The sequence below is a fragment of the Elaeis guineensis genome, chromosome 7 (genome assembly GCF_000442705.2).
Source record: "Elaeis guineensis isolate ETL-2024a chromosome 7, EG11, whole genome shotgun sequence".
Taxonomy (NCBI): Eukaryota; Viridiplantae; Streptophyta; class Magnoliopsida; order Arecales; family Arecaceae; genus Elaeis; species Elaeis guineensis.
This window is the reverse complement of record NC_025999.2, coordinates 2,445,011-2,589,189: the sequence shown is the minus strand read 5'-3', so window position 1 is coordinate 2,589,189 and position 144,179 is coordinate 2,445,011. Positions and strand designations below refer to the sequence as shown.

At 37.5% G+C, this 144,179-nt stretch overlaps 6 protein-coding genes and 1 long non-coding RNA gene across 20 annotated transcripts; 4 read left to right on the top strand and 3 right to left on the bottom strand.

The window, feature by feature from the left end:
- Window positions 1-2,358: 2,358 nt before the first annotated feature.
- Window positions 2,359-4,846, bottom strand: LOC140859422 (uncharacterized). 3 transcript variants are annotated; one of them, XR_012142896.1, is made up of 2 exons: window positions 3,386-4,846; window positions 2,359-3,043 (listed from the first exon to the last, which is right to left on the bottom strand). It is a non-coding gene; the product is annotated as an uncharacterized lncRNA (long non-coding RNA). The 3 variants fall into 3 exon arrangements; XR_012142897.1 differs by having other exon boundaries at window positions 2,359-2,956; XR_012142895.1 differs by having other exon boundaries at window positions 2,359-2,916.
- A 5,041-nt stretch (window positions 4,847-9,887) lies between these two features.
- Window positions 9,888-13,182, top strand: LOC105049321 (protein CHLOROPLAST IMPORT APPARATUS 2). 2 transcript variants are annotated; one of them, XM_010928941.4, is made up of 3 exons: window positions 9,888-11,813; window positions 12,633-12,806; window positions 12,941-13,182. In XM_010928941.4, exons 1-3 carry the CDS (start codon window positions 10,791-10,793, stop codon window positions 12,998-13,000), a joined length of 1,257 nt encoding a protein of 418 aa, XP_010927243.2. In that variant the 5' UTR covers window positions 9,888-10,790; the 3' UTR covers window positions 13,001-13,182. The 2 variants fall into 2 exon arrangements, with proteins under 2 accessions (XP_010927243.2, XP_010927244.2); XM_010928942.4 differs by having other exon boundaries at window positions 9,889-11,813; window positions 12,633-12,800.
- Window positions 13,183-35,247: 22,065 nt separating this feature from the next.
- Window positions 35,248-54,137, top strand: LOC105049360 (probable aminodeoxychorismate synthase, chloroplastic). Its single transcript, XM_073260173.1, is given in 14 exon segments — window positions 35,248-35,668; window positions 42,609-42,740; window positions 42,867-42,934; window positions 43,047-43,111; window positions 43,343-43,409; window positions 43,701-43,988; window positions 44,065-44,205; window positions 44,625-44,885; window positions 48,882-49,000; window positions 49,103-49,205; window positions 49,359-49,441; window positions 51,826-51,899; window positions 51,902-52,475; window positions 53,304-54,137. Coding segments are annotated over 14 exon segments (2,841 nt in total). The 5' UTR covers window positions 35,248-35,325; the 3' UTR covers window positions 53,827-54,137.
- Window positions 54,138-72,116: 17,979 nt separating this feature from the next.
- LOC105049319 (uncharacterized) lies at window positions 72,117-87,780 on the top strand. 9 transcript variants are annotated; one of them, XM_019851882.3, is made up of 8 exons: window positions 72,118-72,304; window positions 72,606-72,677; window positions 76,157-77,501; window positions 78,991-79,051; window positions 79,151-79,266; window positions 82,344-82,434; window positions 84,294-84,341; window positions 87,381-87,780. In XM_019851882.3, the coding sequence occupies exons 3-8, from the start codon at window positions 76,270-76,272 to the stop codon at window positions 87,471-87,473; spliced, it is 1,641 nt and encodes a 546-aa protein (XP_019707441.1). In that variant the 5' UTR covers window positions 72,118-72,304; window positions 72,606-72,677; window positions 76,157-76,269; the 3' UTR covers window positions 87,474-87,780. The 9 variants fall into 9 exon arrangements, 7 of the variants coding, with proteins under 7 accessions (XP_029121615.1, XP_019707441.1, XP_010927240.1 ...); XR_832783.4 differs by lacking the exon at window positions 72,606-72,677 and having other exon boundaries at window positions 79,210-79,266; window positions 87,381-87,463; XM_010928938.4 differs by lacking the exon at window positions 72,606-72,677.
- Window positions 87,781-89,407: 1,627 nt separating this feature from the next.
- LOC105049318 (pathogenesis-related homeodomain protein) lies at window positions 89,408-109,013 on the bottom strand. The gene is given in 14 exon segments (XM_073260690.1): window positions 89,408-89,764; window positions 89,881-89,949; window positions 90,075-90,323; window positions 92,710-92,760; window positions 94,196-94,285; window positions 98,920-99,132; window positions 102,031-102,101; window positions 102,104-102,419; window positions 102,521-102,633; window positions 103,834-103,951; window positions 104,091-104,256; window positions 107,048-107,330; window positions 107,333-107,546; window positions 108,794-109,013. Coding segments are annotated over 13 exon segments (2,088 nt in total). The 5' UTR covers window positions 107,370-107,546; window positions 108,794-109,013; the 3' UTR covers window positions 89,408-89,452.
- Window positions 109,014-112,480: 3,467 nt separating this feature from the next.
- Window positions 112,481-119,805, top strand: LOC105037080 (uncharacterized). Its single transcript, XM_073260688.1, is given in 4 exon segments — window positions 112,481-112,758; window positions 112,761-113,075; window positions 119,253-119,350; window positions 119,612-119,805. Coding segments are annotated over 3 exon segments (474 nt in total). The 5' UTR covers window positions 112,481-112,667; the 3' UTR covers window positions 119,321-119,350; window positions 119,612-119,805.
- An 800-nt stretch (window positions 119,806-120,605) lies between these two features.
- LOC105049316 (uncharacterized) lies at window positions 120,606-139,070 on the bottom strand. 3 transcript variants are annotated; one of them, XM_029265783.2, is made up of 9 exons: window positions 138,821-139,069; window positions 131,776-131,815; window positions 131,224-131,440; window positions 130,862-130,947; window positions 130,512-130,658; window positions 128,866-128,968; window positions 123,490-123,602; window positions 122,474-122,598; window positions 120,606-121,060 (listed from the first exon to the last, which is right to left on the bottom strand). In XM_029265783.2, the coding sequence occupies exons 2-8, from the start codon at window positions 131,785-131,787 to the stop codon at window positions 122,506-122,508; spliced, it is 771 nt and encodes a 256-aa protein (XP_029121616.1). In that variant the 5' UTR covers window positions 131,788-131,815; window positions 138,821-139,069; the 3' UTR covers window positions 120,606-121,060; window positions 122,474-122,505. The 3 variants fall into 3 exon arrangements, with proteins under 3 accessions (XP_029121616.1, XP_073116787.1, XP_073116788.1); XM_073260686.1 differs by having other exon boundaries at window positions 131,224-131,815; window positions 138,821-139,068; XM_073260687.1 differs by lacking the exon at window positions 120,606-121,060 and adding an exon at window positions 121,067-121,520 and having other exon boundaries at window positions 131,224-131,815; window positions 138,821-139,070.
- Between the last annotated feature and the right edge of the window lie 5,109 nt (window positions 139,071-144,179).

Below are 144,179 nucleotides of genomic sequence, written 5' to 3'. Positions count from 1 at the left end.
TAGAATGAGATCTTGGAGCACCATGTCACCACCTACTGTACAGTTCATTAATGATTCAAAATATGCCCATCCAGACTTCCAAAAATTAGAAGAAAATTTTTTTTATGCCACACCATCATCATTATCACCGTCATCATTTTAATAATAAAAATATATATATTTCACAATATAATTTATAAAATCTCTAAAATATCCAAATAAATATATAAATATGATCTATATAAAAATTGATCATGTAATTTCAAGATCACGTATGATTCAGATCTAAATACTAAACAATAAAACAGAGGCAGCTCTAATACCGCAATGTAAGAAAATATCTCAAATAAAATAATTTTATATCGCAAAAATGTTAGTGATGTATACCTTTAGCCATAGTTATCCAAGTATTTAATTAGAGATTATCAAAAAAAAATTTGAAGAAAAACTCTTCTAACCTATGCCTTCATAAACATTATTGACCGACGGATCTCGCCAGCTTGAATAGGTTAAGGGGATCTTTATCAGATAACTAAAATATCGACGATTTTCTTCAATCAAGAAAGCTACCTTAGACATAACTAGTAATAATGGATAGTTCTATACCACCCAGAGTTCTCCAATAATTAATCTTTATATGTGGACCATATAAATAACATATCTAATATATAATTCATTTATCTTTATCTCGACTGGCAAAAGGAAAGACTTGTCTAAACTTGCAGGAAGAATACAAATATTTCAGTTTAAAAGATGGATTACGAATTCCTAACCCATGGGATCACTTTTTGATGGCAACAATTAAGCATGTAGATCTTAAATGATGAAAGGTTCTTGTAGGTGCTATTGATAAATGCACCCGGGTTGATTGATTATGCAAGAATTTGGATTAAAACTTTTTGAGTAAAGTGTTCTACTAGTAGGTAGAAAACAAACCCACACGAGACTCATTTGGTTCGTAGGAAGAATTTTTCTTCTTGAAAAGTTACTTCCTAAAAATATGATGCATAGGAATATAGTTTTGATATGTCAATTGATCATAAAAAATAGCTTATTTTAGAGTGATTTATATTTAATTGAACATCTATTTTTTTAAAAAAATTATATAAATATCTATTACACCTTTAATAGATACAAGACGATACATTTTTGCTCTTAAACTCTATATAGATATAAATATAATATTTATATTAATATAAATATAATATTAATATGATATAATATTAGATCATAATAATTTATAATATTAATATAATATTAATATATATGTACTGATATAATATTAATATTTTAATATAACAAATTTATTAATATAGTATTAATATAAATATAAATATATTAATATATTAATATAAATTAACTTAATATAAATACATTAAGCTACTGTGCTTAATTTTAAATCTTCTCCTATCATTATTGTAGTGTTAACACACCATCTTTGGACTATTATTTGAGATATAGTTTCTATGAAAATTTGCTCTTCTTCTAGCATGTGTTCTAGTTTTTTCATTTCTTCTATTTGTTTAATCTATATTTTTATCTGATTTATTTTGGCTTTTATTTGTTTTATTTCTCGTTTTAGATCTTGTAGTGTAATAGATTTTTCATTGTCCATCTTTAATCTTTCTAATATATTATTTAGGTTATATTTTATTAACATAATATTAAGATAAATATTGTATTAACGAAAAATAGTACATTAGTATAAAATATAAATATTAAAATAATATTCATATATTATAAAACTTATAGTATTTATATTAATATAAATATTATATGATATAAATATTAGTATAATATTGATATTATATCATATTAAAATTTGTAAAAAAATATTTAAATAGTATTTTCTGTAAAAAATGGCCACTAATTTCTATCCTATGCAAAGTGCCAGAACCCACCTTCTTTATGGGTTTACACTTTTCATGAAATATTAGAGGTGTCTTTCCATGAGAAAAGCTTTTTTTTATTTTCTTTCCTCTTGAAACTCCAATCAAACAAGGATACTTCCTTTAATTTTCCAAAAATTGCCTTTCCCCCTCAACTTCCAGTGAACCAAATGAGTCCATAACAACAGTTGTTCAAAGGATTTGTGTTCCTACATAAAGTAAGATGATGGATATATGGACCATATGGAAGACTTTTTGTTTGAACAAGTCTAAAAGCTTAATAAGTTAGACAACTAAAGTGAGCAAGAAAGAAAACTCCAGAGATCTGTTGATACGCAGAATCACCATAGAGAGGATATAATACAAAAATAAAACAATCCAAGCATCACATCAAACATTTGTGATAAACCTTATGATAGCTCATTACAATAATTGTTGCATAAGACTTGGGCAACATGGTTTTTAATTGTATTTTTTTAAGAAAATAAGATTTCACCTAAACCCGCACCACAATATTTTCCTACTATTAGTAAAGACTGACAAAGGTAGCCAGAACCAAATACAGCTTGAGGAACTTTTTACAAGCCCTTATCTGCTAAGCTTAAAATGTTGTTCCCCATTTGAAGATCATAAGCCTATGCAATAGATTGAAGCTTCAAGATGACTTAGAACATGACTGTTGCTGACTGGATCCGGAGTAATATTACGATTACGATCTACACACCTCATAATTTATGAAATTAAATTTTGAGAACATTTCAATCATCAGAGTTTTCTTGTAGACACATTTCTTTACTTAATGCAATTGAGAGAAATCTATACCCCAAATTTTGCCGGTCTGTCAGCTCCAAATCGCCCATAAACCAAACAAGATTAACCTAAATGCATTTCTTCCAGTCCTTGAAGTCATGGTTATCAATTTCTCCTTGCCACTCTGAAGAAGCTTTGAGTCAAACAGACATGTCCTTCTGCTTACCTACTCCCAGTGGGATTTGCAGAGTTGTCACGAATCCACCAGCTCAAGTAGGCTATTAATTATGCCGCATGACTGCTCCACGAAGAACATTATCAGTTTTTTTTTCATCTTCCTGTGCCATTCAGTTATCATCACTGTAAAAATTCATGTAATTTTCCTATCTTGCTGCCAGCATTTTCAGTTTTCCTTCATGGATTCCCTTTAAATTATTCATCACTAAAACCAATCAGCCACAAACACAAACACTTGTGCAATTTAGTTTAGCTTCATATGGTGCATTCTATATGAATGCACACCCATGGTACCAACAAGAAGCCAGGAACCTCATCTTAACAAGACATGAGAAATGGACCAAAACATATGATTAAGTGCAACTAGTTCTTTTTTAATCAAAAAAAAAATTGACTAAGGAACTTTAAAACATATCAAATGAAGAAACTTTAAAACATAACTAGCATTAAAGAAACTTAGTAGCCCCATGCTAAAGAAGCGAATAGAGATGCATGCCAAAGTCAAGATAGAACATGGATTACCAGCTTACCTGTACATCTTGATATTAAACCTGGAGCTATCCAATGGCAGCTTGGTTTCAAAAATTTCAACCTGGAATATGGATTACTAGCTTCCCATTCACAATGGGAGTCATAACCAAATGTTGTTGGTTCTTCACTTTCAGCAAAAGGCGCAGCTACTCCACCATGTATTAAAATCATCACCTACCGAACGACCAATAAAAATTAGAATTTAAAAAATAAGATAAGTTTAAAGAAAACCTTAACCTCTGCCTTAAAGTCAGTGCTTTCTCTAATTTCCAGAAACCGCAGTAAGTAAACCAAGGCTGCAAGGATCATCAACCCAACCTCAGCTTTAAGAAATTATGCTCACAATGTACGTAAAAAATTAAAGTATGAAAAGCTCAGCATCCCAACTGGAAATGGCAATTGAGAGCGTCCTGCACTACAATTGGGATCACAATAAGTGATAAAATAAATATGACAAAACCTGCTTCCATTCTGAGTAAACTGAACAAAATCGCAACTTTGGACGGAAAATAGAAACAATTGAATGTAAATTACAAAACTACAACCTACCGCATCCCAGTGCATCCCACCATCATTAAATTATCAGAAGCTGTACAAGCCAATAAACATATTATCTTTTAGTCGGAAAACTGTTTTAGTGTCACACTATGTCACAGATTCATCAATTTAGCAAGCAAGAAGAAATAAAGAAAGAAGAACCAAACCCATCAAAGAAGAATTCTCACTGTCTCACTCTCACAGAGTGATTTCATCAAATACCTGCCAGTATATCTTATTAACTGAGAAAAATAAGGTTGAAAGAATAAAATTAAAGGAAAAAAAAAAAGGGAGGATGAGGAGGCGGAGGAAGAGTAGGATGAGGAGAACGTCCGTATCTTTTCGAATTTCGAGTTCGGGTTCCAAATTGGACCTGGATAGCATGAAGAGTGCATACCACGAAAAGAAACGCTAGCTAGGTTTGGTTCACAATCAAAATCAGAATTAGGATAGGATATAATGGGTATCAAAATGATCATATATATTGATACACTTAGTTTGTGATTAAAATTGAAATTAAAATAGAATTTTAATACCGATAAAAAAAAGAGCTGAGAGCTGAATCAAAAATAAAACAGTATCATAGTAATAAGAATAATTTCAAGATTGATACATATATACATCTTCTTTTCATATCTATTTAATAAAACATAAATTTAGTTTAGTATTAATTCCTATTACAAATGTAAAACAAAGTTGGTGAGGCCTCATTCACATTATCCTTGACAAGAAGTCGGCAGAATGCCGGCTTCAAGTTTCATTTTAGGCTTGGCTTGCCCATCGTTCTCCACATAAAATTGATGCTGCATGTGCATGATGACTTTATATAAATCCTAGAACAAAATAATTTTGGTGTTCCATGGAGTGCTTAACTATAAGTACAAGTCCTTCAATATAGTGACCGCATAACTGGCCATTGTGTGTGGAAGACTGAAGACGTTGACAAGAGATTATTTGTAGGTCCCCAAATAGGCATCAAATAGTTAAGATTCTTAATTGGGGGACTCCTTTATTTTGCAATCCCAATGGGCCTAGATTGTGGGTTGGGCTCAGCTGGACATATAACGTTACACATTATTCGCATCCTGCATTCATATTTGTTGCTTAATTCTTGGTTTGGCTTCTGCTTGATTCCCGCTCTCTTGCTTGGCAAATCCTCAAAGGAAAGAGTTATTTAGAGTGTAGAATATATATATATATATATATATATATATTATATATTATATATATATATATTATATAAATATATATATATATATGTATATGTATGTATGCATGTATAGAAAGAGAGAGAGAGTTATGTAGACTTGGCTATACTTGAGTGGATCTTCGCTCAGATCTAGTTAGGTATAGATCGAATGATGGAGGTCCTACATCGATTATCAATCTATTGGATGTATATTATTACTTTTACTTACATGCGAAGAATTATGTGATTTAAAGATCTCCGACATCTACATTTAGTGGTCAAAATAATAGACAATCTAAATAATAAAAATAATATATTTTTTTGGTCATATAATGCATAGGTTAGAAGTTTCTAGATCATATGATTTTTTGTGCTTAAGCAATTTAAAAACAGTGAATCGCATTCAATAGTTCAAACTATTAATATATAATCCAAATACAATCTGATTGAGACCTAATTGGATACGAGTTGAGATCTATTCAACTATAGCCAAATTTATCTCTTTATATATAGGTGCACACAAATACATACAAGCTTGGCATTCTCATTATTAATACATACTATACCACATTGAATCATAATGGTACATTGAAAAAAATTTTACAAAGGCTTTAAGTTTCTCTTATTTGGTTTTGAGTTAAAAATAGAATTTTTTTATTTTATTTTCAATATTTAGATGTAGCATATTTTTTTTCTCTCTCTCTCTCTCTCTACACACACACACACCCCTAAGATATATATGTTGGATTGACTAAATATGAGATTGAAAATGTAAAGGACTTATATTGACATCATTTTTTTTTAATATTTTAATATCTCCCTCTACATCTCTAATGGTTATCTGAAAGTGATGTTATCATGTAAGTCGCGTACAGTGCCTAAATTTGATAGTTGACGCCACCGAGACTTTATCCCCACTGTTTGATGTTAATTAGTACAGCAAAGAGGGGCGATGGCCACAAAATCCTCTGATCAGATAAGATCTGGGATTTTTGTGCAGCTGAAGAAACTTCCACCCTTCATTTGGGACCAATGCCTCAAATTATCCAAAGTGAACGGTGGATTACAACCAGAGCAACGTGTCGATGCCGGGGACCCCAAACACCATATCATGGAAGGTGATAAGGAGAGCTCCATTTGTGACACTGACCTTGGGGCTTTCTACCGGCTACAAGTCATGGCATTGGATTTTTTGAGGATATGTTCCGCCTCATCATCTTTTTACAATAAAACAGCAATACAGGCATCGTAATTAATTATCTCAGCCCAAAAGACCTGAAAGACCAAAAATAAATAAATAAACACCATCTGAACTGAGTAATTTATGGATGTTCCAGGAATTTATCAAATTCAATGATCGAGATTATGATAGAATTTAACACATAAGATCCACTTGAGACTGAAACATAAGCTCGGGTCCTCACTGATGGATCCATCGGAGTCGTATAATTGGAGGAGATGAACTCTATAGGTTAATTGGAGCTGAAAATTTTAAAGAAGTTAGCAAAGTTGAACATTTTTAGCACCTCTTTGTGTTTGAATGGATCTGTCCTAATCAATACAAAATTTTATATTGCCCTCTTCCTCTCTCTTAGGTAAAGAGAGAGGTCACATGCATCATGGAGGTAGGAGAGCTGTCCATCTTTTGGTTTATCCCTGTCAAGTGGTTCTAGCATCAGGAAACCATCAAATGAAGGGACAAGGCATATATGTAGTCAAAAGGTCTCGAGGATTCTGGTAAAGAAATAATATTTTCATATGGTTTTTAGAATTTTATAAATTGTGGCTTAACCCATCAAGTTGATTCCAGATGGATGGGATATGGTTTCCTGATCGACATGGAGGATATTATTTCATAGATTAGCATGGGATTAGTAGAATATTGTTCCACTAATCTTCTATTTTTCTTTAAAAAAACCTTGTCTTCCTATTTTGTGTTGGTCCCTCAGCAAGCCTTAAACCCCTACATCAATGGCCCTTGTTCTCTACATCTTTTACATCTCGATCGCATGTCTACCATTTTACAGATCCACTTATATAATTCTTTGAAATAAGTTTTATAATTTAGAAATTGATGTTGAATTAATTTTTTCTTTAAATTAAGTAATAGCACATAAGAAATATATATAAAAAAATTATATCTTAGGTCCTCAATTGTGAAGTCTTATATGATTTACTTGAAGATCCTGAGAGTATGTTGTACTTTTTGCATATAAGAATTTTTTTTTTTCCTCGATGCTGTCCATTGGATTGCACACCACACAATTCTTAAGATACTTCGAATTTTCTCGTTCATCAGTTTGTACAAATTTGAAGTGACATTTGCATAATTCATTGCGGATTCATGTGAAGGTAAATCATTCTTTTGTACGAGAGATACAATCTTTGTCCGTTCTGCAAATCAATCAACAATGCTCCAAAATATCTATAGTTGAGACATGATAGATAACTTTTAGAGATATTTTCATACAAAATGTTCAATTTAATTTCATTCACTTGCTAGAAAAAACTAGACATTCAAATCATATCCATCCTCAAAAATCCTTGCAGCTGCCTCACACACGCTTGTGGAGATGAAAAATCTCCCGTCACCACGTATGTGGTAGTGCAGTTGGTCACGTGCCGTTAACTCCATCTTTCATGTTCGTGGTTCGAGTCCGGTTAGGGTGACGTATTTATCTGTTCTATTTGGATACGATGAAAAAAAATTGAGTCATCTCTGTTGTCATCCCATCCTCTTGATCTACTTTAGAAGGAGTAATTGTGTCGGACATCTTCTCTCAATCAATTTTTTCGACCAAAAAAAAAAAAAATGCCTCTCATCATTAGTGGTTCGAGCCCGTGCTAGAGTGATGTATTTATCTGTCCTATTTGGATACAATGAAAGAAAATTTAGCTATCTTTGTTGTCATCTCATTCTCTTGATCGTGCCTAAAAGGAGTAATTGCGCCGGATACTTTCTCTCAACCAATTTTTTCTACTAAAAAAAAAAAAAAAAAAAAACGCCTCTCATCATTAGTGGCTGAAGCCAAGGGTCGCTACGTATGACCCAAAACAACCACACACCAACGGCCATAACGCGGCCAAATTGGGCACATCATTGACATCCCCTTGCGAGATCCGAAGACAGATATACTCACAGCCTCACCTCGATGCACGTGAAAGGCTGACGGCCAATAAAGGTCAGGCCACGTAGGCCATAAAATCTACTCAGGCCAATGAAAGAGTGCCATGTCATCAGATAAGCAAATTTCCCTTAAAGCGCAGGATTGTGTGGGATGACGGGCCAAACAATCCCTGGTGAGTTGCCCCCTGGAATTGGGGAGAACTACACCTATGTGATATTGCTGGCTTGGTTTGGCTTGTTTGGAAGGACCAAAGTACCCATATGTCCAATCTCATCTAAATTGCCATATTTATTCACTGCTCTTTTTCTTTTGGTTGGTTGTGATTTCATGGGTACCAGAATGTCACGTTTTGTGGATTAATGATGGAATCAAATATTTTATTTTCATCTTCATTTTTAATCAATTTTTATATACATACTTAATAGTCAATTTTATTCTTAATCATTATAAACTAGTTTTTTTGGCACTTCTTCAATTATATGTTTAACAGTACATCTAGTCTTTGGTAGATCCCAAAGATTTGAAAGCTAGATTTGTGGAAATCTTAGTTGATCAAAAAGATCAAGATAGGTTCCATCAAATGATCATAGCATGGAAACATTTACGGAATCGACTAATTACATTGGAGTTTTAGAGAACCATATCGGAATCAAAAACTAATCTTGGTTATTGGATTGAACAAGCTACTAACATGAAACTTCCTATACAGTGTGTTGACAATGAGAGTTATTATTTTATTCAGTATTGAATTATATCACTGGCAGTGCATATAGTATGGAATCCTCATACATTATTTGAAATTCTATTTCTAACACTAGAATAGATGTGCTAAGTTATAGATGAATTTAATACCTATTTTCCTCAATATCAATTGGATATATACCCAACAACTGTTGGTAATCTCTAAAATATAGTAAGGAAAAATACAAATTATTTTATGTGACAATATTTTGATAGTATATTTATTATTTAGATCTTCTATGAAAACTCTAAGACTTGCGTGCATGTCTTTTAATATAATAATTTTTATTTGCTAATTAAAACTTAATCAAGATCCTAACCAATATAACTCATTACTTGTAATGGTCGAAAAAAGGTCCCAATAACATGGACAATCAGACTCATAGATACTTACTACTATAATCATAAACAACCTATAATGTAAAACATATTTATTAGAAAATAGATCTCTCGTACAAATGCTAGCAGACCTACTAGCTCATATGCTAGCAGGCGTATTGACTCATATATTATTTATTATATAATTTTTTTATAATTATTTTTTATAATACTTGTTAAATTATACTTTATGATAATAAAGTTAATGACCAGCGAGATTTTTTTTTTTTTTTTTGGTCCTTTTTGATATTTCAGTTTTCAAAATTATCTGGGGCTATTTTGGTGAAATAGGAGAGCAAGTGAGGTTATGTACACGCCCGCGCACAGCGGCAAAACCAGCAAACCTTTACTGTTGTTTTGGGTGGGGGGGGGGGACCAGGGGTCATATCACAAGAGGAAATAATTTTACCATAAGAGTATGATGAGGTGGGGGTAGGTGGGACCTGCAGGGGTCCACGGGTGACCGGCTGATGAAAGCAACTATTGTCGCTTCTCTTGCTCTTTCTCTCTAAAATCCCACCTCTACTCCCTCTCGAGTCCTTCCACGCCCACTCCCTCCCCTCCTTGCTTCTCCCGCTCCACTGCGAGATTTCGACAACTTTCCTCCTTTCTCTTTGCAGTCTCGAGATTGCCGACTCTTTCGTCCTTCTCTTCCCTCTTTCTTTCTTTCTTTCTGGGCGTTTCTTTCTGTTTTACTGTTGGCATGGATTCGTATCCTTCAGCTATTCCATTTTGAGCTTCCGGGTGAAATCCTTCTCGATTCCTTGCCTATCTCCTTTGGAATTTTCTGAATTCTTTCTGGATTTCTTTAAGAAGCGCTTGCTCTGTTTCTTCTCCGAAACCGGGAGTCTTCTGCGGCGATTTTGGGATTGGAAAAAAGTTCCCTTTTTGATCATCGGTTCCTTTCGTTAACTCGTTTTCAGGTGTGAATTTCGCGTCTCGGAGAGGAATTAGGCTTCGGGGACACCGGGATTCGGTCGTGGTTTTTTTTTTTTTTTCTAATCCCCACCTTTCCCTCTCTTTCTTCTTTCTTTTCTTTTGTTTTTTTCCCCTTCTTTTGGTGGTGGTGGCAGCTGGTAGGGTTTTTATGGGGTTTAATAGGTTTTAAAGAAACCATTCCATTCCCAAGGTTTAATTTTTCTTATATTTTTCATTGAATTGGATTGGGGTTGCCCCAACAGCAACTTATGAATACCATATATTTTCTGTGAAGGTGGGGTTTTAGGGTTTTAGCAAAGTGGAAATTTTGCATCCATTTCTCCGTTTCCTTCTTCATCTGAAGGTTTCTGATAACTAGAGGAAGACAACTGCATCTGGGTTTAGGGTTTTAGGACCATCTGGTTTGATGTCCAGTCCCATCCCCATCCAACTGATAGGATTCTAAGCTCCATAGACTCTGCAATCACTATTCTATAGCTTCTTCAAGAAACGATGTCTTCGTGCCTCAGCGGCGGCAGCCGACCCTATGGATTCGATCTCGATATCGTGAAATCCTCCTCCTCCTCCTCAGCCCGGTCCTCCCACACCTCCTCTCCTTCCTCCACCCTCTCGGAGTCGAGCCACTCCTCGCGCACCATCTCCATCAAGAGGGCTCGAACGCCTCGTAAAAGGCCTCACCAGACCTACAATGAGGCTGCCGCCCTCCTCTCCACCGTATACCCTAACATCTTCTCCACCAAGAGCTCCAGGAACATCTCCAAGCAAGCCAAGCTATTCGACTCCTTTCCCGAATCTTGCTCTGAACTCCTCCCTCCCTTCCCCGTCCCCAGCGATGCCGCATTCCTCATCCGCGAGTCGTCCCCTGAGAAACCAGCCGTTCGAATCGAGCCCAAGCTGAAGAGTTCCTTCGAGAAGAAGTGCACGGGCTCGGTGAGAAATGAATTCCAAGAGCCCTCCTCTCCTGACCCTCTTGAGGAGGACTTTGATGCGGAATCTATCCTCGATGAGGAGGTCGAAGAGGGCATCGATAGCATCATGGGCAACCTTAGCATGAACACCACCACCAATGCCGACAACAAGGACGAATGCGCCGATTACAATTCCCACATCAATCCCTACCTTCGGAGCCTGATGGGGTTCGGCTTAGGCAGCAAGTTCGAGCTCGGCTTTGGATTTCAGCTCCGAAGAGACATGCAGCGGGCATTGAGGCATTCCGATGATGGGGAATGGTGGAGGTCTCCGGCTGTTCCCATGCAAGAGATTGTCCCTAAATTTAAGACCTCGACGCCGTCATCGGAGAAGAAGAAGAAGAAGAAAAAGAAGGTGGAGAAGGAGGAAGTGGGGGACATGCAGACCACCACCACAATCACCATCACCACGACCACCAAACAGGAGAACTTGAAGTCTGGTTTGGGCCTCAAATTGAACCATGAGGAGGTCCTCCAAGCATGGTCTGGCCATGGGTCCGTATTTGCCGAAGGGCCCGACTCGCCTCATTCCTCTGCCGAAGCTCTTGTATGTATCAAAGCTCTCTTCTTGACTGATAATTTTAGATACTCTGCAATGTTAACTATGCCTTCAGATTTCATCAGCTAGATAATCCCAACCATCTGGCAAGTGGAGTTTTGATTGATCTCAGCTCCGGTCCTACAGGATTGCCCGATGCATCGGCCGATCGGATGGTGGTGGGATTGTCTAACTAGTGAAAAAATGGGTACAGATTAACAAGCTCTTACCCATAGAACGGAGAAGCTCCAATAAAGCCATCTATCGTAGCTTGTAAATTTAAATTCAGTCGACCGTTTGTGGTTTCCCTAAACAATACTTTTTCGTTTTTTAAAATCCCAGTAATACCTTAGCAAGATAACTAGAATGTCCTACACTTTGGGGTATTTCCGTCAACTGGAGTACGCCGTCAATGTGATGTCTCGCCGGACGGCCGGAGTTCGGTACTTGGCGGGACCCGTGCACAGGAATTCCTATGCGGACATCCCATCTGCTCCTCGAGTGGAAACGTGGGGACCAAATTCATTGTCCACATAGAAATTTGTCTGTCTCTGCTCCTCTATATATTATTTTTATTTTTTTTTTTTTTTCAGTACAGATAGTTAATGTGTTAAAAGAGTTGGATTAATTTTACAAATATTTTACTGTTACAATGCAAAAACCAGCTATTATTTGGACTACAAATGAATAGAAAAACCTCAAGAGAGACGTATAAGTCCCCTAGCTAACATTATTATTGGCTTAGAATTTTCTTCTTTGGTGTGACTCTTTCTGATTATGAGACCCCATATATCTTGATTCCTAAGTGTCCAATTGGCAATTTGGCAGGCTAAGCTAGCAGACATCGATCTGTTTCCAGAGGCCGGCAGCGGCGCCGGTGGGATGCGGGAGGCGAGTGTGCTAAGGTACAAGGAGAAGCGGAGGAGCCGACTCTTCTCCAAGAAGATCCGCTACCAGGTCCGAAAGGTGAATGCCGACCAACGGCCCCGGATGAAGGCAAGTGTAAGATTTGTCTCTTCTATTTGGTCCGCTCCACCAACTTAAATTAAGTTAATTTCATTCCAGCACGACAAATTCTAGCCAATAAGGAATTCTAATAAATTTTGGGTTGTCGTGTTCTCCTTTGTTCCTTTCAGGGTCGGTTTGTTAAAAGGCCTTCTCTTCTCCAGCAAGCATTAGAGGAAGAGAGCCAATAGATGCATGTCTTTGGAGGAATACAGTACTTTTGTTCAAGCTTGTGAAGTTTTTGATATGGATGGAATAGAGAGAAGCTTTTTGATGAATTTTGAGAGGCACCAAAATGGGAGGTTTGAACTTTGAAGTGAATGTGGAGAAAAGAATTAAATTCAATAAATTTTGCCTTATATTATTCTTAAAACTTTTCTTTATTTGCTACTAGTTCTTTATTATCTGGCGGTTTAGGAGTGGATGTTAGGCGCCAAGCATCTGTGTTTATGTAATGGTGTGGTTATAGAGGGAAAGCTCATCTCATCATTTTCTTGCAACCAATTTAGTGTTATCAACTTATCATACTGGTTGGCTGGGAAGTAGGAGACTTGTCCTTTTCAGCTTTGTTTGTATGCTCCATTGCACGCAACGATTTAGATGCCATTTGGAAATTCCAGTGAAGTTATTTTTTTTTTCTTTAATTTGTTTGGGGAGAATTTGCATCCATTACACCGCACGACAAGAAGTGGGAACATACACATCTGCTCTAGTTCTCATGGGCCTCCCATGGGATAAACCACCTCTTTCCAAAGACGGGTCAAACACAAATTCACCCCTACGCCATATTGTTGCAAGTAAAGTTCTTGCATACACTATGTGCATCAGCATGACCATGCATGCAACCAATCATAATTGTTGGTCTATATAATGGTATACTGAAATACATGCTGGATGACGAGGTCTATAGAAATCAGTAGTTATGATTGGCTGCATATATGGTCATACGATGAATGCAAGCACTAATCATTCTCGCGGTGAGTTTGAGTGTTTATCTTTGTTGAGTGTGATATTTGAAAGGCAAAAATAATGGAAAAAAAAAAAGATAGATCTTAACGAAGTCAATTTAGCGGGTAACCAAATGTAGGGCAACCTTGTTAACAAGTTTTCTCCTGGAATGAGACCTACGATATTGAAGAAATTGTCAAGTATTTATTTCGGGTCATTCTCATAAGATACATATGGATTTTCTTTGAACCATCAAAGTCAACTCTGAAGACAACTTTGATCTTAAAAATAACAATTTAATATATTTATGTTCCTGCAAGCATAGGTTAACTTATGGCCCAATTACAAGTGACAGTTGGATGTCAGCACTCTGCTCCCTCTCCTAACATTTCCCCGTTTCTTTACCAAAAATACCATTTCACCGTTTCCGTCCTCTCCCGTAACATTCTCTTTCTCTCGAGCACTTAGGCAACACGATTTATATGATCCTTCGAGCAGCGTGACTTATATGATCTCATAACATGTCAAAGCTGGGCTTTCAATTATTGGTTACTTGGCTTTCAATTATTGATCAAGTCAGTGAATCGGGATCTTGTCTCACCAAAAAAAAAAAACTCATAATATAGTTTATTATGATACAAAGATTTGCGTTCCTGTCGTTGTCTTTTTTTTTTTTTTTTTTTTTAATACTTTCAAACTGTTATCTATTGCTGTTGGTTCCACTTTTTATGATGCTGAATTATCGGACCATAAATGTGGAGTTAGTGAATTGTTAATTCTCCTGTATAACCGTGACACGTAGTCAATAACCATCCAGAACGGTTATATAATATTGAGCAGATTAACCGACCATATGTCGGTAGGATCTATGAGTGACCGTCGGCTAATAGTTCAGTTATGCCGATGGTTCAAGTCGTCCACTGTTGATCGATAGTAGTCGAATATTAGTCGATCAGCCGATTTTAAGTCGGTGCGATTTGCTCAGTTGATCAATGAAGAGTCAGAACCGTATGTTCAGCGGTGTACCGTCGGAGTTGTGGTGACCAAAGTCGGGGGGTCGATTGGTTTACCCCAATAGTTGTCCCCTACTCCCAAGTCTAAGGTGAACCAACGCGTATATTGCCACGTGGTTTATCACGTTGGACGAAGGAGTTATTTCTTGTCATATCGAACTTCGATTTTACAATCATTTTTTTCGAGGTATGGACGATTGACTGCTTTGTCGTTTTGGCGAGTACAGAGTCGTCTTTAAACTGTCATATTGATTGGACAATTCAGTATCAGATGTCAGTATCAGACGTCGTTAAAGGAAGTCGATTTGGCGCAGGACGATATGATTTTGACAAGTAGATTTTTGCCACGTGTCCGAATATTATTGATCGAAGCTGTTCACACGGACAAGGGTGATGTGGTTCAATCTAGAGCAAGTACGTCGAACCGTCCGATCAATGGTTGGTCCAGATGTTGTCACGTGTCGTCATCTGATAAGTCTTCGATTTAATCGCCTTCATCTCGTCGTTGAGGGATCCTATATATATAGGATCGCTCCCAACCAAATTTTTACTTTTCATTTTGTCCTTTCTGGTGCTAAGACTCTGCCGGAAGATCGCCCCAGCGTCTGAGGACTTTGTTATTCCCATCTTTTTCAGGTCAAGTTTGTCTTTCCTTAAATTCTTTCTTCCCTAATCTTCACTTATTATGGCTAGGACCTCTCCTTCTCGAGATGGTCGGTCGGAGAATTCGACGGACGAATCCCAGTTGATCCGAAGGTGGAGGTTTCTTCACTTTCAGAGCCGAATGTCGAGCAGCTCTGGGAACAGTATTGTATTCTGAAGCAATATCAGCTCCTCGCCCCTGGGGTCGACGGTCGGGTGAACACCCCTCCTTCGGACCAGATGGCTTTTTATGTCGAAGATCTTCGGACGGATCTTCGATTTCCGATTTCGGAGTTTGTTCAAAATATTTTGGATTATTATGGTCTTTACCTCGCTCAACTAGCACCAAACTCGATCCGACTGATAATCAATTTTATCTTGTTGTGTCGATTGTTGCCGACTGAACCTCGTCCTTCTATTTTTCATACTTTTTTTATCCTTCGACCCCATCCAAAAGCCCGAGGGTGGTGGTTCTTCAACCCTCGAAAAGATTTTTCTTTTATTACCGGTATTCCATTGTCCATTCATGGATGGAAGAACCAGTTATTTTTTGCTTCTTCTCTCCCTTAGGGTTTTCCTTCCCATTGGGATGATCCAAGAATCAATCCCAATGACAACAGTTAAGTAGAGGTCAGCGATCGGGAGGACTTTCATCGATTGAAAGACATGAGGGTCCTGCTGCAAAAGGAGCTTGTGATCGAATAGGCCCTTTATGACGCCGGCCTTAGTTTGGTCACCCATCTAGGTAGAGTATAGTCGATTATTTCTTACTTTATTCTTTTTGACCTCTTGACTCATACTAACTTTTGTTGTAATTGCAGCCATGCAGCTGAGGGTACAAATATCAAATGCCGACATTCGCCAACATGCTGCCAGGAAGAGAGCAGCATCCGAGGCTGCATCTTCTCAGCCGCCAAAAAGGAATCAAGTTGCTGCTTCGGCGCAGCCTCAAGCTGTCCCTTCAATGCCAGTGCCAGCCGTTGTTCTGACTGAGGAACCTGATGCACCATCTGCATCGGTTCCTGAGCCGATCTTGGCACTGTCGGCCCCGACAGCACTTCTTACTGCACCGTCTGAAAGGGCGGTGAGGGAACTACTGAAGCAACATCGGTAGTTCCATCAACTGAGGAGGTTTGGGTCGAGGCAGGAGGATCCAAATAATTTGCACCTGCGCCAGTTGCTCCTTCAACCGGGTGTAGTCGAGTTCAAGCTTTCCCACACTTTCGAATATGGGGCCACCGACAAGGGATCGGGGGAAAGCTCCGGTGACTTCGGCAGAAGACACAGCGTTGGAGGGCCACATGGTTCACTTCAACATTCAAGTGCCTGGTGATGAGTCAACCTTAGCCAATCCGACATTGGCCAAGTGACTGTGCCAAACCGCTCTTCTTCCGATTGATCGAGAGAAGTGGAAGAACCGAATGGTGGTAGAGATGTTCTCATCCTTTTACCTGATGATCCTCAAGGTAAGTTTTTTTTTTAATCGATTTATCTTCTGTCTGCAGTTGATTCATGACATGTTCGATTTGGAAGCCGGCTACATGAAGTTCGGTGACTTTCGTCGATCGTGGATGAATAAGGTGGCAGCCGCTAATGCCGAGAAGGTGGCTGCTCTCGAACAAATTAAGTCGGTGGCCAAACAGAAAGCCAAGCTTCGAGAGGAGGTTTTCCAGTTGACTGACGATCTAGCATCTTCTGGAGCCGAACTCGAGTTGGCTCGCAAGAATATTTTGGCTCTTGAATCACAGGTCAAGAGCAAGAAACATTCGATCCATCGGCTTCGATGGGAGCTAAACGGATGCATCATAGAACTTGAAGCCGAACGTCAATGACATTAGGCCAGCCTGGAAAGGTTGGCACTGGCCAAAAGGAGTCATTTTTGCATGAGTTGATGCTGATTTGACGAAGGTGGAAGCGGAGTCGGTGAGGGAGGCATTGAGTCGGGCAATCGAGGACTTCAGGGGTTCGGAAGAATTTAAAGAGAAGATCCTCGAAAGCGGCTTCACTTCATACTATGTCAGGTATGAAGACGATCGAGATGCGATCGAAAAATTATACCCTAACCTCGATTTGAGCAACATTGTCTCTTCGGGGTCGGAAGATGAGGTTGTCAAAAAAGGAGCTGCATTGACTCAAGGTGGAACACTGATCGAGCTTGAAGTTGTCCCAATCTCCGACTCTACACCAGAGCAAAGGGGTAGGGATGGCGACGAATCTTGATCGGTGTATTTTACTTTTTTTCTTTTTGTAATCAAATCTCTGTAATCAGACTTCGGTCCAATTTTGTAGTTCTTTTTTGATAATGAATAGAAAGAATTTTTCTTCTAAATCCAAACTTTGCTTTGCTTGTTTGCAATGTTAAATTTCAGATGTCTGCAATGTAAGCAGCTTCCAAACATAATCAACGAACTGAATGTTCGATAGGACTTGTAGAATCATCTGTTAGTCGTGTAGTTTTGACATACTTAATAGGAATTAGGATAACAATGGCAAGTCGAATATCTTACACCTGACTCTTGGTCAAATTTATACGTCAAATTATCTGATAATCGGTGGCAAGCCGAATATCCTTCGATTGACTGTGGCAAAGTCGATATAATTCCAATCTGACCTTGATCGTATTGGTATTTTCGCTTAGTTAGGACTTAAGTCGGTATATTAGTCTTTCGACTATGATCGGCTTTTACAGTGAAAAGCCGACATTGAGTACTGAAATATAGTCGGTACTACGGCTTTTGCAGTGAAACCCCGTATACTTTATGTCGGTTTTTACAGTGGAAAATCGCAGTCGATATAATATAGTCGACATTGAGACAGTTGATTCTTTGGCCTTTACAGTGAAAGCCGACATATAGTCGATAGTTGATAGAAATTGATCAAGGCTTGTGATTCTGAAATTGTATTGCATTCCAAATAATGTATATAAGAGTAATTTTATTGGTAATACACCTTTAGATTGTCAGCATTCTATGTTTGAAGAATTGCCGACCCTTCAAGAGTTTCTAGCCGATATGCGCCAGGTCTAAGTGTTTCAGATATTCTGTAAGGTCCTTCCCAATTCGGAGACAGCTTTCCTTGATCCAAGGGTTTTGAGATTTTTGCTTTTATTAGGACCAGATCTCCTGATCAAAAGACCTTCGGCTTGACTCTTGCATTATAATACCAGGCTATCCTTTGCCAATATGCTGCCATCCAAACTTGAGCTTGCTGTCGGAGTTCTGGAAGGAGATCTAAGTCGGCTCTCCAACCATCGAAATTGCTTGGTTCACTGTATTGTTCCACCCTTGTTGATGGTAGTCTGATTTCAAATGAGATCATTGCTTCCGTCCCGTAAGCTAAATTAAAGGAAGATTCTCCAGTCGGTATGCGAGGAGTTGTTCGTATGCCCATAAGATCGGATATAGCTCTTCCACCCAGAGGTCTTTAGCTTCATTCAATCAGGTTTTGAGCCCGTGCAGAATTTTCGGTTGGTTACCTCCACCTCTCTATTTGATTGTGGATGATCGACTGATATGAGTTTGTGCGTAATATAAAATTTCACACAGAACTCTCTGAAATTTTGATTGTCGAATTATCGATCATTGTCGGTGATGATGGTGTGCGGTAAATCGAATCTGTAGATGATGAATTTTTGAATAAAGTCTTCCATCTTACTTTCAATGATTTGTGCTAGAGATTCAGCTTCTATCTATTTGGTGAAATAGTCAATGGCGATCACTATGAACTTCCTCTGGTCAGATGCTGGGGAAAAGGATCAAGTATGTCAATTCTTATTATGCGAAGGATTATGGTGCTACAATTGATGTCAGCTGACTAGCCGATTGATGTTGTATATTTATGTATTTCTGATATGGTTCATACCTTCAGACAAGTTCAACCACATCTTTCTTCATGGTAGGCCAATAGTATCCTTGTCGTAGGACTTTATAAGCTAAAGACTTGTCCTTCAAGTGATTTCCACAAATTCTTTCATGCACTTCTCTAAGTGTGTAGTCGGCATCTGTTGGCCCCAAGTATTTTAGTAAGGAAAGAGAGAACGACCTTTTATAGAGATGACCATTCATTATTACATATTGAGAGGCCATCCATCGAAGTCGTTTGACTTCTGAAAAATCTTCAGGGAGAATCCTATCAGTCAAGTATCGAACGATCGGATCCATCCAGTTTGGTTCAATAGTGAGCTGTAACACCTTCTCAACTTCGTCGATATTCGGCTGTTCAAGACATTCAACGAATGTCCAATCCAACGAATTGAAAGTACTAGTAGCCAGTCGGGAGAGTATATCGGTCCGAGTATTTTCGATTCTCAAAATATGAAAGATCTCAAAATATTTCAAGGTTGATATAAAATCTTTTACCTTTTGAAGATACTTTATCATAATAGGGTCTCGGGCTTCAAATTTATCCTTGACCTGTCAGCGATCAGTTATGAGTCGGTAAAGACCTTCAGATTATCAATCTCAATTTTTTTTCTATCTTCAAACCAGCTAAGAGTATTTCATATTCGGTTTGATTATTTGAGATTTTGAAGTTGAATCAAAAGCGTATCAGTAACTACCTCTCAAAATTTGTGAGGATGAATCCGACTCCACTAACTTACGCATTAGATGCTCCATCGATGTGCAGCACCCATACCGACTTTTGGTCAGATTCGGGAGTCGTAGCCACCTTATTGTGTTGTTATCTGTATCCACTGATTTATTGTCGGGTATTGTACATTCGACAACAAAGTCGGCTAAAACTTACACTTTCATGGATGATCGTGGGTGATATTATATATCGAATTCATCAAGTTTTACTACCCACTTTATCATCTGACCTGACGTATGAGGTCGATGTAAGATCGCCTTCAGCGGCTAATCTGTCAAGACTACAATCGGATGTACTTGAAAGTACAGACGAAGTCGTTATGCCGATATGATTAGAGCGTAGATCATTTTCTCCACTCTTGAGTATCGTACTTCGATATTATAAAGTACTTTACTGGTATAGTAGATTAGTCGATGGATTTGATTTTCATCTTTCTAGACAAGTACCGAACTAACTGCTTCTGTAAAAATTGCCAAATAGAAAAGCAAGGTACTTTTTTATCTCTTCGAAGGACTGTCGGCATTCATTCGATCATGAGAAATCCTTCATCTGTCGTAAGGTTTTGAAGAATGACAAACATCTCTCGACCGACCTAAAAATGAATCAGCTAAGTGCGGCGATCCTTCTGTTGAGTTGCTGTATCTCTTTCTTTGAGTTCGAGTGCTTTATGTCGATGAAGGCCTTTATCTTTTCGGGATTAGCTTCGATTCTTCATTGTGAGACAAAAAATTCAAGAAATTTTTTGAAGGTTATCCCAAACGCATATTTAGTTGGGTTCAACTTCATCTGATATCGTCGTAGTGTGGTAAAAGCTTCCTCCAAGTTCGAACATGGTCTACAGTTTGGAGACTCTTCACCAGTATATCGTCCACATATACTTTCATATTTTATCCAATCTATACATTGAAGATCTTATTGACGAGCCGTTAAAAGTAGCTCCGACATTTTTCAAATCGAAAGCATTACTTTGTAACAGTATATACCTTTATTGGTTATGAAGTTGTACGCTCCTCATCTTCTGGTGACATCTGGATTTGATTATATCCAGCGAAGGCATCCATGAAACTCAGAAGTTGATGGTCTGAAGTTGCATCAACCAGTTGATCAGTCTTCAGCAATGAAAAACTGTCCTTTGGACAGACTTCATTCAGATCTGTATAATCGATGTAGATTCTTCATTTTTCATTGACCTTTCTCATCATTACTACATTGATGAGCCAATCGAGGTATGTGGCTTCTCTGATGAAATCTATCGTGAGGAGCTTGTCGACTTCTTTATCAATGACCTTCTATCTTTCAGGGGCAAAAGGTCGTTTCTTCTGTCTCACCGGCTTGATATTCAGATTGACATTAAGTTGGTGAGTTATTACTTCTGAAGGAATCTCAAGCATGTCGGTGGCCAACCAAGCAAATATATCGACGTTTGCTCTAAGTAAATTTACTAACTGCTGCCGCTCTGGATCGGACAGTTGCGATCCAATTTGAACCATTTTTTCGAAATCCTCTTCTTTTAACGAGATAGAGACTAGTTGTTTAGCTGGTTCATCCCTCTCTTGATTCTCCCTTTGGTCTAATTTGTTGACAAGTAGAGAGTCTTCAGATTTATTATTTTGGATAGAGACAAGGAAGCAGCATCGGATAAGCTGTTGATCTCTATGCATCTCTCCAACTCTATTTTTTATCAAAAATCGGACTAGTAGATGGTATATCGAAACCACTGCTTTCAGAGCGTTAAGTCCAGGTCATCTGAGTATGACATTATAAGCTGAAGGAACTCAAACTATCGTGAACGTTATGGAAACAGTACTCTGTTGTGGTTCAGTTCCAGCGATTAAGGGGAGAGAGATTTTTTCTTCTATCGTGACAGCATCTTCTGTGAAGCTGACCAATGGCATCGAGACTCTTCTAAGTTGATCAGTCAGTAGTCGCATTCGGAAGAAAGTCAAATAAAAGAGAACAACAGTCGAACTTCCATTATCTACAAGAATTTTTTTTACATCATAATTATCTATTATTGCAGAAACAACAACAGCATCATCATGGGGAGTTTGAATTCTTCGAACATTCTCTTTCGAAAAAGTTATTACATTATTAAGTCATTGTCTTTTCACTGACTCGTCTTCAGAAGTTGCCCTCCAGTTCGATCGTTCGGAGATCATATTGGTCACCCCTGCAGTCAGCTGATTATTTATAGCTTCTTTCGTTTGTGGCTGAGATCGTTGATCGACAGGAGGTTGAGTCGGTGGATCTCTCCAATACTTTCTGAGGTAGCCTCGTCGAATTAGGACATCTATCTCATCCTGAGTTGAATGCATTATTCAGTATCATGATCGTGATTACGATAGAACCGACAGTATTTCTTTCGATTGTGGCTCCTCGATGGTGCTTTCATTGGTGGAGGGTGTCGTAGATATTCTGCTCCTTCAATCTTCATGAAGATCTGTGCACGAGGAGTAGAAAGAAGAGTATATGAATCATACCTACCGTAACTAGGCCTTGGACTCCGTCGTCAAGATGAAGCTCGCTTATTGAAAGGTAGCCGACTTGATTCGATCGGAGCTTCTCTTTTCTTCTATTTTTTCTCTTTCTGACCTTTACCTTCTGTCTGACGTCGGTTAGAAGCTCCTTCGTCCGTGCGCATATACTTGTATGCATGCTCCAGAAGTTCAAAATAAGTTTGGGAGAGAGTTTTGTCCAAAGAATATGTGAACTGAGATCTCCTCAGACCTCTTTTCATGGTTGATATAGTCATATCTTCATTGAGGTCTTTGACATCAAGTGTGGCCATATTAAAACGAGTCACAAAATCTCTTAATGTCTCAGTCTCTCCTTGCTTGATTAAGAAGAGACTGTCAGAAGTTTGTGGTGGCCTTCGACTAGTGCTAAAGTGAGCAACGAAGAAATATTTGAGCTGTCCGAAAGAATATATGCTTTCCGACTAAAACCTGGAGTACCAGGCTCGAGCAGCTTTTCAAAGAGTTGTTGGAAAGTCAATGCACAAGAGGACGTCGATTGCCTCCTGAATCATCATGAGAGGCTTGTAGCTCTCAAGGTGGTCGATCGGGTCTGTGGAGCCGTCGTATGGCTCACTTGCAGCATCTTGAATCGAGATGGAATCGGCTCGTCCAAGATATACTGAGAAAGAGGTTGGGCAATGTGGAAGTCGTGTCATTGGAAGACTTCCGACCTTCTACTTGGAGCTGAGCAAGTTGACGGTTGATTTTCTGAAACTTACATTCATAGTCATCAAATCACCATTGTTGGAAAACTCTAGAGGTGGAACCTCCTGTCGAGCCTGAAGGAGAAGCAGAAGGCATTCACGACCGTTTTCCCTTCGTAATGCTGTTGAGATGGAAAGGAGAGAGGGGATGCCGTGAACGATGGGTGGCACAACGAGAGTGCCAAGAATGTCGTTGTTCGTCTCGACGGGAGAGTCGAGATGATCGCTCCGGAGAAGGAGAAGGTGATCACCATGGATAACAGCGGCTGTGCCTGGACGGCACCGATTGTGCCATCGATTGCTCCATCGACGGCTGCTGCTGCTGGTTTGCTACTGTTGGAGGCTTTTGACTGCCTTCGTCAAGACGTTCATCTGCTGCACAAGTGCAGCGATTTGAATGTCCGTGGTGACCACGGGACATGAAGAACTGGGCTATGCTATCGGAGGAGGGGGTGGAATCTCTTTCCGACGAGAAGAGTGCCTCACCAATCCAGTTACAGTCGAATGCTGGGCTCTGATTTTTGCCATGGCAAGTGTGATCATTCCCCTACCTGATGTGCCAATCTGTTACGGCCAACTTTCTGTCGTCTCTCTGTTGCCTGTCACTGGTGATGAGCACCTGCAAAACAGCATTCTCACAGACCGAAGTTATGTCTGACGGAGATCCTCTGATGCTTAAGTCAGAGAGAAAATTGAAAAACAGTAGATTTGAAAGTTGAAAATAACAGAGCTCCGGCTCAAAAGTGTCTTCCCCGTCCTGTTCACTTACTCCTCTTTTATAGATAATTCTGATGTAACCTCAAGCATGTGGTCCCGCTTTTTATAACGCTGAATTATCGGGCCATAAATATGGAGTTAGTGAGTTGTTAATTTTTCTAAATAGTCGTGACACGTAGTAAATAACCGTCCAGAATGGTTATGGTATATTGAGCAGATTAACCGACCATATGTTGGTAGGATCTATGAGTGACCGTGGGCTAATAGTTCAGTTACACTGATGGTTCAAGTCGTCCGCTGTTGATCAGTAGTAGTCAAATATTAGTCGGTCAGCCGACCGTCAGTCGGTGCGATTTATTCAGTCGGTCAATGAAGAGTCGGAACCGCATATTCAGTCGATGTACCGTTGGAGCTGTGGTGACCAAAATCGAGGGGTAAATTGGTTTACCCCAATAATTGTGGTAAAATTTATTTACAACATATTCAAAATATGGTATAAAAGAAAATGTCCATGAAACTTGAAAAGATGAATGATCTTTCAAAACGAAAGGCTAAAGAGTTTAGAATTGCAATCACTAGATAATTACATCAAAAAAACAATGGCATCAAAAGTTTAAAAAAGATATTGATTAGAAGACTACTTTTCATAAAAGAAGCATAAGAATAGTTATTGTTATAAATCACATGGCTAGTTACTTTATATGGCTGTTGAAGATTGATGCAATGTATCAGGGATAGGTGATGCCAGGACAGGTTTAATATCTTAATATCATTTCGTGAACCAATGAGTGTTAGACAAGATGTGCTTAAATACTTGTCCGGAGGATGACCTTTAGTATTTTTTATATTTGACTACAACTATGCATGTTTAAATGGTATCCACTATAATTTAAAGAGCACATCAGGGCTTTTATCATGTTAGAACTCCTATTATCCACTAACAGAAATTTAAGAGATCATAAAATCTTATATTAGTTTCTAATATGATTTACAAACTCCTGTTCTATTGTTTCATAATAAAACCAACTACTTACAGCCAAAGTTAGCTGAATTATCCACTCTTTTTTGATTGCCGTAATTTGTCACGGTGACAACCTTAATTATAACTAAAATTAACTATGCCAGCAGCATATTCTCCACTATAATAACTTCACAAATGCTATCAATGCATTTACCAATGATCCGAGCCTTCATGGACGTCCTGGTGATTGGCACGCACATCAAGAGATGACTTAACAAGAGACAAGTTAATGTGACAAAAGCATGCAGGGAGCATAGTGTTGCTACAAGAAAGTGGGTTGGATGGTTTGAAACGTATCCTTAGTCCAACGACCAGAAGTGCTTGAATTGGGATAGCACTACCCGTTTTAAAAAAAATAAGTGGGTGAGCGGACGCAAAGAGTGAGACTTTAACAAGCCACCCCTAATGATGCTCATGCTGCATGCCTATAATTGTTTTGTTGGCAATTGAAAAAGACCAGGTATGGTGCACCCAAAGAGACTGTGAAGTTTAGTTTCTGAAATGTAAACCTTACATATATGATTTCTAAGGAGCATGATGAAAATGCCCAACAAGATTCATTGATTCAATCAAGTCATATTATCATGCTGTGAATTGAAACCGATATTGTAAGGAAATCTTCCTCCCAGCCACAAAAAACCTTAATCTAATGATATATAGCAAGATAGCAAGTTATCTAAGATCTCGATTTTATCAAAATTTGAGATATTATAAATATTTTCAGAAGGATTGTCTCTTATTACGTGGTTCATTGTCTACTCATTTTTAAAACAAAAAAAACAAAAAATACGATATGATTAGTTGTAGGAGAAGGAGGAGGAGGGTGCTGGATCTTGAGCATAGTTCTCGGAGAAAATATTCGTTGCAACGGTGATACCGTTGTAACAAATCAATGAAAAATTTGTTATAGCCCAAGCCCATCTAGCAAGACCCAAGCCCAAAAAAAAAAAAAAACAAACAAAAACAGGAGAAAAATCGGGAAGAAGATGCCCGATAGAAGTCTTCTTCTCCGGCGTAACCTGGATGAATCGAGAGTCCTAGGACCTCTCGAAGTCCTAGGGTCCTCTATAAGAAGACCTCCCCTTTCCTTAGAAATCGACCATCGGCTCTTTTCCCCTCTCTTTCTCTCTGTTTTTTTCGATCGGAGCCGCGGACACCGTTTTGTTCTTGCCGTGATTGCTCGCCGGTGGAGTCACCGGAGGCCGAGGTAAGTCTTCCTCCCCTTCCTCTCTTCCTTCCCTTTCTTCTCGTACCTTTGTACGTGACTGCCGGCGACGGGTGTCGCCGATTTTCGATCGGAAAAGAGACCCTTGTTTTGACCTCTTTTTCCTTGGATTTTCCGGCGCCGGCGATCGCAATCGACCGCCGGCTATGCTTCTCCGTAACGGGGGGAGTGGCCCCCTCTGCTGTCGGCCTCCGTCATGGCGGCCGCGGCCTGAATGGCCCAGCAAAAGGAGGGGACCGTCGGTCCCCTGTTCCGGCCTGGAAGGAGCCGAGAAGAAGAAAAAGAAGAAAAAGAAGAAAAAGAAGAAAAAGAAAAAACAAAAGAAAAAGAAAAGAAAAGAAAAAAAAAGAAAAGAAAAAGAAAAAAAAGAGAGAGAAACTTTCTCTCTCTCTTTCTTAGATTTTTAGAATTTATGGAATTAATTAAAAAATATATAAATAAAAATAAATAAATATAATAATAATAATTAAAAGAAATATAAGTAGGGTTTCCATGGATTAGTCCGAAAATCCTGGATGCTGTCGTCAAGTTGATCCTCGTGGGAACATTAGATTTTAACAAATTTTAATTATTTTTAATTCGATGAAATTTTGATTAAAATTATGATATTTGACGTATCAGGTTCAGAGAAGGATTTTTGAGATTTCTAGAATTCCTAGTTTGAATTTTCTTTTGAGGTAAGTAGTGTTTACTATTACTGAATTTATTTGATAAATTATGAATTTTGAATTAAATAAATTTATGCATGCTTGTGATTGAAAATATTTATTGAAAATAATTGTTGAAACTGTTTATGATTGAAATTAATTGTTGAAACTATATATGATTGAAATTATAATTGAACAATCATTATGATGATGTATGATCATAAAAGAATGATATGATTGATTTGACTCGAATATTATTTATTTATATTATTTTTAAAAATAATATATGAATTGGAAGACAATATGAATTTGACAACCTGACTGTGTTGAGAACCCCGCCAATAGGGGTATATACGTTGGCAATTGACTGTCCTGAGGGTTTATGTCGCCAGCGAGACCAGCGACATATCGCCAGAGAGACCAGCGACAAACCGCCAGCGAGACCAGCGGTTCCAAAGGACTTGGCTACCAGCTGATTCGCAGCCCACCGCAAGCAGATACGCGGTATTATGACCCTGCCACAGGGATAATGTGGTCATAGTCATGGTTGGTAAGAAGAACTTAAGAAATTGATGAATTTAAGATGAAAAGCATAATTTGAAATTATGATGAATTGAATTTTATATATGATTGATAGTATGATAATAATTTCATTAAATTACATATTGATTTTGTTATTATCAGTAAATTGATATGTATAATATTATTTGTCTGATTTATTCAGTTAAAGGTATACACTGCTTACTGGATTGTTTAGCTCATGATGAGTTTTATGTTTTTCTTACAGATCCAGAAAATTAGCATGATGTGGGATTTCGGTTGGGAGAGCGGTTAGAGATGAAGTTAGCTCAATTGATTTAGGATTTTCTCAGAATTGATTCAAGACTTTTATTTTCTTTAGTGTTGACGTTGTCAGACAATTATTTTTCTTTGGACACTGAGTTTTGATTGGTTATTTGAACTAAGGTTTGGATTTGTTAAAAATTTAAAAAAAATGATTTAACTTTATGTGGAAGATATCATGATGAGATGCCTTGCATGCTTATAGAAAAAGTTTTCTATGAGTATGCGGCGGTTGCCATGACCCTCGATTCAAATCTCGGATCGGGGGCGTGACAATTAATATGGTATCAGAGCATAAGTAGATAGATAAAGACATGTAGAATAGAGTGAGCGAGTGATGGGTAGATATTAGGAAATTAAAATGTTAGTTATGATGATTATGAGCTGACCTATCTCAAGTAAGTTTATAACTTTATTAAGGATAAGTTATTATCTCAAATTTATCATAGGTCAATATGCCTCCACGACGAGCGAAGAATACTCAAGGAGCGGTAGGAAGGACATCAAATCCACTTGGCGATAACACTCCCTAATTAAATAGCGGCACAACTCAGCAGGAGGGAATCCTTGATCCTACCGAAAATACTCCGACAGTACAGGAGGAGCCGAACATGACTCAACTAATGCAAACTCTGATCGGAGTAGTTCAAACACAGCAACAGTTACTTCAACAACAACATGCACAGCCCCGTCAGCATTTTTCACAAACACCTGGACATGGAGAACATCCGATGCAGAGAAACAATATCGTCGAATTTAAGAAGCTAGCCCCTCCAGCCTTCAAAAGGACCATCGAATCACTGGAAGCAGATAACTGGATTATGGAAATGGAGAAGGCATTCACCGTGCAAGAATGCCAAGATGAAAAGAAGATCCACTTCACAGCATATCTGTTACAAGGCGAGGCATACAACTGGTGGCGTATACTGGAACAAAAATATGAGCACGATAGAATACCACTCACTTGGGAGAGATTCCGAGATAAATTCTTTGACAAGTATTTCCTCCGAAGTGTCAGAATACAGAAAGAGCAGGAGTTCATTTATCTGAAACAGGAGAACAGATCTGTTGCAGAATATGAAGCTAAATTCACGGAGTTAGCCAAGTTTGTTCCAAGATTAGTTGAGATTGAGCAAGACAGAGTACACAAATTTGAAATGGAACTGAAGATAGAAATCAAAAAATAAGTTGTACCCTATGAGCTAACTACTTATGCCTCAGTTGTAAATAAAGCTCTAATAATTGAGAGGAAAGTTAATGAAGCTCATGCGGAGAGAGAACGAAATCAGAAGAAGAGAAATAGGTTTGGTGGAACTTAAGGACGAAATCAGAACAATAAAGATCCAGCAAAGAAGCCAGCAATTGATAAGAATCGTAAGAATGAGGCAGCTAGATGTTCGAGATGTGGTCGAAGAGAGCATGAGTCTTCTAATTGCCCATGGAATACTGGTTCGTATTTTAGATATGGACAGAAAGGACACAAGATTGTAGATTGCCCCCAGATGGATGAAAATAGACCCACACAAACAAAGGACGGAGGTCAAAAGCCGAAAACTCAAGGAAGGATCTATGCACTCACACAACAGGATGCTCAGGCCTCCAATGCTGTGGTGACAGGTATCATTCCTGTATCTGGTATTCATGCTTCAGTTTTGTTTGATTCTGGTGCTACACACTCTTTTATATCCACTACTTTTATTAGACAACATGATATAGTATGTGAGCCTATGAAAATCAAATTATATGTTGAGACACCAGTAGGTGGTATTTTGAGTACCGAAAGTGTGTGCAAGTCATGTAGTATCAGAATAGGAGAAAGAAAATTACCGACAGATTTGGTGGTCCTAGATATACATGATTTCGATGTCATTCTAGGAATGGATTGGCTGGCTACTTATCATGCCTCTGTAGATTATCATGGAAAGAGAGTGAACTTTCACATACCGAAAGAATTAACATTCAGTTTTGATGGAAGTACAGGAACCACCCCTCCACGTATTATTTCATTTGTACAAGCTAGACAGATGCTAAGAAAGGGATGTAGAGGTTACCTAGTATCAATAAAGAATAAAGAACATGATGAATTGAAGTTACAGGATATTCCTATCGTAAATAAATTTTCGGATGTATTCATTGATGATTTAACCGGACTACCACTAGACAGAGAAATTGAATTTACCATTGAGTTGGTACCCAATACCAGTCCGATTTCTAAAGCTCCTTACAGAATGGCCCCTATGAAGTTGAAGGAGTTAAAAGATCAATTACATGATTTATTGGATAAAAATTTTATAAGGCCTTGTGTATCTCCTTGGGGAGCCCCAGTCTTATTTGTGAAGAAGAAGGATGGTAGTATGAGACTTTGTATCGACTATAGAGAGTTGAATAAGAATACTATCAGAAATAAGTATCTTCTACCTCGAATCGATGATTTGTTTGATCAGCTGCAAGGTGCACAAGTCTTTTTTAAAATTGATCTTCGTTCAGGGTATCATCAGTTAAAAATCAAAACAGAAGACATACCAAAGACTGCATTTAGAACTCGTTATGGACATTATGAATTTCTAGTGATGCCTTTTGGGTTAACCAATGCTCCAGCAGCCTTTATGGATTTAATGAACAGAATATTCAGATCCTATCTTGATAAGTTTGTTGTCGTATTTATTGATGATATCTTAATATATTCAAGAAGCAAATTGGAGCATGAAGAATATTTACGGTGTGTACTACAAATATTGAGGAAAGAAAAGCTTTATGCCAAATTTAAGAAGTGTGAATTTTGGTTGGACAAAATAGTCTTTTTAGGACACATCGTATCTAAGGATGGAATTTCTGTGGATCCAGCAAAAGTGGAAGCTATGATGCAGTGGAACAGACCTACAAATATTTTTGAGATTCGAAGTTTTCTGAGAATAGCAGGATATTACAGACGATTTGTAGAAGGATTCTCCCGCATAGCTGCACCTTTGACTCGTCTTACTCAAAAAGAGATTAAATTCAAGTGGATCGAAGATTATGAACAGAGTTTTCAAGAGTTAAAACAACGGTTAGTTTTAGCCTCTATCCTTACTATACCAATAGGAGATGAAGGATTCACTATATATAGTGATGCATCTAAAAAGGGACTCGGCTGTGTATTGATGCAACATGATAAGGTAGTGGCCTACGCCTCAAGGTAATTGAAATCATATGAACAGAATTATCCGACACATGATTTGAAATTAGCTGCAGTGATTTTTATCCTAAAAATTTGGAGACATCACTTATACGGTGCGCAGTGTGAAGTGTTTACTGATCATAAGAGTTTGAAGTACATTTTTACGCAGAAAGAATTAAACATGAGACAGAGAAGGTGGTTAGAACTATTGAAAGATTATGATTTAACAATCCATTATTATCTTGAAAAAGCTAATGTTGTTGCTGATGCCCTTAGTAGAAAATCTGTGGAAAATTTGACGGTTTTAATCACACATCAAAGTCAATTATTGGAGGATATAAGAAAACTGAAATTAGACATCCGAATATATGACTCAACAGTACGATTAACCAACATGAGGGTTCAGCCAACACTCATTGAAAGAATTACAGTTGCCCAGAATGATGATTCACAACTAATGAAAATAAGGAGTTCAATGGAAGCTGGTATTCAATCTGAATTCAAGATACATGAAGATGGTTCGTTGAGATTCGAAAATAGGATTTGCGTACCCAATGATTCAGTACTCAAGCATGAAATACTTCAGGAGGCACATCAGATCGGTTATACAGTTCATCCGGGAGGTACTAAGATGTATAAAGACTTAAAAAAAATGTACTGGTGGAATAATATGAAGAGAGAGATCACTCAATTCGTGGCTCAATGTTTGGTGTGTCAACAAGTTAAAGCTGAACATCAGAGACCTGCGGGACTACTTCAACCTCTTGATATTCTAGTATGGAAGTGAGAACATATCACTATGGATTTTGTAACTGGACTACCGAAGATTCTCAGTAAAAATGATGCAGCCTGGGTGATTATGGATCGATTGACAAAGTCTGCACACTTTCTACCAATTAGAGTTGGATTTACTTTGGAAAGACTAGCAAAGTTATATATGAAAGAAATTGTAAGGCTACATGGAATTTCAGTGACCATCGTATCAGATCGAGACACCAGATTTGTATCACAGTTTTGAAAGAGCTTACACAAGGCATTAGGAACAAAATTGAACTTCAGTACAGCTTTTCATCCACAGACTGATGGTCAGTCAGAGAGAACTATTCAGATCTTAGAAGATATGTTGAGAACCTATATTTTGGATATGAAAAGTTCATGGGATGAGCATCTACCTTTGATTGAGTTCGCTTACAATAACAGTTATCAGGCTAGCATTGGTATGGCACCTTATGAAGCTTTATATGGTAGAAGATGTCGATCACCGATTCACTGGGATGATGTTGGTGAGCGAAGAATATTGGGTCTCGAACTTGTTCAACAAGCAGTCGAGAAGATTCAATTAATTAAAGAACGACTTCGGATAGCACAAAGCAGACAGAAAAGTTATGCAGATAACAGGAGACGGAAATTAGAATTTCAAGTCGGTGACCATGTATTTCTCAAAGTATCTCCTTCAAAAGGAATCTCAAGATTTGGCATTCGCGGCAAATTGAATCCTAGATATGTGGGTCCGTTTGAAATTCTGGAAAGAATTGGTGAAGTGGCTTATAGACTTGCCTTACCACTTTTACTTGCAGGAGTACATAATATTTTTCATATTTTGATGTTAAAGAAATATTTACCAGACCCAAGTCACATTGTGGAACTTGAACCAGTGCAAGCCAGAAAAGATCTGTCATATGAAGAATATCCGATACGGATCGTGGACCATAAAGAACAAGTGCTGAGACGTCGCAACATTCCTTATGTCAAGGTACAGTGGAGTCGACATTCGAAAAGAGAAGCTACTTGGAAACTAAAGGAAGAAATGAAGCAAAAATATCCCCAGCTCTTCGAGACTACAGGTATGAAAAATTTCGAGGACGAAATTTCTTTTTAGGGGTGAAGAATGTTATAGCCCAAGCCCATCTAGCAAGACCCAAACCCAAAAAAAAAAAATGAACAAAAATAGGGAAAAAATCGGGAAGAAGACTCCCGATATGAGTCTTCTTCTCCGGCGTAACCTGGGTGAATCGGGAGTCCTAAGACCTCTCGAAGTCCTAGGGTCCTCTATAAGAAGATCTCCCCTTTCCTTAGAAATCGACCATCGGCCATTTTCCCCTCTCTTTCTCCCTGTTTTTCCCGATCGGAGCCGCGGACACCGTTTTGTTCTTGCCGTGATTGCTCGTCGGTGGGGTCACCGAAGGCCGAGGTAAGTCTTCCTCCCCTTCCTCTCTTCCTTCCCTTTCCTCCCGTACCTTTGCACGTGACTGCCGGCGACGGGTGTCGTCGATTTTCGATCGGAAAAGAGACTCCTGTTTTGGCCTCTTTTCCCTTGAATTTTCCGACGCCGGCGATCGCAATCGACCGTCGGTCATGCTTCTCCGTAACCGGGGGAGTGGCCCCCTTCTGCTGCCGGCCTCCACCGTGGCGGCCGCGGCCTGAATGGCCTGGCAAAAGGAGGGGACCGTCGGTCCCCTATTCCGGCCTGGAAGGAGCCGAGAAGAAGAAAAAGAAGAAAAAGAAGAAAAAGAAAAAAAAAGAAAAAGAAAAGAAAAAAAAAAGAAAAAAAAAAGAAAAAAAAAGAAAAAGAAAAAAAAGAGAGAGAAACTTTTTCTCTCTCTCTTAGATTTTTAGGATTTATGGAATTAATTAAAAATATATATATAAATAAAAATAAATAAATACAATAATAATAATTAAAAGAAATATAAGTAGGGTTTCCATGGATTAGTCCGAAAATCCTGGATGCTGTCGTCAAGTTGATCCTTGTGAGAACATTAGATTTTAATAAATTTTAATTATTTTTAATTCGATGAAATTTTGATTAAAAATATTATATTTGACGTATCAGGTTCAGAGAAGGATTTTCGAGATTTCTAGAATTTCTAGTTTGGATTTTCTTTTGAGGTAAGTAGTATTTACTTTTACTGAATTTATCTGGTAAATTATGAATTCTGAATTAAATAAATTTATGCATGCTTGTGATTGAAAATATTTATTGAAAATAATTATTGAAACTGTTTATGATTGAAATTAATTGTTGAAACTATGTATGATTGAAATTATAGTTGAACAATTATTATGATAATGTATGATCATAAAAGAATGATATGATTGATTTGACTCGAATATCATTTATTTATATTATTTTTAAAAATAATATATGAATTGAAAGACAATATGAATTTGACAACCTGACTGTGTTGAGAACCCCGCCAATAGGGGTATATACGTTGGCAATTGACTGTCCTGAGGGTTTATGTCGTCAGCGAGACCAGCGGTTCCAAAGGACTTGGCTGCCAGCTGATTTGCAGCCCACCGCAAGCAGATACGCGGTATTATGACCCTGCCACAGGAATAATGTGGTCATAGTCATGGTTGGTAAGAAGAACTTAAGAAATTGATGAATTTAAGATGAAAAGCATAATTTGAAGTTATGATGAATTAAATTTTATATATGATTGATAGTATGATTATGATTTCATGAAATTACATATTGATTTTGTTATTATCAGTAAATCGATATGTATAGTATTATTTGCCTGATTTATTCAGTTAAAAGTATACATTGCTTACTGGGCTGTTTAGCTCATGATGAGTTTTATGTTTTTCTTATAGATCCAGAAAATTAGCGTGATGCGGGATTTCGGTTGGGAGAGTGGTTAGAGATGAAGTTAGCTCAATTAATTTAGGATTTTCTCAGAATTGATTCAAGACTTTTATTTTCTTTAGTGTTGACGTTGTCAGACAATTATTTTTCTTTGAACACTAAGTTTTGATTTGTTATTTGAACTAAGGTTTGGATTTGTTAAAAATTTTAAAAAAATGATTTAACTTTATGTGGAAGATATCATGATGAGATGCCTTGCATGCTTATGGAAAAAATTTTCTATGAGTATGCGGCGGTTGCCATGACCCTCGATTCAAATCGCGGATCGGGGGCGTGACAAAATTAAAAATAGATAAAATATATAAGAATAGTGTGGAGTATTATTCATTGAAATTAATGTAATATATGACAATCGATGAAATATAAAAATTTTTATTAATTTATTATAAATTTGATATCACTAATGTAATGTATATTTTTTTCGGTCCTCGACTGCAACAAATAGCCCCAACAGGCACTTCACTCGTTGGGAAAAATCGTAAATTATAGTTGAGGCTCAGGGCCAGGCCACGGTCGATGAGTGTTTTTTGCGGTGCCATTCTCGGTGATGTTCAACCATTTTCCTAATTCTCTACCAAAGGAATGATTCTTCGCTGTTCAGCGCGGCTGACGCTTGCCCTAGAGTGGCTAGAAACGCTTCCGGATTAAGGTAACACGATCCGACTCTTGTCTCTATCTTGGCTCCACGATAACAATACATTCCCTGCACGGACACCGGAACCCCATCTCAATGAACGGGCCACGGGGAGAGAGCCGCCTCGCGCTCCTCACCGCCTCCGCTCCAACTTCTCGCGTATATATATTCCCAACAGTTTGAAGGGACAAGAACCCGAAGCGAACGATGGGAACGAGTTGCGGGATCCGGTCATCGCCCTCCTCCTCCTCCTCCTCCACCTCGTGGGGCCTGAGCTCCAGAGCCCACCCGCGGGGCCTCGCGCCGCGGCCTTCGCTGTCCTCGGGGTCCGCCCCTCGCTCCCTCGCCCCGAATCCCGAGGCCGCCGCCCGAGCCTTCCGGCCGCTGGTGATGGCCCGGCGGCGCGGCTATGGTGGAGGGCTGGAGCGTCGTCGGAAAGATGACGACGAGGAGGAGATCTTGAAGGAGGAGGTCGTGCGGACGCTGTTGATCGACAACTATGACAGCTACACCTACAACATATATCAAGAACTCTCGGTTGTTAATGGCGGTGAGATGAGCTCTCCCCTCGCTCCCGATCGCTTTTTTTTTTTTGTTAATACTAGCGTGCTCTCTTGAATCATGGAATCCAAAGTGATCGACTCAGTTTCATAGTCTCTGTGCAAAAATTGTTTCTTTCCTTTCTTTTTTCTCTTGATTTGGCTTTCTTGATGGCAATTATTTATTTCCATGATGCCCGCGGTAGTTCTTGAATCAAGATTTGCTCCGTGCTATATGATTTTGTAGTTTTAGGATTTCATAATCAAATTTTATTTCAAAATAGTCGAACTATTCTATTATATGTGTTGACATTTGCTTGTTTGGGAGCTGGCTTGAGTTGTAGTAAAAGAGAGAATTGGATTATGGGCATATCTAAGGGAGAACAAGGGTTTGGATCTGCGAATGAAGGTTTGCAAGGACTATAGCAGGATTATTTTACATATTGTCTAACATTTAGTCTTCATCAAAACCGTGATTTTGAATGTGAATTATTCTCATTGTTCTTTTATTTTCTTCCCGTGGAAAAGTGTTTTCAGAGCTGGATGACAAGCATAACAGAGTGTTAGTCTACATAGTGATGTTATTATCAATGCTATGTTTTGTACTATTGGGTTAGAATTGTACATAGTGAATAACCAGTACAGGTTTTGTACACCTTAGATTTAACTTGGATGGACAAGTCAAAGTTAGAAATTAATAATGAACAGAAGTGTGTGATCAAGTATGAATTGTTGAAAACCACTTGACATATATGGCACATGGACACAAATGCAGGATATGGGTATGGCATAATGCAAATATAATGACATGGAAAATCTTGCGAATGACAGGATATTGCATAGCTAAAACATGACCCATATGCATATATTTTTTACATATATGTGGAAAGCCACCCATATTGCATATTGGGTTATCACAACAATGCAGTCCATACTCCATCATAATAACATCAACATAACAAGCCCTAAAATTTAATAATACATCTTCATTGTTAAAATGTTATCATTTATAAATAAGAAAGGAAGAGAAATAAGGAAAGGAAGTGCTCCTCATCCTTGGAGGCATTTGGAATTGTATCTTGCCACATTCATGAAGCATCTGGATTGTGTTTTGTTCAAAAAGGTCAAAATTATAGCATATAAAAAAGAAAAGGATTCGGCCATACTTAACAAGCATTAGTGTTCAATATTTTTGATATGAACATGATATCCTAGGTTGAGATGATTTGGTAACAGGTGATGAAAGCAAAGTCTGTTGTACCGATATCGGTGCCTGTACCAGCACTGGATCGATATGATATGATACCGATACCATACCGTACCGACATACGGTACGCTCCGGCATACCAGTTCAGCATCAGTATAATTTTTTTTTATTTTGTTTCATTTTTTTTTGGATCTCCAAGTTATTAATTCATAATTATAATCCTAAAATTACATTATATTGCATATTATTGAATATTTGGATTCAATTTTTTAGTTCAATAGCGGCACAGAGAATCTTGATCCAAAATTTTAAATATATATTTATTTATATTATATTACAATCTATCATCCTAAAATTAAAAAGAAAATATATAAATGTGCATTAAAATGTATCTAAACTTTTAAAGTACAAAGCAAAAAAATGATGTACTAACCTCAAGATCTGCTCTATATTTAATATCTCGTCGAGTGTCTGTGACGTTCGTAGATATCTGGATCATTGGCATAGTCTGGAGAAACATCAGTCCATCCCTCTAATCAAGAAGTATTGTACTCCTAAATATTCATCTCATAAGGCATCTTCTTTGGATTGTAAGACATCTCAAATCTCTTACTCAAACTCTGGTTCGAAGAAGTATCTTTGGGATGATAGTATGGTTATGGAGAGTCCATCCAAATATGTCGATAGCAAAATTTGATACGTAAGATGCTCTAGACTGCATAGAGTAGTAACTACTAGAAGACGATGCCTCGGATGCACCATATTCATATGGATCATAAGGTGACTGCGGGTAATAGGATCTATAATGCGATAATGATCTAGATACATCTATGGATCTTACTTTACGTGCAAGATCGTCTGCAGCTGCATCGTATGCTGGATGACCTCTAGAAGCCTGTCATTTATATGAAATTGGCTCCCCACAGTCTTTATCGACTCGTGCACCATGGTCCCTATCTTGTGTGGTATGTGTAAACTGGGACTCATCGGTGAATCGAATATCATCCTGCGACTGTGTCTCATAAGCATGGTCTTCTGTCCTCCAGCTTTTTTCTGATCATCAGATTCATGACTACTACTACTACTGTATCATCATCACTCTCTCTGATCTCCGAATCTGAGCCAGATAGTTCCTGTACTCTCGAGAGTGATGCACGTACAACTGTCTTTTTTTTTCTCTTTTTGTGTCCCTCTGTAACTGAGTTTCCTATGATTAGAAGGATAGATGTCTTGTTGCTGACCACCGACCTCGTTTAAATATTTCTCGCTCAAACCTCTGCGAGGATGTATCGGACATCGAGTCATGTGATGAATGAGTCCTCTGTGTCCCCTCAAGCTGTGGCTGATCAGTTGAAACCTTATGTGAAATATTTTTTTTTTGCCCATTGCCCTGGATCCACCTGATCTCTCTATCTATCACACTGGCTGATCATGGAGGGGACCCTGACTCATCAAGCTCTGGCTCTTGTTACTGACCTGCAAACCATCTGATGATCGGATAGTCATCTTCGTCAGCATAATCATCTAGTGTCGGATCAGTGTACTTCAGTTGTACTTCTTTCTGAATGCATTTTAGCTTCAATCTCAGATTATAGTGAACATATACAAGATCATTGAGGCACTTTTGTATCAGATGATTTCTCTGTTTACTATGGATAAGGACGAAAGTCGATCAATTATGCTCGCAGCCACTAGTAGAGACGGTCTGGAAAAGAATGCGGACAGCCACACCTCTCAAATGTTCTGCGGACATTTCAAAATGAATCCACCATTCAGCTACAAAAGCAAAATTACATATCAAATTTCATGATATTATTAGACATTTGATGTCAATCTAAGCTGCTCATTATTGATATGTAATTTATCTGGATTGATCTGCTTTTTGCTTACGACAGTTGATGGGACTCCAAAGCTGTCTGATCTTTCTCTAACTGTTTCGTCTATAAAAAAATATATTTATTAAATTTATAAATATATCGTTGAGTACAGATCGAATTTAGTTAAATAATTACATCTGTTTTAAACTAGCATACCCTTGCAGATACAAGGATGCGATTTCTGGATCGGGCATCATCTTATATATCACATTACGAAGAGCAGCAAGAAGCTCGTTATCCATATCTATCTCAGGAATGGTGTATTGGAATCTCGAATTCAAATAGTAAGTTACAGATAAATTTCATAATTGATTAAATACACTTTTATAAGTATAAGAAAAAAAATATTTTAAAATATTCTTGAATCCGTGCTTACTGGTTAGATGCAAATCTCTATCCATCTGATAGTCCCAACGGTGCTCAATGATGTTAATGAATCCTTGAACATGCTTCGAATCATTCTCACTGATCTGTTTCTTTGCCCTCTCCATCATGTAATATAAGAAGCCCACCTGGGGGTATCTTTCACTATCCACAGCGTGAGGCACCTTGTATAATGGCTTAATAGCCTTCACTATCTTCTCAACCTGCTGTCAGAATGACTGATTCGTCATCAAGTTCTCCACATGACTTCTATCAGTGTCGGTCCTCGCATATCTGCTCTCCTGCCACTCGATACTAACAAACATCTGACTTAAGGTTGCTTTTTTCTGAAGAAAACTATCAAGTGCTATGTAGTTGGTAGCAAATTATGTGATATCCAATCTTAAGATCTCCCTTCCAGTATACGTCCGCATCAATGAAAGGACTCATGTGTGATTATAGATGAATCTAGTAATAGTCTGGGCAATCTCCACTACCTACTGCGCCCTACGAATCTTTCCAAATCCATCAATATAAGATCAATACAATGTGCAGCACATGGGTCCAGTATATCTGCGATCGCTGCTCCATCAGCAACTCTTCGACAGTCTTATATTATGGTTCATTATTTGTAATGACTTGCACGACATACTGCTCATCCACTGAATCAATCAACTCCTCCAACAACCAAGGATATATGCGGCATCGTGCATCTTATCTGAAGCATCAATTATTTTGTGAAAAATATTTTTCCATCACGGTATGTTAAAAAATTAATGATGCTCCATCTAGTAGGATCGATCCAACCATCATACATCACTGTCAGTCCGTATGTGGGCCATTTATTCTTATAAGAAGCAATCCATCTCTGCAGATCCTTCTTCTTACTATCAAGAAGCTGACCATAGATATCTTTAGGTCCTGGCAGATCTACACCCTGGCCGACAGTCTCTATGATTGAAATGACAGATCAATAGTAAGGATTGCCTGCTGTATTTGCTGGAATATGACTGAAATGAAACCATGATCCAATAGCTCACCACATATCCTTCTTCTTATCTTTTTTCACCAGTGTCAATCCTTTGCTGCTTTGAATCTTTGCTGGAAAAAGCATGTGGATTCAAATCATGGATGGTGGTTCCTGCTGGAATATCTCTGGAGGACCTCCTCCTACTGCCAAAAACTCTCAACAAAGATGAAATGCTGTGTCTGTTCCCTTTACCATCGGGCTCTCTAACTGAGGTAGTCTTTCTGAACTCGAATTCTCCCCTACTGATCACTGATTCAGACCCTGATTCGTAGCATGATGGTCCAAATCGCTCTCTATGTCTGGCCATCTCTTCCTGTCGGTACTGATTATCTAAGCTCGTCTGAATGGTAGCCTCAAACTGTGCCTTCTCATCATTTGGAGCGGAAGCCTCTTTGACTCTTTAGAGTATAAGAAGGTGGCTCTGCAGCTCGACGGTCTACTTTCGCCCTCTTCTGCTTTGCTCTTTTCTTTATTGCTTTCGAATTAGCGAAGTGCTTCTTCATCAACTGTCGGATCTCCTGTGGATATTTCTGACACATGGATATATCAGGATAACCATCAATCAGGTGCTGCTTCAACTTAGTCATCCCTCTCTCTTAAACTCTGTGTTGCACCATTTATATTTTTAATGATGTCGAGCCAAGAACATCTCATCATGATCCCAATCAATGTTATGTGCTGAATCTTTCTTCTTATTCATTTCTTAAGTATAACAAAACACGACAGTTAAATAATTATTAAAAAAATATTATATATAAATTTTAAAAAAATTTAATAATAATTTTAAAACTCATAAATTCAAAAAATATGTTAAATACTTCAAATAATATTTTTGAATTAACTAAAATATAATACTAATTTTATATATTTTTTATTTAATAATATTTTTTATTATTTAAATAATTTAAAAATATTTTTTAATTTTAAAAATCTCAAAAAAAATTGGAGGTTAGATTTAAGTAGCTTGAATTATTCTAAACAGGATTCTGAATCTCTGATTTTATATTTTTTAAATTTATTATTTTAATAATTTTTACGAATAAATATATATTTAAAAAAATATATATAATTAATGATCCAATCAATGTCACGCTCTGAATCTTTCTTGTTACTCATTTCTGCAAGTATAACAAAATACGGTAGTTTAATAATTATTAAAAAATATTATATATAAATTCAAAAAAATTTAATAATAATTTTAAAACTCATAAATTCAAAAAAATATATTATATGCTTCAAATAATATTTTTGAATTAACTAAAATATAATATTAATTTTACATATTTTTTATTTGATAACTTTTTTATTATTTAAATAATTATAAAAATATTTTTAAATTTTAAAAATTTTAAAAAAATTCGAAGTTAGATTCAAGTAGCTTGAATCATTCTAAACATGATTCTGAATCTCTAATTTATATTTTTTTGAATTTATTTTTTTAATAATTTTTTATGAATAAATATGTCTATATTTAAAAAATATATAATTAATAAAATCAATAATTTTAGTGTCATCATATAGATCTTCTAAAGATCTATCATATATGATCAAATCATACCAAAATCACAAAATTTTGACATGATTTTTTTTATTTTCTTACTTCTTCGTTCTTGTCCTTTTTTTAGCCACAAAAATATAACAAAATAAAATATTTATTAAAAGAACAATATATTACCTTACTTTTGATCAAAAATCAGCATCTCCTTGAACCAGTGCTGCAATTTGACAGAATTTTTTCTCTTTTTTCTAATTTTTCGGCTCGTGTCGTCGAGTGCCTGAGAGCTCGAGAGTTCTCTGAGAGAGCTCTCGGGTTTCTCTCAGAGAAAGCATCTGGGCTGCCACTAAATGACAGCCCAAGCCCCACTACCCCCCCCCACACCCCCCACACCCACATGGCATTGTCGGTACGGTTTCATTCAACGTCGAATTGTACCGAATCGAGCCATACCGTCCGATTTTAAGCGGTATGGCTTCGAACTGTGCCGAACCGTCCGGTTCGGTGCGGTTCGGGTATTTTTCGAAAAAAATGGCTGAATCGGATCGGCTGGCCGCCGGTCCGGTTTGGTACGCCCCGTACCGGGCGTTTCAGTCTGGTACGGCATTCCTTGGATGAAAGTATGAAGGAGACACTTGTATGTTGTGGGGCTGGAAGTCATATGAAGGTGTTATGAGGTGGACATATGAGAACTTTTTGGAGATCATCAAGTGGGACTCAAGAATGGCTGTTGATTGAAGATATACACTTTGCAAAAACAAATAAGTAAACAATATAATTAATCTCAAATAAATGGATAAAGCTTGTGGCTTATGTTTATTGCTAGGTATATCAAATTCATTGTACTAAAACTAAAAGTATGAAGCACAAGTTGTTTCTGTCACATGAATTATTAATTTCATGTCCATTTCCACTTTTCACACTTAACAACATTCCTCTTCTTGCTTGCCATTCAATAATTGTTTACTTTATTGCTCAGTGCCTCCTATGGTGGTTCATAATGATGAATGGACATGGGAATACATATACCATTGCTTGTATATTGAGAAGGCTTTCGATAATATTGTCATATCTCCTGGACCAGGATCTCCAACATGTCATAAAGATGTAGGTTAGTGGTAAATTCATGTGATTTCTTCCACATGCAGTTTTCTTCTGTACTTGGTAGTTGTCAAAGTTCCATCGACTAACCTAAGATTGTTTAATTGGTAAATTGGAGAATTTTATGGTTTTACAGGAATATGCCTTAAAATACTTAGTGAGTGCAAGGATATTCCAATCTTGGGTGTTTGTCTTGGCCACCAGGTTTTGCTATAACATTCTGGTGATCTTTAAGATAGTGTTTATCTGTATTACTTGATTCGATCACTGTTTTATTTTTTAATTATTCTTTTTCCATTAATTCCAACTATCACAGGCCTTGGGATTTGTACATGGTGCTAAAATTGTCCATGCCCTTGAACCAATTCACGGACGCCTCAGGTTAACTCTCCAATGTTCTAACATAATTTGTATTTTGCGGAGATTAAATTTCTTAGAGTAGTCAAACATCTTCTTAGTTTAAGTAAATTCTTTACTGTTTCACTATAAGTGGTCCACATATTTGGGGTTAGCTTCCATTAATTAAAACTCAGCTTAGTTGTTTTTCCTAGAATATTAGCATGCACTTTGGATCTATTGCGGTATTTATTAACTAATTTCTTGTTTCTTCAGTGAAATTGATCACACAGGATGTGATCTTTTCAAAGAAATTCCATCAGGAATGGAATCTGGTTTTAAGGTGAGTCCATTTCCACACATATCAAGAACCTCGACACTATGTACCATGATTTTTGTAGTCAATTATTTTGTTGTATTATTGTTTCAAGTCCGTGTATCTTTCTATGAGTTACTATGCTCTTAGTCTAGTTCATGATGTGTGCATGCTTTGCAACATTTTCCTTTTGGAAATCCACAATATCATTTGCATATCTATCAAATTAGAAACAAGAATTTCTTTTTTCTCATCTCTAGTTACTGCAACCATGGACTTGCTCTATCGCATCTAAACTGAAACTTTATTAAATTGCAGGTTGTGAGGTATCATTCACTTGTAATCGATGCAGACTCACTTCCTGAGGAACTTATTCCCATAGCATGGACTACTTCTGTGCATACACTTTCTTTCCTGGGAACCCAACAATCTGATATTATCCTTGGTTCTTTTGGGGATAAAGCGACTCTACAACCAATAGGTTTTTTAGATGGTAAGGTAAAGGATAAAGGAATATCCACTATTAACAACAATGTTAATGGCTTAAAGAGCACAAAAGTACTTATGGGGGTCATGCACTCTAACCAGCCTCATTATGGTGTGCAGGTACCCTGTATTAACTTGTTTTTTAACATCTGATCTTCATTCAAATTCATCATCTAATTGCTGTTTTGGTTTTCAGTTTCATCCTGAGAGTATTGCTACTTCTCATGGAAGGCAAATATTTAAGAACTTCAAAAAGATGACAATTGACCATGGGTTGAGGACGTCACTGCTTCATGAAAGAAAGGTTCACAATAGTGGTAAACAGCAAATGTTTTTAGTACGTTATTCTTGCCTTATATATTGTAAAGTTTCACCATTATTCTATTTTAATTTCAGCTTTTTACAATTATTATACTTAATAACAAATTTCCACCTTTTACAATTATTATACTTGATAACAAATTTTAAGTGCAGCTAGTATAGGGTGTGCCATCCTGTGGCATGTGTCATGCTGTAATAAAAAATAAAAATAGGAAAAAGAAAAGGACATAAGATCTCTTTTTGATTAAAAAATTTAAAAAGGAATTTAATAGATGCTAGTGCTGGATGCTGCAACTAGCCTAACACAGATAGGCTGGTATTTTTAACTTGATTTACCTCACTATTATAAATCAATATATTTACTTATATAAACATCGGCTTAACTCAGTAATTCTTGCTTATTTTAGATTATTTTTTATCACTGACGTGATGCAGGTGTCTCATGCATGTCAATCATCAGAATTTCCCAGGAGCAAGATATTACTTAACAAATCAGACATGACACACCACTTAGATATGTGCAAACCTCCAATTTTTGCATTTAAAAGCATGGAGGTAAAGTATGTAAGAATGCAATGGAAGAAGATTGAGGGCTTAGCAAGTCAGGTAGGTGGGTCAGAAAACATTTTCCATCAGCTGTTTGGAGATGAACATGCTGAAGACACATTTTGGTTAGATAGCTCCTCAAAGGATCAGGTATGGTTAATATGTTAGGTGATTGTCTTTGCCAAGATATTTTGTTTGCTTTGATGTTTTCTAATGTATGTGCTGATAAAACCTAGGATAGTACTCCAGTAACTGTTGAAACTCCCCATGATTCTCTTCATTATTTGAAACATCATCTAAATTTATGGACTGAAACATGCAATTCTGAACTTTATAAAGTTGATATAGTAGCAACACTACATTGTTGCCTTCTAATATGGGTGCAGTTCATTCAATGTTTGTTGAAGACAAAAAACATAATCTTAAAAATTCTTCCAAGTATTTACATGTTTCACCTTTGTGTTCTTTAACTTTATATTCTGAATTTATTTATTTCTATCATGTTCTCCTGTCTTTCATGCCTTGACTTTCTTGACTGTTGAAGAAATACTCAAGATGGTTATTAAGCAAACTGTGGGCCATGGTCATAGGATGCTGGCAGCTAAAGTGGAGATTTTGTGGTGGATGCATGGTAAAACAAGTATGGTTTGTTTAGAAATTGCTACAGCATGGAAAGGTTTTGGATACCACCTACAGTTATAAAGAGAGGAAAGCATATGAGATGGTCTATGCTGTTACTCTGGGTCTAGAAGAATGGGCCATGAGGGATCTTATTATATGTCCTTGAGGGGTAAAGAAGGTGAAGACTTGAAAATAGTTTGGTTGAAGCAATTAACGATGTTCGAGTATAAGTGAGATTTCAATAGACCAGGCCTCTGTTAATTGAGCAACCAGCAAAGTAGGATCAATATGGACTAAACTGAATTGGTGATGCGATTCTTTGTATGATGCAGATGAGAATGAGAGGACCGGGGATCCAGCTGTGTGAGGTCAGGGTGGAAGCATGGAGGCAAAAGGGTGAACCTAATTGGGTTTTGGAAGAGATAGGTCAAAGATGCCTGAAAGTAGAAGACAAATGTGTTGCAAATACTGCCAGGATGAACCTGGCAGTGATTGAACAAGGCCTCTCCTATCTCGAACAAGTCTTAGCGTTTTATATAATTGTGGAAAGTAAAACAATATTTTTACTTTTATAATACTTTTGATCGAAAAATAATTACAACTAGAACTAGAAGGGTTTGAATCTAAATTTGAACTGGATAGGATGGAGAAAAGAAGGTTTATAAGCAAGCTAATCTAGGCTAGTTGGATTGCACCAACCAAATCTCTCGATCCAACCATATTCTCACCGGTTTTACTTGGGCTTCTGATGTTTCAACTGATGTTGCACTAGCTTCATGCGGGACTTTCCAGAGTTGCACTAGAAGAAGAAGAGCCTTCAAGTCACATGAAGGCTGCTATGGAGTCAACACCACAGCGAGACAGAGTCACACCACCATGAACTCTCAAAAAGAGAACCGAGAAGCTTCAGTTCAATTCTCAGTATTTATTACAATTCAAAAATAAGGGGGATAGAAAGCAAGTTTCGCGGATCCGGTACCAGAATCCATGCTGGCCGGCCGGCAGTATGGGTCCATACCGGATCGGAATGGCGCGAACCGATACAGGGAAAGGAAGCGAACTGAGAGGAGAAAAAGAGAGAAAGAGAGAAATAGAGAGAGAGGGAGGGGGAAGAAAGAAAAGGAGGGAGGGAAAGCCATCGGAGAGGCTGTCGGACGGCCTCTGGTTGGCCGCCGGACGGCGCAATCCACGCGCGCAGCGTCGTGGTAGTTTTTTTTTTAAAATATGAAACAACGTGAAGCCGGCAATTGGTTTGCTGGCTTCACTGTTTTTGAATTTTTTTAAAAAAAAAGTTAAGTGAAGTAGGCAAATCAAGTGTCGGTTTCACTATTCATTGTCCTTTTTAAAAAAAGGCGATTCTCCGACCGCGGCTCCACCCTTGCGGTTTTTACCGCCCGGTGGCCCCAACGGCCACCCGACAAGTTCTGGTGGCCCCTCCACTGGCTACGCTTTCCTTCGGTACGTCGCTTCCCCCTCTCTCTTTCTTGCTCGTTTAAAAGTCCTACGGGTGATGGTCGAGCCGCGGAGGCTTCCGCAGTCCTCCGACGGCCGTAGCAGGCCACCGCTGGCCTCCAACGGCATTTGTTCTCTCTCCCTCTCCTCCTCCCTCTCTTCCTCTCTTTCCCTCTCTTTCTCCCTTGATGCTAGTGTGTGCCACTTTCCAAGCCAGAACCGTCTAGTTCCCCACCGGTCCAATTCGACACGTTCTAAACCACCTGATTCGGGATGGTTCTGAAAACCTTGGTACAAAGATTATTTATATTATTCTAGGGCTCTCATATTGGTAGAAATTTATAGATCCCATAGAACTTGACTAGGACTTGAGAAATTTGCAACGCAAGTTTCTAGAAACAAACCTTGCACCTTAAGGGCAATTTGGATGCTAAAATCTAACAGATGGTGACCTATTTATTGCAGGCGATGATCGGATGGGATAGTAACTGCTGTCTGGTAACTTGTAGCGGACTCTGACTTTCTTTCGTTATGCTAAGTGGTTATTTTATTCTAGATATTGAAGAATTTGTCATTCTTAATAATTGGATTCAGGAATTTTTCTATAACTTAAATGACACAATAAAAGCTTTTTTTTTATTCTTGTAGTTATTGGTATGTGGATCAGATTTCATTCAACCCATGGTTGGGAACTATTGATTGGTTTAGTCTCCAATGATTTTGGATTGGTTCATGATGATCAAATTTTACTTACTCTGTTTCCACTTTTCCAGTTATGCTAGATACAATTGTGAAATATTGGACCTTTGATTATTTAAATCATGTATCTCCTTCACTTGTAGTCATTCATCATTCAATGAATGAATGAAGAACTGTACTGATGGTGGTCTTGTCACTATCAATTGCCTTATGATGGTAAGTTCTGGCCTTCAATTTATAGCATTGGACTGCACTGAACCGACCTCCACTTTTGAAGCCTTAATATCATCCAACCCTCAAGTGACGCGATTCAACTTGCGTTGGAATGCTTACTCAATGATGAATGCGATGAAACTGGTCTCATTCTGAAATCCTCTATATGATTATTATTTATTTATTTTTTAGGTGAATTTTCATATGCGCTGCTACCTAGACACTGTCTAACGCCACTTTCAAGCTCCTTGGGTACTTGTGAGTCAGTTGCCCCCACTTATTTATGCTTGGCTATCAATTTAGTCTCCCCAGGGGTCAGCCATGATTCTCTAGTGCCATTCTTTTGACCTTGGCATGATTCTAGCAGAGGCTTTTCTAGTCTACGTCATTCTACCAAAATTTATGCTTTGGATTTTATGCTTTTTAGAAATTGTAATCACTTGACAAGGTAGCGAACTTGAGATGATTTTGACAAGTTGCATATCCATTAGTTGAGAGTTCCTAAATTAATGATATTTTAAGTAAAAAGGCTTATGCCTAAGTGCAACACATTTCCTTATGTTACTGTTCTATATCTTTGTGGAGTCTTGTGCGGTGTCTCAGATTATTTGCTTGAATTGAAATGTAAAGACATGGTTTTTCTTTTGTTACTTTGTCAGTAAGTTCACTCTTTAGCTGCACCTCACCTTCTTCTTTTGAGGTGAAAAACAGAGAAGCATCCCTCTTGATTAGTGGGTAACGTTGAACTGATCATCTAGAGAAGCACTCATGGAAACCATTATTAGTTTACTACCATTATGTTAGTTCCTTTTTTTTCTTAATATCAATGAGTGTATGTTCTATGTAAACGAAGGTCATGAAAAGTTTCTTGGTTGATTACTGTCATTAATATGAAATTTTAAATTACAGTTCACTCATCAAGCCCATATCTTTATTTTTGTGCTGATAAGTTGGCTCTTTTGCCACAAAATTGTGCTTTTGTAAGTAATTAGGAAAGGAACACACTGAATGAACATTTTTCTTTATTAACTTATATATATGATAATCCAAGTGTCTTTGTATGCATGTATGCGTGTATTATGATTGTTGTTATTTGAAGTTTGGTTTTTGTTAACCTTGTCAACCAGGTTGATTGTAAGTTGTGACATCTATTATTTTCAGAGCAGGGCACGCTTTTCTTTCATGGGTGGTAAAGGGGGGTCTTTATGGAAACAAATAACATTTAGGCTTTCTGATCAAATATCTGAACACACTCGCCATGAAGTTGGACACACAAGCAGGTCCAGACTTGCCTTAGTTGCATGTCATGTGTTCTGAAAAGTTACTGTAACTTATATTAAATGTTTCAAGGCGATGATATAGGATTGGACACTGTATTGCAGGAAAACAACAAACAATTTTGGAGGTTACTTATCAATTCAAGATGGTTATGGGTCAGTGCATACAACATTTCTCAAAGAAGGTCTATTTGATTTTCTGAACAAGGTATACATTATATTTTGCAATTTTTTTCATTATTTGAATTATGCTATAAAAGTGGTAAGATGTGGAAGGTCATGAATATATTCTTGACTACCTTGATGATTTTAAGTTTATTTTCTTAACCATTACTCTCTCTGATTGTGACATTTCTGTCAGGAACTACAATCATTTTGTTATGACAAAAAGGATTATGAAGGGTTGCCATTTGACTTCTGCGGTGGATTCATTGGCTTCATTGGGTATGTTTTAAGTTATTGCCATGTTTTTTCTATCTGATAATGCCCTTTTTTTTTGGTGAAACAACTTGTTAAATTTCGCTCATTATGAGTTCTAGGATCACCAAATCATAAATCATTTCTTCATTGCATCTCTTGCATCATTTATACCATAATCATAACCATAACAAACATTGCTTATGCTTATGGTTATAACTTATAACTAATATATGAGAACCAATACAAAGGAAAGAAGGGTGAAAAGGAAAGAGAGGACAATTGTAGCACAAAAAAATGACTATTTTTTAAGAGGTTAAGTCATAAAAACTGTTGATCGATAGATTTATTAGTACATAAAAAGCCACATGGTGTTTCTTTCACTCAAAGAAAGCATGTGAAACAAGATAAAGTGTTTTATATGCATTAAGAAATAGGTTGTACTAAGGTTCGCTGAACCATCTCGATTGGACGGTTTAGGGCATTTTGAGCCATTTTGGTGGCAAACCGGGATGGTTTAACCGAGCAAAACGGCACATCGAAGGATGGAGAGGGGAAGAGAGGAAGAGAGAGAGGAGGGGAGGAAGATAGGGCACGACGCCGTCGGAGGCCAGCGGTGGCCCACTAAGGCCACTAGTAAATCCATTGCCAGCGTCACTGTAGTCGGGGTTTTAAAAAAAAAAAATCTCATGAAATAGGGGTGATCGTCCTATTTCACGCTCACGGCGCCGCAGGCCACGATTGCGTCATCCGACAGTCATGATGGCCATCTGGAGGCCCTCCGGCGACTTTTCTTCCCTCTTTTTCTTTCTCTCCCCCCTTTCTCTCTGTCTCTCTCTCTCAGTCGAGGTTTGATGGAAAAAGCAGAGGCCTTAGCAGCCCTCCAAGCGTGCCAGCAGCCCGCCTGTGGCCACCGTCAACGTCTCCTCCGGCCACCCTCTCCTCCCCTTTTTTCTCTCTTTTTCTCCTCCTCAGTTCCCTTCTTCTCCTCGTGTTGGTTCGTATCAGTCCGATTCGGCATGGGCTTCCACTGAGCTGTACCACCGGCTGGTCAGCACACATCTCGATTTCAGATCCGCCTTCCTTGGGTTGTACAGTTGAGTTATTTATCAAGTTTATTTAACTTTATTATGAAATATCAGTGGCAATTTGCATGTGTTTCGCATATATGAGATAGGTAACTTCCATTTGTGGTGGACCTACATTGTGAAGCAATGCTCTAAGACTCAGGGGGATCGACCCACCCAAACCACCACCTGGGAGCTCTGGGCTACCCCAAGACCCAAATTTTTAAGAAACCCATTTTATCTGGTGGGTCATATGGTTGAACTTCACAATTTGGGTAGGTTGAACTGGCCCAGTTGGTTGATTGAAGTCTGAAAAAAAGGAAAAGAAAAAAAAAAAAAGAAGAAGAGGAGGAAGTGACTCTTTACGGATCGATTAAATAGCAAAATGACGATGCCAGATCCATGAAGGGGGGGTGATTGTTGCTGAATCTTACCTCCCCATACGACATTGATGCTATCAGATTGTTGGCAGATTGCATCAACATTGCTGGTTCATTGGTGGACCGTCTTGTCATCCTTGGAACAATGATGGATGATCTCCTTGTTGCTAGATGTACATAGGAGGAGCCTTCTGTTGCCAGATCCTTGACGGTAGGAGCTCATTGTTGCTGGCTGGACCCGAGAAGAAGAATACATTCTGTTGTTAGTTTGGGATGTGGGCTGGCAGTCAAGAAAAATTTTCCTCCCTCGCCTTCCCTTCTCTTCCTCTTCTCTCCCTTCCTTTCTTCTTCCCTCTTCCTTTCCTCTCCTTTGCCTCGAACTGGGAAGGAATGAACCCCCATCCCTTTTTAAAGATGTACAGAGGATAGGGATCAAAAAAAAAAAGCTGTGACCTGGTCCACCAGTTGTTGACCTGTGGTCAGACTGGTAACCCATGACCTGGCCACTTCAGCGGGTCAGATGGGGTCATAGGGTTATAAACATTGCTGTGAAGTTCTTATCTCTTTAAATTTATATTAAATACAAGGTATCGTGATGCATTATTTTGTCAACTGATGGGAATGAAAATATGGTAGAATGCTTAAGGAATCCTTAACATGGAGGAAGGCTTGAAAGTCTAAACATCAGCCATACCTAGTAGGTTATACCTTAAGCAGATTCATCTCTTAATATGACAAAATTCCAGCTGATTTATTAGCCAATTTGAAGAATTTTCTGGAAGATTATATAGACAGGTGAAATCTTTATTTTTTGTACCTGATTTTGGCTGCATACTGTCCTTTGAAACTAATTTTTGTTTTTGCTTCAACCTCCGAATGTACCTTCAATCTCTTTTATTTCCTTGCCACTTCTTTTATGTTACTGCAACTGAAACGCATTAACTCTGATTAATCAATCAAGCAGGTACAATCTTAAAGTTGAATGTGGCGCATCATCTAACGGCCACAAATCAACGACTCCAGATGCTTGCTTCTTCTTTGCGATAACCTTGTAGTGATTGATCATTGGAATGGAGATGTATACATTCTGTCCCTGTATGAGACACACAGTTTTGATACCAAAATGGGATCGTGTGAAAGCTTGAAAGAGATATCATGGATGGCTGAAACCGAGAAGAGGCTTATCAGATTAAAAGCTAGGGCTGCTAAAAAGCTCAACATACAGAAGTCACCATCTAGACCTTCTAACCAAAATAAGGATAACTTTGTTGTTGATAAATCAAAGAATCAATATATTGATGACATTGAGAAGTGTCTGAAGTTCATTAGGGATGGAGAAAGTTATGAATTGTGTTTAACAACACAAATGAGAAAGAGGGTTGACAAAATAGATGCTCTGAGACTCTATCTTAATCTAAGAGGTCAAAATCCAGCTCCATATGCTGCCTGGCTGAATTTTACCAAGGAAAATCTATGCATATGCTGTTCATCTCCTGAAAGGTTTCTGCGATTGGATGGGAATGATGTACTGGAGGCAAAGCCTATTAAGGGTACTATAACTCGTGGACGAACACCTGAGGAAGATGAACATCTCAGATTACAACTGCAATACAGGTAAGCATACTGATCATTCTCTCTCTCTCTCTCTCTCTCTCTCTTTCTCTCTCTCTTGTGTGTGTTGTGGGGGGGTGGTTTGGAAATCTTTCCAAATATGAAAATGTGACTATTCTTTAAAATTGCATATGATTGCATCTGCAGCTTGGAAACATTTTCTAAGGCTTTATGATATAGAGGACATCGATTTCATTTAGCTTATTGCTTCAGTTTGCCAATACATCAATGAGTAGTTTTTCTAGAAGTTTCATATCAACAAAGCTAGAATTCTATCTATTCCCAAAATCTTCTCTTTTTTTTTTTTGCTTTTTTTTTATACACTGAGAAAAAACCAAGTTTGGCTCATAACAAATATTACTGTTTGTGCCACGACAGATGTTATCCTATCAACTTAAAAGGTACAGAAGGCTTACAGCATTTTTCTCAAGCTGCAGTAGATTTGTTATTCCCATGCAATAAGCTTGTTTGCCATTCTATTAATATGATACTTGTTAGATTCCAAGTGTAGAGGAATTATTTGACCCACCCTTTTGTTCCTAAATGAAAGAACATTATTCTCTGTCCATCAATACCTTTGTCTATGAATTTGGTATTATAACTGTTTCGCTCTAGATGTTCTTGCCTATCAGCTTATCTTCTTGAACCTTGCTCATGCCGTGAAAGGACTGTAGTGCTGGCAGAATGTGCTCGTCAGTAATGTCATATATCCTTTCATTTTATGTAGGATTCTTCATTTCATCAATGAATGCATAAATTTTGAATTTTACTGTTTTAGATAAGCTGCTTACGTTGGCTTTTTTTTTTCCCCTTTAAATATCATTTTAATAGTGAAAAAGACCAGGCTGAAAATTTGATGATCGTAGACCTTCTAAGGAATGATCTTGGTCGGGTCTGTGAACCTGGCAGTGTTCATGTGCCTCGTCTAATGGAAGTGGAGTCATATGCGACTGTTCACACTTTGGTCAGTACCATCCAGGGGAAGAGGAAATCAAATGTAAGCCCTATTGATTGTGTTAGAGCTGCCTTTCCAGGTGGCTCAATGACTGGAGCACCAAAGCTAAGATCAATGGAACTTCTAGATTCTCTAGAGAGCTGCTCAAGAGGAGTCTACTCAGGATCCATTGGATTCTTCTCATACAATCAGACATTTGATCTGAACATAGTAATTAGGACTGTTGTTATACACAAGGGAGAAGCTTCAATAGGAGCTGGGGGGGCAATCGTGGCATTATCAAACCCAGAAGATGAGTATGCTGAAATGATGTTAAAATCAAAGGCCCCAAGGAAGGTTGTCGAAGAGTGCACCAGTGAACTGGATTTTTGTGACAGCTCATTCAAGATGGTCTCATGATGTGGTGCTGGGACATACTACAACTTTCACAAGATATCTTATATTTAACAAATGTTAGCAAGTATTTAATTGATTCTTTTCCCTGTGTCTGTATTAATATCCCTGATTGGGAGTGTTGCATGGTGGTAATAACTGAATACGGAAGGCGCTGAGGATGTTTTATAGCTTTTTGTTTTTGTATTAATATCCCTGATTGGGAGTGTTACGGTGGTCATAACTTAATACGGGAGGCGCTGAGGATGTTTTATATCTTTGATACCAAATAGTGTAACCTTATGTTGTTTTGAGAAGTTGATGAAAATTTTTGTCTAGCATACATCTGTTATAATTTCCCTGAGATTTGTGTTTTCTGATTGAATTGATTGTTGATGTTGCATTGCCACCATGATCAATTATAAAATGGTGTGCGCATTGTTGTCTATATTGTATTACATAAGTAATGTGCTGATGTGGCTGAGTGAAGGTGTGAAATTTTATGAAGTGAAAATGGGAAATAGTTTTAAGTACCTATCAGGTCCATGAGAAGAAAACTTACTAATTAGAACACGACATTCTGCACTAATAATAAAGTTTCTTTTTGCACAATAGTCATCTTTTAATGATGCATCTATCTGAAGTAAATCTAAATGTTTCATTGAAGTTAATGCCACATTACTGCTCGATGCTATATAGTTTATTGTAAACTTTTCTCCATGTAAAGATGTAGTTTATTGTAAACTTTTCTCCATGTAAATCATGAGCAAACGAATATAGTAAGCAAGAGGGGATTAATGTGATGACTTTGTGAGCTCTTAATTTAATTGATCCGTCCCACTGGTTCTGTTCTTCTCCCAGACCTTAAAGCTGACTTGTTTTCAGACTATCCTAGCAACTTGCATCTTTTTACCTGCTAATGTCAAAAAAAAGGCAGCTACTCCTTTCAATATACACAATTTTTTATAGAGTTCCAGAAGCTATAGCATGAAGAAGGTCGGAGAGTGGTTTCTTTCAGTAATTTTTTTAAAAGAAAAAACTTGCCTTGTTCATCTATGCACTGAAAAGAAATTGAAACGGAGCTAATCCTTCTATTTGTGTATTAAACATTTATTGCTTACACTTTCGGAACATGGAAGGAAGGCTTTCTTTCAGAAGAAATTCTCTCTCTCTCTCTCTCTCTATATATATATATATAATATGTGTGTGCCCATGCGAGCGTGTTTAGTGTTGCATTATTATTCGCCAGAAAGATTATGAATATTTATATAGAAAATAATATGATTAGTTTTTTTTGATAAAATCCTGGATTGTGATAAAAAATATTAGAATCGATTTGATTCATGATTTATATGGACTAGAGAATATTGCAGTATGAGTCAATTATTATGTTTGTGGTTAAAAATCTAAATGAATTTGGATCCTTAGTTTGATTGAGAATATTAAGACTTACATAGAAAGAGTGTGAGAATTTGTGTAGATATGTTTCGTTCTATATTAATTATTAGTCAAAAAAATTTTAGATATTTGTACAGAATCAAAAAATTTGAATAATATTTTTTGATTAATTTTTTGAATGAGATTCTGGATTATGACAAGCACGCACTCGCACTTGTATGTTTGCACATGTGCATGATACATGCACATGCATCTATTTGTAGGGTCTTCCATATCTACGGTCACCGACTATAGATATCTTTAAGATGAGCACCCTTAAGTTTATATTTCTATGTAGGTGCAGAAGACAGGTTCCCCTGGATATGTGCATAACCAATTACTGATATTAAATAAAAAAGAAGGTTGCCAATAAGGCAACAAGAAGCCTTTATCCCCTAGCCTTATAATGATCTGCACACGTACACACACGGGTTGGGGGAACTTTTTAACTTTTGTCTGTGAGTATGAGCTGTTATCAATCCAAATTGACTGGGGAGGAGAATTTCGCTCTCTTCTTCAATTTTTTCGTAAAATTGACATTACCCATCGTGTTGCTGCTCCTCACACCCACGAGCAACAAGGGGCTGTCGAACGTCGTCAACGTCATATTACGGAAACCGGCCTATCCCTTCTTGCTCATGGATCCGTGCCCATGTCATACTGGCACTATGCCTTTGAAACGGCTGTTTTTCTCATTAATAGGATGCCATCTAAAATCTCTAGTGATGTATCCCCCTTCGAACTCATTCACAACAAATCACCATCCTATGCCTTCCTATGAATTTTTGGGTATCTTTGCTATCCTCTTCTTCGTTCTTACAATCGACATAAAATAGAGTATCGGTCTCAACCGTGTGTATTTCTCAGCTATAGTCCCTCTCATAGTGCCTATCGATGTCTCGATTTAAAAACAAATCGTATATATATCGCTAAGCACGTTCGTTTCGACGAATCTACCTTTCCTTTTCAATCTCAGTCTTCATTAACTTGTTCACCACCATCATCTCCCTCTTCCCCACCTTGGGGCGTTACATTACTTCACCCTCCACAAGAGGCCACCCCACTACCATCCGTTCCTCCACTGATTACACATTCTCCTTTGCATCGTCTGTCCAACTCATCATCGGTTGCAACCCCCTTTTCTCGGTCTGCCTCAACACCTTCTCTTATGACCGATAGCACTCCAAGCCCTTTTAGCATTAACGACTCTGCACCTGTTCGGACCAGATTACTTACTGACCTCTATTGCAATTCTTCATCAGCAAAACCTTCCCTTCCTACGCCTTCCTCTACAACTAGCTCCCAGCAAAACAAAACCTCCCCTGACCCACCTGCCCAACCCACCCGTACACATTCCATGGTACTTCGACCCCGTTCCAACCAGCCATCCGCCCTCACCACCACTATCCTCACCATAGAACCTACTTGCTTTACTCGAGCCTCTAAACACTCTAAGTGGCGTGCTGCAATGACTGAAGAATTTAATGCCTTAATTCGCAATGGTACGTGGTCTCTTGTTCCACGTTCATTTTATCAAAAGAATTTGGTCGGGTGTAAATGGGTGTACAGGATCAAGAGAAAAGCTGATGGGTCTCTCGAGCGTTACAAAGCGCGTCTAGTTGCTAAAGGGTTCCATCAGCAACTTGGGCTCGACTACAACGAGACATTCAGTCCGGTTATCAAACCTACCACCATTCGGTCTATTCTAAGTATTGCAATCTCTCCAGGTTGGTCCATCCGGCAATTAGATGTTCATAATACCTTTTTACATGGCAACCTAACAGAAGAAGTCTACATGTCCCAACCGCCAGAGTTTGAGGACCGCGACCATCCAGATTATGTCTGTCATCTCCACAAATCTTTATATGGATTAAAACAAGCACCCCTGCTTGGTTTCACCGTCTCTCCCAATTTCTTCTCCGACTTGGGTTTGTTGCCAGCAAAACTGATCTTTCATTATTTATTTTAAGGATGAGGTCTCATGTCCTCTATGTGCTCATCTATGTTGATGATATTTTGGTAACCAACAATGACTCCAGTCAGATCTCTCTTCTCCTTCAACAGCTTGCTAAGGAATTTTCTATTAAGGATCTTGGTGATCTCTATTTTTTCTTAGGAATTGAGGTTGTTCGGAACTCTGCTGGATTATTATTATCTCAAAATCGCTACATTAAAGATCTTCTTTTAAAGGCAGGCATGATTGATTGTAAACCTGTTCAGATCCCAATGGCAATGACAAAGGATTCTAATTCAGGGGGTGCTCCCCATCTGGACCCCACACAGTATCGCTCCATTGTTGGGGCTCTTCAGTATGTTACATTGACATGTCCGGATATTTTCTTTGCAGTGAATAAAGTATGTCAGTTTATGCAGTCTCCTAATACTGATCACTGGATTATGGTCAAACGCATCTTACGATACCTTCAAGCTACAGCTGATCATGGGTTACACATTCGTCGATCCACCTCTCGCTCTCTCCAAGCTTTCTCGGATGCAGATTGGGTGGGTAGTGGGACTGATAGGCGTTCCACTGGGGGCTATGCAATCTTTCTCGGCCCCAACCTCATTTCTTGGACATCTCGTAAACAGAAAATAGTTGCCGCTCGTCCACAGAGTCTGAATATAAAGCCTTAGCAGATGCATCAGCTGAACTTATCTGGCTTGATCATTATTTCAGGAACTTGGCCATCCCTTACATGGTCCCCCGATTCTATGGTGTGACAATATTGGGGCCACTTATCTGTCGGCCAATCCTGTTTTCCATGCTCGCACGAAGCATGTCGAAATTGATTTTCATTTCGTTCGTAAACGTGTTGCACGACATCAACTATCTGTTCAGTTCATCTCCACCCACGATCAGCTTGCCGATATTCTCACCAAGCCTTAGGTACCTCCCGTTTTAGGTTCCTAAAGGACAAGCTGAAGATTGTGCTCCCGATTCTTCATCTTGAAGGGGTGTATCAGCACACAGTCATTCCAACCCAACATTCTATTTTGGCTAGCACTTTTATTTGGCTCTTTTCTATGTTTAGCAAGTCAACACATATTCATATTTGGCTGGCACTCCTATTTGGTCTTTCTCCTTATTTAGCTATTCTATATTTGGCTTCTCTTTACTTAGTATGTAATCAAGATATTCCTTCTTCTTGTAATTGCTACAATAGCTAGACCTTGTAATCTATATATACTCATATTGGAGAACAATGAAATGTAAGAATCAGAAATTATTCTCAATAAAGATATTACCTTCTTTATTTATACAGAATCAAAAAATTTGGATCATATTTTTTGACTAATTTTTTGAATAATATTCTAATTATGACAACGTGCACTCGCACTTGCATGTTTGCACATGTGCATGATACATGCACATGCATCTATTTGTAGGGTCTTCCATATCTACCGGACTATAGATATCTTTAAGATGAGCACCCTTAAGATTGTTTTTCTATGTAGGTGCAGAAGACAGGTTCGCCTGGATATGTGCATAACCAATTACTGATATTAAATAAAAAGGAAGGTTGCCAATAAGGCACCAAGAAGCCTTTATCCCATAGCCTTATAATGATCTGCACACGTACACACACACGGGTTGGGGGAACTTTTTAACTTTTGTCTGTGAGTATGAGCTGTTATCAACTAAGAGCAAAGCTTTGATATCATGCAATTGACTTTTCTTTCTGCGGAAGCATCAGGAAACCCATGTTGAAAAATCTAGTTGTTGATTTTACTCTATGGTTTTAAGCAGTTCATACAATTGCGATTTTTAACCACTGTGATTCTAATTGGGTGGCCACCCACCTAATATAAGCCCACATTTCAGCCAGCATACTATGTTAATAGCTGAATAAACCAAAAATGAGGCCGCTTCCATAGATTTCTTTAGCTGAACATCCTTGCTAAGATTGAGATACCAATATTTCTTCTAATACTACATGCTTTTTATAAATGCACTCGATTGGCCGGCAGTAGCAATCGATATAATCAAATTTTATTTATCGTTAATTATCTGTAATACTCCTCTCATGTCATTCTCAATTTTCCCAGCTAAATTTTAAAAAGTTTAATACTAGTATGATTTCCATAGATAGTAGTTCGCAAAAATCAAGCTGCCAAGTCACCTGAAAAAGTGTAGAGAAAGAATTAACACCTGTGAGGTCAATTTCCTTATATATATTGTACATGATATGAACATATGATGTATCCCATCTATTCAAATGGCCTAGCAAAGAGTGGGATTGCATCATGTGGATTGCCTTCTTGTAGACACTTTTTCTGAAGGAAATCTTCTTGTAGACACTTGAGCCCTAAATCTTCCTCTACTCTCACAAAATGACAAAACAACCAAGCCCAGAAGATATAGAATACATTACTTGGCATTTCTGGTATTGACAAAGAAAGTATCTTTTCTTTTGGAGGATCATGTTATTCCATTGCAGAATTGGTGGCCACGATTTTTTTCCATTCTGCACCTAATTATGCTAGTTCAAAGGTTCATTATGTCATTTCTGCATTGCTAGTGCAGCTTTTACTGCTTTGTACCATTTAACCAGAATTTTGATTGCCTCAGTTCAATCACACACATTCCCAGTTCTTACAAATATCACGAGCCTCCTGAGTGGTTTGCATTGATCCTCATTTTAATATAAGTATTAGTGAAGGGAAAAAAACTGAAAATGAGTTTAATCTCAAGTGCTCATTCTCCAAACCACCAACAGTTGCAGTATTTCCTGTAACAAAAACCATTAACTTCGAGTTTTTCTGGTTACCATAAAGATGCCTTCCCTACAAGAATAAAAATGGTGGCTTATTCTCAAAATGGCAACTTTAGATTGTTTTAGGTCAAAAAATATTTCTCGATGATAGGGTCATTTTTTCCTCTAACTATTAAACTCTAGTATTATCTTTTGCTTTTATTAGTTTGCTTCTGTATATTACATTTTTCTGAATAACAAACTATTTTTCTTGACTCTTTTCTCTTTTTCAAAATAAAATCCTTCCTACTTTTTTTTTTTTTTGCTTGCTTTTAGAAGTAAGCGATACTACTACAGTTGCCTGAATTTCAGTAGGAGTTATTGCAGGGAGAAGAGTATGATTTCTGTATATTCACAGGCTTCCCAAGTTCCAAATATGCTACTGATCCTCTGTCTGTTATCCTTTTATTACAGATATTTTGTGAAGACCATTTTGTATTCTTCAACTCAAAACAAATGCTAAACTTGACCTGTTCTTTGCAATAGCCTTTTCGCAAAATTTAATTGATAAAAGAAAATAGTTACTTAAATAACCTAAGTGCAAGTAGACCATGTTCTGTGCATATACCAAAGTCATGCATGAAGATTCCCAATCACTCTGCACTAACGTCCATCTGGTTCCTCATGACGAGAAGACACCTAATTTTGTTCTGCAAGCACAACTAGTTATCAAGATAGTCACAAGTATCATGAAAAGACTACATTTTAATTGATGTGTTAGGTGGCATCCAAGGTTTTACGTCGCGGTAGCATGGGGATGTCCCTTCCATTCCTGTGAGAGAACGGGATTGAGAGAACAGGACTAGGACAGGCTTGGGACTTCGAAACCCATTCATATAGGGAGAGAAGAAGAAAAAGAAAAAAGGGAAGGAAGGAAAGATAAAGAGAAGGGAAAAATGAAAGGAATGAAGAAGAAAAATGAAAAAAAAAAAAAGAAGGTAGAAGAACAAGAAAGAAAAAGAAAAGGAAAAAAAGAAGGTAGAGGAAAAGAAAGAAAAGGAGGAAGAAAAAAAAAGAAAGAAAGAAAGAAAAAAAAAAGGGGAGAAAGATGGAGGATATCCATTAGAATACATAATCAGGACTGCTGTCGAGATGGGACAGGACAGTAGGGCATTCCGTTCCATAAAAAACTGGGACATCTTTGTCCCATATGATTTAAAACTTAGTAGCAACATTTTTTTTTTTTTCACTCAGTCCTTGGCAATGTGGTATTGTATAATCTCAACATTGTTGGAATCACACCAATCAGATGATGGTGTCTGCCAATCCACTTTTGACTGTTGATGTGCTTACACTAGCTAATAGTTTCTGTGGATACTGTTCATATTCAAATGAAGAAGGCTACCATTCATCAAATTAGAAGAGCAGCTTAGTTGTCAAGGATTCTTATAGTTGTAATAGCTGGCAATAAGACTGGTGGGTGTTGGTTGTCCGTGGGCATGCCTCGCCTAGAGCATACATTGAGAAGAGGTGCAGGCTCAAGCCCAGATGGTGGGATTCCAAATGCATTTCTCAATGCACAGAAGAACAGACATCCTATGAGCTCTAGGGCTACTTAGTGTCAGATGTTTTGGATGACCTTTGATTTGTGAATAAAGTAATTGGGGGATTATTGAACTGGATAAAGAAGGTAATATCTTTATTGAGGATAATTTCTGATTCTTGCATTTCATTGTTCTCCAATAAGAGTATATATAGATTACAAGGTCTAGCTATTATAGCAATTACAAGAAGAAGGAATATCTCGATTACATACTAAGTAAAGAGAAACCAAATGTAGAATAGCTAAACAAGGAGAAAGACCAAATAGGAGTGCCAGCCAAATATGAATATGTGTTGACTTGCTAAACATAGAAAAGAGCCAAATAAGAGTGCAAGCCAAAATAGAATGTTGGGTTGGAATGAGTGTGTGCTGATACATCCCCTCAAGATGAAGAATCGGGAGCACGAATCTTCAATTTGTCCCTTAGGAACCTAAAACGGGAGGTACCCAAGGGCTTGGTGAGAATATCGGCAAGCTGATCTTGGGTGGAGATGAACTGAACAGATAGTTGATGTCTTGCAACACGTTCACGAACGAAATGAAAATCAATTTCGACATGCTTCGTGCGAGCATGGAAAATAGGATTGGCCGACAGATAAGTGGCTCCAATATTGTCACCCCATAGAATCGGGGGACCATGTAAGGGATGGCCAAGTTCCTGAAACAATGACTCAAGCCAGATAAATTCAGCTGATGCATCTGCTAAGGCTTTATATTCAGACTCTGTGGACGAGCGGGCAACTATTTTCTGTTTACGAGATGCCCAAGAAATGAGGTTGGGGCTGAGAAAGATTGCATAGCCCCCAGTGGAACGCCTATCAGTCCCACTACCCGCCCAATCTGCATCCGAGAAAGCTTGGAGAGAGCGAGAGGTGGATCGGCGAATGTGTAACCCATGATCAGCTGTAGCTTGAAGGTACCGTAAGATGCGTTTGACCATAATCCAGTGATCAGTATTAGGAGACTGCATAAACTGACATACTTTATTCACTGCAAAGGAAATATCCGGACGTGTCAATGTAACATACTGAAGAGCCCCAACAATGGAGCGATACTATGTGGGGTCCGGATGGGGAGCACCCCCTGAATCAGAATTCTTTGTCATGGCCATTGGGATCTGAACAGGTTTACAATCAACCATGCCTGCCTTTAAAAGAAGATCTTTAATGTAGCGGTTTTGAGATAATAATAATCCAGTAGAGTTCCGAACAACCTCAATTCCTAAGAAAAAATGGAGATCACCAAGATCCTTAATAGAAAATTTCTTAGCAAGCTGTTGAAGGAGAAGAGAGATCTGACTGGAGTCATTGCTGGTTACCAAAATATCATCAACATAGATGAGCACATAGAGGACATGAGACCTCATCTTTAAAATAAATAATGAAGGATCAGTTTTGCTGGCAACAAACCCTAGTCAGAGAAGAAATTGGGAGAGACAGTGAAACCAGGCACGGGGTCCTTGTTTTAGCCCATATAAAAATTTGTGGAGATGACAGATATAATCTGGATGGTCGCGGTCCTCAAACCCTGGCAGTTGGGACATGTAGACTTCTTCTGTTAGATTGCCATGTAAAAAGGCATTATGAACATCTAATTGCCGGATGGACCAACCTTGAGAGATTGCAATACTTAGAATAGACCGAATAGTGGTAGGTTTGATAACCGGACTGAATGTCTCATTGTAGTCGAGGCCAAGTTGCTGATGGAATCCTTTAGCAACTAGACGTGCTTTGTAACGCTCGAGAGACCCATCAGCTTTTTTCTTGATCCTGTACACCCATTTACACCCGACCAAATTCTTTTGATGAGATGAACGTGAAACAAGAGACCACGTACCATTACGAATTAAGGCATTAAATTTTTCAGTCATTGCAGCACGCCACTCAGAGTGTTTAGAGGCTTGAGTAAAGCAAGTAGGTTCTATAGTGAGGATAGTGGTGGTGAGGGCGGATGGCTGGTTGGAACGGGGTCGAAGTACCATGGAATGTGTACGGGTGGGTTGGGCAGGTGGGTCAGGGGAGGTTTTGTCTTGCTGGGAGCTAGTTGTAGGGGAAGGCGTAGGAAGGGAAGGTTTTGCTGATAAGGAATTGCAATAGAGGTCAGTAAGTAATCTGGTCCGAACAGGTGCAGAGTCGTTAATGCTAAAAGGACTTGGAGTGGGATCGATCATAGGAGAAGGTGTTGAGGCAGACCGAGAAAAGGGGGATGCAGCTGATGATGAGTTGGACAGACGATGCAAAGGAGAATGTGGAATCGGTGGAGGAACGGATGGTAGTGGGGTGGCCTCTTGTAGAGGGTGAAGTAATGTAACGCCCCAAGGTGGGGAAGAGGGAGATGATGGTGGTGGACAAGTTAATGAAAACTGAGATTGAAAAGGAAAGGTAGATTCGTCGAAGCGAACGTGCCTAGCGATATATGTACGATTTGTTTTTAAATCGAGACATCGATAGGCATTATGAGAGGGACTATAGCTGAGAAACACACATCGGTTAAGAATACCAGGGACCGTATCTTGTAGATCATCACATAGAGCACGCAATACATGAAGATTAAATTCGGTTGGTTTGAGGGCATTACCAGAGGCAGCAAGTTCATCAGCCACAGCTTTGGCACGTCGGAGCAGAGAGGTGACGGTTTCATCTGATTTTTGACGTAGATTCTGCAACTCTAGATGCAGAGACATGAGCCTGGTAGGAGATGCTGAACCAAAGGCTTCATGAAGAGTGGTCCAGCACTCAAAACTAGTCTCTTTGTCAAGAAGAAGAGGAACCAAATCTTCAGATAATGAAGCAACAAGAAGGCTTACGAGTTGGGCATCTTGTTGTTGCCAAGCAGTAGCGGTAATCGGATCGGTGGGCTGTAGGTGAGAGCCATCAAGGAACCCAAACAGGCCTTGACCCTTTAAGAAGGGAGTAATTTGCTTTCTCCAGATCAAAAAATTGGATGCATTTAATTTGATAGATAGAAAATGCTGTGCCGATGGAAAGGTGAAAAGGGTCGTTGTGTTGGGTGGAGGAGGAGAAGAGGGATTGGAGAAGGTGGAGATAGTTGAACTGGTGGCCATGAGAGAGCACAGAAGGAGGAAGAAGAAGAGATGCTCGTTGGAGCTTCAAGGCTCTGATACCATAAAGAAGGTAATATCTTTATTGAGGATAATTTCTGATTCTTGCATTTCATTGTTCTCCAATAAGAGTATATATAGATTACAAGGTCTAGCTATTGTAGCAATTACAAGAAGAAGGAATATCTCGATTATATACTAAGTAAAGAGAAACCAAATGTAGAATAGCTAAACAAGGAGAAAGACCAAATAGGAGTGCCAGCCAAATATGAATATGTGTTGACTTGCTAAACATAGAAAAGAGTCAAATAAGAGTGCAAGCCAAAATAGAATGTTGGGTTAGAATGAGTGTGTGCTGATACACCCCCTCAAGATGAAGAATCGGGAGCACGAATCTTCAATTTGTCCCTTAGGAACCTAAAACGGGAGGTATCCAAGGGCTTGGTGAGAATATCGGCAAGCTGATCTTGGGTGGAGATGAATTGAACAGATAGTTGATGTCTTGCAACACGTTCACGAACGAAATGAAAATCAATTTCGACATGCTTCGTGCGAGCATGGAAAATAGGATTGGCCGACAGATAAGTGGCTCCAATATTGTCACCCCATAGAATCGGGGGACCATGTAAGGGATGGCCAAGTTCCTGAAACAATGACTCAAGCCAGATAAATTCAGCTGATGCATCTGCTAAGGCTTTATATTCAGACTCTGTGGACGAGCGGGCAACTATTTTCTGTTTACGAGATGCCCAAGAAATGAGGTTGGGGCTGAGAAAGATTGCATAGCCCCCAGTGGAACGCCTATCAGTCCCACTACCCGCCCAATCTGCATCCGAGAAAGCTTGGAGAGAGCGAGAGGTGGATCGGCGAATGTGTAACCCATGATCAGCTGTAGCTTGAAGGTACCGTAAGATGCGTTTGACCATAATCCAGTGATCAGTATTAGGAGACTGCATAAACTGACATACTTTATTCACTGCAAAGGAAATATCCGGACGTGTCAATGTAACATACTGAAGAGCCCCAACAATGGAGCGATACTATGTGGGGTCCGGATGGGGAGCACCCCCTGAATCAGAATTCTTTGTCATGGCCATTGGGGTCTGAACAGGTTTACAATCAACCATGCCTGCCTTTAAAAGAAGATCTTTAATGTAGCGGTTTTGAGATAATAATAATCCAGTAGAGTTCCGAACAACCTCAATTCCTAAGAAAAAACGGAGATCACCAAGATCCTTAATAGAAAATTTCTTAGCAAGCTGTTGAAGGAGAAGAGAGATCTGACTGGAGTCATTGCTGGTTACCAAAATATCATCAACATAGATGAGCACATAGAGGACATGAGACCTCATCTTTAAAATAAATAATGAAGGATCAGTTTTGCTGGCAACAAACCCTAGTCAGAGAAGAAATTGGGAGAGACAGTGAAACCAGGCACGGGGTCCTTGTTTTAGCCCATATAAAAATTTGTGGAGATGACAGATATAATCTGGATGGTCGCGGTCCTCAAACCCTGGCAGTTGGGATATGTAGACTTCTTCTGTTAGATTGCCATGTAAAAAGGCATTATGAACATCTAATTGCCGGATGGACCAACCTTGAGAGATTGCAATACTTAGAATAGACCGAATAGTGGTAGGTTTGATAACCGGACTGAATGTCTCGTTGTAGTCGAGGCCAAGTTGCTGATGGAATCCTTTAGCAACTAGACGTGCTTTGTAACGCTCGAGAGACCCATCAGCTTTTTTCTTGATCCTGTACACCCATTTACACCCGACCAAATTTTTTGATGAGATGAACGTGAAACAAGAGACCACGTACCATTGCGAATTAAGGCATTAAATTTTTCAGTCATTGCAGCACGCCACTCAGAGTGTTTAGAGGCTTGAGTAAAGCAAGTAGGTTCTATAGTGAGGATAGTGGTGGTGAGGGCGGATGGCTGGTTGGAACGGGGTCGAAGTACCATGGAATGTGTACGGGTGGGTTGGGCAGGTGGGTCAGGGGAGGTTTTGTCTTGCTGGGAGCTAGTTGTAGGGGAAGGCGTAGGAAGGGAAGGTTTTGCTGATAAGGAATTGCAATAGAGGTCAGTAAGTAATCTGGTCCGAACAGGTGCAGAGTCGTTAATGCTAAAAGGACTTGGAGTGGGATCGATCATAGGAGAAGGTGTTGAGGCAGACCGAGAAAAGGGGGATGCAGCTGATGATGAGTTGGACAGACGATGCAAAGGAGAATGTGGAATCGGTGGAGGAACGGATGGTAGTGGGGTGGCCTCTTGTAGAGGGTGAAGTAATGTAACGCCCCAAGGTGGGGAAGAGGGAGATGATGGTGGTGGACAAGTTAATGAAAACTGAGATTGAAAAGGAAAGGTAGATTCGTCGAAGCGAACGTGCCTAGCGATATATGTACGATTTGTTTTTAAATCGAGACATCGATAGGCACTATGAGAGGGACTATAGCTGAGAAACACACATCGGTTAAGAATACCAGGGACCGTATCTTGTAGATCATCACATAGAGCACGCAATACATGAAGATTAAATTTGGTTGGCTTGAGGGCATTACCAGAGGCAGCAAGTTCATCAGCCACAGCTTTGGCACGTCGGAGCAGAGAGGTGACGGTCTCATCTGATTTTTGACGTAGATTCTGCAACTCTAGATGCAGAGACATGAGCCTGGTAGGAGATGCTGAACCAAAGCTTCATGAAGAGTGGTCCAGCACTCAAAACTAGTCTCTTTGTCAAGAAGAAGAGGAACCAAATCTTCAGATAATGAAGCAACAAGAAGGCTTACGAGTTGGGCATCTTGTTGTTGCCAAGCAGTAGCGGTAATCGGATCGGTGGGCTGTGGGTGAGAGCCATCAAGGAACCCAAACAGGCCTTGACCCTTTAAGAAGGGAGTAATTTGCTTTCTCCAGATCAAAAAATTGGATGCATTTAATTTGATAGATAGAAAATGCTGTGCCGATGGAAAGGTGAAAAGGGTCGTTGTGTTGGGTGGAGGAGGAGAAGAGGGATTGGAGAAGGTGGAGATAGTTGAACTGGTGGCCATGAGAGAGCACAGAAGGAGGAAGAAGAAGAGATGCTCGTTGGAGCTTCAAGGCTCTGATACCATAAAGAAGGTAATATCTTTATTGAGGATAATTTCTGATTCTTGCATTTCATTGTTCTCCAATAGGAGTATATATAGATTACAAGGTCTAGCTATTGTAGCAATTACAAGAAGAAGGAATATCTCGATTATATACTAAGTAAAGAGAAACCAAATGTAGAATAGCTAAACAAGGAGAAAGACCAAATAGGAGTGCCAGCCAAATATGAATATGTGTTGACTTGCTAAACATAGAAAAGAGTCAAATAAGAGTGCAAGCCAAAATAGAATGTTGGGTTGGAATGAGTGTGTGCTGATACTGGAGAATAGGATGCAACTAATATTAGGTAGTGCTTATAGATTGACATGATGTGTCCAAGACTAGACACCTGGTTGCATTCAATTTTAATTAAAAGATAATATTTGAATGTTAACAAAAGTGTCTTCACTAATAAAGCATCATATCCAGTATCTCAATCTATTGACCAATATCAGGTGGACCAGGAACTACCAGCAGTCATTGAGTCTGTACTCCATGTTATGATGCTGAGTTTGCCTCTTCACTAATTTCCTGTATCGAAAGTAATTCTACTGCTGATTCTGTTGAACTTAGATATTCAACGGGTTCACCATGCTTTTAAATCTACAAGTCCTCCCTAATGATCAAAGGTTATCCTCTAACTACAAGAAGGTTCTTCATTCCATCTTAGCTTTTCTCAATTAGCCAATGAAATTTTTTGTAGTTGATATGGTAACAAGAAGTCATGATAATTAACACATTTTATTTCTTTTATGCTTTTTTTTTCTTTAGCTTTTTTAAGCAATATGGTGGGAATGCCACCATCCTGAGTTATGTGAGATCTAGCTTAAGGAGAGGAGTGCCAAGAAGCCGAGGTAAGTTCTGTTGGCAGGAAAAATGTGCATATTATCCTGCATTGCCTAAAGTACTCTTATTATTTTTTAGCCATACCTACCAACATCCTTCAAGGAGGACATGATGTTTGATTGGCTTGTCGGTATAGTCCTAGAGTCATCTGCGCATTCTCTTACAGGAACCTTGTCCTGCATGCATATCTTTAAAGCCAAGACTCTAAATTTGGCTATTTTCACTTTCATGACTCTCTTTCCATCATGATCTTTCAGACATCCTCATAGAACAATGCCATCCATTGCCAACCTCTTAAATATGTAACAAGATGAATACTCCATATAAGGTGCAAGATACCTTACAGAAGTTTATGGTTTGTTCAATAATTCATTACGCTTTAGTTTATTATGCTTGAAATTTATGACATCAACATCATGAAAAAAGTGATGAAGAGTTTCCTAGTGTTCCACGATTCACTTGAGCAGCCAAAGCTGTAGTTAGTAAATCCTGCAATGAAGGAATGGGGATATACAATCTTGTTTACAATGTAAGGTTTTTATTAAGGCAATGGATCTCCAATAGCCCGGCAGTTCATATTGCACTAAGCTCAAAGATTTTTTCTCAGCTTCTTGTGGATCAGCTATAAAAATAAGGTTGCAAAGGAGTCCTTCAGCTTTTGAAGATATACTGTGACTAACCCACTTCAGATCTATCTTTTAGGTTCCACTTGTCATGGCTTTCAGTTCGAACTTCAGACAACGTGGGTTAATGCAAGATGGATCAGAGAATATGCTTATACCCCCACACACAATTTCTTGCATTCTGAATTTGGCTTTTGAGTAATTTAAGTCAATGTTTGATGTTTGTAGGGAATATTAGAAGGCATTTTCTTGGTTTTGTTTCAAGTCTGTATTCACTCTTTCTACACAAGGTATCGTAACTTCAGATTCTTCAAGTCGCATAAAACCCATAGTCTGGCCACAAAACCTATGGTATGCACTTTTTTCATCACGGCACACAGATCTTTTTCCAACTAATGCACATTGACCAGGAAGGTGGAGCAGCTACTTATGGTAATAAGATAGGACACCTTACTGAATTCTTATCTCCTGACTATAAACTATTATTGACATCACATATGAAAGATAATTTTCTTTCTTGTGTGATCTGTGGATGTAAGGATTCTTCAATGATTTTAAGGTCATTAAAGTTCACATTTCTCCAAAATGAACAAAGTTGAACTTCTAGTGATTTGCATATTCCTAATCAATCAATTCAGAGGACAATAGAGGACAGGTTTAAGAAACTGCTTTGCCATCTACCAAGTCATTCAATTAGCATAACATTAATTCATGGTACCACTGAACTGACATAGCTATGTGTACCAGTTGCTTTTCTTGACTTAATAGTTGTCATCATTTTCATTTGTTGCTATCAATTCTGGATTTGGCTTATACATCACATAAGAGGTTGTGTGTCTTGGTATAGAAACAACTGTAAATTCTTATCATTTATTTGCTTATAAGTTCAGCCAAAATGCTAGTTAGACTAGATTTTAGCAAACCGTGATAATTTCAGATTAATGCCAAATGCTAGAATAAGCATAGATGTTTATGGCAGTATCTCCTTGAAAGGCATGGATTTTGTATTACATGAAATTCAAAGTTTATTATCAGAATATATTATGAGTCCTTCTATTATTGAAACATAAGACGGTATATATTGTGGAGTTGATGGTGTAATCTAAGAATCTTGACTATGTGGTTTGAGGTCTTGATTCTTGGATTATTTCAGCTCAGAAGAACATTCTTCTGTTGGAGCTATCTTAGTAAGTAGTTCAAGGAAAGTGTCTTCTAGAATTCAAATGGGAATGGAACATATTCTGTTTTCCAGTATTTATGGTGGAATTATGTAAAGAGTGCTTTCCAGAAAGATTTTAAAGTGGGGTTTCAGTGTGATGCATAAGGGTTTCAAGTTTGGTTCAGTTGAAGATAAAAAACCAACTTTGCCCATGGTGGTTCACAAAAAAACCACAAGTTGCAACTGTTTCAGAGAGGTTTTAGAGGGAGAAAAAGCCTTTTCATTCTGTATATCTGTCCTTTTAAGTCATAAATTCATTATTCTTCAATATGGACTAACTTCACTGTGTGAGAGGTTAGAAGGTATTAGAACTATCATTAGTTCATGTTGAATAATGTCTACAAGAAGTGAAAGTAATGATCAGTCTGTTTGGTCTGGCATTATGAATGATCTACCATTATTTCTTCCTATCAGGAAAGAAGGAAAACTCTTCTTTTCCAAACTATGGTTGAAGCTTTTAGCGTAGCTATATCATACAACTTCTTTCTATAAAAGCTCAACCAATAAAATGCAGCATATTGAGTCGGTAATTTTACTAGCTTGGTTATGAAGTGATATGATTCCTGATATTTCCCTCTCTACAAGTTGTATAATATTGTAGATGTTGGCCAAAGTAAGAGATCTTGCCTTGAATTAAGCAATGCTTAATGATGGTACAAAATATATGGTTAGTGATTCATTGAGAACTTTAAAAAAATAAATAAATAATTTACGAACGTGAAACATATGCATAAATTTGGTAGTCTCACTGTCACAAGATAGTTCTATTTAAAACTACAGTCAAACTAATTATGACAATAATCAAAACAAGCAGTCCACTAAGTTTGTAAGTATTATTACATCTAATGCTACTAAAACTAGATTTGAAACTTAATAAACCTCTTCCTTCAAAAAAGGAAACCTAATAAACTGGTACAAGATATATGGTTAGTGATCCACTAAAAATATATATAAAAAAAATCACTAACATGAAACATATATAAATTTGGTAGTATCATCATCACAAGATATGTCTATTTGAAACTATAATCAAACTAAATATGACAAAAATCAAAACAAAGATCAAATATCTAAGTAATAATAAGTTCGTTAGCATTAATGCATGTATTACTACTATAACTAGATTTGAAACTCATCGAACCGAAGAAAAACTTAATTAACATGCTAAAAGTTAATATGATACAATACCGCGAACTAAAAATTGCTTGTCTTGTCGGGCTTGGTTTAGATACAACCAAATTCAGCTTATTTATAAAATAATTAATGAATCAAAAATATCACCTTAGAGTACAATATAGGTGTCTTTTGGCTTTCAAATTGCATCAATGAACAAGATTTCCAATCTAACCCATCCATTAAATAAATCTTGCTCTCGAAACTTCCAAGAGACTCTAAAACCCTCGGATCAACATATTAATGTGTTGATTGGCTTGATATTTACTATTTCACCGATCAAAATTCATGGATGTTCAAACATACATCTGCTCAATCACAATACATCCAAGAGGGAACATATTGATCGGATGGTTCAGATCGATGCATCTCACTGATTATGCTTGAGAGACACAGTATAGCTATGTTGTTCCTGCGGACGAGTTATTCAGAAAATAAATCTATCTAACAGTGGACACATTTGGGAAGCGACTTCAGTCAGTTTAAAGAGAAACCACCCACCCTTAAATCCCAAGTATATAAACCCATTCAAAAAGCCCACTTTGGGTTGGTTTTGAGGAGAATTGGGGGAAGGGACCCTTTTCCTTGTTCTCCCCCGAGAAAAGCCTCTGAGAGGACTGCCCTTTGCGGAGTGGGGTAAATTCAATCATTGAATTTCTCTGCTGTATATCTGCCGATTTCTTGCTTTTGTTTGACCGTTCCTGCCTAGATTCGCACAAGAGGTGATTCTCTCTCTCTTTTTTTTTTTTTTAAGAAAATCTAATCGATTTCTTTTGATCTTGAAGCGTGATGCTGCTTTTCATGTGGTTTTACATGCTTTTTTGATGGTTTTCGGCGTTCCTGGATGCTGTCTACTTTGTTTATCGTATATCTATCTGTTTTTATTCGTTCCGCTCTTGTCGATGTGAGGATTTTTTTAGTGTGCGACGTTTTGATTAGGGTTTCGAGTTTTCTGGTTAATGAGTACCGGTTGGCAGGGTTGTAATGCCTGATTGATCTCTATGGTGAATTTGTCTGGATAAGGGATCACTTGAAGGGTTTGGTTGCTCTCACAGCATTAGGGGAATTCATCTGCATCATCTTCTATCGCCCTATGTACGTATCCATTGATCTTGTGCATGTCTTGCTATTTTTCCCCTTTCTCAAAGACCAAGTCCTTTTCTTTCATAACATTCTCCTGCTCAACAAACAAAAATTACCCAGCCAAGTTGTAGATGATGTTTCGTTTGGAAAGTTTGGCTAGGGTTAGGATATCGTGTTCTTGGATGGAAGCTGGGTTAGGGTTGGATCGGATGTTGGAACCCCTCCCCTCCATCCCCCTGCCCTTGCTGCCAAAGACAAAAAGTAAGTTTTTGGGGAAATCTTGGATGGAAGCCAGTGTTAGGGTTAGATTAGATATTTTATCACCCTGCTGCCCCTGCCACATTTTTTTTAAGTCCTTGTTTGCTGGGAAATCTTGGATGGATTCTAGGGTTATGGTTAGATTAGATGTTTGATCCCCACAAAAGGAAAAAAAAATCTCCACCACAAACCACAAAAGTCTTTATTTCTTGGGAAAAAGAGTGGAAGATCTGTAGGAATAGAGTTACTAGATAGATAAAATTTCAACAAGGAGTTGCTTGGAAGATTTGAAGGTTTAGCATTTGGTAGTCCTCGTGATTTGATATTAAAAACACAACTTTCTTGCTTTCTTTCTTTTTGGGTGGGGGGCTAACTTATTCAGGCTTTATTTTAGAGCCCACAAAACATGAGTTGATTGAGCATTGATGATGACTGAATGCTTAAGCCTAGAAAACTAATCTAAGCACTAAAGTACATTAGGAAAGAAAGCGAAAGGATATTGACAGCATTTACATCTCAGCCGATGTCTTAGACAAGATACTGGTTTGTATTGATTTTGGGCACTTGTTAGTATGTTATATATAAAATCTCAGTCTTTGTTGTCTTGGCCAATATAAACTGCTGTCTTTGAGACATGAATTGGAATTCTATAATGCTATGATTTCAATTTTCAATAGGTTTATTTAATTATTAAATTGAATATAAATGCCTTAAAGTGATAGTTAATATAAGTTTTAGTATATTGGCTCATATTTTGATATATTGGTTCCTACATAGTAGCTAAGATCTTGGAATGCCTCAGTTCTTTCCATATTTTTCCAGCCTTCCATCTTGGCTGAGGTAAACCAAGATCTCGTCTCATCTTGAGACAAGCCACTCAAAAGATGGCTAAAATCTTGGGCTTCCCTCCACTATCAAATAAATGGAACTTTCAGATTTTTCTTAAGGATAACATCATGCCTGCACATATAGCCCATGTTGACTTTTGAAACCTAGGGGCCTATTTTGGTGCGAGAATAGTTATACTTAGGTAAGTGTTGAGATCCCTGCCTGGAATTGATATTTCTGTCATAATATCTATTCTATTTTTGGGGTGGTTGTTTTTATCTAGGTGGAGTGAACATGGGCCAATTGGCTTAGGTGAGGTGCATTTGACCAACATTGTTTTCTAGAGTTGCAACAATTAACCAGTTTATTGAAGGAGGTGGAAACTAGGTAAGCCTAATCCAGATTGAATTCTGATCTTTGAGATAGGCTGGGTAGGTAGAATGACAATATTTCCGCTGACCTGGGTTAAATTTAATATGTTTGATCTTTGTTGAGTAGAGGTGACATTGTCCATTGTACTCGTGCTATCCTTATATTAAGCTAGCACTATGTAGCCTAGAATTATGGTAAAGAAATCAGTCAACTAAACTATTTCCCATCTTTGAATCAAACTTATCGATGAAGTTAATAAAGAAAAATGAAATTTGCATGCCTGCTTCAGTAACAATATCCATCATGATAACTTGCTTTAATGAAACACATTCAGTGGCTTTGGAGCTTGATAATTATATTATTTATATGGTGCTCAAGCAGGTTTGTTGTTCACAACCTAGTATGATAATTCTTAATTACGTATGTGAAATTTACTCATTCGTTTATTTTGAAGAGATCAAAAAGGCTTGAGATTCTGTTCATCTTTCTTTGAAGTTTTTTGTTGATGGATGTCAAGAAACCACATGGAGATAGAAACTGCAGTAGGGTTGAGCTAGAAAATTTATGAGAAGCCAATTTTTGATCTATTGTCAAGAACCCTCTAGCTTTTCCTTCTTTTTTTTGCCTTCTCATTTATTCCAATATGAGATTGGTTTCTTCAAGTCAAAATTTTTCAGTGATTATAAAGCCAAAACATCAGATGTTTTGTTTTTGCTCTTCTTGCTAATTAAGCAACCTCTTTGACAAAGGACCGAGTTAGATAGTTCTTTGTCATGATTTAGACCATCTTCTTCTGAATTTAAAGTTCTGGGCTTTAACTTTTGGTTGTTGGACTGGTACTGACCCATCTAGTTTGGGATCAAGGGTTAGTTGAGTTGTGTTGAAGTTTTGGTTGTTGAACTTGATTCTGTTAAAGTATAATCAGACACTGCAAAAGCAGACTGCTCTATTTTCAATTAGGGGGTCAAGTATCAACTAATATATTCTAATGGAACACCCATTTGTTCATGCTATTTTTTCCTGGATGATGGTAGGAATTCTGATATATGACCTATAGAATTCATGAAGGCTTGCCATAGTGACATGGGATGACATTCTTTCTTTGTAAGATTTTGCTTTGTTATCATTATAGCGAGATCAACTGATGTACGACAGGTCGTGGACAATTTTTGAGCTTCTGTGGGATTGTTGAAGAAACCAAATTGGAGGACTCAGAGCAAAGTCATGGTAGAAACAGTATAGTAGAAAGCTGAGAAATTGTAAAATACCATCTGGTAACTAGGAAACCTTAGTTTCAATAGTTGTTTAAATTATTTTTAATAAGTTTTGGCAGCATACTGTGTGTCAAAGTCAGTCACCAAGTAGGTTAGAGGAATGCTGTCAGAAGATTTTTATGTTTAATGAAATATAACTTTTCTTTAGTTATCAATAGTTTTCTGTGTCAGAATAGGAGTGTGATGCTCTTTGCCTTATTTTGTTGGGATTTAAAGCTTATAAAAAGGGCCGGGGGCTGTACAAAAAAAACTTCTCTCTTTATTTTAATATAAATATTCTATGCATTGTTCTTGTGAGAATAAGGCAGGTCTAGCTTCTTTAGTTTGCTTGTGGGAATAGGAGGATGGTGATTCTCTAGCTTGTGAGCTCCCCTCCTTTAAGATGCTATTCTTCTTGTAATCTCCATTGGTTGTGCTGTCTTATTAACTTAAAGGATAGGTCTTATGCTAATCATGCATATTCTCTTCACAGTCTTCTTGAATATATTTTTTTTATGCAATCTATGATTTTCTATTTTGGGTTAATATAGGTGATACTTTAAAGTCTAATGAATGGCAAAACATGATTGCAAAGTCAATCTTAACTAGTTGCCATAAGACTTATCAGTTACTTATATTACTGGTATATTGACATCTGATTACATGCATATGTTCATACTTATCTTTGTTAGCAGTGAGAATGAAAGTTACGATCCAGATTCTTTCTCTAGGTTTTTGTTGTCACAATATTCTTTAACTGTTCCTTATTATATGTTTCAGGATGCTTAAGCTCACACAGTGACTTCCTGGAATGATTCTGATATCAATATCCTAGGATATGTATTAGGGAATTTTAATCCGTCTGGGATACACTCATGATTTGAACAGGTGAAATGCTGATCCAGAGCTCCCTTCCTAATTCTATCAGTACACCACTATCTTTCGCATCTGAATATGAAGAACAACAGAACATGGACTTATATGATGAGTCACACTATGGTGAAACTTGGCAGAGGTCTCCAATTTGTGATGAATGCCCGTTGGATAGCTGCAGGAAAGCTATAACTGTTGGAGAGGAAGAAAGCAAATTAGTTAGTTCACGGTTTATAGAATTCTCAACCTGTTCTGATATATCAAATGTGAACAAAATGTGTGCCAGTTCTGTGCCTAAGCGGGACAGTCTCGTCTACAAACGAAGGAAGTTGCAGAGGAACACTGTTGCTCTTCTATCCGAAGAAAATGGAACAGAAAGTACCAAAGAGAGCGCCAGCTATCATTCTAGCATAACTTCTGAAGACCATCCCTTGAGAGTCCACAATGATGGCCTTGACACAAATACGACTATACTTGTAAGTTCCAGAGATACTCATGATAATGGAAATTTATCAATAAATGAACAAATCAATCTACAGGATCCATCTCCCAATGCTGCGCCCAGTAATAGTTCTATTCAAGATGACAAAGTGCATGTAGAATCATTTATCAGCTGTCTTCAGAAATCTTCTCCAGAGCACAATGCTGGCACAATTGACCGATGTTCATCATCAAAATCTATCATTGGACATGCTTCAGATCTCATAAAAAATGAGGTGGATGACCCTGGTGAGTGCTCTTCATCAGATAATGTTGGTGCAGAACTATTTTGGGAGTTTACCTCCGCAAAAGAGTTATGCATCTCTGTGCTTAAACATCATGGATTGCTTGGGGGAGTACGGGATACCAGTGCATGTACTTCTTTAGAAGTTCTGGGCGATGACGATGCCATACCTTCTCAACCATGCAAAATATGCAGTTATTTGGGAAACCCTTTGAAGATGCTAATTTGTGACAATTGTGAAGAAGCATTTCATGTGTCTTGTTGCATTCCTAGGGTACGAAAACTACCAGTTGATGAATGGTATTGTCAGCCTTGTTCCAAAAAGAGACCAAAGTCTGTACCAGATCACAAATCTGGAAAATCAATCAATATCATGGGCGAAACGTCTGGGCATAGGAAAAAAATGTCTAATGGGGATCTAAGTCCAATATCTTTCATGTTGAGCGACCGTGAGCCATATACATCTGCGGTTCGAATTGGTAGAGATTTTCAAGCAGAAGTTCCTGAGTGGTCCGGTCCAATCTTCAAGTACGTCCTACCAATGCCTCTCATATTTTTTCTTGTAATTCTTGGAAGTTTTGTAGCTGTGTAGATATTAATAGATTACCTTTAAGTGACATTTGTGTCACTTCTGTGGAATTTGAAACCACAATAATAATCTCTTAAGATTCTATAACACTTCTCATTACCCACCTTAAATCTTGAGCCAAATTAGTATTATCAAATCACAATAATGAGGTAGTTTTAAGCAAGGTTTTAAATCCTGAGACAAAGATATCCCAATTTCTCTATGGAATGGGACACCCTGCTGTCCTGTTCCATCTCGATAGCAGTATCAGTCATGCATCCTGATGAATATCCTCCTTCTTTCTCCCTTCTTTCCTTCCTTTTTTATTTTCTTCTTTTTTCTTTTTCCTTCTTTTCTTTCTTTTCCTCTACTTTCCTTTCTTTCGTTTTCTTTTTCGTTCTTTTCTTCTCCCTTTTATTTTTTTTCATTTTTCTTCTTCTTTCATTTTTTTTCTTTTCTTCATCTTTTCTTCCTTTCTTTCTTTCCTCTTTTCTCCCTGCATGGATGGGTTTTGGAGTCCTAAGCCTATCCCGATCCCATGTTCTCACAGGAATGGGATAGGACGGCTGGGACGCCCCTTATCCTATCAAGACATAAAACCTTGGGTTTAAGGATTTAAAAGCCAGCAAGTCAGTATGGTACCATTCATATGATACAGTTTTCACACGAAATTGGCATTGGTATCGGTACCAATATGTGTTATTTACCTAAGCAATCTGGAGTCATGAACAACTTTGAAACTTCCCATACCATGTAGTTGTATAACATTGAACCTCTTCAAAAATCTTACAAAAGGCATGATGATGGCAGATGGCTCCATTTAATACAGGGATATCTGGCAAATTTGACATCAAGCAGTAGTTATAATGTCACATTTTGTGACTTGTTTATTACATAACAATCAAGTTTTTTCTAGTAGCCATGTGCAGCCATTTTCTAAATCTCTTTAAAGTATGTAGAAAATTAAGATAGTTTGATCCAATAGTTCAAGTGCTAGTCAGGGATGTGCAGGCCACTGGCTGGCGTGGCATATGCATTCTGGAGACCGGATCAGCAGTATTGTCATGGAGATCTAAACGGTCAACTAAGATGCTAGTTAGCCTTATGATAGAAACAACTTAATCTTGCTATTTGACATAGTAATGTAATTTTCTAAAGCAACTGATAATGTGCTATGAATTTTATCTTTTTTGAACCTTCTTCCTGCTACAAACTTCTTGTATATGTGTGTGTGTGTGTGTGTGTGTGTATCTATCTATTTACACGCACGCACGCACGCAACACACATGTGCGCACGCATGCACACGCGCGCACACACACATATAAACTCTTCTCCCACCAGGGTATCTGTACATGTTTCTGATTAGAACACATTACCTCTTTGTTCCTTGTTTCTTGTCCATCCTCCATGTTATTTCTAATTTCTTATTGTTTTATTCATGATTCTAGTGATTGCGATTCTTACTGGGAACCCTTGGAAGTGGATCCTGCTGAATATTTTAGTCTGGATGTAAGACTTAAGAAATTTGTCTTGATGAATTATCTTAGTATATTGTTTCGTTTGCTATGTAATGTCTATTTTGTCTGAGCATTTTGCCTATTTACTTAGGGTTGGAACTTTTACAAGCCATCCAAATCCACTTCTATTGGTAATTGGGTTCAATGTAGGGAGGTGATTTATACAAGCGAGAATGATGAGGGGACTATATGCGGGAAGTGGCGTAGGTAAGCTTCTTGGCAAATTCGTGTGTGCATACATTTATAGATATTGTTTGTCGTTTCCTTGAAGAGCAACAGTTTTTCTTTTATAAGCTAAGGGATGGTTGCTGATCAGATCATGATGTACGAATCCTTAGCAGTCATTATGGTGGCAGTAGTATGATTTTATTAGCAGCAGCAAATTGAAATTAGCTCATAAACATAGAGGTTTTAGCATAAACTTTTTAACATGTGTAGAAGATGTTTGAAAGATTTGTTGACTAGGTCATGTTTGATTATGTTGCTCAATGCATACACCATACAAGTGTTGTTTGGCTGGACTTTTTGGGTTTCAGTTTTGGACCCATACTTAGATTACAACCACAGTCCTGTTTAAAGTGTTTTTCATGTCATTTGACCAAAAGTAGCGGTTACCATGTCTTACAAATCAAAGTATGGGTATCTGCACTGATGGAAGCCAATTCCCTTTACTTCCTTGCTTTGTTTTCCTTTCTCATTTTAAAATATCGTATGGTATTCTTTTGCTTAACTCTTTGTTCATCTTTCTATTTTATTCTTTTTTTGTTCGTCATATTAAATCTTACTGGGCTGGAGGTATGGGTGATCATCCATTGCTGGGTATGTTTATTCAGGTTTTTGTATCATGATTTTGTCTATCAACATAACCATCAAACCTTGTCGCAGCTATTTGGGATTGGCTTCTTGAATCCTTGTTCACCAAGCATTTTATTTAGGACTCCCTTTAATGCCATTCCAGGCTTTTCCATGTTTAGATTTTGAACTGTTGCATAAAATAAGAGATCCTCTGGTATTCATGGAGACCGAAGCTTGATTTATTTTATAGGTTTCCTTGCTTTTTATAACTGGATGTCAGCGTCAACCCTCTAACTACCTGAGCACATAAGTGTTCTTGTCCTTGACCCATAAATATCACCAAAGTTCTGGAGGTATAAGAGACAGAGAAGGAAGGAGAGGGGAAGACACAGCAAGGGAGAGGGAGAGGGGAGGGGGGGGGGAGGGTAGGGTGGGGTGAGAGAGAATCTCCCTTGAATCAATAATGGAGGAGTCAATATGAAAGTCCATGCTATCTGTAATGTATAAAATGTTTATAAACCAAATACTAATTGTTAGGGAGGGTCACTTGCCAATGTTCTTTTAAATCTTGAGTTAGCTAAGTTTTCTATCTAAATTCTTCGACAACTTCCATTATGTCTTATTCAGGTCTTTCTGCAGTTCTTGTCCATCTAAATTTAAGCCCATTTACTGGGGCTAAATTTGGTCTTTGCTGCACGCATTAATACAATGTCATATGATTCTCCAGCAAGTTATTCTTTATTCTGGAGACTCCTGTGTTTCCTGTTACCTCATGTCTCCCATCAACATTCTCATTTTTGTGACACATTATGTGCATGGATCCTTTTTATTGTCCAAAATACTGACCTATATGCAACAATGTCAGTGTATTCCACAAAGTTCAAAATTTTGAATTCTTCCAAAGGTGACCATGATATGTCTGTTTTTCTTTTTTTGGAGTAAAGCTATAGCCTGTTCGGTTTTGACATCTCTCACTTATGTATGATTTTGATGATTTATGGAGCCAAAAGACATGATTCATTTAGCTTTTACAAGAAAGCCATTTGCTTCTTGTTACAACCATGGTAGCAAGCGACAATTAAAGCTCAAATTGTCAAGTGGAGGTTGCTATGGGTAGAACTCTAAAATGTTCTATTGCTTTTTTTTTTTTTTTTTTAGACGAAATTTGGAAAGAGACTATTTGTCAAATTGCTTCAGAAGGCTTGCTGGAGATAAATTTATGTGAAAGGGTCACTTCATATACGACAAATCTTAAATTAAGTAATTGAGGTCTTGGTAGTGCGTCCATTACTGTACATAAGCATCAGCCAGGACCAGTAATTCTCAAAGATTTGGGATTCTCAAATTTCATATATGAGATTTTAAGTTTATTTAGGATATTTTATACTCTTTAGGGATTCAAGTATATACTTGATATATTGGCATGAGTGAGATTTAATAAATCAATTATCTCATTGGAGCTTATCAGACTTTTAGTACTTGTTTGGAAGGTTCCAAGCTCAATTTTCTGCACAAATCTATTGTAATTTCATCATCCCTTGGTTTAGAGATATGCACTTTTTTTAGCTTATATATACTTATTGTTATCTTCTTGATGCTCCTTATCTGGATCTTGGACACCCCTATACTTCTGTTTTCTTGATGCATTCCTTCCTGCACAGGGCATTATTAGTTTATGGATAAGGCTGATTACATTAGATAAAATGTAACTCTCCAGTATCATTGCTGCTTTTGCATTTGAGTGATGTTTAAAAGTTCTTGATATAGTGCAGAAAATGCCTTTTCATTTGTTACAGTTGTATCACACTTGATTAGGTGTTTATACTTTCTGCAATTATTTTTGTGTGCGCTTTCTGAGTATCCAGAACCCAATTATCTTGATAGCATGCCTTATGAGACAACTATTCTTTCTCTAATGGTTAAAAATTATCTTTTTTGATTGAGAAAGCATGAAAATGCATGAAAAGAAGAAAAGGAAAGGTATAAGACAAATATAAATAATCCCAATAAGCAGCCACCAGCCATACCCCAGTCAGTACTCCTAAATGACAGAAATTCTTGCCAGAGGTGCCTGCCCCAGTCTTTAGAAAAAAGGAAGTTTAAATAATACCATAATAAATTGTTAGCAGAAGCATTGGAACTTTTAGTGCCAATAGGATCAGTATTTATAATCCCATTTGGCCATTTTATTGAGCAACAGAAAGTATTAGAATCATATCCCAGCTTTGATCAGCAAAACCAGACTGGAGCACATGCCAAGCAAATGAACTGGCGGTGCTCCGCTAGCAGTAACATGCAGATGCAAACTAGAATTGTAATTTGCAGTTGTTAACAGCCTAGACATGGAATTTGCAGCTTGTAAGATGTGGACTGATGCAACAAGCAGCTGCTGGAATTAAGTTCTGTCCTTTAAATAATAAAATTTGTGCCAGTGACAGTCTGTTAGAAATGCAAACTATGTAACATGATGTTCTCTGGTTCTATTTCAGGGCACCTCTTTTTGTAGTTCAAACTGATGATTGGGATTGTTCTTGTGCTGTACTTTGGGATCCAATGCATGCTGACTGTGCTGTTCCTCAGGTCAGATTGCATTTTAGTTCTTCATCTCACTCTCAGTGTACAAACTTTTAGATGAGAGTAGTCTATTTGGTTGTGATTGAGGAAATAATATTGTATATATCTTCAGTTTATGCTCTGATTTCTAATGTGATTTTTCATAAAACCACTGTGTGAATATGTGATAGTTAACCTCTGGAACGTTTCCTGGTTTTTAGTTAACCTCTGGACTGTTTCCTGGTTTTTCTGTATGTTGCCACAATTACTGAGATGACCAGGTAATATAATTTTCTGCTGTTGCATCACAGTTCATTCCCCAACTCACTCGTCCAGTCACATCGTACATGCTGTTTCTTGCAAAATACACTTGTATGTTTGTTGATTTCATTATTTTTTACAGTAATAGATAGAACAACGCATAGACCAAATTAGCTTATTATCTTTGTGAGGTTGTGATTGAGGTTATAATATTGCATTTGTCTTTGGTTTATGCTCTGATTTCTAATGTGATTTTTCATAAAACCACTATGTGACTGTGATAGTTAACCTCTGGAACATTTCCTGGTTTTTAGTTACCCTGTGAATGTTTCCTGGTTTTTCTGTATGTTGCTACCATTACTGAGATGGCAAGGAAATCTGATTTTCTGCTGGTGCATCAGAGTTCATTCCCCAACTCACTTGTTCAGTCACATAGTACATGCTGTTTCTTGCAAAATACACTTGTATGTTTGTTGATTTCGTTATTTTTGACAATAATAGATGAAACATATCATACCAAATTAGATTATTATCTTTGCTAGGTTAAAGATAAATTTGAGTGTCTAGATCTTGATTTTTGTTGTTAGCCTGGCATGCATCAGTCTCTTGATTTCTCATGTATTTACGCTTGTCGTGGTTAGACACAATTTAAATGGATATTTGAACTCCAAAAATGTGCAGCAAAATAAGGAACTGATCAACATATTACCTGATAATAGGTAGCGTCATGGTTAATTTTGTAAATACTTGTGTTGGCTGAATGATACAACTCCATGGTTTATCTTGGAGTGCATACCGTTATTACTTTAAAGCATGGAGTATTGTATCGCCTCGTATGGGGCATACCATACTGTACCGGTCTCGTATCGATACGCCATCTCAGAGCATATCAACATTACCGTACCGTACCAAACCGCATACCAACATTAAAGTAGGATTTTATCGGTACGAGGTCCGGTACCAAAATGGCGGACCTTGCTCTAAAGAAAAGATCTTTGGCACAATACATGAGTGTCAACAAGTATACGCATGCACAAGCATTCAAAAGCATATTTGTGGGCCTTTTAATTTAGTTATGTACAAGGTCCGCAATCTCAGTACCAGGCATTGTATTGGTCTCTTACCGGTGTGGTACGGTCAGTATGGTATGGTACTCATCTGATATCGAAATAGCTCTCTAATTATTTTTCTTAATTTTTCTCTCAATATACCTTAATATTGGTTGGTATGCTTCAATATGAGTCGGTACGCAACTCAATATGCCTCAGTGTAGGTTGGTATGCCTCGTTATAGGGCAGTCCCACTTCGAGATGGGGCTTGTACCAACTTGACATTGAGTTTCATACTAGGTATTCCTTCTGGTGCGGTGCGGGGCAGTATGGCAGACCATGGTTATGTATATATGCAAGGATAGCCAAACCAAATAGTCGGGAAAAGGCTGGCCGGTTATGGTTGTGCAAGCATAGCCCTAATGCTTGCCTTTTAAAATTGAGATGCTCTATTGATCTTTATTTTCCCACTAGTTGTTTCCACCTTTTAAGTTTCACTTCGCTCTTTTTACTCCTTGATTTTTTTGCTTTATTCTTTGCATGCTTTTCTTGATGCTGTGTCTTATGTGATTTTAGGAGCTGGAAACAGAGACCGTTCTCAAGCATCTAAAGTATATAGAGATGGTACGTCAACTAGCCCTTAAAAGCTCCTGTCATACTCTGAAATACTCTTCTCATATATAATGTAAATTTTAATACAGTTTGTGCATGACCAAGTTGTCTATTGAGATGTTTTAAGTCTTAGTACCAATACCTTACGTCTTCAATCCAAACTGCGATGTGGTATGCCTGGCGGTGCCAGTACAACAAGAGTGCAATGTGATACCATGTGTCGGTACGTTAAGGTACCAAGGAGATACATATACCAGTACCTTACTGGTGTGGTATGATATTATGGACCAGTATCATGCTGAACTTAAATCCATGCTAGGGGCATTTAATTAACTGGCTTTACATTTCATTGATAGAAATGAGTCTGTTTCCTTTTAGTGCTTGAATATACATCTTAGATGCCGGAAGCTTTATGACCGTTCATTGCCTAAAACATCTTTTGACTGATGGATATAAAAATGTGGAGAGGGTATTTGAGAAATGGTAACCATTGGACCACAGGTACTTTACACTATCAATCATACACCATTAGATCTTGATGTACTCATTTATGGGCACCACATCCAAAAGCTGAAATCTTTTGTTATTTGGAAAGTTTAGTAGTTGGAAGTCACACTTGACACCAATGAGTTAGAATTGGTACTTGTTATTCAAGGATCAAGTTGTTGTGACACAACAAACATATGGGCATTTTCTCTTCTCATGTAAGGTGACAATCCCAATGGCACAATTTTGGAATTCAGATATTCCAAAACTTTTATAACAGCTTGTCATCTAGCAATAGAGCCATGTACCGGATATGCTCCAGTGGTCTTAAATTTCTGAATAATGGCTTCCCTAAAAACATGTTTGGCATATATGCAGATATTAGGAAATTGATTTTATCATAGCTTTTGTATTTATTTTCCTTATTTTTTCATAGGTTGCACGACATGGTTTGTGCCTCTTTTTGTAGTCAAATAACCTTGCCTACAAGCATAGCATTTTTTTCAGGGTTTGACATGAAAGGAAAAGCTAGATGTCTCAGTAGTTGTGGAAGAGAAGAATAGTTTTGTAACAATCTGCTTTTTAGCATTCCTTTAATGCCTCCATTTTCTAGTAGGAGTCGTGTCCACGAGACATTTCCTGATTCTGATAATAGCAAGCTTGTTTTGCATCAACTTTCAGACTTGTTGTCAATAGAGATTTGCCTGTAAAAGTATCATGTCCTCGGGGCATTTCCTTATTCTACTTACTGCAGCTTGTTTTGGTTCAACATTTCAAATAGCAGACTTGATATCAATAGATATTCCCTGTAAATTACCTCATGTATTTCCTTAGTCTTGTGTAAACTATGACATTTCTTGCTTCTTGACATGGAATTTTTGAATGCTACAATGAAGACTTAGCAACTTTAGTAAATATGGGTATCCTGTGGAACCATGTTCGTTTTAGTTCTGCAGTGGTCATTGATGGTTGAAGAACTTTAAGACACATGCTTTCTCCATTTGGGACTATGAAGAACATGCTGAAACTTAAGGTTGGCTGTACAACACAGACAAAGATCATCAGATGTCTGAGAGTTAATACATGAGCGAGCGACCACATTAGTATATTGCATAATGACCAAATAAGCTGTTGGCATGAAGAGATTTATTTGTGGAAGCACTAGTTTGTTGAGTTTTGCTGTGATTGGATTTGGATTTAGGTCATTCTTAGAACCCTGATTGGCGGAAGTACTGTAGGAGCTAAAGGTTAAACTCAAAATCCTCAATTGCATGATTATGGCAAAAAAAAGTATTTTAACTTATTTTTAAAAATTTCATTGCCGGGACTCGAACCTGGTCTCTTGGGTTAACTTTTATCCAACAAGGAGCTTCCTGAAACATCTTAAGTAGAGCTTTTGCGTCAAAGCTCCAGATTAGAGCTTTTCTCTAGTAGACCTTTTTCAGCTTTTGGAGGAGCTAGAAAATTGTTTCATCATTTTTATCAAACACCTCAAAATCATCCAAAAGAGCTTTTAACTGCTTTTTAGCTCTCCAAAGGCGACACCAAACTCGACCTTAGTACTGCTGCTGCTGCAGATGGGGGCAAGCATGTTGGTTAGCTGAAAGTAGGAAGTTGAAACTTCTTATAGGAGGTGATCTGAAGTGAGGTGCAGGACTTGTTGGAGGCATGATAATCAACAGGACTTAATTTAGATATAATGATTTTTCACTTTAGTGGTGCTGGGAAATTTGTGTTATTTCTTTTAGCAGAATTATTATTGATCCGTGTCTTTGATCATGGTTCATATCTCTCTATTTTGCAACGAGCAAGTAAAGTGGCAGATGCTTTTGGTAGGGTCTTCTAGGATTTCTTTCTATATTATTATTGGGAAAGTCTTCAGGAATTCTCCATTCTAACTCTTGCATGGGTACTTATTTTGCTTAGTTTAATAATTGTTACCACTTACAAATGGATACCCATTCATTGTTTTTTCATGAAGTTAGTTAAATTGATGATATAATAGTGTCTGAGTCATTATAGAACTTCATTATGATGATATGTTTTGTTCAAGTTTAGAGGTGCTGATCTTGCAAATTCTTCAAACTTTTGTTAGGTGGTACCTGATAGCTTTTTTATCATGTTAAGGCTTCGAACTTTTTTCACACACTGATAAACATAATTAGGGAAAAATCACACTAAAAGCTGATATTTGATTCCTAGCTGCATGAACATATCAAATATGCAATGCACAAGACATTGTCATTAAGAGGTTGCATCATTGTTGCATCTCCTATGTTACTTTTTTTTATTGGCCCAATATATTTAATCCCTTTTGCTTCTTGAATACTTCATAACCTACAAATAAACTCTTAGATTCTTAATAATTTGGATAAGTTGTGTGGTTGGCATACAGTTTAATATTTACTATTATTGATTTAAATGCCATGCGGCTGAGGCTGCATCCCCTCTTCCTTCATGAATACTCATAACCTACAAATTAACTCTATTCTTAGTACTTTGGGCAAGTTGTATTGGTCAGCATGCAAATTAGTCCTTACAATTATTGATTTACATGCCATGCAGCTGAGGCCGCGTCTAGCCAACAAGCAGAAATCTGATCAAGCAAGAAATAATGGTCCTGAGCAGAGTAACCTTTTGAAAGGTGATGATCCATGAAAGTTAATTGTGTGATATGCTATGCATTTCGCACAATTGAGTTGTATTATTAGAGAGCTATGCAGTCATTCCAATTGTGCTAGCATTATTTGCTGTATTTTATCCGAGTGGCTGCACTTTCACATGGGCAACTATAAAGACAAACAATCCGCTGTTTGTACCACCTGGATATGCTGACTTTTATGACCAGTTTTGAGGATTGGCATCAACAGATATTTTAGTAATCACCATGGCCTGGCAAGGTCAATTGTAATAGTGGAGAGGCAACTGGATTAAAAATTATATATATCTGAGCATTATGTTATAATGTTGAGCCCCCTATTCCTTTTCCCTCAAGCTTTTGTTATAGACCTGTCGTTAGTGCTATGTGAGTATGGGCTCTCACATGTTTTGAATTGAGGATCAAGAGCTTTCTTATGGCCCAAAAAATAAACCAAACCAGCGTAGGGAGTGTTCAATTGATGGATGAATCATCCTTCCCAGAAAAAAATTGTTTAAAATATGGCTGTCATTTCTCTGTGCTTCACAATTTGTGGTATCAACAGTGTCACCATGAATGTATTTCTCCATTCGTTGACAGAATATTTGATTAAACTTGTGCTTAAGTTATGATTTATTTGGGACTAGATCTGGAAGACATGAAGTTAAGATAATACATTGTTCTTAACTCTGTGAAGGTGGGAAGTGTGGTGTATTCTTTATTTCATCATACTGACTAACTAGATGCATGCATATGTTATTGAAGAAAAGGGTTAGGATGAGCTCAGCTCTTTAGATGTTGTCTGAAGTGAAACAACTTAGTATGGAGAATGAAGGAATGCTATTCTGTTAATCAGTGTTTTCTCACAAATTGAAATCCCCATGCTACTTTTGGCATAATGCCAAATTCTTTATGTAAAGCACTTGATATAATCTTCCAAGTCTGTAGGAGTTTCAGCATACAAATAATTAACAGAAAGTTGTTGATATCATACAAAACAAGAACGGCAGTAAAATCTGTATTAGAAATTAGAAAACCTCTAAGCTTATACATAATCTCAACTATGTATTTTTTTTAAGTTGACCTGTTCTGGAGTCGCAAGGGTATGAAAAGTTTTCTATAACTGCACCCATTTTCATTGCTTGAGCAGCAACTGTTAAAAAAACCATTATTTGTTCTGATTTTTTTTTTCTTTATGAAAACCAATTAGAGATCATTTCCTCTTCTGGGACATGTATTTTCGCCCTGCACAGTTAAACTAAATGATGATAACTTTTTTGAGCTAACTTAGCCGGATATAACTTGCAATATGGCTTCTGAGCAAGTCAGCAGTTCTCACAGGAACATATTCTACCTTGACATGCCTATTTTAATTAAACTGAGTAATTTGAATTTATTCAGCAGTTTTTTTTTTTTTTTTCTTTTGAATGAGAGGGAGGTAAACCCACTGAAATTTATTCAGCAGCTACCAACAGAAATATATTGAGAGGTATGGTATTGCTCTTAGATTCTGGCTGATGGGATGTAAGTCTGGTTTGATCACCTCTCTGGGGTTTTGCCTTCTTATCAGTCTTACAAAATTATACCTGGTGGCCATTGCTGTAAGTTTAGATTGCGTCTAATCCAAACTCCTTTGATCCAAATAAAATGTTCAAACTGCAGCAGAACATAATCATATTGAACCAGCAGATGTTCATCTTTTAATAATTGTTAGCATATTGTCATGTTTAATATGATCAGCGGTCCAACATATGGTCCAATTGCATTTGTTTCCCTATCACAGTAATCTGATCTTGCACAAACAGCAAGGAAATTCTGTTATTATACATAGGAGTCCCAAAAAAATTAAGAGTTATAATCATTAAATAAAGCAAAGTTTTTGTACAATTTTACCAATACTTGTTAGCTCAACAGCCTGCATTAATATATAGATTCCGAATAACGATAACTATCATAGTTCCAAAGATAGTGCAATAAAATAACTTTCATCAGATGACCTTCAGATAAATGCCTGTTCCTTTACCTCAGCTACAGGAACATAGGTCACATTTTCTTCAGTTGAATGAGTTTTGACTGATTCATAATCATTATATTCGCATAATAGCAATGCATTCTTCAAGTTCCTAAGCCTATTTTCAAGACTACACAATCTTTCAATCTCAGCCACGTAGAGCTGCTCACTATCAATCATCTCATCTATCTGAAATACATTCCTTCTCTTGGCTCTGAATGTTCTCCCCAGAGTAAACTTTCTTCTTAGACCACTTACTTCTTTCTTAAGTATCATGGTGTTGGTCAATGATGTGCTCACCTATATACAGGATAATCAAGTTGACATAGCCCAGGGAAATGCAACAAACAAAAAAAATGTCCAGTTCATGCATAATGTCAAATATTCTGTTATAACTGACCATGTGGTAAACCTACCTCCTTTGACAAATTCCTATGGATAGAAATGGAGGGGCATTGGTTTGCAGTAAGACTGGTTCCGAGATTCTGCAATAGCACCAGATCAAGGGCATTATCGCATCTAATCCTTGAAAGATAAGACACAACTAGTAAAGTTAACTAACTAAGAAGAAAACATGCATCTGATTAGACCATGATGTCTGATGTATTACCTGAAATTCTTTTGTGGAGTCTGTATTGGCTGTTGTTTTAAGGTGCATTCTCAAAGGGATGTTCATTGATTTTTTATTCTTTTTCTGGAGAATCTTTCTCAGATTTCTGCCTACATGAATGATGGATGACAAGGGTAGCAAAATAGAATTGTCAACTGATGCAACTTCATCGAAGCTTCCAGCCTTTCCAGCACTTACTCTTGATCTTTTAGTGATGGTATTAACATGATGTGATTTGGTGATTCCTGCCTGTCATCAAGATGGAAGAATGTCATTAAATATTTTATAACTGATGCTGAAGGAATATGATATAATATTTAATAACAAAAACCAAACTGAATCTAGAATGTACATCATTTACTTAGTCTATAATTGAGTATCCAACCAAATAGAATATGTACTAAATGTCTTACATGCATATTCTGAGAAAAAGGCTTATGTTGATAAAGGATATGACCTTAACAGGACTGGATGAAAAGTTTAGGACAAAAAGTTAACAGCCTAAATTCTTGATAATACAACTAGCACTGAAAAAGGTCCATGATGTGGAAAACATCTCATTCAACAACCAGACTTTGAATTCCAAAATATTTCTGATTTTTTTTGACTCACTGCTTTTTAACCAGAAGCTGGCAATGATGCTAATTAGTCCTTCCAAACAGGATAACCACACATTTTGGAGGCTGTCGAGAAAAAAAGGAAGTAAAGGCAGTCAGTTCGTTGTGAACCTCACAACAAGCAGAGTTTCCTTGTTGGAATGATCATAAGCTATTAACTCGCATGATACCACCTCTTGCTACTTAGGCAAGAGGGTGAGGGTTTGATGCTGGTTGGATTAGCCCTCAAGGGGAAGAAAGGTGGGGATTAGGCTTTCATAATCTTCAAAAAAAAAAAAAAAGGGTTATTATCTTTATCCCGACTTATGAACAATATACAGACTCAACATTGAACTGCAAGAATGACAAGAATTCCAAATAGCATCATCTGCTATAAAACCTGGGTGGCAGAAGAGTAAATTGCACTTTCTGCTTAAGAAACTCCACCACTTAACAATGAGAACTTTATGGCAGCCTCATGTAGCCTTCAATAAACAGCTTCTATTTGTCTCCTCTCCACGCACCTATTCCAGTCGAACGGCCTGCTTGGGAGACAAGAAAGACAGGTGGTATAAAGAAAAAGGAAAGGGAAATCTGGCTTGTAGCTCCAAAAAGTGCATGGATGATAACACTGAGAAGCATATTGTGTTCAGGATATGCTTGGCAAGCTCTAGGATTAGGTGTGTTTGCTCGCATGGTGGGAAAATCTTCCTTAATGCATGGAATGTATCCTGCAACATTCATGAGCAAGGAAAATGGGATATGGATCAAGGAGCATATGCATATGATATGCAAAGAGCTAGTTCTAACTATTAACCAGAAAACTACAAGGTTGAGTCCATTTCTCGATTTCAAACAATGTAACATGAAATGACATCTTTACGTTAATTTCTGAAGTTATTCATAAAGGAAAAGAGGTTAGACATGGCACAAATTATTATACATGAGCAAGGAAAAGGGAAATCAATCAATGACTATTTGCAGATGGCGTGCAAAGAGCTAATTTAATGTCCAACTCTAAATCATAAAACTACAAAGGCTGTAAGACCATGTCTCGGTTCCAAATGATACACAAGAAGACATATTTATGTTAATTTCTGAAATTGTTGATAAAGGAAAAGTGATTAGATGTGGCACAAATTATTATGCTAAGCAAAATGGACGGCTCATAGATATGGGTAGGTAGTGAAGAACATCTATGTAGGTTGATGAGTAGGTGGCTGATAAGAATAAGGTGTAAATTTAAGTTGTGTTTCATGAAGAAAGTAGTTTCGCACCTGATGCTGTTAAAATTCGCAAGTTTGCTATTTCCATCTATTGCGCACAGTAAACTAATTCAATAAGCCAATAAGAAGGGCTAGTATTTAGCATCAGATCATTGCTTAGCAAGACTTGCAAAGCTCAGAGCTGTCATTTCTTTAGTGTCAAAACTACATAGGACACATCAAAATGGGATCCAGAGGGAAGCATGTTTAACAGAATGATGCTTTTGGATAACGTACAAAAACAAACACAAAAAAAAAAAAAAAAAAAAAAACTCTAATATACTTATTTGAGAAGAAATCAAGTTGTTCTAGGAGGTATTCAATAATCAATATTTTTTAATTCTGACCAAATTTTATGTAATGATGATTTGAAAATCCATGCAATAAGAGGCTGATTATTTCTATCAGCTCCAAAGGATAATTGAAAAGATCCATGACTTGAGGGAACATAGCATATTAATTTTGCATATAAAAGGAACCAAAAGAAGCAGAAAGGATAATAAATAGAGCAACGCTACTGATCACCTGTCAGATCACTGCCCAGTTCACCAGGCTGATGTGGCATTGGGGACTGGTGCAGTACATGGGCAACTCCATGGTGTCAGTCTGGCCCCACTTTATGTCAGCCAATCAACAACTCCCACATTGGAACAGTGATCTGAGTGGTGATCTGGTGGATGATATATAGCTTTTTCCCAATAAATAACCTTTCAAATAGCATTTCAATCTTGTGAATAATAGATAACAAAAGAAATTAACTGATGATTAAGTGACCTTTCTCATTTTAAGAGCAGCGTATCTTGCATTTTTAAACCACTTGCTCACCTGTGAATAGCAGAGAACAAAATTGGTTAGATGAGAATTAAAGAAGCTTTATAAGAGAAAATTGTAAGTAAAACTTAATTTGATCAGATTGCTTTAACAGAGGAACTGCTGACTCTTGCGGAGCCCTGAAAAGCCTCTTCCAGCAGAATCTATACCGACCTACTTTTTTGCTGTAGGGTAGCTGCAACTTATGACCTTAACATGATGATGAATGACAATAGTTGCAACCAGAACTAAAGGAATTTTTTGTAGTTGTGTAGTTGCACAACCGGATGTTCCACTCTAACTACAAACCTTTGCAATGAACCCTAAAAAGTAGCAGTTGTAGTGTGATGGCATCCCTAGCAAGGCACTTTTAACAGGTGAAGCCTTTTGCAGGCTCATCCCACAGCCTGGCACTTGGATGAGATGATAACTGAGACAGGTTAAAGCAAGAGCTTCTGTATCCCTCATCCTCCTGTTGGCTGCTGTGCCCTCTGATCCTACATCTATATCAATTCATTGCCCTGTTGAATCTCTTGATGTATGTCTTCATGCATGCAAAACAGTATTCCTTTTTGTTCCCTATTTTTGTGTATGTGTGTGGGGGGTGGGGGTTGTGTTGTTGAAACTATTAAGAATTTGATATTGGATTGTCTTGAGGCAGTGCTGTACAACTTTCAGATTAGAAACTGGGCATTATTTTCAGTCTGGCATGCAAAGTCATTCGAAAATGATAGGACAGCCTCTCCTTTGGGACTTCTAAAAAGCTTAATTTTGACGGCATTTCAATGGGTGATATTGGACATGTAGCATATGCACAAGTGACTACAGCAGATTTATCTTGTTGGTACCAAGCGGGCCACCCAGGTTGAATCAAGGGTAGAGCTTCCACTAATAGCTTCAAGACAAGCATCAGTGTGAGTCTATGTTTTGTTGAATTGATTATAGTAGGTTCTTGTGCAATGTTATTGCTAGGGCAACAGTGGAAGACCACCTTGGTAACTTGCAAGCATTTTTAAGGTCGGGCTCCTCTAGTTTTGCCAATAGGTATGGAGAGGGTTGTGCAGGTTATCCCTCAAGGGAAGGCATCTAGAGAAGTTTTATATGCACATGCTAGTTTAATGTGCTTTACATAATAAGATCAAGGATACTATGCCCAAAAACAAAACTCAATAATGTGGCATACCTCACATGACGTTTACACTTTGCAAAGTACTAATCTCACAGGCAAAGTCCGGAGCTATGTTATTATCAAAAATTCAGCATAAACATGGATCTCTCAAAACTCGGTATGCACTAGAAGAATCAATAAAATGAAAAGAAATTTTCTAAGATGAATTGCTTATTGCATTGGCATATTAAATTACACCAAAGCATATGCTACGAAATAGTACATATTTACATTAGTTTCAACATAAATATTGGTGTAATCACAGAGAAATAATGTGCTTACCTTCTCGGATGAAATACCCAACTGTTTTGAGAGATTTTCCTTGACAGTCCTTGAAGGAAGTTCATTCTCAGCAAAAACCTGGCGAAGCTTCTGTTGCAATACACGAAAAATTGTCTGCGTTATGTGTGAAGTATTATGAAATGCAGATGAAATCTATTTCCACCACAAAGTGAACAAGTAAATTCAACAATTTTCAATTAAGATCCACCACCATAACCCACAACCCTTGGATCATTCCCTACTGTCCCCTGTAGAGACCAACTTTTGCATTCTTCTCTGTAGATTCTATCCCTTTATTTCACTGTAAAGCATAAAAAAACTTCTTCACACCCTTTCTATTCAGGCATTTGCCACCATCACATTTGTATAAGAAGTTGAAATCCAGTGCCATCTCAAAAAGGTCTCATATGGATGCTATAGCAATCATGGAGCACCATAAAAAGATATTATAGGAAGCAATAATCATTGACAAGAAAACATCAACACAATTCAAGTTAATCTGAATAACACCATCATGGATGGCAGGAGATGATATAGGTTAGTTTTGATGACAGAGGTACAGACACTAATTGCTTGGCATATGGACTCTTGCCTGACAATCATCTATTGTTGCGACTTCGACAGGAATAGTGCCATTCAGGCAAGAGTATCTGATTTCATATGTACTCTTCATTTACCTTAATTTTTATCATCCATTCCCCTTATATTATTATATGCAGGAGGAATTTAAGAAAGGGTACATGCAGCAGCAGTACAAATGAGAGCAATGCAAAGGAAACAACCAAGTTTAGGGACAGAAAGTGGTCCTACCAGAAATAAATTAATCTGGATAGGAAGTGTATCCCTTAAAAGATCATGTTAGAGCACAAAAAGTTGGTCGGATGCCATGTCATAAGCAGCTCCCTAATGTTGACGTATCTCCCCCCTTCCACACATGGAGTCTGAAAAACACCACAAATATGAGTGATGTCCTTCAACCAACCAACAGTATTTTGTGAATCAATCACCCTTCATAATAGTGCACCCTCCAAGTTTGTGAAGTGTCTGGTACCTTCAAGATCCACCACAACATCATAGAATGATTGTTTTAAATAGAAATGAGCTGCTTTGGCTGTTATTTTAATTTCCGCCCAAAAATGCTATGCTAAGTATCATAGCGCTGCTATATGGCACTCAAGTAGAAGAAGCTGTTATACCGGGCAAAAACCTGCTAAAGTGACTGCTATGACATGGTTTCAAAGCAGGCAATTCATTCCATAGCAGGTTGGAATGGTTAACAATGGGGATCCATCCACCAATCAGTTGGTATGATATGTTGTTTAAAGCACAGGTTATCTAGTTATTTCATGCCCTAGCTGAACAAAGAGTGGAGAGAAGGAGAAAGAGAAGTGAATTATATTATGTGATTGTAGACATCCATCTTTTATGGTTGATGTTATGTGATTGTGGACATTTTTATCTAAGAAGTGATGCTGTTCTTTTTGGTGGATGATGGTAGTTCTCATTACATTGTAAACCTTCACATTATATGGATGTTGACACTATATTATGATTTTAGATGAACGGTTTCTTTTCCATCTTTGCCCTTGAATTTTCTTTTAATATTTTTTGCTTTGTTAGAAAGTATTGATTTTTGGATTTTGGTAAAGTATTGATTTTTGATACTTAGAAAGCATGTTGATATGTTTTAGCAGACTGCTTTGGGGAAATAACATCAGCTATCCACTATGAAACCTCCTCACCACCACATCCCTCCTATCCACTTTTTTATATGTTGCATAGTATGTTAGGTGCATAAAGACTAAAAAATGCACATTCAACTTGAACTAAATATTCCTGAATCTCCAATGACCCTGATTATGAAATGAATGATTGACAATGTTGAGATTAAATTTTCAACACCTGGTGAAATCCAGAGGTAGAGCATCAACACCCTAACCATGGTAACTCACAAATGTCCCAGAGAAATCATCAAGCAAATTATCCCTCCAATAAATATATAATATTTGTTCAAAAATTTACTAGAAATTCATCATTTAAAGAGATGAAGTATACATTGTGATCTAAATCTATGAATTAAAAAACTTATGCATTGCCAGGCAATTGTTATACTAATATATTTCAAAGCAAGGTTTTGAATACTGTCAATTTGGTATGGTACAATGCCATTCCAACAGAAAATGGTATTGGTAAAGGCACAGAACACCAATTCTCTCCTAGACCAATCTGTTTGATTGTACAGGTCATGTAATCATGGTCTATGCTAATCATATCATTTGCATACTAATCACTTTGTCTTTTTGATACTAATCGCTGCATCCAGCTGTACCGATATCATACCAGTCTGGAACAAAATCAGTATTGGGCTCAATACTGGTATTTAAACCCTTTATTCAAAGGACCTAATACATCTCCCGAGGGGGATTTAAAACTATAAATGATGTACTTAAATGCTATGAACAATATACTTGAGTCCCATTAACCATAATTTAATTTGTATACTGGTTGCCTTATACACAACAACTAACAAACAAAAGAAAATAATAGCAACAAGTCACGTTCTTGACATGCAACTATAGAAATAAATCTCTCAAGGATGTAATCAGATGTTATTAGTAATAGCCTTGGTCCCACTATAATACATATCAACTACCAAGCAAAAGAATAATATTATCACCAAATCCCATTCTAGGCATGCAACTACAAATATCAAACTCTCAAATTTCAACCCCCGAGTGCACTTTACATATCCATCTTGTTAAACTACAGCACATTGAAAATCCTATGTCATTTTGGCTTATGGCTTGTTTAATTTGCACCAAATCACAGTTGGTCAATCATAGTCAGCCATTATTAATGTCCAAACTAATAGTGCTAGGGACCATTTTATTGATAGCTAGCCATCCACAATCAACCATAAATGGTCCCTTAACTTCTCGGAACATGATCACATATGAGATTATCTTTCTTTCTATTCTCACCAGGGATATCCAGCTCCACTCCCCTATCATTTATAAGGTCCAAGGACTTCCTAGATCAATTTGAGATAAAGACCCTTTATCTTTTTTTCCTGCTTACTGCATCTCGAGGTTGCTAACTCTTCAAAGGACAACAATACTTCTGGTTGAATTAGCAGATTGTTTTTTTTTTTTTTTTGGGTGGCATAGAGACACCAGAAGCTTCCTTGGGATTTTAGGGAGTTGATAGAATTCGTTCCATCAGAGCACCATTTTGTTGTCTACCACAAAAAAGACAGCAATCAGCTGATTGTTCTGTTTGAAAAATATTTTATAATTTAGTTGCATGCTATATATGACACATGCACATCATTACCTTAATGAAGCTTCATGAAAAGCTTTATTCCTGTGATAGCAGACCATATTCCTATTAATATCATTATTTGGAAGTTATCTTGTTTACATAACAATATCTCACTCCAACACTACATAAATTCATGACAACCACTTTGCCAAAGTTTCCCAATCTGTTTAATAAATGGTTGTCATAAGTATCATTTGGCAATTGGCACCCCAAATGGCACCACTATTTGCTCACTCCTCCCTCCCTGCTCCCAAGGCCTTTGCTTACACCAACAGTGTGAACCAAAAAACCCTATAAATCAACAAACTGCAAATTGCTTCTCGAGTTTCCTCAATATCCTCAACTATTGAGAAGTTAAGAAGTTGCTAGAGGATCAGTGTTCAAGACCATGCAAAGACTCATACTATTGGGGTTTCAAAAAGTGGCTGCAGCATGCAGTAGTCAAGGCACTGCAAAAAGCCTAAGCAATATGCATCCACCTAGAAAGGTGCCTATGCAGTTCATATTTCATAAAATATTAAAAGATATATAAAATCATGATAAGAGATAAAAGGATATAACATTTACAAACAGCTAAATGAAATCTCAGAAACAATAGAGGACATGGACGACCATGTATCCAGGGCTTAGTCTTATGCAAGCCACTTGGTCATTCACTATGTGACCATTCTACATACAAAGGTGGCCCAGATCTACTGTAGGGCCGTCAGAAAGCGGCACAAACATATTCAGCTGCATATGAGGCCATGTAGACTGCTTTTTAATGCAACTCATACTATTGTATCTGTTTTCTGATTTTGTTGACTTACCTGCATCCTGAAATTTGCATTTGAGACTCTCATTCTGCTACTGTGGTAACTAAAGCAGCACTTAAAAGATTAATCCACTACCAGACAAAGTATGCGAGACTAAATGCCACTTTCTGTTATTATTTCATCTGCACACTCCTCATTTTTCATAGAACCAACCCAATAAAACAGCTAATGAATTTTCAGACTCACAGAGCAGCAATATGAGAATATCTAACAGTACGTTCATCAGCTCTCCTTTCTTTCTTCTACATCTTCTTCTTCTTTGCATGTGGGTGTCTGTGTTTTGGCTTCCTGTGCATGCACATGATAAAGGCTTCTCTTGTATGGATGTTATACGAAAGCATCAATACCTTAGTCTAAATGCATACAGAGGTGGTTCACTGCCTATAAGCAAGCATGTATATCCTAGTCCAAATGCAAAGGGCAAACTGCAGCATTCCAATATTCATTTCCAAAGCTACCTGTATCTGATATTATATAATATCTGCAGGTCTTTTATTTCATTCTAAATAAATTACTACCAAATACAGCATTCAAGAAAACATAGTGCATTTAAATTAAAGTTTTCATCAACAATGAAAGTTTGATTACCTCAACTGCATTGAGAGGAATCCTGAAAAGTGGTTTCTTCTCATGTGATATTTTCTCGGTCAATACTATATCTGCACATCCATCCTCATTCACACACTTAGCCAACGTAGTTCCGGTGGTTGATTTTATCCTTCTTCTCGTGCTCCTATGGGGACACCAGTCTTCATCTTCACTTTGGTGTTCATTGTCAGCCAGATCCTTCCCAAACATATCCTGTGGAGAATAAAGAACACACTTGAAGGAACAAATAACTATGGAACATACATCTGAGTTGGAAATATTAGTTTAAGAGAACATAACTAGAAATGATTAGAAACAAGTAATTATCAAAAACAATGAGTGTTTAGGGTTTTGCAAATTTGTCTCGATAATCTGTTGACTGACATTGTTAAGAATTGGTACCAGGTACTACTGCATGCCAAGCAGTTGTGCAGAATAAAATGTACATGGCATTGTCGCATGATGCCTCGCTCCTTGTTTATATTATTAATGGTGTAAAGATATGGGATCATAAGGGATCTCATAATATCGCCATCCAAATCCATTTTCATATCTGAATCTATCCGGATATAACACAAACAATAGCATCCTTATTCATATTTGCATTCTTCAAAGAAAGGACACACATGGAGACACAAATAATTGATTTGCATTTAAGTATCCAAATCCATTTTCAAACCTATTTAGTCCCCTGTACCACTCATAAACTCAAAAATAAAATTAGTGACGATATCAGCATTTTGCAATCTATTTTTTTTCTTTCCACACAACGCCGTCTATAATTTGGTGGATTGCATCCTTAATAGCCAACCTATTAATCCAAATGTGTTAACTATGTAGAATTATTGGGATCCCCGCTAAGGAGAATCAATTAAGTCGATGCCATTATTTCTCTCTCTCTCTTTTTTACAACAATTTTCTTTGTATTAGGAAATAAAAAAGAAAGTTGAGCCTAGGTAAGCCAAACCATGCCAACTGGCCGGTTCAGAGCGTGCCGAACTGGACTGGTCAGTCACAGGCATGGTTCACCCCCTTCGAATCAAAATGGTTCATAAAGGCATGAAGTGCCTCTTGTTCGAAGCCCTTGTTAGTCATCCCCATCGAAACCCTCATCAGTTGTCCCCGTTGAAGCCCTCACCCCTATTGAAGAATCCAGTTAGTCTCTCTCTCCCTCTCTCTCAAGGTCCCCATTGCCGAATCCAGGGCTCTCCAAGCTTCCCGTTCATGGGACCTCAACCTCTCGCTCGCCCCCCCTCCCTCCCTCCCTCTCCTTTCTCTACCCCCTCTCCCTCTTCTCTCTCTCCCTCCCTCTCCCTATTTCGGTACGTCCCAAAATGACAAAGTATGGATCTGTACCATACCAAATCGGTCGCCGGTTGTTATAAGCTCCGATACCGATTCAGTAAACTTGGTTGAGACACTTGTATCCTTATCTGAGTTAATAAAAAATAAAGTGGAATAAAATATGGTTTTAAATATCATGGGATAGAGATATCCCGATATCTCCATGAAATGGAATGCCCCGCATCCCGTTCCGTCCAGACAGCCATCCTGGTAGATATCCTCTATCTCTATCCCCTTCTTTTCTTTTTTCTTTCTTTTTTTTTCCTTCCCTTCCTTCTTTTCTTTCTTTTTCTTCTACCTTCCTTGCTTTCCTTTGTTTTTTCTTTCTTTTCTCATCCCTTCTTTTCTCTCTTTTTTTTCTTTTTTTCTTTCCTTCTTCTCTTCCTTTCTTTCTTTTTCTTCTCCCTTCCTTTCTTTCTTTCATTTTTCTTCTTCTTCTTTCCTGTCACTTTTTTCCTTTTTTCATCTTTCTTTCTTTCTTTTCTCTTTCTTCTTGCCCTACATGGATGGGTTTCGGAGTCCCGATCCCGTTCCGATCCCATTTTCCCATAAGAACGGGATGGGATAGCAGGGATGCCGCCCATCCCGCCGAGACGTAAAATCTTGGAATAAAATTATATCCATAATTTTTAACTATTCAATTTATATCTGCATTTATATTCATATAATGATATCCAACTCATATACATTGATGCCCATTTAAAATAAATATGATACAATTGTACAAATTTTAGCAACCAGTGAATATCCATATCTTTATTCATATGGATATGGAAATATTAATGTCTGATATGTTTTCAGCCTTACATACCAAGTTCAATTGGTTTTCTCCCATCTACAAGGTACCTTTTGAAACTTGAAGATCAATGGCTACAAATCTTGAGAGCTAGCTGGTTTGACAACAATGGAATTTTAGAACATTTAAATGTAGTACTACAGTAGAACAAGGCATCTTAGACAGGTAAAATCATGAAATAAACAGTTTTTATCAATTGAGTTATCATCTACAAAAGCATGTGCACCTGTAAAAGGCCATACTTTATAATATATACACTAGAAACCAGAAAGTAAGGTAACTTATGAGTGCTTAAAACTATCATTCTTTAACTGTAATAAAATAGCTTAAGCTTTTGATGTTCTTTAAAAATATTCAAGTAGAGAATTGGTACATTTAATGCTTATTCCCAAGGTGTTATAACCTAGAAGGACCTAATTCATGTAATCTCCTTCTTCGTGACTCAAGGCTTCCTTAGAAACTAACTCTTGTTCAGATGTTCAATAGTCTACTGATTCTACATTCTGTTGCTAGTACAACTTGTTTAAGTAAAATGGAAACTAGTTTCTAGAAAATAATTATGGCTAATAATGATTGATCAAAAAGGCCTAGCACCAATTATTTTAGTTAAGACAGATTGGAAAAAAGCAGAGAATTGCAAAATTAGTCTCTCAGCGGATATGTAAAAGATGCATCAGATCACCCAGCTTGTGCATGTTGCATAAAATTTTCTGATATGATCTCTTGCATAGGCTGGAAGCACTGATTCTCCTTTCCTAACTAATAACTTTCCAGTCACCTTCTACAGGATGTAGTGGTTTATTGAAAGCTTCACCATTTGTTATGAAATTAGAATATTTTTGCCCATCCATCCTTTATTTAACCTTCTCAGATTATAGAATTGGCAAATGCATTGGTAAATTCAGCATTTTTCCCATAGGAACTCAAATGCGATTCTTAATTGGTGAATGCATAAGGTCCGTGGCACTCACATCATGAAGTTTTTTATAGTCAACATCTCTTCGCTGCCTTTGGTAACTCATGATCTCGCAGTCATTAGTTTCCCGTATTCAGCATTGATGATAGAATCAACAAAGTTAGCCTCGTTCCCCTCTTTGTGTTCAACATCACAAGATTTCCCATTGCTATAAGTATGAATTGATTCAGAACATGACATAGCTCCGTCAGAAGAACAAAATAGGCTGCTTGAACTACTAGAATCACCAGTCATGTTTTCCGCTATGCCTGTTCTGCTAGCACTATTCACATTTTTCTCAGGATTGTAATCTTCATCTTCAGAATCCTCAGATGGCCAATCTTCAGCAGGATTAAGATATGTGTTTTCAACATCAGGGTCGGTAGTTGCTTCCTTGAAGATGTCCTATTCACAAACTCAATATATTAGAGAAACATAACTGGATAGCTGACAGCTTTTTTAAAAATAATTTTCCATTGAACAAGTAACTTGAACAGAGTACTAACCTCCCATCTACTGTTTGCACTAAAGCAAGTGCCTAGATGCGCATTAACAGCTTCTAGAATTTCCGTTTTACACTCACAAAATTTGCAAAGCCATACTTGGTCTCCAGGAGGAACTGAGGTAAGAGACTGAAGTCAGTTTCACAAACAAAGTTGTCATCATCATAACAACTACCTGCATCATGGAAAAAAAATTACGAGAGGTAATAACAGGTTTAACAACTAGAGAGTGAACAAAATCCCTCAGTTAGAAGCAAATGTAGCATTGACAGCTATTGACAGCTATGCATATATGTGGCCACAGCTTCAATTTTCCTGGGGCAAAACCACACAGGCTATGCCTGAGCACCAAAAGGCATGGTGAGCATCTAAATACCCAAAAGAACAATCCACAATACTCATCATGGTCTTCATTAACCAAAATGCCTAAAATAAAGTACCACGTGTGAAGGGATTTCTTATTTATGCATCAAAAGTTCAAAATTAAACTACAAAACAAATGGTTGATTTCATGGTTGTAAAGGCCAAGACAGGATGAAGTTTGGTGTACACACATATAAAAACATGTTAATCAATATGGATGGTGTGGATTTTCAATTTGAATCATCCACGATGATGTTTAGCATTTAAGGAAAACAAAACTGCTTATACACTCGATTGTGTAGCTTCCTACCAAAGACATGCAAAGCAATGTCCCTGTCACTTTCTACATTCCTTCTCTCCATCTTCTCAACCAACATTGTTGCCATAGCCACACCACCTTGCAACCACTTCTTTTATCACCATTAATACCAAAACCACCCAGCCCCACTACTAGCCCTGGAGCTGCCATTATATGCCTATCACTACAACTACCATTATTCCTTGTCACCGCACCACCATCTCTGCAACATTAAAGCCCCATCACTGCCATGACCATCTTTATTCAGCCACCACTTCATCACTATACTACAACTCGACCCTCTAGCCTATCATAGCACTACATCCTACACATATATTGATTCACATATATAATCCAAAATGCTTAACATCCACACAAATAGCAGCTACAAAGGCAAATAAAAAACTTGGATCGAAAATTTGAACTGTGGGAAATGCTATCCTGCTATAGCTTTATATATGCTACAAAAAGAACAGACTCAGTTAGCATTTAATATTTGATATTTAGCTGGAGCTCTAAGTAATTCTATGAAGCAACAATTTCGATGACAATAATAATGAATGCATAAGACATGCAAATCATGATGACAATAATGATGAAAAATTGAATGCCTAACAATGAATGTAGAAGATACCTAAAGAAAAAAAGTACTTACTATTTTCCAGTGGAGGCTCCAAACATTTCTGATGAAAACCACAGTTGCAGGTCCCATCACATAGTATGATGTCATTATCTGGAAAAGCTTCACGAGATCTGCATTTTGCACAAAAAATCTAGAGAAAAAAAATATCTACATTAATATGCAGAACTTTGAAGAGCATATCAAACAAAATAATGTAGTACAACTTTAGTTATAAAATTGTTATCACAATCTAAATAATTATGCTTTCAACTCAAGTGACTTGTACATACACATTCATGGAAAACAGAACCATCTGGATGCATTACAGAATCCTCAATGCTTCCTATAGAGCTAAGCAAATCAAGCTGATGAATTGCATCACGGATTCCAAGTTTACATTTCAATATCTGCTTCTTAGCTCTTTGCAACTCATTCTCTGGCTTGATTTTTTCTCGACTGTAAAGAAATATATGGAGGAAAACAAAAAACTTGAGCAAAATTAGTAATAATCAAAATGATTACTACAAACACTATCATCTATTCTTATGGCACTGATGCAGAATGTAATCATAATGACTTCATTTAACTATTTTGCTATACTTATATAAAGTAAAGAATAGGAGTTATAATGATATTGCAAAAAAAAGGGTAGCCGCGAAGGTAATCAACTCATCAAATTGTATGATCAAAAATTGAAGAAAATCTACTTTCATATTACACACACACACACACATATAGGGTCGAGATCAAGTGACACCTAGTGCAATTCTTACAGAGTCACACCCTTTCTTGAATTGGACAATGGGAGTCCCACAACAATGATCTAAGCCATTGGATGTAACCTACTACCTCTAAACTACTTACACACCAAAAATCATATGATTTGGAGACCTCTAGCTTATGCATCATGTGGTCAATTTTTTTCATGTTATTTAAACTGTCCAATTTTTGACCATTGATGCATAGGCTAGGGCTCACCAAATCATATGATATTTGGCATATAAACAGTTTAGAAATAGTAGATCACATCCAATGGCATGGATCATGGATGCAGAATGCTCATCATCCAATTCAAAAAAGGTGCAACTCTATAAAGTTAGGCCTGGTGTAACTTGAACCAATCTATATATGTTATATATAGGTATGTATAAATATGGCAGAGTAGAGTAGACCTAAAACCCTGTAAATACATACAAATGCAGCATATTTTAATGAAACACCTAGTTTTCTCAATTCCATGTATTACCTTCTTCATCCAATTCCAGAACTACATCAAGTGGTCATGTTGGATAGCAAATATTGACATGGTTGAGACAAGAAGTGGATGTCAGGCAGTATAAGCAGTACAAACTACAAACATCCCCCCAACCCCAACTTCTTCTCTTCCTCCCTCCATCCATCCTCCAAATTATGCTTCCAACCCTTCCTCTGATACAAACACATGGCTGGCAGCTCCTTTCTAACCATCAACACTTCTCAGTAGCCCTCCAATACACCCTGTTGATGCCCTCCCCACTAACTGATGCCCTCCCCACTAACTATTGCCCTCCACCACCCTCTGATATCGCAAGGTAGCTACCTGCGCCCAATCCCTCCCTAGTGACCCTCATCCATCCTCACCCATGAATCTTCCCACTGCGCCCCCACCTCCCAACCCCCCCCCCAAACACCCACCAAAAAAAAGGAAAACCAAAACAAAACGCATGCAACAGAGATCCATGATCCCATCCCTCATAAAAGTTGCAAGTCCCTCCCTGTCCGCCCAGCCCCTCCCGCCATTTGCCAAAGCGGCCCAACACCCAAGCCTCCAAGTCCAATTTCCCCTAATCCAAATCCCCTTACCCCAGCATTATTATCAGTCCCTAAAAGTCCCAAGCCACTCAGCGACAACTCACATCTACAGAGACAAACAAACAATTAGAGAGAGATTGGAAGCAGGACCCAAAATCCAATCTAGAACCAAAATGTAATAAGATATTATTCTAGGAAAGGATCCCTTCTTGGGAATTGAATTTAGATACAAACAGAATATTCTAAATCTAAGTTTGAATCTTATTAGAATCCAAACCAAAATAGACCCACTGTCACCCTTGTCTGAAAGTAGTAACTAAAACCCATGTACAACCTAAAATCAAGCTACACTTTGGAAATTACTGTTTCTTTATAGAAAAGTGGCATTCTCTATGTGCCAAATAATGATACTATAGCCAACCTACTGATCAGTATTACCTGAGCAACCGACATCCAAGTGGTGTTTGATGCTTCATAATAAATACAGATAAAGAAGAAGCAACTAGCCCTCCTAAAAATGGAATTAGTATGGCAACTAGTTACCCCTTGGGTCCTGAAATTATATAAGAGGACCTTTGATAGTTGCTTCAAAGTCAAATTGTTTATGATTTAATGATTTGATTAAAATTTTTGTTTCTAATTTTAGCATGCAAATAGTTATGCATATAAAAAATATGCAAATGTCAATTTAAGATAACTAGTGTCGCTAACAAGTAGAGATCTTCATGAGTAAATAAAAGATTAATGCCCCAATATAACTAATTCTTGATACAATTTAAAATCTGCTACTTGACTTTGCTCGTCTAATTCATGTCAAGAACTATTTTATGATTGGTGTTCAATCTTAGCCCATGTTACAGAAACACATATCAGTGTACATGATTAAACAATTGTTATTGCAATATTTTTGTCTTTACATGATGCACTTTGTAGTTATGTTCTAGTATTATTGCATCCATAAGATGTTTTACCCTCGACAACAGATTATTGCATTGCTATTGCAATATTGCCTTGTCTTCCAATTTTCAGTAAAATATGATGTTGATTCAAACTTATTCTAATAAGGTCACCATGATAATGTAATGTTGGCATGTTGCAGTTCCTAGTAACTGAACACCTACTTTAGAATTCTAGCTCATCAAAGAATAGCAACACATGCCAGTTATTTAACAGACGAAGTTCAGAGGCTGAAATATATGGACAAGATGAATAAGCATGCATCTACAGTAAGCAGAACATACAGTAAACAAGCATTTCTGTTTAATTTCCAAAGCATTAAAAGTAAAATTAGTATTGGCACAAATTTAGGTTTACATGCAGACTTGTTGGAAGTTTAACATAACCAAGCATTATCACAGTTAAAAATGAATAAACTTTCATTTTAAAGGTTTTTCCCCAGACTTATTTCCCCTGTATCTTCTTGGATGGAAATTTCAATGACATAATATTTGCATACCTATGACCATTCCAGCCATCTCCAGAGTATGCATCGATAAGATTCTGCTCCAGTTTCATTTTGATGAGCAAATACCTTGCTCTTCTTTGCAGACGAGAAACTTCATCATACTCTATATTGTTTTTCTTCCTCTTCCGCCTTTTCCTTTTGTCCAGTTTGATTACACGATCACCAGCTGCAATCTTCCTATTCCCTTTATGACAAATACAAGAAGTGTTATTGCCTAGAAACTGTAAGGAACACCGACCCTTAGCAGCACTGCTATCAGATATTCTCTGCAGATTTCCCCTGGCTTGCCATTGGGAATATTCTTCTTCCTCATTCTCGCTTTGAGTTTGCAATTCTCATTGCAGGAAATGTCACAAGAATTCTTATTTTTTGATGAAGCAATCTTAGAACAGAGCTCCTTCCTGAGAAGAGAAGACCTTCTAGAGTTGTAGTAAATTAATGTTTTTCCATAAGTTCACACCTTTTTTTCTCCTAGAAGAAGCTCAAGTATCTGCTGAACCAACAAACCAGAACACTGTTCAAGTTACATACAGAAATATGCTAGAACCATCTTAAAATCTGGGACATACTCGAAATGGAAAAACACACTGTGCTAAGTAACAGTATCTGAAGATCAATAAACACATGCATATCATACAAACTCCTTGCAGCAGTATTACATTGTGACCGCATCCATGGCAATTTAAAGAAAAAATCACTATTAAATGCGAATATATTAGCACCAAGCAATGACATAGTAGTAGAATGTTAATTACGGCATATTTTAATAACAATGACAGCAATATAGCAAATACTTCAGTCTGCTCTGAGAAATATCCCCACCCTCCTGTGGATAACAGTATAATTTTATTTAAAGGAAAATTGCTCATATCCTATAAAGTCTCCCCAAAAAAGCCACAATTCGTGGTTCTTGTGATCTGCCAAAACCTGTTAGTTTTGGCCCAAAACTAACAACACTCCTTGTAACATACTAAAAACCAGGTCTACAGCCTTCCAAAGGAGGTTCTTGGGGAAATGTGTCAGCACTCTTATTTAAAAGAATTGCATGTTACGAAGATGGACCGGATGCAGGCATCCTGAAAGGAGTGATTATAGCAACGTTTTTGTACAAACAGACTTTGCCATCCAACATAAGCCCCCAGAGTAGCAAGAACTTGATCAGTCATTGCCTCCTCTATCCTATCCAAAATGGCCGGTAAGAAGAGATTCAGCCACACCTTGAACCATGGCTTCAGAAATATAAATGTAAACTCTGCTTTGCCTTTGCAAATTAAGCCTGAACACTGGCCACCAACAAGGTTGAAGTTCCGGAGTCCATTGAAGCCTTCTCCATGATCTAGCTAATGTTTTACTATTCATATGGGGGCAAAACAAATGGACTAACACATTTTTAAAAAGTTGATCTTAATGATATTAGACTACCAGAATTACAATTCTACTATATAATGACAAAAAGTCAAGTTTTACTCATCACCCTCCCTCTTCATATCTTGTCAAGGATCCGATTAGCCTCAAAGTCAACATTCCAAATTAGTCTATTGCTCTCAATTCCAAGTTCTTCGGTTCTTGGGTTCCAGACTTGACTCAAAAATTAGGAATGCTCTATCAAAGTACGAGATATAGGTCAACATATGCAACAGATGAGCTTAAGGTCGAATAAATCAAAAAATATCGGGTTAAGACATCCATAGTTTCAAGCACACGAAAGGACAGCACTTGAATAATAATTAGCATCACCTGGAGATATTTAAAGCTATTCAAATAGCTTCTTTCTGCCTTGCAGAACCCTAAAGCCATTGAAATCACTTCCCGACATAATGAATTCTTGATTGAGTTATTAATGGCACCATCAGAAATCTTTGAAAAGCTACGGGAAAACCTTCCCCGGAAAAGAATCCGCATACCCTTTTATAAAAAGGATCATGATGACCTTGTTCATCCTCCACCCTACCACCTCCTATTCTCAAATAAACAAGAGATTGAAGAACACTTCCCAGGCTTGGCCCAATCCGTCACGAATACGCATCAAATTTGTCCCGATTAAGGGCGCATCCAATATGATGGGATCGTGACCGAGGAATTGAACCCATCTATTCCGAATGGCATCCACTTCCTGTGTTGAGGTTGCCCCAGAGACCGAGAAAGAAAGAAACCAACGAGGAAGCAGAGAATCATACCTTTAGGAAGAATCTTGAGAACCTCGCTCCATCCTCGAACCCAACACCTCGAAATCCTCTCCGAAACCCCAAGTCTTACCCTAGCCGTCTCCGTCTGATGCCAGACGCCATCGCTGGGCGCGGTGGGGCGGTCCCGATGGGCGGTAATGGAGCTCCAAAGCGGAGGAAGACGACGCGGTGGACGGGGGGATTACATGGACTCATCCGAATGGTTAGAAAAACAGGGTTAAGCGGCCGAAGCAGAGACACAGAGGGCATCTTGAGGCGGCTTACGAACGTTGATGAAATCTACAGATGACGCCGGTTAGATAAATTAAATTGAAAAATCCGAAAATAGTTGATTTACATGTTTACGGGACCCATATCAGGTATTCTCACGCATTCCCCGCCCCACCCCCCTCCCCTTCCCGCTGCTGCTTTATTTCAAGTATTTCCTAATGATTTTTTTTTTTTTTTTTTTTGGGGTAAATGATAATGATGATCTCTTAAGTAACTCAACATTCTTTTATTCCTATAATTTTTTTTTTCCCAAGTTCCCATTTTCAATTTTCTTTCTAAAAAGAAAGTATAGATTCACTTTGACCGAATTATACTTATTATATTTAGATTTAAAAAATTTTAATTAGATTGACTCAATGTAATCTTGTTGCCTCTCTGTTATCCAATGCCATCATTAGTTTATCATCCAAAAAAATAAAATTATCCCCTTTAATTAATCTTTGAACCACATTTTATTATTTTATTTTTTTATTATTATCTATTTTGATCCATGGGTCCCATGATTTTATCTTTCTGTATTTCGATCTAAAATATGCCACATTGGTGTACATTGAGAGGAGCCCACAGCCGTAGGAGTGGTTCCCTACCCGACGCCACTATTACAGCTAAGAATTATGGCTCGTATGTGAGATATTGTCCATTTTGATCCATAAATCTCATGATTTTGTTCATCTAGATTTCGATTCAAAAATATCTCATGTAGTAATGTAAATTCGAATCTTTTTTGACTCACAATTAATATAGAACTAATGATGCACTCTCCTCTACATCATAACATGTATATATATAGTTCCATCATTTGATTTGCCAAATTCTAAATTAAGGCATATCCTCCTCATTTTTTCAAATTTTTTGACATGGAAGATGTGGCTGAATTTGTTTAACCAATTGTTTTATTAAGTGTGCCTTGATATCGAGGTTGGAAGTCCTTGAATCAAAATTTAAAACCTCACTTGTATAAGAAAAAGTATGCTGAATTATTATTCCATAATGAAGGTGTGAATGGCATTGTTAATTATTCATGACTAGAGCTGACCAGACTAGGCGTTAGGCCTAAATTTTTTTTAGTTTTAATCGGACTTCGAATTGAAATTATGTAAAATTTGATATTCTCTAAATCCGAATCCGATCATGATTTGGTCTATTTATGACCAATGCTACATCACCCTAAGATTTTCTTGTACAACAATAAAATCATAGATTCTCATAATTAAATCCATTATTATATGAGAATACGGCATCAATCATTATTTATTATTTTTTTTCTACTATCACGATATATAACCACCAAAATAAGGTTATTATCTAAATATTATATGTATATGTATATATATATATTATCGTTCAGTTGAGATAATATAAATGCATCAAGATTCATGTTCATGATCATTTTTGCATCATCAACTCAAAACACAAATATTAAAAGCCTCTCTACAATGTACTTGTGCCTCATGATGTTTCAATCAGGGTTGAAAACATCAGTTATTCATATTTATATCTATTTTATTTAATCAATATAAATTGGATAAAAAAAAATTAATATAAATATAGATATAAGTTCGATAATTCAATTTTATAATTAAAAATTAAAAATATTGGTGCATCTAACTGAACTCTAGCTACATGATATCATCAATTAAGATCATCTGTTAAGATCAACATGTTACCGACCTGCAGGTGAAACATCATCATATCATGTCAACTGATCTGAAAGTTCACCAGAGTTGTGTTAATCCAGATTAAGTGATTATCCATTTGTCGATATGGAATTCAATTCTCAGTAAAGAGATATTGGATTTGGCAACTTTATCAGGCTCAGCAACTTGCTTAGTTTATATTAGCTAGGGGTGGCAATTTTTCAACACGACATGTAAACATGATATGTGACACGATACGTAATTTTCGTGTTAGTGTTGAGTTTATACAGATTCGTGTCGAAATTGTGTCAATCCATTTATGGTATGAAAAATTTCGTATCGTGTCGCATATTAACCTGTGAATTTGTTTATGACTTATTTAACTTATATATAAAAAAAATAATTTTATATTATTTTACAAAGTTAATGGTTATTTTTGTCATTTATATAATATTTGTGTGAGTTATAATTTGCTTGATTGTTGTTTATATGTGTATGGAATATATTATTTAAACACGTTAGAATAAATTTATTCATTAAAAATATATATTTTATGTAAAACAAGTTATTCGTGTTAAACATGTTAGTTCGACGTGATATATTTAATAATCATATTAAATATATAACACGTTTAATAAACATATTCGTGTACGTATTGGAAAATCCTGACATGTTTATTAATTGTATCATGTTCGTGTCAATATGATTACGATATGCGAACACGGATTACCATCCCTAATATTAGCAGGACATCAATTTAGCAGATCTCTCATCAGCCAGTAAAGTTTCAAATCGATTATCTTCCAGTTATATTACAATTATACTATAGCTATTTGTATCTATACTCCACGTGTAAGAATGACAATTCATGATTTTCCTACAGTTAGCCGTTCTGTCATAACAAATTAACGGCCTAACAAACTCTCTCCATTACTTAGCAATAAGTAACCTTCATCTATATAAAGATGGGCAGAATATTTTTCAGAAAGTAAGTCATAACTCACATAGCCCTCACTCTATTGAACTTTTTTCAATTCTCCCACCGAAGAGAATCCGAGTTGACCCTTAATAGCTTTTCAGCTCGGTTCGAAACTGATAGCTCTACAGCAACAAAAAAATATTATTAAATTAATTATAAATAAAATTAATAAATATATTAATATAATTATATAATTTATAAATATTATATAAAATTAAATAAAATTATATTTACGTATAGGTTTTTTTTTTCTCCTCCAGATATAGACATTAGTTGGATATGCTTGAGTTTCAATCCATATTTAGATATCGGATGGATATTTTTCGGTCCACTTCTGCCGGTAGTTTCAATGCCATCGCAACCGCTAACTTCCTAGTCTCGACACCTTCGTGCACGGTTCCACTTCCTCGAACCCACTTCCCGACGACGCCGCGGTATCGGCACCCCTCTCCCATATATACGTCCCTCTATCCTCTTTCTTGCGGCACTATTATATCTCACCTTTCCGTCTCTCCCTCGTCCCTTCTCGTCTTCATCTGATGGCTCGAATCCTCTCCCAAACCCTAATTCAAGGTCATCCATCCCACCTCCTATCCGCCTCCCGATCCGCTCTCCTCCCCCTCTCCGCCGCCCGTTCGTCAACCTCCGCGGCCGCTCCCACCGCTCGGAGAGGGACCTCGAGGCCGCCGAGTCCGGCGAAGGCGAGGTCGAGGTGGAGGTCATCGGCGTGCGCCGCCTCGAAGACGCCATCCACAGCATCATCATCCGTCGATCCGCCCCCGACTGGCTCCCCTTCATCCCTGGCTCCTCTTACTGGGTCCCGCCGCGGAAGCAGGCTCACCGAGTGGCCGAGCTCATCGAGAAGCTCGCCAATCCGTTGACGGATGAGGAGACCCTCTCCGTCATGACGAACCGAGGGTGGCCGTCGTCATCCCACTTCCTGGAAGGTAACCGGGTCGTCTACCGTGCTTCAGCTGCTTCCTCTAATTTCATCTGTTCTGTTTATGGAAATTATTGACGCGTTAAATTTCTTATCCACTAATATTTTGTCGAAGGAAAGCATCCATCTTGAGGGTTTCTTGATTTAATTTGTTGGTTGTTTATCATCTGGGAGTATCAGTGTTTCATCTGATTATCCGCAGATATGTTTCAGGTAGGATTCTCTCTCCTCAAATCTTCATTCTGTCAAGTTATGTGTTCATGCTCACAACTCCAAAGTTTTTGATCTACTTTTGTCCTCTCTGTTAGATTAGGGAAGTACAGCATCATCTCGTGATCGCCCGATGGATTCTCCCCCGGGCCCAAAACAAAAATAAAATTAAAAAAAAAAACCTAAAATTAAGGAAAAAACTTGAATCACTTAATATGCAACCATTGCATTATTCTGGTTGGTATAGTACTACATTAAGTTGATCAACAACACACGCAGACGTATACATTCTTCTGGTTGCTATGTACTACACTAAGGTGATCGTGCAACACAAACTCTCACATACACCAAATTAAGAAGAAGAAGAAGAGTCATTATCTGGTTCGAGTTGCATACTCTATTTTCCTAAGTTGAAGCTGCACCCTGTACCATCCGCTAGAATTTCTTCTTTGCAACTTTATCATTACCGCCATTTTACCATGCACAAATAGCAAATTGAAATTGAAGAAGGCTCACCTCTTTATATAGTTGATATCAAAGATGGTGGGTGTTCCAGTTTTTGATGAGTTTGCAAAGACCTATTGCCTTGGAAATTGCATTTATGTGTACTTTTGCCTTTGCTTCCGAGTACATGTCTTCTTCATTGTTTAGTTGTACCATATGTGGTTTTGTTTCATGCCACTCCCAACTACCATAATCTTCTTCCTTAATAATAGGAATCCATGTTAAGTCCTTCCGGTTCTTTCCCAAATTTTCTATCAATTGCATGAGTTGAAATATACACTTAAATGAAACCACACCTCTGTAATTCTAAAACTCTTGTTTTCATCTTAGTCTGCCTTTTTATTCCATTTGCAGTTTCAAGAATGCCTTACCCTTCAACTACCTCATGATTTGATTGAAGTAATCAGTTGGTACTGCTGAATTTGCCTTCCTGAAAGTTTCTTGCTTTAGTTTGACTAATATAGATTCTTTTTGGATCAAGAAAAATTGCTGAAACATAAGGAAGCATCACCTGTTTTAATTGATTTCCTTGTGGTGAGAGAAAATAAACTTGCTGAAGTTCAAAACCCCTTGCAGAGTGCTTTTTTTTTTTTTTTTTTTTTTTGGTAATGAGGCATCCAAAATCGCCCATGCTGATTTTGCAATTTAACATGGTCTGTTGATTTATTCATTGGCCATAATGATGCTTAGGGATATTATATTGTGCTGGTTATATGAAATTTCACCGGTGCAGCTTGCTCATGATCTTTTCAATATTAGTAGCAAGAGTTTGCAGTATTCTTCCCAGTATCTTGATCATGCAAAACGTTGTTGATTTGGTATGTTTGTTTATGGATTCCCAACATTCTATTTTTGTAGTACTTTCTGTTGAAATGTTATCTTGGATTGTTGTTGTCTGTTAAGCCTGTTGTCTGTTGCCCTTGAAGTAAATTGTAAACTAACTTCAAACTAACACAAGCTCCACTTTTTCTTAGCTTGTAAATAACTGAATTGAAGATTTGATCTTTTCTCAAATTTGTGATTTCTGAATTGTCTAGGTCATGCTGGTTTGAAGTTCACTGCTTTTTCCTATATGAAAGAGCCGTAGAATTATCAACATGGATGGAAGACTTGTGAGAGAGTTGAAAAGTTGTCAGTTATAAGGATGTAAAGCTTACTAGAAATAGACTAGAGAAAGACTTATAAGGTTGCCATAAACAGAAAGTTGCTGTGTAACTATTATCAACAAAATAATGCAAGTTCTGGTTGACAAGCAAGTAGAATTTTTCCCCCTTCTTTGAGAATGATTTAATACAATTTTAAAATTATGGACATATGTGCTGGTCATTTGATTTTAAAACTTATAATGAAGCTTCTGAGTTCTTGCCATACTATCTTATTAGAGAAAAGCTAGAAGACATCAGCATAAATATGTAAATGATGTACTTTTATTGATTTATGAGGGACTAGTATATGAGCTAATGTCGATGAATATTAGATGGCTTCTTGCTGTACGAGTTAGCCATTCTGTATAACAGACTTTCCGAGATATTTTATCTTTTTGTCTTGTCTAGTTTACTTGTCTAGTTCTCTTTTTTCCTACTTGGTGTCAGGACTTGAGAGATTGTAGTTTGTCCAAATAGATCTTAGGGTGCAAACATAAATACAAGGATGACTAGCTAAATCAAGGCTTTAAACACCATGGGGATAGGGCCATCCCAGTTTTCCCTTGGAACGAGATGCCCTACGTAGCAACATTAGGATTGGTGGATGTCTTATCCGTCCCATCCCGTCTCGATCCACTTCGCAACTCGTGTCATCCAGACACTTGGGATGGTGGATGGTGGGATGCTTGCCATCCCACCGGTATTTCAAACCCTAATCAAAACCTTCAAAAATGGAATGACGCCTGCATTTTGCAAACAAGCATCCCACCGGTATTTCAAACCCTAATCAAAACCTTCAAAAATGGAATGACGCCTGCATTTTGCAAAGTTTTGGCAATGATAGATGATGACGTTTTTTATGGGAGAAGCCTATGGCGACTATGAACTCACTGTATATGATTTAATAACACTGAGAGCAACCTCAGTTTGGTTTGTTGCCAATTTTCAAAGTTATTTCATGAATGGTGCTTCAGATCAGGTGACTTTGCAAACATAATAAAATCTGGGTTTTCTTGTCTGGTTCCTCTCGAGGATAAGAATGTTGAGGGTCATGGTGCCCACAAGAAGCATTGTTTGTGCTACATAATTTGCAGGATTCTATATGGTTTACCTGATACTGGTCAAGATAAACTCATGTCTTTGTTCGCAAAGATGGGCTTGTAAATTCACCTGAATTTCTTTTTCTCCATCTTCAGTAATCTTTATGTTGCCTAAGAAAAAGACTGAGCTATGAAGTGTTGAATACACCATCTGTATAATATTTCCCCTTTTTTTAATCTAAAATATGTGCTGTGTAACCCTTCCGTAAAGCAGAGAAGATTATAGCAATTAAGTGGAATTTATGGGGCAAAGTCAGAGTAAGAGTCTAAAAAGGCATCTAAAGAACAGTGGTTTTGATAAGACAAAAGTAAAGGGAGCTCAAAGAATATCATATTACCACAAAAAATAGGTACCCCACCACAGAAAACAGAAAGCAAAGGAATACTATAGAGAACATCCACTACATCAGGAGGCTTAGAGATTTAATGGCCCTGGTATGCATCACATGCAGTGCGCATGAAAGATTCAAGTAGGTCTAAGTATTGGATAGCTGTGATTCCACCTACTTCTTTTACCTTAAGGCTTTTAGCGTATAAGTTACTCTCGCCCTAAATGTGTTATCTCTCTTTGTATGTATGTGTGTTTACCCACAGCTGAATAGGAGTTTGAACAGAGGTATGTTAAGTTAAAATAGAGATTGAATATCAAGAGGTATGTTAGCATTATGTCTCGCATGCAAACATGCATCTATGGTGGGAGGTTTGTGTTATACATAGAGAGAGTTACCAAGAAAACTGTCGAGGGTAGCCTCTGGTCATTCAATGTTACTTGGACACTTGATATGGATGTCAAGTGTCCAAGTGTCTAGAAGAATGTGACATGGGAATCTTCTTAAAATTGGACATAAGGACATGTCTATATCCTATATATATGTAAATATGTATCAATATATGCATATCATGAATAAATGATTTAGATGTATACTACTTAAGTTCATAAAATTTGGAAAATAATTGCTAATTATTATATTAGAACTAAAAACTTTTAAGTAGAAGTGCTAGAAGTAGACACATAATAATGATGGCATTATGAATTAATGGTATGAAGGGTCAATGAGTGTCATGGAGTGTTCAAGTGTCCAAGTCTCTGACAGCTCAAAAAAAGTCAAAATTTGAAGTGTCAAGGTAACAGTAATTCATTTTCCAGTGAGCCTGCATCGGATTTTTTTTTTTCAAGTTGGGTAGATTTTTTTATTAGTTCTCAAAGCAAATGGTTGCCAAGATCTATGTGTGCTTCAAAGTTTGAGTTCAATATGTATGCTATTGCCTACATAATGTGCCATAAGTCGAAATTTTCTAGTTGTAATACATGCTTAGTAGTCAAGTATGTCCTGTACTTGTTTTGTTTTGCATATTCAGTACCACGTCAAGCATACCATGATGGATTTGTGATATGATTAGCAAAGGAAATAATTTGTAGATGGAAACAGTCACCAGCATTGGATGCACTAAATTTTTTAGGATGTAGATTAACGTGCAAATATGGTTGCATATATATTTGGTTTTACTTTAAAATTTGAAAACTTAACAATATGGAAAACCAGCTGCAGATTTGTTTATTTTGTCTTACAAAGAATAAAAATCTTTCTAATAAAGTAAATGATCCTTAAGTAGGACTATGAGGTCAGGTTTTTTATGTGGTGTTGTATAGATATAAAATTACGGCCAAGTCTAATCATTCAACTTTTACACAGGCTTATACCCTGCTGCAATAGTTATATATTACACGGTGTTTTGATTAACTGCATGAATAGTTCAAGCGATACCCTATTATATTTTGGATATATTGTACAAAAGAACAGAATGGAAGGCAGAGACATATGTCATAGAATTAAAGCATTTTGAATATAGTGGAGAAATTATTCAAGAGTGTTTGTGATCATTATGTGCCTTTTATACTAAAGAATATGGATTATAGTGTGCGGACAAAAGGGAGAATTGGAGAGATGAGAATGAAAAAATTCAAAAGGGGGGGGGGGGGGGTGCTACAAAACCTGTGCTCCCCCCGCCCTCCTCCCCTCTCTCCCCCAAATTTTAGGATTTGGGAATCCTGATTTCTAGAATTTCTTATCTGATTGAGATCCTTGTCAAAACCTGCAGTGGCAGGAGCCTCGTGCACTGGGACACTTTTTTTTTCTCTCCTCTTGCATTAGTAGTATAGAAAGATGTTATATCTTGGGATGGATAGTGATAATAGAGGAGCTGCTGCAGAGCTGTATCAGTTGGTTATGTTATTGTGAGGATGTAAGCCCAAAACTTGTCTAGGCCTTGGTACTTGGAATTAGGTGGAAGATTACAATGGATCTGAAAATCATTGCATTGATTATGACAACAGGAAATAGAAAAATAGGGTTCAAAAGTGTCACGGACTTGCAGCCCAAAAGCTTAGGCTGTTAGAGACTTACATGATACCTTTTCCATTAGTCAATGTGAGAATATAACAATCTCCCCCATCCAATCTCGTGATGCCCTTGTCAAGGTTGGCTCCTCCTCGAGAGAAAGGGGTCCACCCATGTCCTAGGTCTTAATCGGCCCGATTGGGCCCTCCTCAATGTTAGTAACCCTCAATGAGGGGTCTACATGACTAATGAAAGTTGGGGCCTGGCTTTGATACTACCTATCATGAACTTGCAGCCCAAAAGCTTAAGCTATTTGGAAGAAGACCGGCCCATGCTAATAAACCCATATGACACCCTTTTTATTAGTGAATATAGGACTATAATAAAGGGCTGACCCAAAATAAATATGATTTAGACATGATGTTTTTTATCAATTAATCACTTTAACCTCTTTATGCGGTGCTATATTGCTAGGACAGTAGATCATGATAGTTTGACAAATTTTGGTTGTGATAAAGGAGGACTTTCTCATTATTTACCACAGTTTTTTCTAGTATTTTATGTCAACATCTGTCGATATTGTTAGGACTTCTTAATCAATCTTCAGAGATTTTTTTTTTTCCGATGTTGCTTGTGGGGCTAGCATACTGTAGACTGGCTCTTGCAAGTTTCTGTTGACTGAATTCAATTTGATAGCCTTTTTTTTTTTTTTTTTGCTTTTGCTGTGTTGCCATGTAAGGTAATTTCTAACATGGGTTGAGAAGCTTCCTTGGTGGTTCTGGATGCATTAATGCAGAACATGCAATGAGATGAAGATAGCATGATATTAATGCATTGTAAGATTTACTAATCAGATTATTTTGGGAACCTGGGGTTTTGACTACAGGTACATCCCCACGCCATGTGAAAAGGAGACCGAAGAAGGCAACAGCACAGTCGGATGATGAAGAATGATGTTCTGTACCCAACAAAGTTGAAATTGGGGTAAACAGAATTCCGTAGGATGCAGTTATGTATTATGTTCTTTCAAACTTACATTAGTCTTGCTCGAGCACTAGCTGACCTTAGCATGCATGTCGATATGTTCAATTGTTCATGTCTATCTGGGTATGTTTGCAGACAATGCGTTGCAATTTTTATTAATGTTGGACAGGTTGAATTTTTTCGGGTCAAGTGGGTTTGCTGATTTCAGGTACTCATCATTAGTAATGCCTATTATTTAACGTTTTCTATTTTCATGTACAGGCTTGGATGCATTGTAGATAACTATTGTGCCCAACTGGGAGTGATGTAAGGTGGAGCTGGTTGAGGGAACCTGGAAGTACAGGCCATCACTGCGTCCCTGCTGAGCTTCTTGTGACGCCACTGTAATTTTAAAAATATTTAGTATCATAGTTATCAAATATATATATGGTGTCAATATATATCTGATTTCATGATGTGAGACCTGCAGCGTCCTCTTATAATTTTATTGTTATGAGTTAGGATTACCCCGTTCCTTGCAAAGCTCACTGCATGAGGATCGGTGTCAAAAATAACAAACTGGAATTTAGAGCTTGGTCGTTGTATCAAAGTAATTCAAATCTAGATAAATCGGTCATATGATATTTGCCTTGCAATCAAACATCAGCTTAACGTGCCAAAGTGGGCATCTTGAACACTTTTCTCCAAGGTATACATATTAGATAATGGAGGGATAGCGGAAGTGCGGTAGTTTCCTTTCGTGGCTTCCATCTTGTGAGTCGATTGCTTCGTGACTATCTTAACTATCGTTGATGCTGATGAACGACTGCCTCATCCAGTGTTAATGGACCGGGTTAGGCCGATGCCTGATTAGGGCGGCGGTTAATAAAACTCAGGATTATGCCTGGGTGAACTTGTAACGGGTGTTTTTTTCCTAAAAAATATCTCACGGGTGTATTAGACTTCAAGCCTTAATCAGCCTCTGTGACCGAAGAGGTTAAAAATGGACTTGGGCCTGCTTGGGCCTGGACAAGAGTCTCGAGCCAGTGGTGGGTTTAAACCCGACAGAACATTATCATTGTTCTGAGCCAGGACGTCAACATATTTCATCAGAAGATACAATTTTACAGTGATTGCTACCACTGGCTCATAGGATGTCCTAACACCGGTAACGCAAGGATAAAATGTGGACGCGCAAACCAGCAAATATATCCAGGAGAGTATTTTCGATCTGCCAAGCTAGATTAGGCTAATGAACAACTCAAGCACATACACGTTAATAATAAAATGTAATTCTCTGTTAATCTCCCCTTTTTGTATCAGTTATACAACATAACTGTATGTCAAATGCTACAGTTTGTAAATTAGAATCCTTTGTTAGGTACAGAGTAACATCATAATGCTCGTGATTTTTCCATGTCAACATTTCATGGAACGAGACACAGCTCAACAATTGCAGCGCATTTTGTACAAAAGACAAAAAAATGCAGCACATTAATGTGTATAAACATTTTTATATGCAATGTGTATGTACATATATATATATATATGGAAAAGGGAAACTAAATTGTAAGGTAGGCCCTGTAGGTGGGGGAAAAAAAAAATAAAAACCATCTCCATATGTTTTGTAATTACATTTTTCTTTGCAGCAGTGGTCTCCAATCATGCAGTTGATTTGGCTAGGGCTGCAGTTGATCGTCTGGTATCCACAAGGTTGATCCCACCATGTAACTGGAGAAAATTATAGAGTCAAACCAAGGATTAATCTTTAAGAAATGCACGACAAGATTCTGCTAAAATGCTTCTGAAGCCAAACTTGATAAAATTGAAGTCAAGCTCATTATGGGAGCGAATGCAGCCTTGAGTTCCAGTACTTGATAGGGACTAAGCACAATTTCCTTTTTCTTAGGAAAAAAAGAAAAAAATCTACTCGAGATCCTCTACCAGCATAGCAAACATAACAATGGGAGTTCACAAAGTCCATTGCTGTACTGATACCCAGCAAACCAATAATGTTCTTCAATTACAAGTCAACATACCGCAAACAACCGTTTCCCTATTACCATTCCGAAAGGAATTGTGATCTAGAATCATTGTTTAGAAAACAGCCGCCTGGGCTGCCTACGTGCCTGCCCAGGTTTAGAGATCTCCTCAGCTGCCCCACTGAGGGCCCGACTGCCCAAGCAATGCCCTGCATACAAGTTGGCTGCCTCATTAGCGCCACACGACCAGCCTTGTTGTACATAGAATTGAGGGGATTGGAAAGGACCATTTTTCGAGGCAGGTTTATGCTGTTTGTTAAGCCAGAGGCAAATTATGAACCCCATGCCTTCTAGATTGTTTTCCAGCACTTTGGTATGAAGTTATAGTAATTCTTAATTAAATGTTTATTTCAAACTCTATAGACTAATCAATATTATTATTTGGCAGAGTTGCATGTTGCATAAACTTGAATTAAAGGACTAGTTTTCTTAGATGAATAAAGTATTATTGTATAGTCTATAGAGAAATAATGAAATTTTACTTGTTGGTATGACAAAAATGGGTTCTCAGATAAATACAATCCACCACTTTCTTCCTACGCTTTCTTAACCTATTTCCAATTTACTAGTCCTCTTTATTTATAACTTCTAAATATTTTTTTCAATGATCTTTAACACAGTCCCAAGCAACCTGCCTGAATGCCCACATTCACTTGAGCGTTGTCTGCTGCATACCTTAAATCACTACAGAGTGTTTCAAAAATTGAAAAATGTTTTGTCCCTTGATAATCAATGAAAAGGCTTTGGGTTGGCCCCAAATAAGACAGAATTGATTGAGATGGTCAAGGTCATGCACTAACAAAGATCAACAAAGGTCATGCATCAACAACATCAACAAAGGCCATAACAAAATTTTCTCCTTATGGTAAGAAAAATGGAAAGATTTATATCTGAGCATCTGGCCTCAAAATCAAGGTAGTTGCAAGATACCTACTACATTGACTTGCCAAACACGTTCATGTACACACATATACACATACATACAATATATGCATGCGTGCATGCATGTATCTATGCATATATTTATATATAATGGGCTAACGGCCTTTATCATGTGATGTATTTGAAAAAAAAAAACCAGCTTGCAAAACCAACCGCTTACCGAGAACCTATAGTTCATGCTCATAATCCAGCTCAGTAAAGTCCCAGCATTCTCAACTCCTTAACATGAGCAGGGCCAAGCTCCGGCAAATTCTTATTTTCATCTCTACTTTCCACCACATATTCCTGGCATTATATAACTGTTAGATAAATTAATCTTATGTATATCATCAAACATGAACTGACATTCCAAAAAAGCTCAAAACAAAAAGAACAAAATTGTTGTTGCCAAAACAAATATGCAAATGACAAAAGAATGATATGCTGAATAGCTTTGTGAATACAAATACAAAACACTTTCATTTTGGAAAGCGACATCATATACTAGGGCTCCCCCTGTCAGCATGTAATGTTTCTTTCCAAAATGCATAGTTTTGTAAGAGAAGTTTTGAGGTTATATGGGCACATGAAATTGCTTGCAAAGAAAATCAGAACTTCTTTACCAAACTAAAAGAAAATCAGAGCTTCAATTTGGTTAGATTTCTGGCTAGACTTGATGTCTACAAGACTTGGCTACATGTAATAATTGAAGGGAACAAGACGTGCCCATTCTGGAAACAGTAGAAATGTACCAGGGAAACTATTCTATCTTCTCGTCACGTGCACACTTCATTCTCAAAGACCCAGTGATTTATTGACTTTGGGCTACCGAACAGGTGAGCGAAAAGCCAAATTTAGTATCTCTTAGACCTTCTGAAACCAGTACTTGAGGATTTCTGAAGTATGAGTAATGTAGGGTAAAATGTATACGAAGGATTTTTTTTTTTTTTAATGCTGGCTGTACTTCTAAGTGTTCAAATCATATTACACAGTTTTTCAGATAGCAAGCTTCGAGAGATCTAAGGTTACCCTTTAAACACCACCACCAAGTCTTGCCCATCTATAAGTGGTCAGAATTATGGGCAAGAATTTAACCAGATTTCTGTCACTCATGAAAACTGAAAGATATCTCTAGTTCAAGAAGGAGATAGATTCAGACAACTCATACATCTAAACTAGTAGTACATCATACTGAACCTTTGTCAGTTCTTGTTTTGCTAAAACATGATAGTGGCGTTCGTTGATCCTCTGTCCACATATTATGGCAATGAAGAATCCGTACAGCAAGCCCACCAGAATAACAGCTAATACTGCATGGTATAAAAAAAACATCAGAGCCAAATAATTAACGAGAAAGCAATTCAAGTATGGATCCAAGATAAGATTATCTTAATGCAGTGAAGTAAGGGCCTGTTTTGGACAATTGATCACCCTATATGTTTTCACAGATGAGATTTGAAGACTAAAGCAAGGCGAGGAAAAGAGAATCTGAGGAATTGCCAGAGATTATGGTTTTCCAATCCCAGTTCTTTAAGACACCAGGACCCACATAAACCATGATCTTTTGGCATCCTAAAGATAGTGGGACTGCAAACTTTAAGATCTCCTCAATTACTCAGACTTTTCATCCTCCCACCTCATTGAAGTTACCTTCCCAGTCAAGGAAGATATTACACGGATGAGTGGTTGCATGTCCACCAAACAGGTCCTAAAGCATAAGGGAATATTAATAACCATTGATAGGTGTGAAGCGCTATCAGGCATAAGTTTTGATTTAAGATTAATTCTTTGTGCAGGTGTACCAAAGACAATAGACTCAATACTGATTTATTTCTTTCCAAATCGCCACTTTAACTATAGCAGCTTTCTAATCATTCGTAACTGTGAAGGGCTATCAGGCATAAGTTATGATGAAGATCAGTTCCTTCTGCAGGTCTACCAATATGAACACTGATTTATTTCTTTTCACATCACCTATTTTACTATCTTTCTGGCATGTCTCTTGCATGCACCAAAGATAAATATGTGCTTCAAGAAAATACCCTGCGGTATTATGTCATTGTTCCCCTGGTAAAGATGATGGCAATAACAAGATGATGATGATTTATGAAGCATTAATAAAGTAATCAGAAAAAATGTCCTTTTCGTTCATATTTATGGTGACTTTCTCCATGTTCCCCCACCCAATACCCACTCAATCAAATGGTATGATCTCATTTCATGAATTCTCTATCAAATATAATTTTAAAATGGTTTTGGTGCACTTCTATCATGTTAACATTCATGACAGGCAAATTACATTACATTTTGAGGCCTAATAAAGATTCAGGCCAGACCCACGTATGTGCTCAAAATGGCCATGGAATGGGATAGGGATGTCCTAGATTCTCCATGGAATGGGATGTCCCGATACTGCGGTGGCCCAGGTCATGTATCCCGATAGATATTATCTATCTCTCTCCCCTTCTTTTCTTTTTTTTCTTTTCATTCTTTCTTTCCTTTTTTTCCTTGTTCTTTCTTTTTTCCACATCCTTTCTTTTATTTTTTTTTTCCTTTTTCTTCTTTCTCTTTCCTTTCTTCATTCTTTCCTTCCTTTCTTTCTTTCCTTTTTTTATCTTTTTCTCATCCATTCCTTTATTTCCCTTTTCCTTTTCCTTCTTTTTTTTCCTTTCTTCATTCTTTCCATCATTTCTTTCTTTTTCTTCTCCCTTCATTTCTGTCTTTTCGTTTTCTTCTTCATCTTTCCTCTCACTTTTTCTTTTTCTTCATCTTTCCTTCCTTTCTCTTTCCTATTTCTTCTTCTCTTCCCACATGGATGGATTTCGGAGTCCCAACCCCGTCTTGGTCCCATTTTTTTTTATAAAAATAGGACGGGACGACTAGGATGCTCCCACCGGGACTTAGAACTTTGTGTGCCAATTCCTAATACAACTATTGCTCTCATCAGGCTGTGATGTGTTCGAGATGTATCACTTTGAATATCAATTAATATCCACTGATTCAAAACTTGCTCCACTTATTTCATACATTATTGTGAAGAGATTGATGGATTAAGGTATATCAAGCAAATCAAAAGCACATGTGATACCCTAACTTGACTGAAGGCATATAGCAAACAGAAATATACAGCATGTCATAATAAGAAATTGGAAAGTAATTAAACCGACCAACTCTTGATGACAGGGATGACCTCTCCAAGTGAAAGACGCATAATTAAACTTATGATGCAAATGTCAATACATTTCATATACATAAAATGCAATAACTCAAGAATCTCATATCCCAGCCCTGTTACTGGATCAGATTATGCACACAAATGTACAATCTAGCATAATAGGCTAAACATGCAGGAGCCAGGATTTCTGCACATTCCAGTTCAAAGATAATAATGATTCAGTCCACACAAGTAGACAAACATAACCATACAAAACAATTATCTGCTTTGATATTTAAAGTGTCTTACATTAAAGAATTCACTTTAGCAACACAAGCACACACCACAACCATGATTATACAATTTTTAACAGATCTTCCTCATCTAGTTGAGGCCAGCATTGGAATCATGCCACTTCCATTCCTATTGCAAGTCATTCCTTGTTCAAGCTGCAACAATGCTTTGTTATGACATTCATCTAGGTTTTACAATTTTTCCTCTGCATCAATCAGGGATTTTCAATATATTACATGCCATACATCTAGCCCCATATTAGTCAGAGTCATAGATAAATTGTGCTCTGCTGTACATAAGGCCATCACTCTGTCTCCAGTGATGCAACTTTAAACCTTCCAATAATATGGTTTTATTGGTATTCTCGAAACTACAGATCAACGTTGATATATTATCTTTATTGTGTTCATCTCATGCCAATTTTCAAGCAATATGTCTAGCTAGGATTTTCATAGGAATTTTTCACCTATGTCATGAACAGAAGCCAGGCATGAAAACCTGGAGGGAGGGGGGAGTAAATTAAATTAACAAGCAAACTTCAGGAGGACATAAACAATAACTGAGATATGACTCAAGCAAATTTGGTGAACAATGTGACATAAATAACTTTGTTTATTTTCTTAAACTTAGATTTTTAGTTTGAATTATACTATGGTTATAAATAAGGTTTTAAATCATGGGGATCTCCCAATTTCTCTATGGAATGGGATGCTGTACCATCCTACCCCATCCCAGCGACAGTTTCAATTATGCATCCCAGTAGACATCATCTGTCTCTCTTCCTTTCTTCTTTCTTTCTTTTTCCTTTTTCCTTTTTTCTTCTTTCTTTCCTTCTTTTCTCTTTTTCTTCTATCTTCATTTCTTTCCTTTCCTTTTCCTCTCTTATCCCTTCTTTTATTTCTTTTTCCTTTTCTTCTTCTTTCTCTTTCTTTTCTTCCTTCTTTTTCTTCCTTTCCTTTTTCTTCTCCCTTCCTTTCTTCTCTTTTTCTTTTTCTTCTTTTCTTTGACTTTTCCCTTTTCTTCATCTTTCCTCCCTTACTTTCTTTCCTCTTTCTTCTTCTCCCCCTACATGGATGGGTTTTGGAGTCCCAACCCTATCCAAATCCCATTTTCTCATAGGAATAAAATGAGACATCCAGGACACCTCCGTCTCATGGGACTTAGAACCTTGGTTGTAAAATATGATAGAGGTCATTAAAGGTTGGAAAATCTTTGAAGTCTTACTTTAAGGTTCATGTCAACTAATCCAACAATGAGTCTTTAGAATAGAAGGAAATCTACAATGAAATGCGCACTTTGTATCTTTAAGAAGAACTCCTGCATCAAAAAATAAGTCCAAACCCTAATGTAAATTTATGTGCCTCCTTTTGAAGTATTAATAGTTCATGATGAAAAGAACATGCCTACATATCCAGTTCAGCTGATATGTAACCAAAAATCTTTGAAGTGCCCTAATCTTATATGACAATTTGATTAGTTCATATCAATAAAACTAGAAATACCAAAAAGATCAACCAAACAATTTAAATGGATGAGGTACAGTTCGCCCTTTTATCATTTAATCAATGGCCTAAAATGGCTGAAATGGAACTTATATATCCAATATTTAACAATATAACATTTACGACAAATAACATGACTAAGCATAAGGAGTGTGGCTTAATTTGCTCGTACAATATTTAGGTTCTATGTTTAAAGCAGCTAAAGATCACATTAGATAAAGCCAGGAGCAGGGGAAAAAAAAAAAAGGTAGGTTCAAATGGGGAGTATCCAGAATTTGAAGTCCTATGAGGTCACAGAACTAGATTGTACTTTTTTCAGTCGGTTTATTCAGTTTCGGGATTTGATTTAAAGCAAAACCAATATAATTTCCTCATGAACTACGGAAGTTACTTCAGTCCTTATCTTATGGTGGATACATAGTCCCTAAGTTGTGAGAACTGCCTACTTGAAAACCAAAGCATACTAAGCAACAGATCTACTTAAGAGAAGAGATTCACCCTCTCCAATTTATTAGAGAAGCATTAGTATTAGAAGAAAGGGATGTGACATCTATAAAGCAACCCATTCACATAGGGAGCATCCAAGTAAGAGAAAGGCATTGCCTAGCTGTGAAGTCTTAGAAAACAGATGGTTGCATGGTACTAGTATATGGATATATGATAAACACCATTTTCCCTTCTATGATATTTTTCTCCTAAATTAAGTTTTCCTAAATCAGATGGAAGAACAGCCCAAATAGAGTCTATCCTACTCTTGGCAGCCAGAATTTTCAATCTAGTGTAATGCATCCACTTCAGAATCTTCCCAGAATCTTAAATCGGCACCTGCTTGCTTGGCACTTACTAAGACTGTTTCTAAAATATCTGCTTCCTCGCACCTGCACCTGTATCCACTCCTGCACCCGCTCTGGATTCTGGCAATTAAGATTCACCTAAAAATGTTGTTCGTGTTCCTTACGAATTGAAAAAAATCTTTAAGAATAGTTTTATCACATAAAAGATATATAACTTTTTACAATTTAATTACCAGATAGATTTGCATCCTTTATCTTCTTGGAGCTTAACAGCTTTGAGTACAATGGGCATTCTACAATAATTCCTCATCTGTTAAACAAATTTCAAGAACCATATTCAATCGGCTTCATATTCCTTGACCAATTGAGATAACATTTCCTCATCCACTAACTTCACTGGAAAAGTGAACAAAATAAAGTAAGAAGAAGCATAACCAGACGGTTAAGTGGATATGAAGACCCTCAATGCAACTGATCCCAGTTTGAAATCTTCAATTAAATATCCTCAAAGAAATGAGTTTCAACATGAAACCTTTCACTATTGGACTAAACATTTTAGACATCATAAAACTATCTGCAAAATATGATGCACAGATCAGCAGTAGATCCCAAAATAAAGCATCACATATATGGAGATACTAAATTTAATGCAATTGGAATGACACAACTTTCATTCAGCTAAGAAGATGAATAAGTTTTTGTCACTTGCATGATAAAGATTTGCATGACTCCAAGAACTGAAAATTGCAAAATAACTAAGTAAACATTTTTTGTGTAAAATAAAATGCAACTGCATGAGATTAAGCAGAAGTTGATAATATGAACATACTGGCCATTGTATAAAAACCATATGGGTGTTCCTCATAACCAAACATTTCTCGCAGTTCCTCACCATAAAATCTGTATACCAGCATACTCAAAAAAGCGACAACCTGTCAAAAACAATTGCTTAAACAAACTCATAAAGCAACGCCAAAAAGAAATAGGTAAACAGTGTAGCAAATTTATAATTTGGGTGACGGGAGGGAGGCTGTGCCGCAATGGTTAAATGGAAAGGTCATATTTGGATCAAAATTGAAGCTTTCAGGAACTCATATGCTATGTATAAAACAATTTAAAAGAATTAGTACAAGAAAATGCTTCCATGACACCTTAGTGGACAATGTCCTTTGTCCTAATGCAGTAAAAACCTTGCCAAACATTATGTTCCCTGACAAAGCTTTTAAGACCACTTTTTACTAAAGTTTGCCATCTTAGTACCAGACCCCGTACCGGTGAAATCCCACTATAGTGTCGGTATGCAGTATGGTATGGTATGGCTGTGTCGGTATGGAGCGGTTCAGTGTACCAGTACGGTATGCCCCGATAAATCATTTGGTATAGGGCGGTACGGCAAACCATGTTCTCGACTTTCCACAGCAAAAAGTAAAACATTCATCAAAACACGACACTCCACCCTGCTCTTCTTCCACTACTTTTGCAATGACCTGCCACAAACTTATTTGTGGAGGTCCTAGTTTCCAGTGTCTGCAAGCAATTGCAGTGGATAATCCACCAAAGACAACTCAGAAAACCCTTAAAAGTTTAGATATCAAGAACCAACAATGCTTCTAGTAGTGCCAGTGCATTGTAATAATTGGCTATATTTTGAAGAGGGCTCCAGATTATGTCATATTTTGCATCAACTTTAGGCATTTTTGGATTGAGTTCAGTTCTTAAAACTCCTAAAACAAGAAAATGTAGCTTAAGTTTAGGTCCCCTGAAAGCCCAGAAACAATGCAACAAAATTAGGATTTTTGAGACTTGCTTAGAATTTGCTTGTTAACATAATGGAAACCTATGTCCCAGGTCTTTTGAAGGTCAAGCAGGAATAGTTAATATGAGAGTCTAAATGTATTCTTCTCCTAATTACTTTAATCTTTTCTCTAGTTGCTTTCCTTCTATTTTGCTGCTCCAGATTATTGGGTAAATTATTGACCTCCTTTTAGCAAAAAGTCATCTATCACATAGGCATTTGTCATATATTAGTTACAATGGATGGTAAGTTACTTGCGAGAAGTGCATTCCAAATGGGTGACTTTTAAATTTTCTGGACAAATGAATACAAGACAAAGTTTTAATTCAATAAAATAACACATTGTAAGGCAAATTGGTGAAAGTACAATAAACACTTCTTAAAAGACTATCTTATCCTGGAATACCTACTTATACGTTAAATAAAGGTAATAGGCTTTCATTATTTCTTAAAATTGCAACTCATGAAACCAAGCTATTCGAAATAGAAAAGTTGAACATTTATTAAATTCAAAGATAAACATATTGATTCCAAAAGAACCTTAACAGTTTTTCCTAGGAAAGGGACATCTAATTTACATATATGAAATAAATGCTGCACGAATAGGATCAAATTTAGATATTCTGTAAAGCCGAATAACTAGAAGCCTGTTAGCATACAGCATGTGGTTTTAAATTTACCAGTTGCACAATAACGAATATAAGTGCATGATCCCTCACAACAAGAAGCTGAAACTTCAGTCTCAACCACCACCGATCTGGTGGCACATTTGCACGCAGTATGAAAACAGCCCTGCATTCTGTACAGTGTGCAAATGCAAAGCCTTCCTGACAGAAGACAGCAAATAGATAGTAAGCTTGCCTTCCACAAAGAATGTCAACATATTAGCCAATGAATTCATCTCAGACTACTGCAGGCAAATCACTTGAGAATGGAAGCACACTGGCTCAAGCATTTGATGAAAAACCACTGCTAGACTGTATATTGAGTGAAAAATATATATATATTAGATCAACATATTAAGCAATACCTTGGTTGATCTCCAGTTATCAAGACATGATCGATGCACATACTTCTGTGTACCCTTGCAATGGCAGGGTGCAATTAGATCACCACCTGAAAGCCAAAAGGACTCTCAATAGGGAAAAAAGGAAGAAGATGAAGAAATAAATGTTTAACCGTACGGAATATATATTCTGCATGTCGAGAAAGAAACCTAATACATATCTTTTTCATAAGATAAACTGTCATCTCTACCACTGAAAGGAATATATATTCTGCATGTCGAGAAAGAAACCTAATACATATCTTTTTCATAAGATAAACTGTCATCTCTACCACTGAAACAATTTCCATGAGAAATTTAATGTACCGAGTATAATAAGTAAAGACCTCCAGTATCAAGGCAAATTCGGCATTGTGGCAGGTCTTGATTCACAAGATTGCAATGTTCATCATCATCATCAATGTTTTGACTGTCATCATCGACACCCAGAGGGCTGATTTCACATGAAGATGGGGACTCCTTGGAACTGCCAGCATTGGCTGGCTGAGACAGAATTGGCTCAGTTTCTGATGCCTCTTCTGCCTGCCTGCCAGTAGACACCAACTGCATTATGAAGAATATCCAATTATATCCAGACATCACCAAATGGCTTAATTTTGTAGTTCATCTCAAACGCAAAAATCCTGCAAAATTTTTTTCTAAAAATAGCATGTCAATAAAGCACCTTGCCGAGAGAAAATGTTTCTAAAGAAATAGAGTAAAGAAGATGAATCCATATAAAGGACGTGCTTAGGTGCATAAGTATGCAGAAACACCAGGATATCACTTAAATCTCCAAGTTCATACAGACTGGCAAGGACTTGAACAGCATGTTACGAGAAAAAAAAATTACTCAGACAGTTGATTGGAACACCTTCCCTTCAGAGGAAGCACATTACCTTCACCTCCATGCCATGTAATGGAAACTATTCCTAGTACCTGCATATATTGCAGTGCAAAGCGTTAATTAGGAGGTTCCCTGCTGCAATATGTAATCAATAGCATTGGGGGTGATGAGAGAAGATAATGCAGCTCAAGGATAGATGATAAAAAATCCATTAATGATGACTGACAACCAGACCAACTGAACTCTGCCTATTTAAATGGTTGTTATTTAACTCTTTAAAATTGATTTTGTCTTCCTAATACATGTGATATCTTTATTTTTCTTTTAGCTAAGCTTCTTTCTACCAGCATCAACTGACCAGCTCAGCAGTTTATCTTTTATGCTTGCACCGAAAGATTCAGCCAAATAATATCTCATGGTCTTGGAACAAACCATTTAAGCAGCATAGGTTAGGTCCCAACTATTGAATGTAGTTTGAAGAAACTATTTAAAACCAGCGTGGTTCAAAAACCAATTTTAGTTTGTAAATAGGAATGCAAACTTTGAAGATTTTGCAATTAATTAATTGCATTACTAATCCAATCTTCAAGCTTATTTTAAGTTTATGAAAGACAAAAATCACAAAATTAGCACTTAATCAGGTCAGTGTACCAAGTCCATCCTTTTAAATCCCCCTCCCCTTTTGTAATAAAGATAAAATGCTTTAAAACATAGAGGAGTCCAAGATGAGACATATGGTAGTCCCAGATGAGTTAAGTCAATTTAAACCTACAAAAGCTACAGATGGTTAGCTGTTGTTTCTATCTCACAAAAGCTTTCCTCATTGTAATTTATAAATTGACTGGCAATGACAATACACCTGTTCATAGAGTAAATGTTACTATAGAAAGCAAGTACTTAGTAATTGTTAACTTGTAGATCAGATCCAAGCTATAAACTATAGAATATGAGAGCTCAATGAAAGACAATCTCCTTTTAGGTTAGACATAATCTTGAGCTAATGATCTTCTGTAATTGACAAGGAAATAAATCCTTGCCATACTTGAAAATGCGTAGTTCAATTGGAGGAAAGTAGGTGATAAAAATAAAGGTGGGAGTGTTTATTCTGTTAAATCTTATAATGGCCCAATGGTAGATGAAAAAAATCAATTGTTTACTAAAGGAAAGTATCTAAAACCTTTTGACATCTCTCTAGGAGTAGTAGTAGCTATCTTCAAGATGGGACTCAAAACAGTGGCAATCTTCTTAGAGACAAAAATATTATTTGATCTGCATTGCTTTTCACTTAGGAAAAAAAAGACAAAAGACAGAAAAAATGTGATCTACTTGGGAAAAAAAGAAAAGAAACATATAAGTGTGGAGTTGCATCAAGAACCAAATTAATATATAATAGCACAAGCACAAAATAAAACAAACTACCATTCACCTCTCTTGAACCTGCATATTTGAGAAACTAAATAAAGAAATTGCAAGCTAGGGTGCAATAGACCAGCAGTCAATATTAAGAAGAGACTGTGATAAGGATCTGAAGACATGAGTAAACAATAATTATTAAACACCTAAAGGAAGGGCAACTTCTACCCATCACTTTTAAGCTTAGATATTCATGGAGGAGTAAGATCTGTGTTATGCAAGGGTTTGACAACAAATCTGCTATTTAAGTCCACCAGGTTCAAGCATGTTCTGAATAACATAAATTATCTAAATATGCACTTAGAAGTCAATTTGAAAGATGTCGACAACGTTACATTGACTTAGCTACGTGTGCCAAGTGCAGGTGTCTGCCTAAATATCAGATCCTTCCAATATCTAAGAATTTATCCTTACGAGCCTATTCCCAAGTATCAAGCCAATTAATATTCATGTTAAAGTGTTGGATATGGAAACTTGAGACTAGGCTTAAGGGTCCAGGTGACAAAAGATATGATTTTCATTTCTGCTACAACTTACAACAATATCTTCTATCGGATTTGTCTTCAGAAAGTCCTAATCACAAACACCTCACATCCCCAATCACCCTTTAGCAGAACGTTCAACATCCATTTCTCCTGTTTATCTCAACCTCAAACCACCCTTGTTCTCGATTAATATACTCTTCACAATCTACAGTGGAAGACAACCTTCAATGCCTTTTTTTGGATGATTTCATATCTAACCAGTGGGTTTTTGGGCTTAGGAAAAAATAATGAATAATAAAGGAGAGATGAATAATTCCTAAAAACATGTATTTTTTCCACAAAAAAAAAAGCTCTTTAACCTTTGAAGTTAGTAATCAAATCTGAAAAGTAGCCCAGCTCCTTTGTTATACCAATGGCACAATGAAGGTCCACATAATTATAATGGTTAGGTTTCTAACATATAACCCAACAAGTTCCATCCAGCCATGTGGACACCAACATTCCTTTCCACCATAATCTTTTCATGAAATCAAACACACGAAAAGAAAAACTTACCTCTTTTTCTTATTTACTCACAATTATTATACAATATAGATCTAGCATGATGTAAATATTATACCATAACCATAACCATCTAGACTTGTCCCAACTCTATGAGTTGGCTGTATGTACTCTCATTCACCAGGCTTTTCTACTTAGGACTACCTCTGATGTTATTTCAAATGTTTCCATATCTTCTCTCATAACCTCCATCTATGTTACCTTAGATCTTCCCCTCCTTTTCCTACATCCTTCAATACAAACTAAAGTAGCTCTCCTTACTTAAGCACCCTCGAATGCTCAATCCACATGGGCATGTAATCTCTCTTTCACTTATTCTTAATGCCTAACTTCTATAACTTCTTTAATATACATATTTTCTTCCATATCCTTTAGAGTTTTACCACATAATGTCTTAACATTCTCCTTTTAGTGACATCCAACTTATTTTCTCAAACCCTCTCTATTGCCTAGCATTACAATCCATACAACTTTATAAGCTTGATTACCGTTCTACAAATCTTCCTTTTAATTTGCCAAGGTATGTGTCAATTATGACATTGTAAAGCACATCTCCACCTCATCCAATCAGATCTAATTTTTAATTACATATATTTTCATCTATATCTTCATTATTTTATATAAAAGAACCCAAATAACAAAACTGATCACTTTGGGTATCTATCATCCATCAATCTTAATTATGGCCTCATCTCCATTTCTATTTTCACTAAAATTGCTTCCGTATACTCTTTGTTCCACTTATTATTAAGAACTTATCCTCAAATTTTTCTTCCACAAATCCAATTTGGCATTTAATCTAATGCTTTTCTCATCAATCAACACTATCTCATCTGCAAATGGCATACACTGTACAGTAGTACGCCTTCATTACCATTAGTAGTAAGTTCATCTATGGTTAATATTAAAAGAGATGGGCTTAGTGATAATATGTGTTGCAAGCCCTATTATGATTCAAAGTACACTAACTTAGTACCATAGCAACTCCTTATGCTTCTAAATTCTCCAACATGCATATCCTCGGTGATTTAAAGGTACAGTTTATGCATACCCTTCCTTCTTGAAGCCCACCAAATTACCTTTCTTGGCACCCTACCATAAACCATATTTAAATCTTTCCCTTTTCTTTATATTTTATATCACTTGGCTAAGAATGTGGCTTCCATTATTGGCTTTCATGCATAAATTCAAACTGCTTATATGACACTATCATCATGTTTCATTTTCCTTGTTCATTACACTTTCCCTAACTTCATAAAGTAGCTCGTAATTTTAACTCCTTGATAATTAGAACAAATCATGTGCCTAATCTTTCTCTTGATAAATAGGTACCATGATACCTTTCTGATCATCTATAGTTTTCATGGTTTTCAAAATCTCACTAAATGAGACAGTAGGCAAATTTTAGATATCATGGGGTTGATGATGGAAACATGATATATAATCAAGATAAAGTTTCAAACCATATATCTGGAGGAGATTTACAAAGGAGAAGCACAAAAAAAGGGGAAAAAAACTTTACAAGAGATTATACATTAATTTATAATACCTATTTTAATTGCCAGCTGTCCCCAAATAACCAGGACAAGGTTCAATGGTTATGTTTTATGGATATGGATAGCAATTTCATGGTTATGGTTCTTAACTACAAATCGGACATGTTTGCCCTTGCTAGACAGACCATATGCAACACTAGCACAGAAGCACCTTCAAGTTTTCTTGCTGCAACTAACTTTTCAGCTGCAACTCCACAATTTATATTTCACAACACCAAAATTGTGTGATGTTCAAATATGAGCATTGGAAAGTTTACATATTTTACTAATTTAATCATAACAATTGTTAAACTTTAAAAAATCTAGCATGATGGAAGCAAGACCTCATGATCAATATGGCACCTTAGATCACGTCCCTAAAAGACTAGCATAGCAACAGGGAAAGGTAAAAAAATCATCAAAAGACATCAAGTATTGGTGTTCAATCCTATGCTACTAATTAGGGTTCTAACCTACAACACAACATGCTTGATCTCTCCTCCATCAGACCATGTTCAAAACACATGCATCTTTAGCAATACCTTTGATGACTAGCTTTTAGGCTGCAACAACTTTTGTATACTCTATCACATATACGGATGGCAAAATGCTCCTTAGCATCAACTGCACAGTGCTCAAGCATGCAAACCACTTTGAAGCATTAAATAATAATCATAATAAAATCCATCAATCTAGAAAGATGCATGACAAACTCCTCCAAGAACCAGAAGATCTTCATTACTCTTTTTCGTATAATCATTGCTTACTCAATAGAGAGGTACCTAATGAACTCTATATATATTCCTTGCATGATCTAATCTAAACCTGCAGACTAGTCAGTATCATAACTTATTATCATTGTCCACCCATAAAAAATGCCCAATGTTAATCCAATTATCAATGAATTAACAGGATTAGATTTATTGAAAAGGCCTTGGGAGAGCTCAAGTACAGAAATCACCAAACTTAACAATATTTGCATAGCTTAAGGCAGCAAAACCTCAAACTTCTTCAGTGAGTACAGTCTTAGACTGAAACCTCTTTTGTTATACAAATTCTCACAGATTCAACCCAAATAGCAAAAAAACCCTCACATGCCTCCTTTGATTTGACACATCAGCCACCATTGTAAAGACTGATGTATGTACACATCTCATCCTCTTTAATTCCATCATATCAAGCTCATAACAGTGTTTTATGTTTTTACAGCCCTAAAACTAGAAAACATGTTAAAATTACCATATGAATGTGACCCACCTTTATTAATAGGTGCTTATGCCCGGAAACACTTATATTATGCCAAACAATGCTATCTGTTGCCTTTTGCATGCACAACTTGCTTAAGCTCTTCTTATGCTTAAGCTTTTCTCAAGTCAAAAGAACTAAAATTAATGAATACAGTAGCTAAGGCTGAGATCCCACAAATCAAAACCTTCAAGCTAGGAGAAGTCACAAATCTAGAGCTGAAAGAGGATTTTGGGCAAGGTTCACTATCTCAGTACCGAATCTCATACTAATACCATCCTATTATAGTATCGGTACATGGTTCAATACAGCACGGTAGTGTTAGTACGGTACAATACGCCATACAGATACAATACGATACGTCCCGTACTGGGTGGTATGGAAAACCTTGATTTTGGATGCTTTTTGTAGGCAAAAAGATAAAATATTACCTAATATAGGGGCAAATAAGAAAAAGAAGTTCCTATTAAGCTAGGAGATGTTGCAACATTTTTTTTACAAAAAATTGGGAGGGGGAGCCTAAAAAGTACTTAGGAACAAGAGGACATAGAGCATTCTAATTATCTCCTCATGCAGTTGCAAATGCTCTCTTCCAAGCAATTCTTTCCTTGCAATAATGAAAACTTGGTATACCATCTAGGTGCCACAAATTCTTCAGTATTTTGAATTTTCACATTAAACTCTGGTAGAACCATGAGATGCTTTCCTTTTGTGAATTATCTAATTTTTGAATATTTGTTCCAGTTTGGCTCCATGCTTCAAACTTATTCTATTTAGATGAATGCAATTCCTTGAATAGAATTGTGATCTTTGAAGGTTGTTCTTAAATTGCATCGAGTTAAACTATATGTCCAGCAATGAATGCATTCCTCCTACCATACCCCCAGACCAAACAAAAAAAAAAAAAAAGGTTTTCCTACCTGCGAGCTGGTTTTGTAAGACTCCAGGCAGTCCCCTCTCTTACCAAAAGTTGCCTTGGCTAGGAACTTGGAACCATTCAAAAAGATGGCATTCCAATGAAAGTTAGTTGTAAAATATTATCAACTTTTAGCTGATCATACCTTAACTATAAAGCTGAGGCCACATGGATGGATAAAACATAACTAACGATGAGATCTTAGCATCCATAAAAAGGTTATGCAACACAAATGGGATGACAAAGCATTCTGAAGAAGAAAAACTTTGACAAATATTTTCCCTTTGCAACGACAATTATCTTCAAATGAGTAACAGTATATCGGGCTATTTCATAAATGGATTTTATTTTCGAATAAATTTTTGAGATGCAAGATCCCAGGTGTACCATCATAGTTTGATTTTATGGCTGGATCATATTATATTGCATATTAGACTAACTGAATCAAAGCTTGATTTTTCACTCACCTTTGATGTTCTCTCACAAGTGGTTCCTACCACCCCAAGTTATTTTTCTTTTTCTTTTTCTTTTCCAACTCAAAAGATATAGGTTTTGAAACGTGATACGTTGTGAGATCCAGTCTTTCACCTTCTTCTTCCTGAAGAAGACAATCCCAAGAAGTCCATCCAGAGACATCTGTCAATATTCAAGATTCTTGCGAGAAAGAAGACTCAACCTCCAATATCTCTACGGTCAGCCATTACCGTTATAAAAAGTTAAAATCCAGGATCCGCAAGCATCCTATTCCTTTCCATTAGATACTAAGATCTTATAACCCTCACATGCGTTCTGGCCCAATGCACCGAATCACATCACACCACGACTACACCGACCGACGCAAAGAAACCGAATCCCTTACCACGATTCCCAGCTGTTCGAATCAAAAAACATAAAAACGACCAAGAAACAGGGGAAAAGAACAGCATTCGATCCGGGACTTGCCTCATCCTTGGAAGAACGACTCCGAGATTCTCTTGAAGCCTCCGAGCGGATAACGTTTCCATGCAAAAGATCGAAAAGATCCGATGGAGATCCACCGACGGCGCGAGATCTCCCGGGTTAGGGTTTCAACCGGGTGTTCGCCTAGGGATCGCTGGCGAGCGTAGGAAAGGAGGATGAAAGGGAGAAGAGAACGAGTCAGAAGGACATGAGAAGATAGAGGGTTAAGGGGGGAATGCGGCAAGCGGGTCCAAACGGATGCGCAAATATATAACGTAAATATTAATGTGTAGTTTTGACTTTCGAATAGACAAGAAAGATACATAATTAAGAAGATTTTTTAAAAAAATGCTAAGTTTCAACAACCATCAAAGTTAGTAGATTGCTACTCTTCCATTCTCGGTGGGAGAAGAAATCATTGCTTAAAATAATAAGTAATCGGTCACACGGGTACACAAACAGTGGTGAGAATACGTAGGCTCCCCCAAAACCACTCACCACTCCCCCGGACGCCACTGACCCATGTAGCACCAAGTCTTGGGGTATTCTAAATATCGGCAGGGTACCGAGAAGGGATATTCCATAATAGTAACTCTGTTGGAATGGATCAAACATGCAGCCGCATGCGCTGAGGTCGAGTAGTGTGGGACATCCTTTGTGTCGGCAGTATCTATCGAACAAAATGACCAAGACCCAGCTGAGGTAAAGAGACCTCGATGCAACTGGACATTCGAATCCCATCCTGGGGCTACAAGAAACATACAGTGAGCGAAAAGCTAGAACAGACCCTCTGTAAAGCCAAAGATCTCGGAATCCTGTGAAGGTACATGAATTCCACAGCCACAAAGAAAATTGATATAATTAATCCAGAATGACCCAGACATCGTTGCAAATGATAATAGACTTGGAAGCATAGCACCCAGTGGTAATATGTTGGCGAAACTTGAGCCTTACTCGAAGCAGAATCTTCCAATTGCCAATGTGGGACCCTGTTTCCTCCGTAGCCTTTTATTGCACCTGGTAAAGGTAACATTAGAACTCACAATCATTATAGGGAATGAAGAAAGGAAACGACCAGATTCATAGCATTCCAAACACATGTTCCAGCGACTTTCTCCGACTTCTGGTCGGCTTGCACACGGTAAAATAAAACAAACCGCCGAGTTTTATGCAGTGTGTGAAATCTGGCCCACCTGGGCCGATTTTGAACTGGAGTCTGCGCACACTTTGCCGACTTCATGCCAAAATTTTTTTAAAAAATCTAGAATTGGAATAGGGCAATCAAGATTCCTCTATCCAATCCTCATCGATAAGAGATAGGGCCACCAAACGGTAGCTAGTGCAGGATCTTTGGGCCGATGCGAATGGCCGATGGCCATCGGAGGCCGATACAACCAATAGACGGCCAGTATTAGGTCGGCCTTATCCCCTCAATAACCTTTTTCTATTTAAAACCCCTCTTCTCTTGTCATCAGCATCACCAAGCCTTCTCTCTCATCTTCCCTCGCTTCCTCCTCCTCTCTAATGATCGATGAACTGCCTTAGTCAAAGCACAATCACCCAAAACCCCAACTTTCTCTCTCTAATCCATCCTTGTCATTTTTTTTTTTATTTTGAACCATTGAAACTACTGTTGTCGACCAAGATCCGCCATCTCTATCAACTGCCTGTGAGCTCCCTTCCCTCCTCTCCCATTTTTTTTAGACCTGAACCCCTATTTTTCATATTATTTTAAACCCATTTTCTGCTTCCTTTGGCTTTGCTTTCAAGCCGCCATCATCGGCACTGCCACTACCATCGGACCCAGCTATACTCATCATGCCACTATCATCCCAATCTGGCCATCAATTCTCGCTCTTCTCCATGTTTTCTCTTCTTCTCTTTTCTTTCCCTCTTTCCCTTCTCTCGTTTTTATTTTTGTCCATCATACTTCTAATTTTCTTTCTTTTTCTTCCTCTTTTCCTTATTTATTAATTCCTATAAATTCTTATTATACTCTCTCATCTGATTCGTACATCGAATGTCATCATCACTGATGGATCAGATCTGACTCTGATCTTATCCAACTCAAGTCACTCTTTCTCTCCTTTCTATTTTAATTGATCTGAATCGAGTCTAAATTTTTAATTTTTTTTAAATTTATGAAATTAGATCTAACTTAGGGACTTTAATTTGATCCGATAGAAACGTAGATTCAGATATCGAGGATGAGTGATCTTGACCAATTTTTCTGCACACAAGTAACTACGACCTTTATTTAAATGCTTGTTTAGGTAATTATTAGATCCAAGGGTTGGTCAAGATCACTGGATGTTAGATCGAATTCAATATTCTGGACTAGAATCTGCTATCAGAAAAATCAAACGGTCTATTACTTTTTAGAAGCGTAACAGGGCATTTAATTATTTTAGATTTTGATTAATACTCCTGGTTAGTAAAGTATTATGAAAATCTAGAACAAGAATTTATAAGTTACCTCTATCCCTAATATGCTTTATCATGCATGTGATTTGATTTCTAATTTTATCTATTGCTATGGCATTCTATTTAAATTAAGTATCCTATATGTTCAACATAAAAATGATTCGTGAAATATTCAATCGCATATGCATGATTTAATAAACATGAATTATATTTCATTACATCAAAATATGTTATATGTCGATTCTACTGCTCTCTAGTCTGACTATGATCACACGGATTCAGGATCTAGTCTTCTTTCAAACCTTTAGTGGGGTGATCACTGGTGTACGCCGATTACCGATCTATTATAGTTAGGAGCTAATTTTTTTTCGGACCTAGTCAAACTGGGCTAATCGCTAGCACGTGCTAGTGGGAACATATTTCTCTGTGTGATATTAGAACTAATTTTTTTTCGAACATCCGATGGGATGATCATTAGCACATGATCGACAGATAGCATGTTGTAGTTAGGATTTAGTCTTTTCGAGATTAGCCATGAGTCAATCGTGGCCATAGTCACAGGGATTAAGAAAATGAGAGTGGAAGGTTATGTCACGCCCCGAATCCAACACCCAAGTCGGATACGTGATGGTCGCACACTCCTTAGAGCAAACCCTAAAGAATATGCAAGGCTAAAATAAATATTACAACCTTAACATCCATAACAATTAATTTCAAATATAATTCATAAAATCTTCTATAATTACAATTTAAATTTCTTCAATTCTCTGATCAGATACTATGATACTCTATTTATCCTTCTACTCACCCGTAAATCCAAGCCATAGCCAATCTAAGTCATCCTGTAACTCTGAGAAGAAAAAAAAAGATGAAGGGGTGTGAGCTTTACAGCCCAGTAAGAATTTTCATATCACACCAATATAATAATATAATCTGAAAATAATGATAGGCAATAACACGTAAAAATCGATGTTCACTGTCCAGAATACTGCAAATATTTATAAATTATCCATTTTATCAAAAGAGATGCATCATCATAGGTTAAATAAGTGAAACAATTTTATTCAACGATTGTTTCATGTCTTATCTTTCTATTTTCTTCTATTATCACATCATCTTTAATCCTTTTCTTTTTCGCTTTAGCTTTAGCTTTGGCTTTGGCTTTGGACTACCAGGATCATGCGACGATCTTTTATTCGGATCGATTTCTGTGATCTTCCTCGGATCAAAATATTCATGATCTTTCTCGGATCAAAGTGGCCATGATCTTTCTCGGATCAAATCATTCATGATCTTTCTCGGATCAAATTCTTCATGATCTTTCTCGGATCATATTCTTCCACACATAAGCCTGTGGGGGCTGTCCCAGGCATAAGCTCCTGGCAAGCTATTCCACATGATAAGGCCAGTCCAAACCATATTTCTCTTTCTTTTCATTTTCATAAAATTAAAATATTTGACTTCATTAATCAATTTAAATTTTGCAATGTAATAAATATGTCATACCCATATAATCATGCCATCAATCACTGATACATATGAATTGATATAACATACTCATGCTCAAAATCACATAAATAGATAACAGTGTCTCAGATATAACAAATTCATCGATCTCAAATCCAACGATGCAACATCAATGAAATAAAACCAATAGTAAAATAACATATATAATGATGATCATGTACAGAGATTCTTACCTTTACCGGTGACTGATCCAAGCACAGAAATCAATGTTCTTTTTTTTGACTTATGAATTTCTCTAACAAGATATTTCACTCGATATCTTATGCAGACAATCGTATCTCTTCATGACCCTGATCAAATATAAAAATCATATATAGAGAAAATTATTGATAATTGATCCTAATAACACAAATCGAGGACCTCTCTTAGGACTAATCAAAATTAGGATTTATCTAAGTATCTAGATCCTCCATTGATCCATAAGACTTCTAGAGAGAGAAAATTCATGAAGAGAGAGAAAATTCTAGAGAGAGAAAGTAGAGAGAGAAATCTTCGCATCCTTCCGATAAGGCACTCATGATCAAGATCATCAGAGGTCCTATCAGGGTGACTCAATATGAATCAAGTATTACAAATTTTGAATAGGATCAAACTGGGATCAGATCTACCGTACGAATTTCGGAGCAATCTCAAATCATCTTATTTTCATCTTCAAGTTTATTCTAGGGTTCATGATGCAATCAGAGAAGAAGAAAAGATCCTAGAGAGACAAAATCCATAAAGAGAGAAAAAAATCTAGAGAGAGAAAATAGGGAGAGAATCTAGAGAGAGAAACTAGAGAGAAGGTAGAGAGAGGAGAGAGAAAAAAATTTTCTCTCTTCTTCTTCTTCTTATTTTATTTTTATTTTTAATTTTCTCTTTCTCTTTTTCCTTTTTTTTTTCTTTTCTTTTTCTTTTTTCTTTTCTTTTTCTTTTTCCTTTTTCTTTTCTTTTCTTTTCTTCTTCTTCTTTCTTCTTCTTTTCTTTTCCCGTGGGTTCATTTGGGCTGAAACAGGGGACGTGAGGTCCCCTCGTTGGTTGGCCGGCCGACGGCGCAGCCGGCACGGGGATGGTCGGCGATCGAAAGAGAGGTGGTCCGGCGGCAAGAGGCGGCCAAACCAGTGGTCGGCGGTGACCACCGACGATGGAAAAGTGGCAAAAAAGAAAAATTTTTTCGCAACAAAATCCGGCGACTCCGATCGCCGGCGAGCATGCACATCGGCACGGGAAGGAAGGGAAAGAAGAGAGGAAGATGAGGGTCCGGTCTCGGGGATGGGACGCTGCAACCGACGGTGCCGGTGGCCAGAAAAGAGAGGAATATGGCCCGGCCGAACAGAACAAAACAGGGGTCATCTTGTTCATGGATTTTTCGGCGATCCTGACGGCCGGAGAGGGTGCACGAAGTCGTGGAAAAGAGAGGAAAGAAGAGAGG

Excerpts from the sequence above, each read along its gene's own strand:
- LOC105049319 (XM_010928938.4), top strand. The coding sequence starts at position 76,270 with ATGCTGATCCAGAGCTCCCTTCCTAATTCTATCAGTACACCACTATCT. Across the intron at positions 77,502-78,990 it reads TGGTCCGGTCCAATCTTCAA|TGATTGCGATTCTTACTGGG; the intron begins GTACGTCCTACC and ends TCATGATTCTAG. Across the intron at positions 82,435-84,293 it reads CTGACTGTGCTGTTCCTCAG|GAGCTGGAAACAGAGACCGT; the intron begins GTCAGATTGCAT and ends ATGTGATTTTAG.
- LOC105049316 (XM_073260687.1), bottom strand. The coding sequence starts at position 131,476 with ATGTCTGGATATAATTGGATATTCTTCATAATGCAGTTGGTGTCTACT. Across the intron at positions 130,948-131,223 it reads AATTTGCCTTGATACTGGAG|GTGGTGATCTAATTGCACCC; the intron begins GTCTTTACTTAT and ends TTTGGCTTTCAG. Across the intron at positions 130,659-130,861 it reads ATAACTGGAGATCAACCAAG|GAAGGCTTTGCATTTGCACA; the intron begins GTATTGCTTAAT and ends GTCTTCTGTCAG.
- LOC105049321 (XM_010928941.4), top strand. The coding sequence starts at position 10,791 with ATGTCTTCGTGCCTCAGCGGCGGCAGCCGACCCTATGGATTCGATCTC. Across the intron at positions 11,814-12,632 it reads ATTCCTCTGCCGAAGCTCTT|GCTAAGCTAGCAGACATCGA; the intron begins GTATGTATCAAA and ends GCAATTTGGCAG. Across the intron at positions 12,807-12,940 it reads GGCCCCGGATGAAGGCAAGT|GGTCGGTTTGTTAAAAGGCC; the intron begins GTAAGATTTGTC and ends TGTTCCTTTCAG.